This window comes from Carcharhinus amblyrhynchos, chromosome 25 (assembly GCF_965287045.1).
Source record: "Carcharhinus amblyrhynchos chromosome 25, sCarAmb.v2.hapA, whole genome shotgun sequence".
Lineage (NCBI taxonomy): Eukaryota > Metazoa > Chordata > Chondrichthyes > Carcharhiniformes > Carcharhinidae > Carcharhinus > Carcharhinus amblyrhynchos.
Window position 1 is genome coordinate 11,822,776 of NC_137348.1, and position 108,334 is coordinate 11,931,109.

General features: G+C 43.9%; 2 protein-coding genes across 4 annotated transcripts; both read left to right on the forward strand.

Moving 5' to 3' along the window:
* Nucleotides 1-20,348: 20,348 nt before the first annotated feature.
* On the forward strand, nt 20,349-39,104 carry cdk9 (cyclin-dependent kinase 9 (CDC2-related kinase)). 2 transcript variants are annotated; one of them, XM_080212073.1, is made up of 7 exons: nt 20,349-20,450; nt 29,277-29,358; nt 30,910-31,000; nt 31,584-31,750; nt 32,281-32,452; nt 35,119-35,267; nt 37,049-39,104. In XM_080212073.1, the coding sequence occupies exons 1-7, from the start codon at nt 20,446-20,448 to the stop codon at nt 37,412-37,414; spliced, it is 1,032 nt and encodes a 343-aa protein (XP_080068199.1). In that variant the 5' UTR covers nt 20,349-20,445; the 3' UTR covers nt 37,415-39,104. The 2 variants fall into 2 exon arrangements, with proteins under 2 accessions (XP_080068199.1, XP_080068197.1); XM_080212071.1 differs by having other exon boundaries at nt 20,350-20,497.
* A 4,397-nt stretch (nt 39,105-43,501) lies between these two features.
* fpgs (folylpolyglutamate synthase) lies at nt 43,502-97,866 on the forward strand. 2 transcript variants are annotated; one of them, XM_080212413.1, is made up of 16 exons: nt 43,502-43,681; nt 53,502-53,636; nt 54,186-54,239; nt 55,441-55,505; nt 60,961-61,075; nt 62,506-62,583; nt 62,941-63,002; nt 63,228-63,330; nt 64,029-64,106; nt 65,461-65,608; nt 71,292-71,393; nt 74,593-74,690; nt 75,615-75,667; nt 78,118-78,193; nt 90,484-90,550; nt 92,910-97,866. In XM_080212413.1, the coding sequence occupies exons 1-16, from the start codon at nt 43,502-43,504 to the stop codon at nt 93,335-93,337; spliced, it is 1,842 nt and encodes a 613-aa protein (XP_080068539.1). In that variant the 3' UTR covers nt 93,338-97,866. The 2 variants fall into 2 exon arrangements, with proteins under 2 accessions (XP_080068539.1, XP_080068540.1); XM_080212414.1 differs by lacking the exon at nt 43,502-43,681 and adding an exon at nt 50,145-50,251.
* The last annotated feature ends 10,468 nt before the right edge of the window (nt 97,867-108,334 follow it).

Here is a 108,334-nt window from a genome sequence, read left to right on the forward strand (position 1 = left end):
TTAATAACTAAAGTTCATGGAGAGTCAGAATGAGTGGATTAGGAATTTCTTATCAACTTCCTATCAGGCTGTTATGTTAATGTTACACCCCAAGTGTGTCAGCAATGACTGTATAATATTACAATACATTTCTAAAAAAAGGAATTACATTATATATGGTACAACAGGATTGTAATAATTCTAGTATGTACATAAGTGTCACAGTTTTCATCATGTGAGTGTCACACGCTCACCTGATGAAGGAGCAGCGCTCCGAAAGCTTGAGCTACCAAATAAACCTGATGGACTTTAAGCTGATGTTGTGAGACTACTTACAGTGCCTACCCAAATCCAATGCCGGCAACCCCAGACCACAATTTTAGATATATGTATAGTAGATGACAGTACTACACTGCCACCATGCAAGGTGGTATGGTGGCAGTGCCTCACAGCGCCAGGGACCTGTGTTTGTTTCCTGACTTGGGTCACTCTCTGTGCGGAGTCTGCACATTCTCCCCATGCCTGCATGGGTTTCCTCCGGGTGCTTAGATTTCCTCCCACAATCGTGCTGAAAGACGTGCTGGTTAGGTTCATTGACTGTGCTAAATTCTCCCTCAGTACCCGAACAGGTGCTAGAGTGTGCCAACCAGGGGATTTTCACAGTAACTTCATTGCAATATTAATGTAAGCCTATTTGTGAAACTAATAAATAAATTTGAAAGAAAAAAGTTCTGTTCCCTTATCACTTCTGTATTTGCTGACCTACATATACTCACAGCCAAGCAATGTCTGGATTTTAAGATTATCTTCATTTGTTTTCAAATCCCTTTGTGGCCTTGCCCTTTCCTATCTCTAATCTCCACGAACCCCACAACCCTCCGAGATCCCCGTGTTCCTCTAATTCTGGTCTCTCAAGTGCCCTGGACATTCAGACCCAAGCTCTGGAATTCTCTCCCTCTGTGTCTCTGTCTCATGTCGCACCTTACAGACAAGCTTTCAAACCTGCTGGGAATTCTTGACCAAGCTTTTAGTCGCCTGACCTGAAATCATCTTCTATCAAATCCATAGATTCCCTACAGTGCAGAAGGAGGCCATTCAGCCCATTGAGTCATTCTCTGAAAGAGCAGGCTCCTCCCTCCCATTTCCCTAACCCCACACATTTACTCTGCTAATTTCCCCTAAACTACACATCGTTGGGCACTAAGGGGCAATTTAGCACGGCCTATCCAAATGTAATGTGAGAAAACTTCTTTTCACCCAATGAGTGGTTGAGTGCATTGCCTGGAAGTGTGATGGAGGCAGATTCAATCAAGGCATTCAGGAGGGGGTTAGATGATTACTTGAATAGGAGTAATGTGTAGGGGTGCAGGGAAAAGGCAGGGGGATGGTACTAAAGTCAGAATGACCATTTGGAGGGCAGGTGCAGACACGATGGGCTGAATGGTCTTCTACACCGTAACAATTCTGTGATTCATTCAGATTGGCCAGCAGCTCCTGCAGACAAGCATCCACCCACTGAGGGGCAAAAGTCCCTCTGTCTGTTTGATCAGGCTGATACAGCATGGTTATTACTGCAGTGTGACACAAACAACTTTTGCAGTGGTGGGGCAGGCAACATGAGCCTCGCCACCCTCACCTCTGCCATGAACCTCACCCCTAAACAGCCAGGAGGTCTCTCTGCACAGTGTAGCCAGCACAGCAGTGTAGTTAGCACCGCTGCCTCACAGCGCGAGGGACCCAGGCCTAATTTCAGCCTCAGGTCACTGTCTGTATGGAGTTTGCACATTCTCCCCATGTCTGTATAGGTTTCTTCCCACAGTCCAAAGATTGGCAAGTTAGGTAGATTAGTTATGCTAAATTCTCTCTTAGCATTAAAAGATGTGTAGGTTAGATGAATTTGCCTCGGTAAACGTATGGGGTTAGGGCCTGGGTAAGATGCTCTGTCAGAGAGTCAGTGCAGACTCAGTGGGCTGAACTGTATCCCAAGGGAGGTGGGAATAACCTTTAGCTGCCCAATAGCCAGGAGGGCCATGGGCCACCTTACCCTTCTCTGCAAGGTGCCACAATAGTGGGAGGACCATGACCATTGTGCCCACCACCTTCTCAAGTCAATTTGTTAGCATTCCCTCCTCCAAGGCCCTCCCCAAAGGCTGGGAAAATCCCATTTCAGGTTAATATTACCCCTCCCCCAGCACTCAGTTTTGTCTCTGGAATTAAAACAGACCCTGTCCTACCCAACTAAACTACCAGGGAACAGAGCAGCATCAGTATTTTTTAATGATTACATCCGCAAGTTGGTGAGAAAATTAATTTCCTTTTTACACTGGATTGCAGGGTGTAGGTTTCACATTCAGGCCCTTTGCAGAGGATAGAGCAAACCAGAGAACCTCACTTCAGTCGTGAAAATAAGCACCCCACATCCCTGAACACAGAATCAGAGAATCATCAAATCCCTAAAGTGCAGAAGGAGGCCATTCAGCCCATCAAGTCTGCACCAACCACAATCCCACCCAGGCCCAATTCCCATAACCCCACATATTTACCCGGCTAATCCTCCTGACACTACAGTCATTTTAGCATGACCAGACACTGACCCAAGGCCAGAATTGAACCTGGGTCACTGAAGCTGTGAGGCAGCAGTGCTCCTTTGAGCCTCACAGTTGGTGTAGATTAAAGGAAACACGAGTTCTGCTTCTTCATAAAACATCTTTATTTCTTTGGTCCACTCTGCACACAATTTTCCACCAACCACTCCAATGCCACCGATGGCCCCTTTATATATCAGTGACTTTTAGTGAATAATTGACCTAATGGGAAAGTCTGTTAACCCATTCCTAACAGTGCTAACCACTGTGCTACTGTGCTGTGAGGTGTATAAGATTGTGGGGGATACGGACAAGGTGAGTAGGGAGCAATTCCTCCCCTTAGTTGAGGAGTCAGATGCAAGGGACATAGTTTTAGGATGAGGGGTAGGAGATTCAAAGGGGATTTAAGAAAACAAAACTCACTCAGAAGGTGTTGGGAATCTGGAACACACTGCCTGGGAAGATGGTGGAGGCCGGAAACCTTACCACCTTTAAAAAATACTTGGATGAGCACTTGAAATATCATAACTTTCAAGGATACAGGACAAGTGCAGGAAAATAGGGTTAGCACACCTTTAGTAGTAATTATTGCCAGTTCAGACTCGATGGGCTGAAGGGCCCTTTCTGTATTCTAACACCGCAAAGAAATTGCTTTTAACCATGAGGTTGGAGACGCTGTTTCCAGTCATAGGCTACCACCTTGTGGCCATCTGAAGTACTGCAGTCTTCGCAAAGTAGACATGATTCTGGACTGGGCTGTTGCTATGGATGGTTCAGGGGTTCAGTGGGCTCACAACCTGGTTGTGTATTTCTATTTTACAGATGGTCTTCAGTATTTTTCTCAATAGTTTATAGACTGAGTATATACCAAAGCAAGACACACAGTCAGACCACACCTGTTCGAGACTTTTTCCCCTATGACTCAGTGGTGTGTGGGAATGTGTCAGTGGTAGATATGTGTTTGGGGTGGACCCACTTCCCCCTATTTGTGTGACTGTATAATTCCAGTTTGCAGCTCTTCCCCAGTGAGGTATGTGTTGTCCATACTCTTGCTGAAGGATTTTGGGTGACTGTTGATTTACCAAGAAAAGAGGCGTCATTATGTCTTGCCCTAGAGAGAGTTCAATGAAGGTTCATTAGACAGGTTCCCGAGTTGAAGGAGAGATTGAGTACACTATGCTTGTATTCCCTGGACTTAAGAATGAGAAATGATTTGGGGCGGCAAGGTGGCACAGTTGTTCTCACTGCTGCCTCACAGCGCCAGAGGTGTGGGTTCAATTCCGGCCTTGAGTAACTGAGGAGTTTGCAAGTTTTCCCTGTGTCTGCTTGGGTTTTTTCTGGGTGCTCCAGTTTCCTCCCACAGTCCAAAGATGTACGAATTAGGTGCATTGATCATGATAAATTGCCCCTTAGTGTCATGGGCATTAACAAGGTAAATACATGTGGTTACGGGATAGGGTGGATTGTTGTTGGTGCAGGCTTGATGGACCAAATGGCCTCTTCTGTACTGTAGGGATTCTATGATCTAATGGCAACATATAAAATATATCAGGGAACTGGGCCAAGGAAATGTTTCCTCTGGAATACATTCTCAGCTTAAGCGATTGGCCATTTAGGACTGAGATGCAAAGAGATTTCTTCACTCAAAGGATTGTGAATATTTGGAATTTCTCTAGCCCTGTTGGTGCTCAGTCATTGAGTGCACTCAGGACAAAGACCGCTGGAGTTCTGGGTAGCATGGGAATGAAGGGATGGGGTGAGTGAGAGGTTGAGGTAAAAGGTTAATTGTGTTCTAGTTAAAAAGGGCAGAATAGATTCAAAGGGCCTAATGACTCCAGTTCCGTTTTCACATGTTTTAAAGTTTTAAAGTTTAAAGTTTATTTATTAGTGTCACAAAGTAGTTTCACATTAACACTGCAATGAAGTTACTGTGAAAATCCCCTTGTTCTTGTTATCGGAAGAGGCCCCTCATGTAGGCAAATTGAAGAACACAAAACTCCTGTATTAATAAAAATCTTGAAGGTTTACAACATTGATGGAGTCCATTTGGCCCATTGCCCCTGTGCTGGTGAGTCAAGGACTAACTGTAAAAGCTGACATCCTTTTGCTCATGATTCCTCTGCCTCATTTAAATCTTTTTCAAATTGCTGAGAGGTCTTTCTCTTAGTTCAGTCTTCTAATGTATAAAATCAACCTCACTGATCATCTTTGCATCCCTTACATTGGAATGTCTGCTTGTAATTAGAACTAATTGGGGTACTCAAGATCCTGTCGGTGCATTGCCCCACAGGGCCCGATTTTACCATCAAGTTGCACCTGTTTTTGGGCGTGAAAACTTGGTGAAGTCGGGCGTGAGGTGAGAAGCACGATCTGGAACTGCTTCCATGTCCGTTCCCCCTTTACCAAGGACTGAAAATGGCTGCCGTCGGGACTAGGTGCATGCATTTAAATTGACTTAATGGGCTGCGCGCCCAAACTGCACTTTGCCCTTTACCACCACGTTCACCCGTCCAGTTTCAGCACAAAACAGACATGGTCCACAAGTGTCTGATTTGGGCACTCCAGCTTCTGAGAAGGTAAGTTCTGAGTTTCCAGCGGCTCTTTGACTCATCATGGGGGGGAAGGTGGGTCAGATGGTTCCCGTGGGGGGGGGGGAGGGAGCTGGGTCAGATGGTTCTCTATTGGGTGGACGGGGGGGGGGCGGAAAGGGTGGAGGGGAAGGGGGTGGTCCACTGCCACTCTGCATGTGATCAAAGGGGAGGAAATGGGGCGTCTGCTGCCACTCTGTGTGTGACCCATGGTTGGGGGGTCGGGGGGGAGTGGGGCAGGAGGCTGCGATCAGTCTGGGTAGCAGGGGGATGGGGGAATAAGTGGATCAGTTATGTTGTGGGAGTGTGCAGTATCTGTGGGGGCCAGGGGGAGGCATTACTGACCCAGAAACGATGTGGCAGGGGAGCATTTTTCTATTTTTTCTACTGCACGTGTGCAGTTGGAGGCGCCGATTGCAGCGTTTTGGGCGCGTTAAGCCCCGCCCACAGGCTTGTGCAGCGCAATTCAAAATTGCTGATTTTTTTCAGGCAGAGTGTGTATGAGAACGGGTCTAAAATTCAAATCTGAAACACTCCCAATTTCAAGTCCGCCCAGCACTTTGAATCGAAATGGTAAAATATGACCCTGAGTGTCTCAGTGTTACTGTCTCATACTTGTAAGGAAGCCACTACATGTCAATAATACTAACCATTGGCTGCTTTGGGACATGCTGAGGATGTGAAAGGCACTATATAAGTGCAGGTTTATCTTCGAATCCCTACAGTGCAGAAGGAGGTTATTCGGCCCATCGAATCTGCACCGACTCTTCAACAGAGCATCTTATCTAGGCCCTATCCCTCTAACCCTGCATATTTACCATGGCTAATTCTCCCTGACCTAACATCTCGGGACACTAAGGGGAAATTGAGCATGGCCAATCCACCTAACCCACACATTTTTGGAGTGTGGGAGGAAACTGGAGAATCCAGAGGAAACCCACACAGACACAGGCAGAACGTGCAGACTCCACGCAGATGGTCACCCAAGGCCAGATTTGAACCCAGGTCCCTGGCGTTGTGAGGCAGCAGTGCTACGCACTGTGTCACTGTGCTGCCCCAGATTGTGCTATGTAAATATAAATTGGATTGACATCGTTGTTAACTCCTTAATGACTGGACATTTTAAGAGCCAGATTTAATATCTATTAATAATTTAATAGATATGTTCCAATTCAACTCTTACCTTAGTATTTACCTTTAGGCGCGATCTTACCAGCTGTTCACACCACGCTCCCAGTGCAGCAAAGTCGGAGAATTTGACAAATCTCCGTTCCCTCACTGCAGCGGGATGGGAAAATCCCGCCGGTATGAACAGCCTTCATATTTGAAATTTCTGTAACAAGTTGTTCCTGGTTTTAGTTTGTCCATTATCGGTGCCCCCTAGGAAGTGAGTGTGGGATGTGAACAGAATTGAGTCCGCTGCGATGCCCAGTTAAAGAAGCTGCTGACAGTTCACTTTAACACTCAAACATTAAGCGTGGCCACTCGGGTGAGGCACTGGCAGGAATGACGCCTCTCTGCTTTTAAACTGACAAGAAACATTTCAGCTTTCAGCTGAGAAGAGAAATTCCACCCCCCACCAGCGCTCCGGGATTGCAGATTATTGATCTGAATGACTCAGATCAGTTGGGAAGTGATACTGAAAGCATTTAGAAACAATCGATTAGACACTGCTCCTGTTTGATGCAAGGATGTTTTAAGAGGAACTAATGGTTTTGATGAGTTACGGGACTTTTTTTAAATGTGACACTTGACCTTAAAGTGTTTAGGCAAAGCTGGCTGCTAAAAACCAGCATCTACTGTGGATCAGTTGGCAGAACTCTCACCTCTGACTCATTGGGACAAGAGCTTGAGAGCAAAAGTCAAAGCTGACACTGCAGTGCTGCACTGTCACTGAGGTAACTAGAACTAGGAGTAGGCCACTCAGACCCTCCAGTAGGCCCTCCTGCCCCTTGAGACTGCTCTGCAATTCGTTAAGATCATGACAGCTCTGATCCTGGTCTCATTTTCACGTTCCTGTCTGACCCCAATAACTCCTGACTCCCCCGTGGATCAAAAATCTGTCTCATTCAACTTTGGATGTATTAAGTGACCCAGCTTCCACTGCTCTCTGGGGAGGCCATGGCCTAGTGCTCTTAGCGCTAGACTATTAATCCAGAAACGCAGCTAATGTTTTGGAGGACCCAGGTTTGAATCCCACCACACCAGATGGTGGAATTTGAATTCAATTTTAAAAATCTGGAATTAAGAATCTACTGATGACCATGAAACCATTGTCGATTGTTGGAAGAACCCATCTGGTTCATTAATGGCCTCCAGGGAAGGAAATCTGTCACCCTTACCTGGTCTGGCCTACATGTGACTCCGTAGCCATAGCAAATGCAGTTGACTCTCAACTGTCCTCCAAGGGCAATTAGGGATGGGCAATAAATGCTGGCCCAGCCAGTGATGCCCATGTCCCATGAATGAATGAACAAAATGTGAATCCCACATGTCCTGAGGGAGAAATAATCTTTTCATCCCAGTCTTAAGTGGCGATTAATTTTTAAGTTGTGTTCCCTTATTCTAAACTCCCCCGTAAAAGGAAAAATCCTGTCATAGTCCTCTCAAGATCCTCCGTCTTTCAATAAGACAACCTCTCATTCTTCTAAACTCCAATGGGTACCAGCCTAACTTGCTCAACTTTTTCTCATAAAGTAACCATTTCATCCCAGAAATCAGTCGCGTGAAGCTTCTCGAATGCAATTATGTCCTTTCTTATGTAAGGAGACAAAAATTGTACGCAGTAACCCCGATGCGCAGCGGGATTCTCCGGCCTTGCACATCTCAAGACCAAAAACTCCTGCCCAAGCACAACAGACCTTCCAATGGTCTACTGAGTTTTCAATCTCGCCTTCCACAATTCCCATGGCGGACGAGACAGGAAGATTTTGGCCGTGGTCTCACACAGGCCCTGTACTCCTGCAGTAACATGTCTTTTATAGTCCATCTTCATTGCAATAAAAGCCAACAATCCATATACCTTCCTAATCACTTGTTGTGTCTGCGTATCATCCTCTTGTGATTCATGTACCAGAACACCCAGATCCCTCTGTACTCCAGAGTTCCATAGTCTCTCCCTATTTAAAAAGTAGAATCTTCGCATCTCTACAGCGCAGAAGGAGGCCATTTGGCCCATCAAGTCTGCATTGATAACAAGCTCACCCAAGCCCAATCCCCGTAACAGCATGTATTTATCCCGCTAATTTCCTTGACACTCAGGGACAATTGAGCATGGCCAACCAATCTAGCCCGCACATCTTTGGACTGTGACAGGAAACCAGAGCACGCAGAGGAAACCCACATAGACATGGGGAGAATGTGCAAACTCCACACAGGCTGTGACCAAGTCACCTGACCTGCACATCTTTGGACTGTGGGAGGAAACCCATGCAGACACGAGGAAAACATGCAGACTCCACAGAGATAGTCACCCAAGGCCAAAATTGAACCTAGATCCCTGGTGCTGTGAGGCAGCAGTGCTAACCACTGTGCCACTGTAAAAGGCTCCTTGGCAGTATTGCGAGCCAGAAGTAAAAAGAAGAGTTAGTTTATTAGTGTCACAAGTAAGGCTTACATTAACACTGCAATGAAGTTACTGTGAAAATCCTCCAGTCCCCACACTCTGACGCCTGTTCAAGTCAATGCACCTAACCAGCACGTCTTTCAGACTGTGGGAGGAAACCAGAGCACCCGGAGGAAACCCATACAGACACGGGGAGAATGTACAGACTCCACACAGACAGTGACCCAAGCTGGGAATTGAACCCAGGTCCCTGGTGAGGTGAGGCAGCAGTGCTAGCCACTGTGCCACCCCCTCTGGAATTATCTCCAGTGTTTCAGGAATATTTATCCCTCAATCAACATCAGCAAAATCAGAATATCTGGTCATTATAACATTGCTTGGTTGTGAGATCTTGCTGGGTGCAAATTGGTTGCCACATTTCCGACATCACAACGTTTCAGAAATAATCCAATGCTGGTAAATCAGTTTGAGGAACCCCATGGTGGCAAAAGGCGCTATATAAATGCAAGCTTTTTTTCTATTCTGCCCAGGGATTTTCTGGGATGTGGTTGCCAGTTGTCTGGTGCCAAGTGGCTTAGTTACAGCCACTTTCATTCAGATAGAGTGAATGTCCCCGGGTGCGAGCTGATTCAATTTGAACATTTCTCCCACCACTTTTACAGAATTGAGAAATAAACGAGAAAGTACAGTTTCTGAGGGGGTTTCGATAGCAGAAGCCAAGAGAAACTAGGAAGAGGGTCAATACCACGAGGTCATAGATTTAAAATTATTGACAAAAGAATGGGGATGTTGTGGAAACAGGAAATTGAGAAAGGAAATTAGATTCAAAGAGAACTAATTTGCGGTTGTGGGAGAAAGGTGGGACGATACTGGACAGGTCCATCAAAGAGATAGCACAGGGCTGAAGGGCTCCTCTTGTGCTGAAAGATTCATAAGAACATAAGAACTAGGAGCAGGAGGAGGCCATTTGACCTCTCAAACCTGCTCCACCACTGAGTAATGGCTGATCTTTTCATAGACCCAGCTCCACTTACCTGCCCATTCACCATAACACTACATTCTTTTACTGTTCAAAAATTTATCTATCTTTGCCTTAAAAACCTTCAATGAGGTAATCTCAACTGCTTCACTGGGAGAGAATTAGAAGAATGGATTGATGATGGATTGTGCTGAATGATACAGACTAAGGGGTCAGCAGAATAGTGAAGTTCCTACTGTACTAACATGGGGGTCGGTTAGCTCAGTTAGCCAGATGTGGTACCGAATGCTGCTAACAATCCTCATACCTGTTGTGGTACAGTCCTCATGGAGGGCTCTCTCCTCACCTTGTCCCATACTCGATGCAGATCTAACCTCTCTCTCTCTCTAACAGAGAGATATACCTATGGTTCCTTCATGGGATATGGCTAATTGTCTCACTGGACTAACAATCACAGAATCCCTACAGTGCAGAAGGAGGCCATTCAGCCCATCATGTCTGCACCAACTCTCTGACAGAGTATCTTACTCAGGCCCTCTCCCCTGCCCTATCCCCCTAACCATGGCCAATCCACCTAACCTATAAATCCTTGGACTGTGGTAGGAAACCTGAGCACCCATGCAGACATGGGGAGAACGTGCAAAGTCCACACAGTCACCCAAGGCCAGAATTGAACCAGGGTCTCTGGTGCTGTGAGGCAACAGTGCTAACCACTGTGATCCGAAGACATGGGTTCAATTCCCATCACAGCAGCTGGGGGAATTTAAATTCAATTAATAAATTTGGAATAAAATGCTACTTCATTGATAATAATCATGAAGCTTCCAGAGTTCACTAACCACTTCCAGCGTTCTGCAGGGGAGGAAATCTGCTGTCCTTATCTGGCCTGGCCACTCTCCAGACCCACAGCAATGTGGTTGACTCTTAATTGCCCTCTGAAATAGCTTAGCAAACCACTCAGTTGTATTAAACTGCTACTAATGAAAGTACTGTGGGGTATACCTACACCACATGGAGCCATTACAGCACCAAAAAAGGCCCTTCAGTCTATCATGTCCGTACTGGCCATCAAGCATCTATCTATTCTAATTTCATTTCTCAGCACCTTGTCCGTAGCCTTGTTGTATGCTATGGTGTTTTAGTGCTCATCTAAATGCTTCTTAAATGTTGTGAGGGTTCTGCCTCTAGCACCTTTTCAGGCAGTGAGTTCCAGATTCCCACCACTGTCTGGGTGAAAAGGTTTCCCCCCAAGCCCCCTCTAAATCTCCTTACCTTAAATCTATGCCCCCTGATTGTTGACCCCTCTACTAAGGGGAAAAGTTTCTTCCTGTCAATGTCCTTCATAATTTTGTACATCTCAGTCAGGTCTCCCCTCAGCCTTCTCTGTTCTCAGAGAAACAACCCCAGCCTAACCAGTCTCTCTTCATAAAATCATAGAATCCCCACAGTGCAGAAGGAGATCATTCGGCCCATCGAGTCTGTGCCAACCACAATCCCACCCAGGGCCTATCCTCATAATCCCATGCATTTACCCGAGCTATTCCCCCTGGCAATTTAGCATGGCCAATCCATCTAACCTGCACATCTTTGGACTGTGGGAGGAAACTGAAACACCAGGAGGAAACCCACACAGACGCAGGGAGAGTGTGCAAACTCCATACAGACAGTGACCCAAGGCTGGAATCGAACCCGGATCCCTGGCGCTGTGAGGCAGCAGTGCTAACCACTGTCACCGTGCCACCCCATTTCAGCATAATAGCTGAAACGCTCCAGCCCAGTCAACATCCGGGTGAACCTCCTCTGCACCTTCTCTCGTGCAGTCCTAACCACTGCAGTGATTTAAGAAGGTAGCTCAACATCACCTTCTCAAACAGAGATGGGAGATAATTGCTGACCTTACATTGACCCAAGATTGAATTTTTAAAAAACTTGGCCAGTTTTAGAGGCTGATTATGGCCAATAACTCTAATAGCTGCTTCCAGTTCGTTTCACGTACGTTGTAGAAGTCCTTTTGTTATTCTGCAGAAGCTGGGAAAGAGTCCTCTCCATCTGTGTCGGAGCATGAGAAAATGTGAAAGATCGCATTAATGAGGCTATGATGGAGTTCAAACTCCACACGAGAGTCAGGCTCCCCCCCTCCCCCCACAGTAGAGAATGTAACTCTCTGTATTTGTTCTCGCTTCTTGTGAACTTTAGTCTTCTGCCAATGATTGTAGCATGCCATGCTTTTTACTCACAGCGCATGAAAACGAACCCAAACAGATTGAAAAGAATGCTGTGGACATTACTGCTGGTGGCACAATTGCATGTTCAGCATCTGGCTCAATATTTCTCTTCACAGCAGGACTTAACCCACTTATTTTAAGTTTGATCTGTAAAGTTGTATTGGAGGCTGTGTAACTATCTGTTTTTAAAAACATAGAAACTAGAAGCAGCAGTAGGCCATTCGGCCCTTTGAGTGACGGTAGGGACCAATCTTCATTCTTCCCCCCCCGTCTGTAGCAAACTCAATTCAACAGGGATGGAAAATACAGCTTTGTTTTTTAATTACTTTCCCCCATTTCCCCCAGCTCTCTCATTATCTCTCCAATGATACAGAATTCCCAAATGATGCCATCACCGGAAGTTCCCATTAGCTGATGCGCAAGGACTTAAGAAAACGGATCTTAAGACTTTGGTCAAGGGAAATGAGAAGGATTTTTTTTAATGTAGCATGCAGTAATAGAAACATAGAAAATAGAAGCAGGAATAGACCATTGGACTCTTCAAGCCTGCTCCTTTCATTTTGATCATGGCTGATCATCAAATTCAATATCCAGATCCCTTTCCTTCCCCCCATATCCTTTGATCCCTTTAGTCCCAAGAGCTATATCTAATTTCTTCTTGAAGCCACTTTTTTGGCCTCAGCTAGTTTCTGTGGTGGAGAAATATTTTTGCTTGAAGGCGAGAATGACAGTAATTCCCAAAATTGCATCAAGTTGACCAAATAAAGGGATATTAGAGGTTTCTTTGCGGCATTAATGCACACCAGGCATCATAGCAATGTCCTCCAATGGAACCCAATATTGGGCTGGATTATAATGGGCGGCCCAAACAATTCTGCCTATTTTGCACCATCAACCCAGGAGGAATTTCATCCCCCAAGTGTCCAAAATTGAAGATTTACATCAGGAGACACAAACCCAGATGTCAATGTAGGAAATACACTTCCTGCCCTCAGAACTCACTTTTCCTGTCAATCGTTTTGAACCTCACCACTTCCACAAATGCAGCATTATGATTTTCTGCTATTCTTCTGCTACGGTTACCGTGTGAGATGAGGAGAATACTCTATCCTCTGCATAAATGTTTGACTTCCTATTTGTGGAATGAGATTTGTATCAAATAAAATAAAATCATCTCATTATGCAGGGCTCACATCCTGTTTGCTGTAAAACAACTTGGATTCCCAAGGAGGATTAAATTAAACTTGAATTGCATTTGTTTTCATTATTGTGCCTTGTGCTGTCACACATTCCAGATTAGACGCTGGGAATTCTGGATTATTTGCTAACCCTCGATCATTTTTTCATGGGATGTGGGCATCGCTGGCTTTTATTGCCCATCCCTAAGTGCCCTTGAACTAAGTAGATTGCTCAGCCATTTCAGAGGACAGTTGAGAGTCAGTCACATTGCTGTGGCTCTGGAGTCACATGTAGGCCAGGACAGGTAAGGACATAGAAATGTAGAAGATAGGACCAGGGGAGGCCAGTTGGCCCTTCGAGCCTGCTCCGCCATTCATTACGATCATGACTGATCTTCCAACTCAGTAGCCTATTCCTGCTTTCTCCCCATAACCTTTGATCCCGTTTGCACCAAGTGCTATAGCTAGCCACCTCGTGAATTCATTCGGCAGATTTCCTTCCCTAAAGGGCATTAGTCAACAACAGCTTCATAGACACCATCACTGAAAGTAGCTTTATATTATACCAGCTGGCACGGTGGGATTTGAACCCACAGCAATAGGCTGAACCTCTGAATGACTAGTCCAGCAACATTACCACTAGGCCACCATCTCCCAAGGCCAATTGTTTAAATAGCTTTGAACACACAATGACCATAACTTGTGATAGATAGATCGATAGACAGACAGATAGATAGATAGATAGATTAGAAAGACAGATGGGTAGATTTAAATAACAAATAGGATTGATTTTAGGGCAGCAGTTTATTTGCAGGATCGATGTGAGTTATGTTTAGAATGACAAGGATCTAATCAAGGGGCTCAGAACTTTACAAACTAAACAGACAGAAACTTGAGTGGCTTAAATTTGTAAAATAGACATTACATTCATGAGGGCGACACAATGGCACAGTGTTTAGCATTGCTGCCTCACAGCGCCAGGGACCTGAGTTCAATCCCAGCCTTGGGACTCCACACTGCACGGAGTCTGCACATTCTCCACATGTCTGTGTGGGTTTCTTCCAGATGTTCCAGTTTCATAGAACATAGAACATAGAACATTACAGCGCAGAACAGGCCCTTCGGCCCACGATGTTGCGCCGACCAGTTAAAAAACAATGACCCACTAACCTAAACCAATCCCTTTTCGTCCATAAACCTATCCACGGATCTCTTAAACGCCCCCAAACGAGGCGCATTTACAACCACAGCAGGCAGGGCATTCCAATCCCTCACCACCCTCTGGGTAAAGAACCTACCCCTGACATCCGTCCTATAACTACCCCCCCTTAATTTAAAGCCATGCCCCCTCGTGCTAGCTTTCTCCATCCGAGGAAAAAGGCTATCACTGTCCACCCTATCTAAACCTCTAATCATCTTATATGTTTCAATAAGATCCCCTCTTAGCCGCCTTCTTTCCAGCGAAAACAACCCCAAATCCCTCAGTCTCTCCTCATAGGACCTCCCCTCCATACCAGGCAACATCCTGGTAAACCTCCTCTGCACCCTCTCCAAAGCCTCCACATCCTTCCTGTAATGTGGGGACCAGAACTGCACACAGTACTCCAAGTGCGGCCGCACCAGAGTTGTGTACAGTTGCAACATGACGCTGCGACTCCTAAATTCAATCCCCCTACCAATAAACGCCAAGACACCGTATGCCTTCTTAACAACCCTATCTACTTGATTCCCAACTTTCAGGGATCTATGTACACATACACCTAGATCCCTCTGTTCATCCACACTATTCAAAGTCCTCCCGTTAGCCCTATACTCAACACATCTGTTATTCCTACCAAAGTGAATTACCTCACACTTCTCCGCATTAAACTCCATCCGCCACCTCTCGGCCCAGCTCTGCAACCTGTCCAAGTCTTCCTGCAAACTATGACGCCCTTCCTCACAATCTACCACACCTCCGACTTTGGTGTCATCAGCAAATTTACTAATCCACCCAACTATACCCTCATCCAGAGATGTGGACCCCCAGTCCACAGATGTGCAGATTAGGTTGATTGGCCATGCTAAATTGCCCCTTAGCGTCAGGGGGTAGCAGGTTAAATGCTTGGGGTTACGGGGATAGGGCTGGGTGAGATTGTTGTTGGTGCTGGCTCGATGGGCCCAGTGTCCACCTTCTACATTGTAGTGATTGTATGAGGTCTCAATTCTTAGTATAAATATCTGAAGTTTCAAAATGCAAAACTTGACATGCTTGACTAAGGCAAGATAAAGAAAATTGTAGAATTGTTTGTTTAACAAATTGAAACAATTTATACTATTCTCTGATGTTCCTTCACTGTCGCTGAGTCAAAATCCTGGAACTCCCTCCCTAACAGCAGTGTGGGTGTACCTACACTTTAGCAGTGCAAGAAGATAGCTTGCCATCATCTTCTCAAGAGCAAATAGGATGGGGAAATAAATGCTGGCCTGGCCACATCCCATAGAATTAATTTTTAAAAATGTGCAAGTAACATTTATTCAGAAAATAATTTTTCTGTAATTGATGTCATAGCCTGTTAACTGATGATAACTGGAATACTAATGTTCCTTATGGAGAGGGTGAGCAGTGAGAGTGAGAGCATATGTAGCATTATGGTCAGTGCATGAGTATTATCAGCAGAACAACTCAACCTGCTTCCATTGTGATGTTTTCTGTCTGTTAGCTGCTTTCAGTATCAGAATCCTCTTCTCGAAATAGTGTTTTATGATGCTATTATTCATATGATCCTTAACATCACCTTAGCTGCATTCATTCAAACACTTGATAGTTCCATGGAATCCCTACACTGCAGCAAGAGACCATTCAGCCCATCAAGTTTGCACCAGCTCTTCAACAGTGCATCTTACCCAGTTCCTAACCTCAGCTATTTACCCCGCTAATCCACCTAACCCACACATCTTTAGACACTAAGGGGCAATTTAGCATGGCCAATTCACCTAACCTGCGCATCTTTGGAGTGTGGGAGAAAACCAGAGCACCCGGAAGGAAAGCCACGCAGGCACGAGGAGAATGTGCAAACTCCACACAGGCAGTGACCTGAGCCGGGAATCGAACCTGGGAAGCTGGCGCTGTGAGGCAGCAGCATGCAGCCCGCTTTAACCTGACATTATCTGAAGATTTTCCTCTCGTTTTAAGTTAGAAGAAAATTGTTGGGAAAATTACAGTGCCAGATTCTGGGGTTCTGGTGAAGCAAGCATCCATGAATTATTGAGGCTATAGAATGTTTATCACTGCTTCTGAGTTAAAGCTACAGATAAAAACTAAAGGCTGTTGAATTTGCTATGCCTTTGATAAGGGATTATTTGCTGTCAACATACAGTCACTTTAAGTTATCCAGTAAGTATTTAATTGAGATTACAGACAGTATCTTGTCTCCCAGCAATACTTTTCATGTCTCTGATTTACCAGTCAAATAGAATAAGGTACATCAAAAGACAGGGCAAAGCCATTGACATATCTTTTGAAGCCAGAATGAGTCACCAGTTGGCTGAATAATTGACTGTGATTGATTGTACAGTGCATTGCTTATTCTGGAAGTATCCGCAAAACTCGATCCACTTTATCTAATGAGGATATTCATGGCAATAAAAAGCACATACACTGTTACATTGCTTGTCAGCAAGCCCTCAACAAATCATGATGGATCGGAACATATGATAATGGCTGGCATCTTAACAAAACCTTGCCAACACTAATGAGGTTCGAAAGTGGTCTTGTTTGTCCAATAAAGATGTGCAGTTAGGTGGATTGACCATGCTAAATTGCCCCTTGAGATCATAAGACATAGGAGCAGAATTAAGCCACTCGGCCCATTAATTCTGCACCGCCATTCAATCTGGGCTGCTATTTTTCTCATCCCCATTCTCCTGCTTTTTCCCCTTAACCCCTGATCCGCTTATTAATCAAGAACCTAGCTATCTCTGTCTTAAAGACACTCAATGAACTGGCCTTCACAGCTTTCTTTGGCCAAGAGTTTCACAGATTCACCACTGTGTCAAAATGTAAAAATGTCAAAATTCATACTTAGTGTCCAAAGATGTGTAGCTTAGAGGGTTAAGTGGGATTAATGTGTGGGGTTTCAGGCTTAGGGCAGGATGTGGGCCTGGGTAAGATGCTCTGGGCCAAATAGCCTCCTTCTGCACTGTTAGGATTCTGTGATTCATGTCAGACGCACTAGAAAGGCCACCATTTATTGCCTATTTGTGGTTACTCTGAGCGTGATACAGCTAAATGGCTTACCAGGCCACTTCAGACCATCACAAATGTGATGTGAGGAAAAGCTTTTTCACACAGCGAGTGGTTCGGGTCTGGAATGAGCTACCTGGTACTGTGGTGGAGGCAGGTTCAATCCAGGCATTCAAGAAGGCATTGAATGATTACTTTAATGAAAACAATGTCGGGTACAGCGAAAAGGCAGGGGAATAGCACTAAGTCATGTTGCTCTTTTGAAGAACTGGTGGAGACACGATGGGCTGAGTGGCCTCCTGTGTTGTAACAATTCTGTGATGTTGATGAGTGACTGGAGTCACATATAGACTGGATAAGGGCTCCAGGATTGTGACCCTAGTAACGGAGCTGCTACCCTATTCGAAGGTGGTGGGGTAAACCGCCATTCTGGAACATAATCGAAGATGACCCCTCAGTGCAATACCTTTATTTCTCCTTCCATTCTGCACGGGAAATGCTTCAAAGTGAACCTAGATATAAAGTAATACATACAATGTTTCAGTGTCTGAGTCCCTCACAACTGACTGGCCTGAATACCCAACAATAACCATGAAGTTACGGATGAAACTTTGGTGTTTGAATTTATCTAGGTAAAAGATCAGCAGCAGTAGGTTGGATCTCCGCTGCATTTATTCCTTGGGTTGTGGATTGTATCCAAAACTACAGGTCCAAAGTAAAACTTGCTTCTTCTCTCCATTCTGTCTGTGAAACGCCCCGTACATTGTGCCAACCTTTGCCCACTTCTGAGCTCCCATCTTCTGTGCTGACGGAACATCTAGTCAACCAGTAGAGGTAAGTGGACCCAGTGGGAAGCCCGAGGATTCTCCAATAGCATCTTGACCTTGGGCTAGATTGTGCTACCTGGCACAATGGCCTCAAATATTTTCTTCAGCCCCTTCATTCATACCCAAGGAAGACCATGTGGCCCATTCGGGGGTGGTGGTGGTCTGGGCTGTTTTTTCATATCAGCTATGGTGACAGAGGCTGTACCCACTTTCCTTAGAAGCAGCTTAAGAGGCAGCTCTTCAATCTTGTGACACTAATAAATAAATAAATAATCTGTCCACCAGAGAAAAGCTTTTCTCTGGTATACAGATTAGTTTAGCTTATTTATTAGTGGCACGAGTAGGCTTACATTAACACTGCAATGAAGCCACTGTGAAAATCCCCCAGTCGCCACACCCTGGTGCCTGTTCAGATACACTGAGGAAGAATTTAGCCCTTTCAGAGCCCCCTTGGCACTCCTCCTGTCATCTGCCCCCTTGGCACTGCCAGGAGGCAGTGCGATGGTGCCAGGGGGCAAAACGCAAGCTGCAAACTCTCATCCCCTGCGACCTCTAGAAACCTCCGTGCCACCAGTGATTGGTTTTCGCTATTGTAAACCAGTAGTGATTCACCCCGGCGTGATGGAAGGATATGGTGTGGGCAGAAGCTATGGCATAAAGCCCTTCTTTCATATTAAAATATCTGTACATTCGTGTAAATCAGGTTCACACATTTCTGGGCTGCTAGGTTGCACCTTGGGTCTTTAATGTATATTCCGAAGAACAACGGTCTTTGATCACAAGGTGAGAATTTTAAAATTGAGAGATTAAAATGCCTTAAAATATTTCCTTTTTTTCAAGTTTCTGCATGAACCCAGGTTACTGTTGGTGTTGGAGTTATGTCAGTGTCACTTTGTTAATTCAAAGTAAGAACTGTTTCAAAAAACCCAGAGAGATCTATTATTTAACTGCAAACCATTTGTTCTGTCCCATGCCCATATTTTTCTTTTGTTATATCTACTGTCGGCCCAACATACAAAACTAGATCATTGAATCACAGAATCCCTAAAGTGCAGAGGAAGGCCATTTGGCCCATCGAGTCTGCACCAACTCTCTGACAGAGCAACCCATTCAGATCCTAGTGCTGTATCCCCACTTACTTACCCCACTAATCCTCTTATTAAGTGGCACGGTGGTACAGTTGTTAGCATTGCTGCCTCACAGCACCAGGGACTCAGGTTCAATTTCTGGCCTGGGCACTGTCTGTGCGGAGTCTGCATGTTCTCCCCATGTTTGCGTGAGTTTCCTTTGGTTTCCTTCCACAGTCTGAGAGGCGTGTTGGTTAGGTGCATTGGTCATGCTAAATTCTCCCTCAGTGTACCCGAACAGGTGCTGGAATGTGGCAACTAGGCGATTTTTACAATATCTTCATTGCAGTGTTAATGTAAGCCTACCCGGCTTGGGTCACTGTCTGCGCAAAGTTTGCACATTCTCCCCATGTCTACATGGGTTTTCTCCAGATGCTCCAGTTTCCTCCCACAGTCTGAAAGATGTGCTAGTTAGGTGCATTGACCCGATGAGGTGCCAGAATGTGGTCAATAGGGGAATCTCACAGTAACTTCATTACACTGTTAATGTAAGCCTTACTTGTGACAAATAAATAAACTTCTAAAACTTTGTGACACTAATAAATAACTTCCACATCTTTGGATACTAAGAGGCAATTTAGCATGGCCAATCCACCTAACCTCCACATATAAACACCAGGATCATAGAACGTTACGGCACAGAAGGAGACCATTCGGCCCAGCATTACTGTGCATGCTCTTTTTCAAAAGTTACTGAAATAGTAGCACACCCCTCCCCCTTGTTATGTAAATTTTTACCCTACCAAGGTTTAAGGCAAATTTTAAATAATCCAAGATCAGTTATCTTTTTGCTCTGTATTATAAATGATCTGAAGTTTTAAAAGATGAAGAAAAATAAGTGTGAAAATGATAGTGCTTAAAAATGGTGGTATATGTGGATTTCACAATAAAGGGGAAGACAAAAAAGTGGGAAAATCTGAGTTTTCTTCGAGTCACGAATGAATGAATCCCTCTCTGCATTGTATCCCGATAGGCTGCAGTGCCGCTCCGGGCCGCCTGGAGCCGCTGTTGGCGGTGGCGGCGGAAGTGGGGCGCTTCCCGGCATGCAGCAGCCAGTCCTTCGCCCCCGGAAGCAGATGATGGCGAGGTGCCCGGATGGCGGGATGAGTGTCCGGCTGAGCGCCGACATGATCAAACATTACGAGGCGCTGGATTTCCAGTTCTGCGATGAGGTCGGGAAGTACGAGAAGCTGGCGAAGATTGGGCAGGGCACCTTCGGGTGAGGCTGGTGTGGGGAGCCGGGGCTTCGGGGACGGATGGGGCACTGGGAGGGAGGAGGGGGATGGATGGGAGTACTGGGAGGGAGGAGGGGGATGGATGGGGCACTGGGAGGGAGGGGAACGGATGGGGTACTGGGAGGGAGGGGAACGGATGGGGTACTGGGAGGGAGGAGGGGGACAGATGGGGCACTGGGAGGGAGGAGGGGGACGGATGGGAGTACTGGGAGGGAGGAGGGGGATGGATGGGGCATTGGGGGGATGGATGGGGCATTGGGAGAGAGGAGGGAGATGGATGGGGCACTGGGGGAGCAGGGGGATGTATGGAGCAGGGGGATGGATGGGGCACTGGCCTGGAGAAGGGGAGAAATGGGGCACTGAGGGAGTGAAGAAGCACTGGGATGAAGATTGGGGACTAGGGAAGGATATGGCCCTTTCCAGGCTTGTTATTGTTACTTGGACGGTGCAATCTAAGGAGGATCTGGGTTCTGAGGGAGTTTGGAGAGCTGGGACATCTGTACAGGGCCTGCTCCTGTCTGAAGCTTTTGCATTTCTCTGGCACACTCAGAACATCCCAAAATGCTTCATAGCTAATGGATTGCTTCCAGTGGCTCCTCTTGATACAGTTCTTGTACCTCAGTCCACTTGGTCCACTCCAATTCTCTGCATCTTTGACAAAGTATTTCCGTATTCATCTCCTTAATGTGACTCTGTCAACTTTTATTTGAAATTAACGCTCTGAAATGCATCAGGGTACTTGCCATGTGAAAGATGCCATATGAACGCAAGTTGTCTTTGATGGATGGAGTGTAACGTGGGAAAATGTGAACATGTCCACTTTGGTAAGAATATTAGAAAAGCAGGGTATTATTTAAACAGAGCGAGATTACAGAATTCTGCAGTGCAGAGGGATCTGGGCGACCTTGTTCACGATTGACGATAAGTTGATAAACAGATACAGCATATAGTTAGGAAGGTAAATGAAATGTTAGCCTTTATTTCAAGAGTTAGGGTGTAAAATTATCAAAGTTTTGTTGTACAAGGTATTGGTGACTCTACATCTAAAGGACTATGTAGAGTTTTGGCCCCTTATTTATGGAGGTTGGAACTTGCACTGGAGGCAGTTCAGGTGACATTCAGAAGATTGATTCCTGGGATGAATGCGTTGTTTTGTGAAAAGTTTGAGCGGTTTGGACCCTACTCACTAGAGTTTAGAAGAGGAGGTGATATTGAAATATGTAAGATTCTGAGGTTTGTCAGACAGATTCGAGGGACCTGATGTGTCATTTCAGAATGTGGGTCTCCTGTTTCAGATGGAGCTGAGAAGGAATTTCTTGTCTCAGTGGGTTGTGAATCATTGGAATTCTCTGCCCTGCATCATTAAGTAAATTCAAAGCTGAGATAGACAGGCTTTTGATTGAGAAGGGAGTCAAAGGTTGTGAAGGGGTGGGCTGGAAAGTGGCATTGAAACCACAATCGAATCAGCCTTGATCTTATTGAATGGCGGAACAGCTTCAATAGCCTCCTCTCTATTTAGTATTGTGGTCACTTGGATATTTCCACTCAGCTGGCTAAATAACACCAAAATGGTCTTGTGTGTGTGTCTCTGTATGGGTGGCGGCTGTAGATTGTAAACAGTGGTGGGTGGAAACCTAAACCAACCCCTAACTTCCTGAGTATGGCTGTATCCTGAGCCTTTGGTTGAGTCATCTTCCCCTTCTCACTGTGCTGGTGAGTGGCTATTTCTTCAGACTGTGGAGAAATTTTTTGCATTTGGTGTTCCCCAAGGGTTGGTATTAGGACACTGCTCTTTTTTGGTGTGAGCTGAAGCAGGGGTAAACAACACAATTGCAAAGATTGTGGGTGGCATAAAATTTGGAAATGTAGTAAACGATTAGAATCCCTACAGTGCAGGAGGAAGCCATTTGGTCCATCGAGTCTGCACTGACCACAATCCCATCCAGCCTCTAATCCTGTAGCTCCACATATTTACCCTGCTAGTCCCCCTAACATGAGGGCCAATCACCCTAGCCCGCACATCTTTGGACTGTGGGAAGAAACCTATGCAGATACGAGGCGGGGCGGGGGAGGGGGGGGGCAGCAGCAACAGATGAAATGAGCAGATGTGTGGCTGATGAAAGCGTGAAGTTACATTTAGGGATGCAGAAACTGTCTCTTGTGCCACGAGGGAAACTAATCGGAGGACATGCATTCAAGGAAATTGACAAAGGAACACAAAGAGAAAATTGATGCAGTGAGGTGTTGTGGAGTGAAATGAATTGCCTGAATCGCCGGGGAAAGCAGCTTCAATGGTGACTTTTAAAAAAGGAATTGATTAAAAACTTGAAGGGGGAGAAATTGCAGGGTTAGTGAGAAGGAGCAGGGTTGAGAGAATTGAATTGCTCTTAAAAGACCATGCATGAGCATGTAACCTCTTGTCATAAGTGAGGGGGGGAGGTTAAAATGAAATAGGAAGTGAGTAACTGTATATAAGATAATATTTTGTGTTTTGTCCCTTTATTGAATCTCCCATTGTTAAACTGCAGTTTTAACTGGGGCTTTCTCTCAGATGTTGGTGCACACAATTGTTTTCAATATGTTCAAGTTTCTTTTGGGAGAGTTGCCAACCGGCTCATGTAATTCGAGGTCAAGAGGGAGTGTTGAGATGATTCACCAGGATGCTGTCTGGGATGGAACATTTAAGTTATGAGGAGTTTGGGTAGGCTTGGGTCGTTTTTGTTTGAACAGATCTGATTGAGGTGTACAAGATTATAAGGGGCATGGACAAAGTGGATAGGGAGCAGTGCCCCCTTAGTTGAAGGGTCCATCACAAGGGATATAGGTTCAAGGTAAGGGACAGGAGGTTTGGGGGGGATGTGAGGAAACCCTTTTTTACCCAGAAAGCAGTGTGGTCTGGAATGTGCTTCCTGGGAGAATGGTAGAGGTGGTTTGCCTCACATTCTTTAAAAACTACCTGAATGAGCACTTAGCACATCATTATATTCACGCCATTAGGGCAAGTGCTAATAAATGGGATTAGATGGAGTTGTGTCGATGTAGACTCGATGGACTGAAGGGCCTGTTCTGCACTGTCTGATTTATGATTCTAAGAATGGAGGTTTTATGGATTACTGAAGTTTGTTGTGGGTTAATATATTTATGGATGATGTTCTTGGAAACAAATTGCTCTGATTGACTGACTTTGGTGTGTCTTTTTTTTGAATGATTGATTGCTAAATCCTTATCTAAATATTGAAGGGGTTGGTGTAAAAGATCCATACAAAAGGAATGGGGGGAGGTCAGATGAAGGGAGGTTTAGAAATCTAAAGATAAAATCAAAGGCGATAGAGCAGTGTAGTGATTTGGAAAGACAAACATGGGGCAGGAAAGGCCAGGGAGTTTAACAACAATGGTGCATCAGCAACTAAGGTCCACGTAAAGGGCAACATTAAAAATGTAAAATTAATAGCTCTTTATCTGAATGAACAAAGCATTCTGAACAAGGTCAGTGAATTAGCAGCACAAATAAAGAAACATGGGTTTGATAGAATTGCCATTACAGAGATTAACAAAGAACAGCACAGCACAGGAGACAGCCCCTTCAGCCCTACAAGCTCGCACCACCCATTTTAACACTCAGTGAGTGCCTTATTCAAGCCTTTCGTCCGTTGTAGACGTTTTTGTCTACCTCTAGTGGACTCCACAATTAGTTGCAAAGTGACCAAGATTGAGAAATAATTATTCTAGAGTTGTGAAAAGACAGACAGAATGGCAAAGGGAGAGTTGCCTTGATAAAGGATTTTTTGAGAACAGAAATGATCTTGGCCCAGAGGATCAGGAATAGGATCAGTATGGGTGATGATTAGGAACGACTAGGCTCAGGAAACATTGGGAGAGAATAGTTGGGAGATAATTGGAGTTTGTAACAAAGGCTGTGTAATAGTCATGAGGGACTTCACGGGACTTAGTCTTCGGATAGACTGTATGGATCAAATTGACAAGGGCGGTCTGGAGTTTGTTGAATGCTCTCATAGTAACTTCCTACAACAATGTGTTCTAGAACCAACTAGTGTGGAGCTATTTTTAGATCTAGTATTGTGTGAGGAGACATGGTTAGTTAGTGATTTCATTGAAAAAAGTGATCACAATACAATTAATTCTATATCAAGTTTTAGAACATAGAACATTACAGCGCAGAACAGGCCCTTCGGCCCACGATGTTGCACCAACCAGTTAAAAAACAATGACCCTCTAACCTAAACCAATCCCTTTCCATCCATAAACCTATCCACGGATCTCTTAAACGCCCCCAAACGAGGCGCATTTACAACTGCAGCAGGCAGGGCATTCCAATCCCTCACCACCCTCTGGGTAAAGAACCTACCCCTGACATCCGTCCTATAACTACCCCCCCTTAATTTAAAGCCATGCCCCCTCGTGCTAGCTTTCTCCATCCGAGGAAAAAGGCTATCACTGTCCACCCTATCTAAACCTCTAATCATCTTATATTTTTCAATAAGATCCCCTCTTAGCCGCCTTCTTTCTAATGAAAACAACCCCAAATCCCTCAGTCTCTCCTCAGTCTTTTAGAACAACAATCTTGAATCCAAAACAAAGATCTTAAACAAGGCTAATTACTTAGAAGGAGGGGGAGCTGGATAAGGTAGGTTGGGTAAATAGACTGAAAGGTATGGCAGTAAACAAGCAGTGGGAAACATTTCAAGACAAACTTTGTCCTGAATGGAGCCAGAGGAAATATGGATAATAAATCTCCTCCACTTGACCGGGTCCATCGCAATTTCCTAAATGTACTTTACCAGGTCTTCTTAGACCAGCCCTGTCGTGATTTGGTGGTGGTGACAATTTTACTGCCAGTCTGGCAAGACAAATATCCAGGAAGTGAAATACATGTCCTGCCACTCAGTGGTCACAAGGTCCTGCATGCAGCTCCAACTGGTTTTCTATAGCACTTCGTTGGTGATGCTGTCTCTTCATCTGTTGTGGGCAGCACTGGTGAAAGATGTCTATCGCATGTGACATCTTTGCTGTCTCACTGGCATAGATTGCAGCTGTACTATCGTGGACATGTGGAGTCACAGTTTCATGGCTGTGTTGATGGTGTTGAATGTCTAGTGTCTGTGGAGCTTCTGGAAGACCAATGCTACTTTGTCCATTTGGATGTGAGCGCAATCTCCATATCATCCTCCCTGGAATTGTTGCTTCCCACGTAAGGAAGTGCTTGATGATTTTGATGTTCCATTGCCAATGATGGGAGGAGTATCTCCTTGATGTCCTGCAGCCATCACTGTCTTGGTCATCTTGCAGCTGATGCAGAGCCACATTGGTGCAACTATTATCAAGACTGTTGGTCATGTCTGGGAGCCTGTGATTCTTTAACCAGCAAGGCGATGTCATCAGCGAAATGCAGGCCCATCAGCTGGTGCTGTTGCCACAGGATACCAAATTCTACACTTACCATCATGGCAAAATCAGTAACCAAGAGAAAAAGCAGTGGGGAGAATATATAACCTTGTCGTGCTCCTGTGGTGATGTTGAAGGAGTCCATGATGCCTCTGCAGTCCTGATGTAGCAGCGCGAGCTGGGGTATTAGGCTTTTAAGATGTTAATATAGCATTCCACAATGCCATAAGGCCTTGCGATGTACTCAGGTGACTGCGGATTGATGCTATCCAAAGCCTTGCATTCAGAGAAGTTGATAAGCGGTTTCCGATATTTTAGGCTTTGTTCTGTGATCTGCCAGCCCAGAAACCTGCTTATCCCTCATGAAGAGTACTGTCTACTTCTGCTTTCATTACATGCTGAAATCCATGTGACGTCAGTGTTATGCAAGTCCAGTTGCAGTCACTGAGGTTTTCTATTTTCTGGTAGTTTGACGTTTACTCCTTGCCTCCAGTTATCTGCAACCCAGGTCTTGTTGAACTGGTCTGTGAGCTTTGTGTGTAGGTGCTCTCATCATGTTTCAATAGCTCTGCTGGTATATCATCTATCCTAGTTGCCTTGTTGTTTTTCAGATACTTGATAGCTCTGTGCTGTCCTTGAATTCAAATGTGAGGCTGAGTTGATTGACGACCTCCCAAAAGTGTTCCAGCTCCCCTGCCACACGCACCTCTATCATTAACATCTTATCGTCCTTGCCTTTGTTTGCTGTGGTGGTGTTGCTTTTTGAACTAGTCAGTTCCTGTGCAGTACCTTGGAGCTGCCTCCATTTACTGCTTCTTGTGCCTTGCTGTTTCTTTACTCTATTCTCGCTCATCTCCTATAGTTCTTCCTCTATCCAGTCTTCTATACTTGTTGTCTATGTTCGGTGTTCTTTCCCTGGTTCCTCTTGCTCTTCTTCATCAGTCAACTTCTGCCTTGGGTCAGTGATCCAACATTCTTTGGTGATTAGTTCACCTGATGATGACGCTTTAATCTTTAAGCTTTGAAGATTTCCCACTGTTGCTCAGTGTTCCCTGACTTCATAAGTACTTTGGATCTGTTGGAGATGGTCAGCTGGAAGTGTGACGTGTCTGTGTTCTTGTCCTTCCGTTTCTGCATTGCAAACAGCCTTCATGACTTCATGATTGTTGCCTTCTTCAGCTTCAGGTGGATGTTGCCTAACACAAGGTTGTGACCCAATCCTAAATAGCACCCCGATACATGCAGACATCTTGTTGGGATGTCCTCCATCTACTGCTGATGCATATGTAATCAATCTTGTCAGGGTGCTTTCGGCATCAGTGAAATGTAATGGACAGGCCAAGGATGGATCAGCACTGGGGACCTGACGATCCTGTACTCTGGACAAGAAGAACACCAGTGGAATTGAGCTCATACTCAACAGATGCTCAGTACAAGTGTAAGCAAGGTGGAAGCCAGTAGCCATCACGTCTTCACCATCAGAGTCCACACAAGGCGCACACCAAAGTCACTATTGTGCAAGTTTCTGTACCAGCTGAGGCAGACACAGGAGGTGGGAGATGAAGCAACTGCAGGACAAACTGTTTAAGGCACCCAGCTATGATAACAAGCTACCGATTGGTGACCTCAATGTGGTAGTGAGGGACGGAACAGTATGACCGGGCCCCATGGTCAGCAAGTCTGCTCGTTGGAAATGACAGGCATCCGCTGGCCTTCTGCAAAAGTAAACATTTAAAGAAATGATTCAAAATTTTCAACAAAAAACACATTCCATTAAAAACCAGAAATGTTGTACAAGAGATCCATTTGCAGCGTTCTAGAGAAGTTAGCGATAGTAAACGATTAAAGGCAGCACTTAGGTAGTGTTTTAGATACGAGCAAAGGGCAACTAAAAAGTTAATAAGGGACAAAGAATGAGAATAAATAAACCAGGAACTTTGAAATAGATTGTAAGAGCTTTTACAGGAATATAAAAGCGATTTTTGATTGGGAATCAGGGGTGGTACGGTGGTTAGCACTGCTGCCTCAAAGCGCCAAGTTCGATTCCCAGCTTGGGTCGCTGTCTATGTGGAGTCTGCACAATTCTCCCTGTGTCTGTGTGGGTTTCCTTCGGATGCTCCAGTTTCCTCCCATCCTACAAAGATGTGTGGGTTAGGTGGATTGGTCATGCTAAATTGCCTTATAGTGTCGGGGATTAGCTAGGATAAATACGTGGGGTTACAGGGATAGGGCCTGGATTGTGGTCGGTGCAGACTCGATGGGCTGAATGGCTTCCTTCTGTACTGTAAGATTCTAGGAAGGCAAAAACATGTTGGTATTTATTGCAAAGGGACTAGAGTGAGAACAAGGAAATCTTCCTACAATTGTGTAGAGATCTGGTAATACACCACTTGGAGCACTGAGCATAGTTTTGGTCTCTGTACCCAAGGAAGGATATACTTGAAGGCAGTACCATAGAGGTTCACTAGATTAGTGTTTATGATGAGAAGCTAAGTTAATTGTGTCTATTCTCTCAAGTTTGGAATGCTGAGAAGCAATCTCATTGAAACATACAAGGTTTTGTTGGGGCTTGACAGGGAAGACACTGAGAGACTGCTTCCCTAGCTGGGTAATCTGGACATCGCCACAGGATAAGGAGGTGACCATTTAAGACTGAGATGAGATCACATTTCTTGATGGGTTGTTAATCTTTGAAAAGCTCTAAACCGGAAGACTGAGGACACTCCATCATTGGACATGTCCAAGGGTGATATGTATAGAGTTTTTATGTTTCATGGAGCTGAGGAATATGAGAGTGGACAGGGAAGTGCAATTAAAGTAAAAGTCAGTCATGATTGCACCTATTTGTTAAGTTATTATGATGTGATTGCTGTCCTTGTCTAACAAACCCTCCCTCGGCCAAAAATAAGAATATTCACCCAGTTCATCTCATTTGCTGTTTCTCATTTTTTGAGATGCATAGAATTGGCAGTATTTTGTTGTGAAATATTTAGGGTGTCCTCAGGAAGCACAAAGCCTTGGTGTGAATCTCTCTTTTACAGATAGACACTAACTAAACATGGTGAAACTTCAAGAAGTCCTTCTGAAGGCATTGTGTGACGGTGAGAGAATGGGCTGAATAATATCTTATTTCCTGCAATGCTTATAACACTTTGCAGTTTTACAATGAAGTTCTGCTTAGTCGAGTTCAGGACCTATAAGTATACAAAAATGTTGCCTCTTAAAATCGCTGCTTTACAAAATTGTAACTGCTCTGATCCATTTCTCTTCCTATGGAATTAGATTATTTGGCTGTAATTCTGGGAGATTCTGTTAGTCACTGGAACTTTTGGATTGATGGTGCTTTGGTTGTTTTTACAGGGAGGTTTTTAAAGCACGTCATCGACAGACGGGCAAAAAGGTGGCTTTGAAGAAGGTCCTGATGGAGAATGAAAAGGAAGGGGTATGTAGGGTTAAGTTAGCCTGGATATTAAAGTTAATATTGTCTCCTTTGAAAGCCTGGTGATGGGTTGAGTCACAGTAGTGTGACATTTGTGTATGTTGACTCTACTGGTTTCAACATAATAGGCTGTGGCTCATGTTTCTTCGCAACTAAGGGCACTGATCTCCCTTGCTACCTCACTGAGTCAGAGGCTAGGATTTCTACAGCGAGTCACTTCCTTTCTGATTCACTGTAAACCATCTTCAAGGCATAAAGTGTAATGGAATATTCTCCACTTGCCTGGATGAATGCAGCTTCAACAGCATTCAAGATGCTTGAGGATACAGCAGCCTAATTAATCAGCACTCCATCCACCACCTTAACCATTTGCTACCTCCATTACTGGTGCATCACATCATGGCTACAGTGCATTCCACCTACAAGATGCATTACTGCAACTAGCCATGGCTTTTTCTGTCATGGCTCCCAAACCTATAATCCCTATCCCTGGAAAGGCAAGGGTTGCAGATGCGTCGGGTTCCCGTCATCTGCACATTTCCTTCCATGTTGTACATGGTCTAACTTGAAAATATATCACAATTCCTTTATTGTTGCTGGGTCAAAATCTAGGAGTTTCCTTTCTAACAGTACAGTTAAGTAGCTACACCACACTGACTGCAATGGTTCAAGAATGCGGCTCACAAATACCTTCTTGGGGCAATTGAGGATGGGCAGTAAATGCTTCCTTTACCAGTGATGCTCATATCCCATTAACAAATGTTCAAAGCAGAAGAATATGAGATTGTCTTGCCAGTTACCTTCTAGCCAAGAGTAGAAATTCTAAGCCTTGACCCATTAGAGGGTTGTATCCAATTCTCTCGTCCATTTCCACTTCCAACCCTATTTTATGTGCCAGGCCTTGGGCTCCATGTGGGCCAGTACAGCACGAGGCAGGCCTTTATCAATTGCACTCTCTACATGCTGCTGCAGGGATTTTTATTTATTATAATTGGTCCTTCTGTTTATTTGTGAACAATATTCCTGTAATTTGCACTTTCTTATTGTAATGTAACAGCCCCTCCTATGTGTTGCTTTTGAATCATAGAATCCTTACAGCACAGAAAGAGGCCATTTGGCTCATCGAGTCTAGTGACCACGATCCCACCCAGACCCTATTCCTGTAACTCCACACATTTATCCTGTTAATTCCCCTGACGCTAGGGTCGATTTAGCATGGCCAATCCATCTAACCCACATATCTTTGGACCATGGGAAGAAACCGGAGCACTCAGAGAAAACCCATGCAGACATGAGGAGAACGTGTAAACTCTACACAGACAGTGACCTGAGGCCGGAATTGAACCCAGGTCCTTGGTGATGTGATGCAGCAGTGCTAACCACTTTGTTACCCTTTGGTCTGTAAATGTGAAATGGGAACCTTTTCCTCATCCATAAATCTTATTTCCAGTTCCTAGTTGTAAATTAATATTTTACTCAGTAGCTGTTAATGTGTGGAAGTATTTACACACAAGATTGTAATGCATATTCATTTTAATTTAATGTTTCTGGTAGTTTCCCATCACGGCCCTGAGGGAGATAAAAATCCTGCAACTGCTGAAGCATGAAAATGTAGTGAATCTCATTGAAATCTGCCGCACCAAAGGTAAGCTTGTTTCAAACTGCAATTCAGTGGCTTTTGGTGTATTTAGTGGTTCCTGTACTGCCAGACAATACCTTGGTCTTCCTGTTGCAATTAGCTGTAACGTGTATAGCAGTTGGTGTGCAAGTTTCATGGAATAAGTTCATATTTTATGAACATACTTCCAGTCATATGTCCAGATATACCCTGTCCATACTCCACGTCAAGTGCTTGTCTGGCCCGACTATGCATTTGGTGAGGGAAATATCATGACATTTCTCCATCATGTTTGCTTGAATGGAGTGACTTGTTCCCCAATTTGAGTGGCCATGCTTCAGTTACAGCAAGCATGGATATTAGCTCTTTCTTTATTATATGTATATGAGCCAAACACCTTACTAGCTTGGGAACAATGTTGCCCATTCCAGCCTGTGACCTGAGTTGAAGTTCCCACACAAATTTTGGTTTTTGCCCAAATTGGAATTGTATTGCCTGTTGTTTCCTTATAATCTCTCTTGTTGGCCGAACAAAAGGAAATTATGTTCTTGTACCTGGGATGGTGGTGTTAAACCTGACAGTGATATATATTGCTGTTTAATTCCTGCAGCCACACAGTATAACCGTTACAAGGGCAGCATCTATCTGGTATTTGACTTCTGTGAGCATGACCTTGCTGGACTGCTCAGCAACGCCAACGTGAAGTTCACACTGGCAGAAATTAAGAAGGTGATGCAGATGTTACTGAACGGGCTCTACTACATTCATCGGAACAAGGTGAGAAGCAGTGAAGTGGGTGACCTCATCTGGTTTGATTTACCTTTGCTGAGTTAGTGGCTTTTGGTATAGTTAAGCCCAAAGTCTTGGTCGTGGCTACGTGGTTAATCAAGCACTGTAAAGCTAAGTACGTTCTGCTTTTTTAATATCTTTCTACGTAAAAGGAATTGGAGCTCTGGTAAATGGGGATTATTTCAATAACAAGAGAGTCAAGGTTCTTGGGTATAGGCAGAATGTTCAGATCAGTCGTAGTCTTATTGAATGGTGGAATGGGTTTGAGGGGTTGAATGGCCTACTCGTAGTTTGTGTGTCACATCATTAAGGTGTTGGTTAAGTTTGAGTCTTTAACAGGCAAATTGTGTAACACTAGGCAGCATCATTGAACTGCGGAGGGTTGTGTTTTAAATGAGAATCTCAGGTCAAACTACACAGAAATTTCTGCTCAGGATCCTGTCTTTGGAGAAATAAATACTCATGCAAATTACTCTGATGCCATTTGCTTTATGCTGATATTTGCATTTTCCCTCCAGATCTTGCATCGAGATATGAAAGCAGCCAACGTCCTTATCACTCGGGATGGTGTGCTGAAACTGGCTGACTTTGGTCTAGCTCGAGCATTTAGCCTGGCCAAGAATAGCCAGCCGAACCGCTATACCAACAGGGTTGTGACACTGTGGTACCGGCCACCGGAGCTCCTGCTAGGTGGGTTACCTCAAACTCTACCAAACGTGACCAACTTGGCCAGAATACGCCATGGTGATAATAACACCATCTGCCCTCGGGGTTCATGGGTAAATATTTGCAGGGAATGGGGTGTGTGCAGAATATCATTGTGGACCCTGTGACCTTCCAGGTTCCCTTACCCTCTCAACTTATAGGTTTTGAAAGCTGAACTTTGGCGTTGCCTAATCATAATAACTGACCATAACTTGTCATCAAATCACTTCAATCTTGGAGGACATTAGCTTTGGGTTATGAATGTATTAAATAATTTGTCTCTCCCCAGCTCAAGTTACTATGTTGAAGAAGTGATAGAAGTTTAATAAACCTTTATTTAAAAGTAGATACATATCATGGTTTGTATTGTAATGTGTCAGTGTGTTACTTTTGCTACGTGGTCACAAGCTGTGACTTGTCTTCCTGTTCAGCACATGGTTAGGCACCGTTCCATGACAGGCTGTTTAGAATCAGTAAAAAGTCTGACAACACCAGGTTTTAGTCCAACCGATTTATTTGATAGTAAACTCACAAACTATCAAATAAATCGGTTGGACTAAAACCTGGTGTTGTCAGACTTTTTACTGTGTTTACCCCAGTCCAACGCCGGCACATCCACACCATGTTTAGAATCAGTCATAGACACCATGTATTTTAAAGAACATAAATGTTTGACAGAACGCTGAATATTTAGGACTTGTGTGGTCTCCATGACAGGTGAAAATACTAATTATGGAGCAGAATTTGATGGTGTGCAAACCTCTTGTAGCTAAGAGAGATTTGTATCAAGTGGGACCTTTTCATATTTTCCCTATAGTTTTTCCAGGTGGTGTTGACTCTGTTGGGGCATAGTGTTGGAGGATGGTTTTTCACTGCCTGAAAAAGGGTGATAGAACCAGAAACATTCATTACGTTTAATAAGTATTTAGCTATGTGCATGAAGTGCTGTAACCTACAAGACTATGGATCAAGAAGGATGGGTTGTATAACACTTTTCTTTGGCTGGTGTAATGATTGTTTTTGCAGCCAAGCCAAGGAATAACGTTAAACCATAATGGATTTTAGGTTAGTTATCCTGTAATTACTTGCTTGAATTACTCTACTTTTGTATGAATGTTTGATATAGAATCCTTACAGTGCAGGAGGAAACCATTTGACCCATTGAGCCTACACCAACAGCAATCCCACCCAGGCTCCATCCCCATAACCCCATGTATTTATCCTGCTAATCCCCCCAACATTAAGGGTCCATTTAGCATGGCCAATCCACCTAACCTGCACATCTTTGTAGGTTTGTAAATCTCTAGTTTGGTGCTGCAGAGTTAATGGAGGCCTGGAATATATCTTCCATCGTATCGTATGACCCATATAGACTTAACATTAATTCTGTTTCTCTCTCCGCAGATGCTGCCAGACCTGCTGAGTTTAACCAGTATTTTCAGGTTTTATTTCAGATTTCCAGTATCTGTGGTATTTTGCATTTAGATAATTACCCTGCTTTGTTCAACTCAAACTAAACAGATTGACTGTGGTCATGGCATTATCCTGAGGAATGAACCAGGAATGACTTCTCTAAGCTTTTGTTTGGTTGGGTACAGTAAGAAATCTCAACACCAGGTTAAAGTCAAACAGCTTTATTTGGTATTGCGAGCGTTCAGTGCGCTGCTCCTTCATCAGATGTATGGAAGAGGGGGGAGCAGTGCTCCAAAAGCTCGTGATTCCAAACTTCAACTTGGTGTTGTGAGACTCCTCACTGTGCCTACCCCAGTCCAACACCAGCATCTCCACATCTTTGTTTAGTTGAAAAAAGCTTAGAGTGTGGATGTTTTCCTCCTGTCTGCAAAAGACAGGGCCTGTCTAAACTTGAACAAAGCTGGGCAGTTAACTGTTTCATGCTGCATTCACCATGGCAATGCCTCAACCAATCAGCACTCTCTACTCATGCAGTGCGAATTGTTGTTCTCACGTTACTGTTGGTAATTTCTTGAACCATCATGATGTATGCCAGAAGTTGGCTTGTGTTCCCTAATCAAATGAAAGAATAATTGAGGCAGGGCAGCAGCTATCTAATAATCCTTACGGGAAGTGTCCATGGATTCATAGAATCCCTGCAGTTCAGAAGGATGCCATTCGGCCCATCAAGTCTGCACCGACAAAAGTCCCACCCAAGCCCTATCCCTGTAACCCCATGTATTTACCCTGCTAATCCCCCTGACACTAAGCGCCAATTTTAGCATGGCCAATACGTCTAATCCAGGGGAAGAAACCGGAGCACCTGGAGGAAACCCATGCAGACATGGGGAGAATGTGTAAATTCCAAACAGACAGTTACCCAAGACTGGAATTGAACACAGGCCCCTGGTGCTTTGAGGCAACAGTGCTACCCACTGTACCACTGCACACCTTTGTGTTGGATAGAATTGGGATGAGCTGTGACATCTGTGTGGGAGATTGGTCTGATGGCATTCAATGTGTGGGCTTGCATGTGAGGACAATGGCCCGGGTGGGATAAAAGGGCTACCTGTGTCCTGGGGATCTTATCTCAGCATCTTGACTGGAGAGTAATGCACTAGGAAGTAGAGCAGCCCTGCAAGTTGCCCTCTGCTTCATCATTAATCATATTATTCATCCATCTTTGCCCTCCAACACAGGTGAGCGAGATTATGGACCACCTATAGATTTGTGGGGAGCTGGGTGCATCATGGCGGAGATGTGGACTCGAAGTCCTATAATGCAGGGCAACACAGAACAACATCAGTTAACCCTGATCAGTCAGCTCTGTGGCTCCATCACAGCGGAGGTAAGACCAGCAGGTTCTGGGTTAACATGCAAATCGTAGTGCTTAACTGTTCTATGTAGATGGTAGTTAAATTCAGTAATAAGTTTTCAGATGTGATGCAACTGTAAATGTATTGAGTGACCACGTAGGCAGTGCTGTAAACCTTTGCTTCTATTGCCAAAACTTTCGTTTAGTGCATTTCTGGCAAGAAGGTGCCCCTCAGCTGCAGGGAAATTGCAAGGATGCAAATGTTTTTGGAGCTTTTTTTTAGTTCTTGCAGCTGCGACAGGAACCGGATTTGAGAGTTCCAAGTATGAAGTTATGAGGAAGACTGGTGGCAACGTGTCCCAGAAGAGCCAGCATGGATTTATAAAAAGAATTATAGAATCTATAATGCAGAAGGAGACCGTTTGGTCCATTGTATCTGTATTGACCACAATCCCACTCAGGCCCTACTCCCATAACCCCATGCATTTACCCTAGCTAGACCCCTGACACTAAGTGGCAATTTAGCATGGCCAGTTCACCTAACCGCACATCTTTGGGACCGTGGGAGGAAACTGGTGCACCTGGGGGAAACCCACGCAGACACTGGGAGAATGTGCAGACCCCACACAGACAGTGACCCAAGCCAGGAATCAAACCCGGGTGCCTGTCGCTGCAAGACAGCAGTGCTAGTCATTGGGCCATCATGCCACCCCCAAAAGGCAGATAGTCCTTCACCAATCTAAATGAATTTTTTGATGAAGGAACAGAGAAGGTTAATGAAGGTGATGTGGTAGATGTTTTGACCAGGTACTATGTCAAAGGCTAATTGAGAAAATTGAGGCTTATCGAATTGGAGGGTCAGCATCCAATTGGATAAAAGATTGGCTTTAAGGACAGAAAGTAACTTGTCATGATAGATGGTTATTTTTCAGTTTGGAGGAAGACAGGATAGTGGATAATGGAGTAGAATTTCAAAATTTGCTGATACCAAACTTGGAGGACTGGTAAACAGTGAAGATGATAGGAATTGTCCGCAACAGATGATTGGCTAACATAATGAGCAGACAAGTGGCAGATGGAATTTAAAACAGGGAAATGGGCAGTGATGCATTTTGGCAAAGGGGATAGGAAGAGACAATACAGATTTAATGGCACAATTCTAAAAGAGTGCAGGAACAGAGGGACCTAGAGTGCATGTTCTTCTTAGGCAATCCCTCAAGACTGAAGGTAACTTGTATTTGGGGGCTGTTAGTCCTGAGGTCACTCAATGCCTAAAGTCCAATGCTGATCCCAGGTAGGATTTGAGGAGATGGGTGGGTGGGTACTCTGATTTTGGTTCGCTCTTTGTTTGTGCTTGGCCTTGACTGGAGTCCTGTCAGAGATATTCGAAATGGTTGATGCTTTTGCAGATGCTTTGTCACCAGTTTGGACAATCTTGAGCAAGGGATTTGCATGAATTGGGGGATGTTGCATTTTTTCAGGGAGGCATTGAGGATTGCCCTGAAACACTTCCTCTGTCTCCCTAGTAGTTGGTGCTGTGAGCTTGCTTTCGGAGTCTTGCTTCAGATATGCAGACAATGTGGTGCACTGCATTGAGCAATTGCACTGCATTGCTTATTTAAAAATGGGCGGAGGAGAAAATACATTTGGACATAATTTAAGACTTAACTACTTTGTAAGTGCATTGAAAATCAGATCAGTTGCAGGGAAAATAACTTGTATGTTAAACTGAGTGGCTTCAACAGTCTCAGAAGCCATTGATACGATATTGACAAAAGCAAATTTAATGAAAATGAAACATTTCTTTGTTTCAGGTTTGGCCTAATGTTGAAAAGTATGAATTCTACCAAAAGCTGGAATTGCCCAAAGGTCAGAAGCGAAAAGTCAAAGACCGGCTGAAGGCTTATGTGAAAGACCCTTATGCACTGGACCTCATTGACAAGCTGCTTGTGCTTGACCCTGCCCAGAGGATTGACAGTGACGATGCGCTGAACCACGATTTCTTCTGGACTGACCCCATGCCTTCTGACCTCAAAAATATGCTCTCGACGCACAACCAGTCAATGTTTGAATACTTGGCTCCTCCCAGGAGGCGTGCTAGCCACATGCCTCAGCAGTCAACCACTCAGAACAAGAACCCTGCAGCCGCCAACCAGACAGAGTTTGATCGGGTATTCTGAATGTGATGAGGAGGTTAATGAATCGAAGAAACAGATTATTTTATTTATATGATGGTGCCATATTCAAGGTCTTATGATTGAAAAAATATTGAGCAGTCTATGCATTAATTGTGCCTATTACTGATCAGTTGTTGATACCTTGGCAGCAGTACGTCTTCAGGAATCAAAAGCTAAACAGGGTCCAGAAATGACATTGAGATTCTGTTGGGTTAACCTCGGGTTCATTTGATATTTGCCTCCCCCTGCCCCCCAACCGCATCAGTTTAGAATTGTTGTAGAGTTGCTTCAATATTATCTTCCTGTTCATACCTTAGGCAATATGGCTGGCTCAGTGCGTGGGCTGGCAGTGGAAGGTTAGGGCATAGGTTTGTTCCCTGATCTCCGAGGAATGAGTTGCCTGCCTATTGAGCTCTGATACACAGGGAATGAGGGAAAAATCCAACAGTGGACTGTGACTAGCTTGCCCCCTCATACTGGTCATGAGAAGCTCGGAACTTGGGAGAGGCAGATAGGGAAGATTTATGATTTATATTCATTTAATTTTACTGTGGATCGAACACTCGGATCTTTGAATGCCAGGACAGTTGCTTTTTAAAGATATATATCTGTACTGAATTATTTGGAAACTGCATTCAGAAATACTTATCAGGGTAAAGCACCACTGCATCGTCCATCAATGAGAGCACCTTGATGGGGTGGTGTTTCCCTAAAACCAAAAATAGCCTGAAATTTGCTACCCTTCAAGGAATCTATACTGTCAATGGGGTTGTGCTACACTTTTGTTGAAGGTATTTTTTTAAAAAATATTTTTAATTATAGTAAAGTGTGTTTTTCACAGGACAGCTGTTGCTTCAGATTTGTAGTTACTGCCATTTTGTGATGCATTCCATTTGTGATGATGGGTTTCTGATTTCCTGTTCAAATGTTGCCTTGTGCCTTGCTCCTGATAGTCCATCCACCAGTCTGCCTGTAGCTGGATGAAGGTGAATTGAGCAGGTTGAGTTTGTTCTTTCAAGTTGTCAATTTAATTTTGATCTCAGTGTTTTGACCTCCCCACTCCCCAACCTTCTCTTTCCCTTCAGAACCCCCCCCACCCCCCCAACCAAATCAAGTTGATGCAGTGGTGACCCTTGTCTGGGTCTTGTGATCAGAAGAATGTCCACTTTCCCCCTTGTGTGAGTGCACCAGTCAGAAGATGGTCATCTGGCCAAAAGTATTGCACTCTAGTCTAGACTAATAGGGAGACCTCATGAAGATGCAGAACTACTTTTGAATTGGTGTATTTGGAGTCTAGTGATGTTGGTCAACCTGTTTATATCAAACAGAAATCTTGTTTAAGAACTCCCCTTATTGCAATTTAATTAATGATCCAGACTTCTGTTAATGTCAGGAGATCAAATTGGTCACAGGCCATGTAAAATATTTCTTTGTTATCATTGGTACTGCAGGTATTTTGTCTCTGAGTATATTCACATTGCAATGCTGCAATATCAATTAAACGCAGCCCTGAGCAAGTTCAGGAAACACAGTTAGTGTGCAATTCTTCAGTATAAGCAATTTCAGCAGAAAAATTCTGTTACATTGTGCAGTGCAAGATTAGCAAAATGTTTAGCATTTTGTGATGAAGTATATCAGTGTTGAATATGAATTCTACTTGGTTCCAGATTTTTAAATAAATTGTTGTAAACAACCCTGCTTTTCTGCTCTTTCCTATTTGTATCATACAGGATTCTTGACATTGCCACACTGTTGTGCTCAAATAATTTGTTAAATTCATTTGTGGGACATGGGTGTTGCTGGCTGGCCAGCATTTATTGCCCATCACAAATTGCCCTAGAGGGCAGTTGAGTCAACCACATTGTTGTGGCTCTGAAGTCACAAGTAGGCCTGACCAGGCAAGGACGGCAAATTTCCTTGCCTAGAGGACATTAGTGAACCAGATGAGATTTTCCAACAATTGATAATGGTTTCATAGTCATCAGTAGTTTCTTAATTCCAGATATTTTTAATTGAATTCAAATTCCACCATCTGTTGTGGCAGGGTTCGAACCCTGGGTCCCAGAATATTAACTGAGTTTCTGGATTAATATCTAGTGACAACGCCATTAGACCATTGCCTCCTGGTGATTTTTTTTTAAAATCTTATTTATTTTCCTGTTCAGAACTGCCCCATCCTGTAAAAATCTCTAAGTCAAATTTTTATCCATTTCCATGGTTTACCATGAATCACCCACATCTTGCGTTTAATTAATAGTCCATAAATAAAGTGCTTTGGGACATTAGAGGCTTTTTATTCATGATGTGGAGACGCCGACATTGGACTGGGGTGGGTACAGTAAGAAGTATCACAACACCAGGTTAAAGTCCAACTGTTTTATTTGGTAGCAAGAGCTTTCGGAGCATTGCCCCTTCATCATTCAGCACTTCGAAATCTCGTGCTATCACATAAACCTGTTGGACTTTAAGCTGGTGTTGTGAGACTTCTTATTCTTTATATTCATTCATGAGATGTGGGCTTTGCTGGCATTTATTGCCTATCCCCAATTGCCTTTGAGAAGGTGGTGGCGTGCTGCTGCCTTCTATTATATAAATGCAAGTTGACTATTTCTTTTATGTTGGATATCTTTTGCAACTGATGGTTGCAACATGCAGGGATTTCCACTGACAATAGGGGGCTGTCACTTTAAAGTGAGGAAGGAAGGAAATTAGTCAGACAGAATTTCTTTCTGCTTCCCCAACGTTATGGAGCGTGTGCCTTCCATGTGCAACTACAATCTGATCCATTGGATGTCTCTAATTACATTCTAATTTTCTCCCTCTCACCCAAAACACTCAGGTCCTGCAGTAACTCTGAGGATGGAAAGAATTACCAATTCAGGATGATAACCTTTCCCCATTCTTCATGTGTAGGCCAGAAACAAGAAAAGGAGGGCCATTCGGCCCTTCAAGCCTGCTCCACTATTCTTTTTGGTCATAGCTGATTGTTATAGAATCCTACAGTGCAGAAGGAGGCCATTCGGCCCATCATGTCCACACCAACCACAATCATTGAATTCAATATCCTGATTCCCTCTTCTCTCCTCCTCCATCCCCAATATCCCTTTAGCCTTGAGTTGCACCTAATTTCTTCTTGAAATCAGACAGCATTTTGGCCTCAACTACTTTCTGTGGTAGTGAGTTCCACACATTCAGCAGCATCTGGGTGAAAACATTTCTCCTCACCTCAGTTCTAAAAGGTTTACTCCTGATACTCAAACTATGAACCCTAGTTCTGGACTCCCCCACCTTTGGGAACATTCTTTTTGTATCTAACCCTGTTAGAATTTTATACATTTTTATGAGCTACCTCTCACTCTTCTATACTCCAGTGAATATAATCCTAACAGATTTAGTCTCTTCTCGTATGACAGACCTTTGATGTCAACAAGCTGTTTGATTGTGCAAGGTATCAGCATTAAATTCAATCCTCTCCTTTCCCTGTGTTCACATACGCATGTTTTCAAGCATCATTGCATCTGGAACCTTGGCTGATTTTTCTCCTATCTAGCCCAGGGATTGTATGATCCAATTTGTACTTTGCTACCCTGGTTGAAATTGGATTACTAAATATGGACCTGGTATCATCCTGAATTACATGTCTGAAAGTTGTGCATTTAATCACTAAAATTGGAAGAACTCCAGATAACACACATTCTATCTTCCAAGTCCATGACCCTCACTGTCTAGAAGGACAAGGGCAGCTGATACCTGAGAACACCACCTGGAAGTTCAAGTCACATACCAGGGAAAATTTAACATGGCCAATGCACCTAACCAGCATGTCATTTGGACTTGTGACACATCATCTACAGTGTAGGGACAGTCATTCCACACATTTACCTTCAGGAGAGGACAGGGCAATCACATTTGTTTCCTGCACACTGTTGAGTGCCAAATCTAACTATGTTCAATTGGAGAAGTAATGACATAGTAATTTTAAACTACTGCATTATTCTTTTGCAATTGTTCACTCTGAATATGGAATTAGATTTTTGTTAGGCAAAGATATGAAGGGAGATGGGAGGCAGGCAGAGGGAGATAATGGTGTAATGGTACAACTGTTACTAGACTCGTAATCCAAAGACCGAGGGTAAGGCTATGGGGATATGGGCAGCATGTTGGCACTGTGGTTAGCACTGCTACATCAGCATCAGGGACCTGGGTTCAATTCTAGCCTTGGGTTACTGTCTGTGTGAAGTTTGCACATTCTCCCTATGTCTATGTTTGTTTCCTCCAGGTACTCCAGTTTCTTGCCAAAGAAGTGACAGTTAGGTTGATTTGCCATGCTAATTGCCTATGTGCTAAAATGTGTAGTTCAGAGGGAATAAATAAGCAGGGCAACTACATAAAGTTACAGGATGGGTTGGGGGTGGGCCTGGGTAAGATGCTATCTTGAGACTCAGTGCAGACTCAATGGGCCAAATGGTCTCCTTGAGCACTGCAGGAATTATATGACTCAAATCCCACCACATTGGTAGAACTTGAATTCAATTAATTAAAAAAAGTTTATTTATCAGTCACAAGGCTTACATTAACACTACAATGAAGTTACTGTAAAATTTGCCTAATTGCCACACTCCGGTGCCTTTTCGGATAATCACTCGTCTTTCAGATTGTGGGTGGGAACTGGAGCACCCGGAGGAAACCCACGCAGACAAGAGGAGAATGTGCAAGCTCCACACAGACAGTGACCCAAGCCAGGTTTTTGAACCCAGATCCCTGGCGCTGTGAGGTAGCAGTGCTAACCACTGTATCACTATGCTGCCCACTGGAAACTGAAATATAAAGTAATAGTGGCATGAACACATCATGAATTGTTGTAAAAACCAATCTGTTTCACTAATGCCCTTGAATATGTCATCCTTAACCTACCTAGCCTACATGTGACTCCCTAGCCCCAACAATGTGGTTAACCCTGAAATGGCCTGGTAAGCCAGTCAGTTCAATGGCAGTTGGAGAAGAGCAATCTTGGTCTTGCCAACTATGCCTACATCCCAGGAAGGAATAAAAGAGAATCTGGATAATCCTTGGCTCTATTTTCTCTCCGCAGATGCTGTCAGAACTATTGAAAATTTCCAGCATTTTCTGTTTTTGCTTCTGATTCCAGCATCCATGGTATATTGCCTTCAAAATAAAGAGTTAGATGAAAAATGATCTCTCAAATGTGGGACTGGGCTACTGTATGAACTCAATAACGTCCTGTAATTCTTAGAGCCATTTAGAAGTCTCACAATACCAGGTTAAAGTCCAACAGATTTATTTGTAGCAAACACCACTAGCTTTTGGAACTGGCTGTTCTTTCATTAGGTGGGTTGGAGTTCTGATCACAGACAGGGTATATAAAGATCTTTTACAGCTAATCAAGTCTTAAAGGTACAGACAATGTGAGTGAGAGAGCATTAAGCACAGGTTAAAAGGATGTGTATTGTTTCAAGACAGAAAAGTTAGTGAGATTTTGCAAGTCCAGTCAAATTGTGGGGGTTACAGATAGTGTACATGAACTCAAGATCCTGCTTCAGGGATTGAGTTTGTGTCTTTACATGCCATGTTTGTGATCAGAACTCTCATCCAACTGAGGAACAGCCAGTTCCGAAAGCTAGTGGTGTTTGCTACAAATAAACCTGTTGGACTTTGAGCTGGTGTTGTGAGACTTCTTAGTATGTTTACTATACTTACTTCCCACAAGGGCATTAATGAAACAGATTGGTTTTTACAACAATTCATGGTGTGTTCATGCCACAATTACTTTATATTTCTGTTTCCAGTGAGCGGCACGGTGGTAAGCACTGCTACCTTTTTACTGTGTCTACCTTACTGCGCCAGGGACCTGGGTTTGATCTCTGACTGTGTGGGTTTCCTCCCACAGTCCGAAGAGGGGTGGTTGGTTGCATTTACCCCAGTCCAACGCCGGCATCTCCACATCATTTTAAGAGCCAGCCGGGCACGTGCTACATTTGCCAGTAGCAAAGATGGCGGCGCCCTTGCTGTGACTGTGCCAGGAGGGGAGAGGTCAGAGTTGACGGTGGCGGAGCCACGTGTGTGGCTGCAATGATGGCGGGACTGGCGCGCGCTCTGGCGGCGGCCGGGCGGTTCATCGGGCGGAGGCCGCGCAGAGCGGCTGAGGGGAAGGGGGCGGGACGCTCGTCACTCAGTGGCGGCGGTTGGAGGAGAAGCTACAACTCAACGCCGACTAAAGCGGCTCTGCGGCTCCCCAGGATGGAGTACCAGGTACCGGGGGGAGAGCGGAGCGGGGAGGGGGCCGGGCCCCAGGGGGCTCCGAGGGGCGGCCCGGGGGGCAGCGGGTCATCGGCCCCGGCGGACACCCAGTGTCCGGCACTTTCCCGCGCTTTTCCCCGCACCGGACACTCACTCAGTTGTTTGGCCACCCGGACACTCAGGGATTCGGACACTCAAAGGCTCGGACACTGAGTTATTCGGACACTTGTCCAGTCAGGGGCTCGGCCACTCAGTTGTTTGGCCAGTCAGACTCTCAGAGTTCAGCTTGCTCCCGCCCGGCTCTGCCTCGGGCAGTAACTGGGACATTTTGATGAAGGAGAAACTTCAGCTCAGCTTCTCTCCCGCAAGTGCTCAGTTTGAGATCCCCCTCCCAGCTATCAGCTTCCCTTCCTGGGATGATCCAGACAGCTGGTCCCTCCAAAAGGATTCCTGATCAGCTGCTCCTTCAGATTTAAAATTGCTGCAAAGTTCACACACTGGGCGAGATTGAATGTTTGTGATTTGAAGTTAGTTATTTTCTCCCTGTTTTATACACGGTTGTTTGGTAAATTTGATCACTTTTACTCATTTTGTCCTTGGACCAGATAGACCTTGCCCAGTGTTGCCAATCTTCGGTGAAATCCAGGAGTGAATAGGAAACAGAACCACAGCTTTGTTTCAGCACAAAAGGAGGCCATTCAGCCCATCATGTTTGCTCTAGCTCTGTGTAGGACCGGAGCGGCACAGTGGTTAGTATTGTTGCTTCACAGCGCCAGGGACCTGAGTTCGATTCCTGGCTTGGGCCACTGTATGGAATGTGCACGTTCTCCCCGTATCTGCATGGGTTTCCTCTGGGTGCTCCGATTTCCTCCCACATTCTGAAAGGTGGGCTGGTTAGATGCATTGGCCTGAACAGGCACCAGAGTGTGGCAACTAGGGGAATTTCATAGTAACTTCATTGCAGTGTTAATGTAAGCATTACTTATGATCCGCCACCATCTTTACTACTGGCAATAAACTTTTTCTTTACTTTTTCTTCACTTACCTGGTGCCACTTCCCTGTGGCTCTGACATTCTTACTTTTCAGATAGCAATCTAATTCCTTCTTGAATGCCTTGATTCAAACTGATTCTAGCACAGTCTCAGGCATGAGAAGCTTGGTTAGAATGGTTGATTTTGGCACGGCGAGTGAGATTGAACATGCTGGGGCTTTTCTCTAGAAAAGTGAAGACTGACACGTGACTTGACCCAATACATACAAGAGTATAAAGGCTGAGATCAGGAATATGTTTCCACGTGTGGTGGTGGAGACCAAAACCACAGTCACTAAATGAAAAACTTAGCAAACTTAGGGAAAACTTTAAGTTTTTTAAAGGTTATTTATTAGCAAATAGGCTTACGTTAACACTGCAGTGAAATTACTGTGAAAATCCCCTAGTCGTCACACTTCGGCGCCTGTTCGGGTACACTGAGGGAGAATTTAGCATAGCCATTGCACCTAACCAGCACGTCTTTTGAACAGTGGGAGGAAGCTGGAGCACCCGGAGAAAACCCATGCAGACACGAGGAGAACATGCAGACTCCACACTGACAGTGACCCAGGCCAGGAATTGAACCTGGGTGCTAACCATTGTACCACCGTGCTGCCTTACTATGACTAACTTCTACTGTGAGTGGAGAAAATATAAAACTATGATGAAGGAAATTGATTTGAATCACAAAGACTTTCCGAGGCAGATAGCGCAGATGCATTTGACAGGAAGCTTGATCAACACGTGAAGAAGAAATGAATGGAAGAAACTTGTTGGAAGGCTAATGTGGAAGGTTGGGCTGAATGGCCTGCTCCTGTGCTCTAAATTCTGTAATTAGTCTGCATTCACTGGACTCTATTGTGCCAAAGTAGTGAAGCATTTACGTTTCCAATTGAAGCAGATGCACAGCCTGAAGTAAACGATTGAATGAGTACGGCACAAGGATCACCTGCCTGATGGCATACACCCCAGAATACTGAAAGAAGCAAGGGATGAAATTGCTGGAGCCTTGAGAGAAATCTTTGTATCCTCACTGGCTACAGAGGAGGCCCCAGAGGACTGAAAAATAGCCAGTGTTGTTCCTTTTGTTTAAGATGGGTATAGCAAGAATAATCCATGTAATTACAGGCCTGATGTCAGTGGTTGGGAAATTATTGGAGCGGATTCTTTGAGACGGGATTTACTCGTGCTGGGAAATAACTGGATGAGGGGCAACATGGTTTTGTGAAGGGGAGGTCATACCTCACTAACTTGATTGTGTTTTTTGAGGGAAGTGACGAACATGATTGATATGGGTAGGGCAGTGGTTGTTGTCCATATGGACTTCAGTAAGGCCTTTGACAAGGTCCCTCGTGGCAGACTGGTGTAGAAGGGAAGTTGCTTGTGATCAGAAGTGAGCTGTCAAGGCGGATACAGAACTGACTCGATCATAAAAGACAGGGTAGCAATGGAAGGGTGCTTTTCTGAATGTATGACAAGTGGCGTTCCTCAGGGATCAATGCTGGGACTTTTGCTGTTTGTAATATGTATCAGTGATTTGGAGAAAAATGTAACTGGTTTGGTGAGTAAGTTTGCAGATGACACAAGGATTGGTGGATTTGTGGAAAGCAATGAGGACCATCAGAGGATACAGCAGAGCATAGATCGGTTGCAGACTTGGGCAGAGAGATGACAGATGGAGTTTTATCCAGACAAATGTGAGATAATCTATTTTGGAAGGTCTAATACAGATAGATATACAGTAAATGGCAGAACCCTTAAGAGTATTGATAGGCAGAGGGATCTGGGTGTACAGATACAGTGGTCACTGAAAATGGCAATGCAGGTGGAGAAGGTATCAAGAAGGCATGCGGCATGCTTGCCTTCATCGGCCAGGGCAATGAGTTTAAAAATTGGCAAGTCATGTTGCAGCTTTATAGAACCTTAGTTAGGCGGCACTTGGAATATAGTGTTCAATTCTGGTCGCCACACTACCAGAAGGATGTGGAGGCTTTGGAGAGGGTACAGAGAAGATTTACCAGGATGTTGCCTGGTATGCAGGGCATTAGCTATAAGGAGAGGTTGGAGAAACTTGGTTTGTTCTCACTGGAACGACAAAGGTTGAGAATAGAAGTCTACAAGATTGAGGGGCATGGACAGAGTGGATAGTCAAAAGCTTTTTTCCAGGCTCAATTATAGTGGGCATAGATTTAAGGTGCGAGGGGCAAGGTTTATATGAGGCAAGTTTTTTACATAGGGTAGGGGTACCTGGAACTCAGTGCTGGGGGAAGTAGTGGAAGCTGATACGCTAGTGACTTTTAAGGGGCATCTGGACAAATACACGAATAGGAGAGGAATAGAGGGATGTGGTCCCTGGAAAGGTAGGGGGTTTTAGTTCAGTAGGGCAGGATGGTCGATGCAGGCTTGGAGGGCCAAAGGGCTGTTCCTGTGCTGTAATTTTCTTTGTTCTCTGTTCTTTTTGTTCTCTTAGTTCTTTGCTAAGCTGCATAAATAAAAACTTGAGTTGTGTTTATCTGAATTTGGAAAGAGTTGTTTATGGTTACAGGCACCAAGTTACTGATTGACTTGGCTCCATAATTATTGACTGAACTGTGTCACTGCTTGTGTGTGAGCCTAGGTATCTGATGTGGATATTTTACAACAGAGAGCATCAGACTGCAATCATGAGTGGGATGCTTTCCTGATCTTTCACAATTCCAACCCCAACCTGCTTTGATTCCCCCTTTCCCTGGGTTAATGTAGTTCACTTAGCACAAACTGGAATCTGCCTGCTTGGTATGTGTCAGCATACTAACATGGACTGGGGCAGAACTGTCTTAGACAACGTTGGCTCAAATTTTGGAAGTATGGACCTTTCATAAAGCCTCAGTTGTAGATTTTGCTATTTAGAGTCAGAGATTGCCAGCATGGAAACAGGCCCTTTGGCCCAACTTGTCCATGCCGCCGCCCAGTTTTTACAATCAAGCTAATCCTAATTGCCCACATTTGGCCATATTCCTCTATAACCATCTTACCCATGTAACTGTTTAAATGCTTTTTAAAAGACAGAATTTTACGTGCCTCTACTACTACCTCTGGCAGTTCATTCCAGACACTCTCCACCCTCTTGTGAAAATATTGCCCCTCTGGACCTTCTTGTATCTCTTCCCTCTCCCCTCTCACCTTAAACCTATGCTGTCTAGTTTTAGACTCCTCTACCTTTGGGAAAAGATGCTTACTATTTACCTTATCTATACCCTCATTATTTTGTAGACCTCTATAACATCACCCCTCAGCTTTCTACGCCCCAGGGAAAAACGTCCCAGATTCTCCAGCCTCTCCTTATAACTCAAACCATCAAGTCCTGGTAGCATCCTAGTAAATGTTTTCTGCACTCTTTCTAGTTTATAAAATCCTTTCTGTAATAGAGTGACCAGAACTGTAGACAGTATTCCAAGTGTGGCCTTTCTAATGTCGTACAACTTCAAGGTGTTCCAACTTTTGTATTCATTGTTGTGATCAATGAAACCAAGCATGCCGAATGTCGCCTTCGCCATCCTGTCAACCTGTGACTCTACTTTCAAGGAGCTATGAACTTGTGCTCCTAGATCTCTTTGTTCTATAACTCTCCCCAGTGCCCCTGAAAGTGGGGAGCTTAAACTCCTTGTATAAAAATGATGCAAGTTATCAGATATGTTGCTCACCTCCAGATTCTGATGTCTGTCTGCATTCCATAGTTGAAGGATCAGACAGATGAACTCCCCCTCAGCCTGGTCACTGCCAGCAAGTGACTGGACTGCATTGCTGGCTGACTCTCTTTCCATACTCTTGTAATAACCTACTTAACAACATCACCCACAAGTTTTGGAACTATATTACTGTTCCTTCACCGTTACCAGAGCAAAATCCTGAAGCTCCCTTCCTAACAGCAATGTGGTGTCCCCACAGTTCAAGAAGGAAGCTCACGACCTGACGGGCAACAGAAATAGCCAATATATGCTGGCCCTGCCAACAATACCTATGCCCCAAGAGGAAATGTTAAAAAAAACTCCAGCTCCCCCAGTGATTGCTCATGATTGTTATCTTATCACTGCTTTGTATGTAATAATTTATAAACCATCATCACATGCTTCCCTCAATGTTTAACAGAGGTTCGTCGTTCAGGGTTGATGCATGGTCTGCACTGAAATATTTGATTTGACCTGGATTGGTAGTTATGTGTTGCAGTTAAGATAGGATCCTGGGCTAGGTGGGTGGTTCAGTCTCCGATTGCTATCCACTGATCTGTAAAGTGATGATCCACGTGGTTGAATGCATTGTCAGGGCTCAGTACTCTAGGCAGGGTGGGCATTTGAATTAGGCACCAGAGGGTGGTTGGGACCCATGAGTAGTATCCCAGCAAACTTCAACGCCCTTCACATAAAACAGGAATTGAACCCAGGGCTTGACTTGGTCATACATTTGAATTTCACGCCAGATTAAGTAATCTCAAAAAAAAGATTTTTAAAAAAATTGGTATATAGAAAGTAGTAATCAGGAAAGATTAATCTAGTCCCTCATTAAACCAGTGTTTGTGGTAGAACTACTGAAGGTAGTAGTGTCTGAAGGGTGTTGTGGATAAATACTTTAAACCTTGTGTACCTTAAAACAGGAATCTAATTGACAGGATTGGACTGTTGTAGATATCCAAGAGTGTGTTGCAGACTGAAAGCTAATCTTAGGATTCGAATTGCATTATCGTGAGAACTGATCTTTTCTATCGTATTACATTTTCACCCTCCCTGATGACTGAATATGTGCATGTGTGTTGTCACTGGACATATTTTGGGCAAAGTGCAACTTGAGCCACATTAAACTCAGTCACCTTTTACTTAAGGGTGGTGAATCTCTGGAATTCTCTGCCCGTTGAAGTGGTAGAGGCTGCCTCGCTAAATATTTTTAAGAAGCGGGTTGATGGGTTTTTGATAAGAGAGGGGATTAAGGGTTATGGGGAGAGGGCGGGAAAGTGGAACTGAGCCACAACAGATCAGCCATGATCTTATTGAATGGCGGGGCAGGCTCGAAGGGCTAGATGGCCTACTCCTGCTCCTATTTCTTATGTTCTTATGTTCTTAAAAGTAAAGTTTATTTATTAGTCACAAGGCTTGTATTAACACTGCAATGAAATAACTGTGAAATTCCCCTAGTTGCCACACTCTGGCGCCTGTTCAGGTCAATGCACCTAACTAGTCTTACAGACTGTCGGAGCAGACATGGGGAGAACGTACAGACTCCACACAGACAGTGACCCAAGCCAGGAATTGAACCCAGGTCCCTGGCACTGAGGCAGCAGTGCTAACCACTGTGCCACCATACCGTCCCCAGAACCTTTCAGTTCTGGACAAAGCCGAGGACCTAAATAGTTGACCCCTGTCCTACGTTTTATAGTTGATTGCCAACCTGCTACGTGTTTGCAACATTGTCTGATTTTTATTGCATTTTTAACTTGGCGAGGATCGTTGGTCACTTCAAGGATCACCCATGAAATGTGACTACAAGAATCTCCAGCGACAGACGGATAAGCAACTTTAATGTTAAGCCGCACTTGCAAATAGCAAAATCTGTAATTACGGCTGAGCCCTATCAAAGTTCCACACTTCAGAATTTGAGCTAATGTTATCTAGGACTTTAGTTTATGTGACTGTTGCTAATGGATATGATCTGGTGGCCATTACAGAGACATGGCTGCAAGGTGACAGGGACTGGGAGCTGAATGTCCAGGGGTATCAAGTGTTTAGGAAGGATAGGCAGGAGGGAAAAGGGGGGGGCGTAGCTCTGCTGATTAAGGATAGCATCAGGGTGGTAGCGAGGGATGATATTGGAGCCAAGGAGCAGAAGGTGGAATCGATGTGGGTAGAGATTAGGAACAGCAAAGGGAGGAAGACGCTGATGGGTGTCGTCTATAGGCCCCCAAATAATGATCTGGAGGTGGGGCGGGCTGTTAACGCACAAATAAGTGCGGCGTGCAGGAATGGGACGGCCGTGGTTATGGGGGATTTCAATCTGCATATTGATTGGTCGACCCATGTTGGATGCGGTGGGCTCGAGGAGGAGTTCTTGGAACGCTGCCGGGATAGTTTCCTCGAACAGTGTGTGTTGGAGCCGACGAGGGAGCGAGCTATCATGGATCTCGTGCTATGTAATGAGGCGGGTAGAATTAGGGAACTTGTGGTGAAGGATCCTCTTAGGGAGAGTGATCATTGTATGGTGGAGTTTCTGGTGCAGATGGAGGAGGAGAAAGTGGGTTCCCAGACACGCGTCCTTTGTTTGAACAGAGGGGAGTACGGTAGGATGAGAGAAAAATTGGCGAATGTGGACTGGGGGAGCACGTTGGAAGGTAGGTCTGCTGAGGAGCAGTGGAGGATCTTTAAGGAGATCTTTCTTGGTGCTCAGCGGAAATTTATTCCGATGGTCAAAAAGGACCGTAGGAGGAGAGGTAATAAGCCGTGGATAACGAAGGAGGTGAAGGAAAGTGTTAAATTAAAAGCGGAGGCGTTTAGAGTAGCTAAGAGTAGTGGGCGAGAAGAGGATTGGGAGAGGTTTAAATGTCAACAAAGATTGACAAAGAAGTTGATAAAGAAGGGTAGGAGAAACTATGAAGCTGGGCTAGCGCTTAATATAAAAAAGGATAGCAAGAGTTTTTATAAATATATAAAAAGGAAGAGGCTGGCTAAGGTGAACGTTGGTCCCTTAGAGGATGAGAAGGGGGACTTAGTGGTAGGGGATGGGGATATGGCTGAGGTCTTGAATAACTTTTTTGTTTCGGTCTTCACGGAGGAGGACGTGAATAATTTGCCGGATGTTAGAGATGGAAAGGTGGTAGGACTGGAGGGTCTCGCTGACATTACTGTTACTAGAGAGGTGGTGCTCGACAGACTGGAGGGGCTGATTGTGGACAAGTCCCCAGGACCGGATGGAATGCATCCGAGGGTCCTGAAAGAAATGGCGGAGGTGATAGTGGATGCCTTGGTGGTTATTTTCCAGACGTCGCTGGATTCCGGGGAAGTGCCGGAAGATTGGAAAACGGCTAATGTTACGCCGTTGTTTAAGAAGGGTGCCAGGCAAAAGGCGGGGAATTATAGGCCTGTTAGTTTAACGTCTGTTGTAGGTAAAATGTTAGAATCCGTCATCAAGGAGGAAATAGCGAGGCATCTTGAGGGGAACTGCTTGATAGAGCAGACGCAGCACGGTTTCCTTAAAGGGAAGTTGTGTCTGACAAATTTACTGGAGTTCTATGAGGATGTGTCTAGGGCGGTGGATAGAGGAGAGCCGGTGGATGTGGTCTTTCTGGATTTTCAGAAGGCGTTTGACAAGGTACCTCACAAGAGGTTATTACAGAAGGTCAGGGGGCATGGAGTTGGGGGTAGGGTGTTAGCGTGGATAGAGGACTGGTTGTCAAATAGGAGGCAGAGAGTGGGGGTCAGTGGGTGCTATTCGGATTGGCGGATGGTGACTAGTGGAGTGCCCCAGGGGTCGGTGCTGGGGCCTCAGCTATTTACCATTTATATTAGATGATCTGGTGGAGGGAACCGAGTGTATGGTGTCGAAATTTGCTGATGACACCAAAATTGGTGGAAAGGCAAATTGTGCGGAGGGTGGGGAGAGTCTGCAGAAGGATCTAGATAGGCTGGGCGAATGGGCCAGGAAATGGCAAATGGAATTTAATGTTGGCAAGTGCGAGGTGGTCCACTTTGGTAGGAATAATGGTAGGAAGGATTATTACTTACGTGGAGAAAAACTGCAGCAGGCGACGGTGCAGAGGGACCTCGGGGTCCTTGTGCATGAGTCGCAAAAACCCAGCTTGCAGGTGCAGCAGGTGGTCAGGAAGGCGAATGGGATGCTGGCCTTCATCGCGAGGGGGATTGAATATAAAAGTAGGGAGGTCTTGCTGCGGCTGTATAGGGCATTGGTGAGGCCGCAGCTGGAGTACTGTGTGCAGTTTTGGTCGCCGTACTTACGCAAGGATATTTTAGCCTTGGAGGGAGTGCAGAGGAGGTTTACTAGTCTGATGCCGGAGTTGAGGGGGATGAGCTATGAGGAGAGGCTGAATAGATTAGGCTTGTACTCGTTAGAGTTTAGAAGAATGAGGGGAGATCTCATTGAGACGTATAAGATGATGAATGGGATGGATAGGTTAGAGGTGGAGAGACTCTTCCCGCTCAGAAAGGATAATAGGAATAGGGGGCATAGCCTCAAGATAAAGGGGGGGCGGTTTAGAACAGAGTTGAGGAGGAACTTCACCACTCAAAGGGTGGTGAATCTCTGGAATTCTCTGCCCGTTGAAGTGGTGGAGGCTGCCTCGCTAAATATTTTTAAGACGCGGGCTGATGGGTTTTTGATGAGAGAGGGGATTAAGGGTTATGGGGAGAGGGTGGGAATGTGGAACTGAGCCACGACAGATCAGCCATGATCTTATTGAATGGCGGGGCAGGCTCGAAGGGCTAGTTGGCCTACTCCTGCTCCTATTTCTTATGTTCTTATCATTTCCTTTTGAATGAAGTAGTGCCAGGTGATCATCTTTGTTCAGTAGTGGGAGTTGGGAGTGGGATTGATGAGAGATTGGGGAATGTCAGCAGATGGAGACCTTGTAATGTGCCCCTCCATCTTGCCTTTCCAGAGGGTACTCCAGGGCCTGTCTTCCTATCTTGTCAGATCACCTTACGTAAGAATCCAGGCACAGAGAAAGTTGGGCTGAATGCCCTCCTGTGCTGTTTGATACCATAAAAAGGTGATGAATTTTAAAAGAATGTTTAGTTGATCTATTCCTTTGCATTTCGTTTCAGGATGCAGTACAGGCACTCAACACCCTCCAGACCAATGCAAGCACCTTGGAGCAGATCCGACGGGAGCAGCAGCTTGGTCGAACGCAAGGCACACTGGAAGCAATGAAATCCTTTGTGTACCGAGCCGGAATAGCGGTAAAGGAATAGCGTTCTTATTGGTTGTGTGGGGCAATTCAGGATGATACACCTCATCCACCCAAATGATTGATTCCTAGTGAAGATGCCCAGTCAACTGAGTGGGGTGGGGAGATTCATTAGGTGGATCCTTCTTGTGTGCTTGATGACAGTGACCTGAGAATAAGAAAATCGATGAACGAAGGGAGGGAGAACAAAGATGGTCTGTGCAATCTCGGGCTATGGGCATCCCAAGAAGGAAAAAATCAATCAAGGTTGCACAGGGCAGAAAAAATGGAGATGTGGACATTGGCTGCATGGGTAAGCTACCAAGGTGTTCACTTTCCAGACCATTTAGATTGGCCATTTAGATCCCATCTCAGTGGCTGTGAAGACCTAAGGTCAGCACCTTCACAGCAGGGGAAGTGGAGGAGAAGGAGAATGAAGGATGGTTAGTGTCCTAACCTAACAGATCTTCATGAGAAAGTTCCCATGATTGATATGAATTATGCTGTCTACTTAAAAGCTATATTGTTCCAATAACCTGATTGTTTCTTTTGTTGGTGGTAGATTGAAGACTTGGACCAGCTTGCCATCATCCATGTGACTGGGACAAAGGGCAAGGTCAGTCCTTGACATAAATCCATTTACTTTCTAAAGGACAGGCACTGCTATATATATATACACGTTATATAATATATATTTCAATGTGGTTTGTTTTCTTTTGCACTGAAATTCTGTTGGTTTTGCACTTGGTAGTTCTGTTTGTTGGACTCCAAGTTGAGAGTTGTTCCTTTGATTTCCCTCCCATTGTAAGCTTTCTTAATCCTGTGCTCCTGGGTTGAAGGGGAAGCAGTGCAAAATCTTGAGACCCCCTGATAGTAAGCGCAGACATCGCTCTTGGATCATGGCTGTCTGCTGAGTAGTGGGATTAGCAAAGATTTAGAAGTTTGCTGCAGAGTCAGTGTCTCAATCAATGACCTGTGATGTGAGGCCAAGTAAAGTGGGGGGAGAAAAAGGAATGACTGAAAATCCCTTTCCTTTTACTGCTGTAGTAGACCTCCATGTGACCAAGGATATGTTGGGACTCTGTGTCTGAGGATGAGTAAAAAGTCTGACAGCACCAGGTTTTAATCCAACCGATTTATTTGATAGTAAACGCACAAGCTTTCGGGGTTAGTCCCTTCGTCAGGTGAATGGAGAGTTCTGGCCTCAGCTCTGAGGCCAGAACTCTCCATTCACCTGACGAAGGGACTAACCCCGAAAGCTTGTGCGTTTACTATCAAATAAATCGGTTGGATTAAAACCTGGTGTTGTCAGACTTTTTACTGTGTTTACACCAGTCCAACGCCGGCATACCCACATTCTGAGGATGAGTGTCAGAAGATGGGATTATTTTATGAATTCTTTAGTATCTATTGGTTATAAACAATCTTATCCATTGATGGCTGGAGGCTATTATTCAAATGTCACATCTTTCATGACCTCAGGATGTCACAAAGCACTTCACAACCAACGTTGCTTTTTGAAGTGCAGTCACTGTTCTGCAAATGCAGCAGCCAATTTGTGCACAGCAAGCTCCCACAAACATTAAGGTGATCTATCTAAGGAAATTGGTATGATGCTTCCTTAATAAAGTGTCATTGTTTACATCTTCAATAAGGAGGATGATGATGACAAAAATCTGGGATAGGAATTTGTGTTTGAAGTTTAATGGCTTCTTTTGCAGACCAGCATTCTCCAGAATGTACATTCCAGAGTATTTTTTCTTATTTCTCTCATCCTGCTTTTAATTGTGACCCGAGTTTTCTTTTGTTAATTTTAGGGCTCAACGTGTGCGTTTTGTGAAAAGATATTGCGCAATTACGGACTAAAGACTGGTTTCTACAGGTAAGATAAAGAGCGATTCTGCACTTGTGTGTCACACACTGATCACCTCTGGGTGACAGGGAGGGTTCGTGTTCATCTTTTGGTGCTTTTAAATGAGATCATTTAATTGTTCAGTACCTCCGCCTCTGCCCCAGACCACACAGATGAACAGTTGAACTGAACCTTATGACAGTAAACCCACTGTAGGATATATCTCGCAATGCCATGTAATTTCTGCACGTTGTGTAAGAATAAACATATGATTGCTCAACATGACTGGTTTTATTGAATGGTAAGGGTTCAGCTAAACAGATAAAAGCGCATACAGTAAATTGATATAGTGCCTTTAATATGTAAAATAAAAGTATATTATTCCTCCTCAGAATATTGAAAATAATTAAAACATTTCTCCTGCTCTCCTACTCATTTTTATTCGTAGCGTTTAGAAGAATGAGAGGTCAGCCCTGCTGCCTCACAGCGTCAGGGACCTGAGTTCGATTCCCGGCTTAGGTCATTGTCTGTATGGAGTTTGCACTTTCTCTCCACGTCTGCGTGGGTTTCCTCTGGCTGCTCCAGTTTCCTCCTACAGTCCAAAGATGTGCAGGTTAGGTGAATTGGCCATGCTAAAATTCTCCCTCAGTGTATCCAAACAGGCACCAGAATGTGTGACTAGGAGTTTTTCACAGTAACTTCATTGCAGTGTGAAGGTAAGCCTACTTGTGACTAATAAATAAACTTTACTTTAGATGATCTCATTGAAACATCAATTTCTAAATGGACTTGACAGGTTTGATGCTTTGAAGATGTTCCCCCTGGCTGGGGAGTCAGGGATTATGGGCCTTAATCTCAGGAGAAGAGGCCAGCCAGCTAGGACTGAGATGAGAACGTTTTTTCACCTAAGAAGTTACAGACGATTGAAATTTTGTAACCCAGGGGATCTGGAAGTTCATGTCGCTGAACGTATTCAAACCAGAGTGACTGATTCGTGAATACTGAAAGGATCACAGCTGAAGTAGATGAGCTATAAGACCATAAGATGTAGGAGTGAAATTAGGCCATCAAGTTTGTTCAGCCATTTGATCATGGCTGATGTGTTTCTCAACCCTATTCTCCCACCTTTTCCCTGTAACCTTATCTTATTAATTTAACTCAAAAAGGCCAAATGGCTTTTTTATGCTAATACTCAATGGCAAACTGCCTCAATGCTTGGTCCTGATAACCTTGTCTTTCACTTAGTGCTATCACCCAGTTTCTGGTTGGCTGTAGACTCTCAACTGGCTGGTAGAGATTGACCCAGACCTAAATGATGGTTTAATTGAACATTTCCAGAATGGGATAGATTAAGTTTTATTGGAGAAGGGATCATAGAACAAAATGGGTAAGTGGAGTTGAGATATGAACCAGTCATGATCTAATTAAACAAAGGAGCGGGCTTAAGGGGCTGAATATTTTACCTCACTTCCCATGGTCTTAAACACCAGTCCAAATCTTCTGGTGATGTATCATAACAAAGACTGTAATATAATCAATTTTACATTGTGTGGTCAAATACCCTCATTCAGAATAAATATTTTTTCCATACAGGTACATCTGCCTCTTACAGTAAGGTGCAAAGACATCTCTTAACATGTAGCTGCCCTATATGGTCCAAGCTGACCAAGTTGAATGGACTGATACCTAAGCAGATAGATTTGGGTAATGGTGCTCAGGAATAATGTCTTTAAAAGGACCTTGCACATGTCAGATCATAACGTGTACTTTCCTTGGTTTGGGTGGAGACTTTGGGAGTATCAGTGACTGCTGGGCTCCTGTTACAAAGATGTTAAAGAACACTGACCCTCTAATTAGAAAAGCTAATCTGTCACAGGGATAGAGCACTTCAATTTCTGGGGTTTGGTTTGGACCCAATCTAGACTGTGATTCCTGTCAAACTGAAGAGATAGTGTTCTCCTCCATTTGCTAGTTGTAAAAGGCTTGAGTTTGTGCTGTCTCAGTCCAGTTCTGAAGGCGTCGCATCACCAAAACTTTTGTAACTTGGCAGCAAAAATCATACTTGATTGCCCAGGGTTCTTGGTGGTGGAAATGGCTGAAGGCATGTTGGATACGATGGGGGATCCTTAAGGCACACTGCTAGGTTGTCTGGAGAGCTTGATATTGTTGGATAGCAAAAGTGGAAAAATGTCCCCTTCAGCCACATTGCTCTATTTTCTTTGTCCACAGGATGTGGGTGTTGCTGTTGAGGGTGGCATGTATTGCCCATTCCTAATTGTTCTTGTGAACGTGATAGTGAGACGTTGTTTTAAACTGATGTAGTTCAGGTGGATTAGATGATACTCACAGCAACTTTAAGAAGGGAGTTCATAAATTTTGACCTGAACAGTGTAGGGACGGTGGTGGTTTCAAGTAGAGCTGATGTGTGGCTTGTAGGTGTGGTGAGTCTATGGAACTTCTTCGAAAGTTCCAGGAATCTATCTCGCGCCATATCTTTAAGATATGGCACTAGATAGATTCCTGATTACAAGGGGAAGCAGGATTGTGAGCTTGAGGTTACAGTTGAATCAGCTATGATCTTATTGAATGGCAGAACAAGGTTGAGGGATCGTGGCCCGCTCCTAATTCATATGTGGTGTTCCCACATGGTGGCTGCTTGTCCTTCTGCGTGGTAGAATATGTGGATTTGCAAGGTGCTACCAAAGGAGCCTTGGGGAGCTGCTGCAATACAACTGACACATGGTGTCAGGCACACAGTATTGGAAGGAGTGAATGTTTTAAGGCGGTGGATGGAATGTCAAAAAGTGGACTGCTTTGTGCTGGATAGTGTCCAGCTTCTTGAGTGCTGTTGGAACTGCACTCATCCAGGAAAGTGGAGAATATTCCAACACACTCCTGACTTGTGCCTTTCAGGTGATAGGATTGGGAAGCCATTAGGTGAGAATTACCTTATTGCAGAATCCTCAGTCCCTGACCTGCTCTGCAGTCGTAATGTTTATGTAGCTAGTCCAGTCAAGTTTCTGGTTGATGGTAAACTCCCCCACAGGATGTTGATGGTGAGGGCTTCAGATACAATTGAATGTTTTTGAGAGGGGATTTAATTTTATCTTGTTGGAGATGTTCATTGTCTGACACTGGATGGCATGAATGCTCTTTGTCACTTATCAGTCCAAGCCTAAATTTTGTCTAGACCTGGTGAACATACTTCAGTATCCTGAGGATTTGTGAATGGTGCCAAACATTTTGCAATTATCAGCAAATGTCCACATTTCTGAATTTATCGTGGAAGGAAGGTCATTGTTGAGGTAGCTGAAGACAATGACCTACAATTGGACATAGGACACACCTCTCAGGGACTCCAGTGATATCCTGGAACTGAAATGATTGGCTTCCAGCAACCACAACCATTTTCCTCCATAACTGTCTTCCTTTGTGCTAGGTATGACTCCAACCAGTGGAGACTTTTCCCCAATTCACAATTACATCAATTTTACTAGGGCTCTTGACGCCATATTCAGTTAGATGTTGTCTTGACATAAAGGGTAGTCAATCACATCACCTCTTGAATTTGGATCAAGCCTGTAATGAGATCTGAAGCTTAGTGGTCCATGTAGTAAGTTGTTGCTGAGTAAATGCTGCTTGAAAGCTTCCATCACTTTACTGATCATCAAGAATAGACTGGAGGTCATTGGCTGGGTTGAGTTTGTCCTGCCTTTTATGGACAGGACATAACTTGAGCAATTTCCCACTGTCATTTAGATGCCAGTGGTATAGCAGTGCTGGGACAACTTGGCTAAGGTTGTGGGTATTTCTGGAGCACAAATCCTCAGTATAGTCCAGATATTACTGGGATCTATAGTTGTTGCTGCTTTCAGTGCATTTAGCTGTTTCTTGATATTACATAGAGTGACTTAAATTGGCAGAAGATTGACATTTTTGGTGGAGATCTCAGGAGAGGGCCAAGATGGGTTGTCCATCCACTTGGCACTTTTGGCTGAAAATGGATGCAAATACTTTAGTTTTGATTTTTTTTTGCACTGATTGTGCTGGGCTCCCCTATCATTGAGGATAGGGTACATGTGGAGCCTCTTCTGGTTGTTTAATTGTCCACCATCATTCATATTTAGATTTGGCAGGTTTTCAGAGTTTTGATCTGATTCTTTGGTTGTGGGATCACCTTGCAGTATCTGTGGCATGCTGGTTCAGCTGTTTAGCATGAATCCTTTCCACCACACACACACACACACAAACACACACAAGTACCAATCTGCACTTGTTCTCATGTTTTTGCTTTCATTCAGTACTGACCTTTATTCCATTAACACATTCTGCTATTTTGCTTTCAGACAGCGCTGTCCTTTATCCTGCTATTAACACATTCTGCTATTTTGCTTTCAGACAATGCTGTCCTTTATTCTGCTAATTTTAGCACAAGTTCACAGATGCTGTTGAGGGTTTTGCAGGGTTGTTGTGTCCAATGGTTCATCTGATTTTATTTTTACTGGACTTTTATGTAGTGTTTGGTACAACTTGTTAGGGCTTCAGAGGGCAGTTAGGAGTCAGCCTTATTACTGTATGTCTGGAGACTAGGTAAGGACAGGAGATTTCCTTCTCTAAGAGACATTGGTGAACCAAATGGGTTTTTTACACCAATCTGATAGGTTTCGGTAATCATGATAATGAAACTAACTTGTAATTGTGGATTAATTTAATTTAATTTAAATTTTCCAGCTACTATTATAGGATTTGAACTCGTGCCCCTGGATTATCAGTCCAGTAACATTAACCCCTATGCTACCATTTTCCCACCCTATGTCATTTGTTCTCATCTTAAAAAGAAATACTGTGTTAGTATGATACAGAAACTTAATCATCTGATGAGCTGATTATGATGGCAGTTTTGAGGTGTCCCCTGAATTGTCTGTGTGCAGTCATGGGCTTGGAGCTCGTTTTCCCCAAACCTGTTGTCAGAGATTATTACTGAACAACTAGATGATTGTGTTATCCATGATTTCGGTCGGTTTTAAAATAAATGGATTCTCTCCACTTTGTCACAGATAATGGAATATTACAGTTGAAGCATGTGTGTCCTGGGTTTTCTGGTCTTAGCTGCATTCATAGAGCATCACAAGACTGTAATGAACTGCAATCACTGTTTTAAAAAAAGCATTCATTTATTCTTGCTCTCTGCATTTCATTCATTCATTCTTCTGTCCATTTTCTCTCCCTTTCCATGGTGCATGGATTGATTGCTCCTGCACTCTTTTCATCTCTTTATTTCCTCCTCCTTCTTCCTCAACTCACTCATCTGTCGCTGCTCTCTCTTTTCTATCTTCAGTGCCGCTGCCTTTCCTTTCAAACCTCTGTCCTGTTTGTTCTCTCTCTTTCCATGTACTTGCACGTGTGCTTTCTTTTCAGTTGTTTTCTCTCCCGTGTCAGCCTGTTTTCAGGTCATGTGTTCTAACCATCCTCTCCTTATAACTAGCTCCCCACACCTGGTGCAAGTAAGGGAGAGAATCAGAATTAATGGCAAAGCAATCAGCAGAGAGCTCTTTACAAAGTACTTCTGGCAGGTTTACAACCAATTGGTTGAAACCAAGGTAAGCTTCCTATCTGCCTTTTGGATATTGTGATGTTTCGCATGATTGTTTTGGCTGTCGTTGAAAACGGATAATTTTCGTTATTTTTGTGAATTGCTGAAGAATTTTTTTTCTACATTAGGGTGTTGTGACGATTGTACACACCAGTGAGAGACATTCTGGTTTTCTCTATCTTATTATTTTGATGATACATGGGATGTGAGCATCGCCGGCAAGGCAGCTTTTATTATCTGTTCCTAGTTGCCTTGAGAAGGAGCTCTTGAGTCACCTTCCTGAACTTCTGCCATAGGCCTGACGAAAATGCTCCTGCTGTGCACTTGGGTGCGGAATCTTCAGTATTTTGACCCAGTAATTTATTAACTTACATCATATGGTGTGAGAATTGGAGATGAGGATGCTCCTATGTACTTTGCAGGTACATAAGAGCATCCAGTCCAAAGATGTGCATGTTAGGTTGATTGGCCATGCTAAAATTGCCCCTTAGTGTCCTGAGATGAGTAGTTTAGAGGGATTAGTGGGTAAATATGTATGGATGAGGCGGTAGGGCCTGGGTGGGATTGTGGTCAGTGCAAATTCGATTGCCGAGATGGCCTTTTTCTGTAGTGTAGGGTTTCTATGATTCTAGATGGTGGGGCCAGGAGCTGCCATGGTGGTTTGCTGCAGTGTATCCTGCAGATAGTACACTTTGCAGGGGTGAGGAAGGGAATTGGCAGGAGGCAGTAGCATAGTGGTATTGTCACTGGACTAGTAATCTAGGAACCTGGATTCAAATTCCACAATGGCAGATGGTGAAGTTTGAATTAATTTTTTAAAAAAATCTAGAATTAAAGGGCAGCACAGTGGCAGAGTGGTTGGCACTGCTGTCTCATAGTGCCAGAGACCTGGGTTCAATTCCAGCCTTGGGTGACTGTGTGGAGTTTACTGGGTGCTCCAGTTTCTTCCATAGTCCAAAGATGTGCAGGTTAGGTGGATTGGCTTTGCTAAATGTATAGGCTGGGGAGGAAAGTCGATGCTCGTTGGATGGGCTGAATGGCCTCCTCCCGCATTGTAGCGATTCTATGTTATTAAATTAGGAATGATCGCAACAACATCTTGCATTCATGTAGGGCTTTAAAATATGTTAAACAAACCTAAGACCCTTCAAACACACACACATTTGATTTGATTTTTATTCCTGTAGTGAGATTCAGTCATGAAAGATACTTTTGATATTCTGATCCCGTGGTCCTCTTGATGTTCTGATCCTGTGCACTCCAGCCTGAGAATTTCCCTTTTGTGACGCTGGCTAAAGTTGAGGTTTGCACTCCTGCATATGTGAGCCCATTAAAATATAGCTTTTGGGAGGTTGCTTGCTCCTGGGCTGAATGCAAAACAGTTATGGAATCATCTCTAACCAACTCTTTGTTTTTCTTGTCTGTGTTGATGTGAAGGATGCTGACTCTGGAACCATGCCTGCATACTTCCGCTTTCTCACCATCCTTGCCTTCCACATCTTCTTGCACGAGAAGGTAACCTTTTAAGTTTTGTGCCATCATATTTAGTCTGGAAGACAAACATAGGGTGGAGTGATGCCGCTCCTGTCAATGACTGATCTGTTGCGCAGGCCTGTGGGATTGTTGGATGCTGTCTGTTGAAGGCCGTGGGATCAAGGGACTAATCAACTCTCAGGCAGGTGCAGGTTTGAGTTTAGGAGCCTGGCAGCAAGTTAGACTAGCTCTAGAATAAAAAAAAGTCAAAGTGGGGGGATGGTTGGTTATTATCACTAACTCAACAGGACTATTCACATTTTACTTAAGACTGTTGGTGCTATAATTGCCTGTAAATGAACATTAATCTTTGAGTTTTATCTGTTATGTTCCTTTCAGGTTGACTTAGCAATAATAGAAGTCGGAATAGGTGGAGCCTATGATTGTACCAACATCATCCGGTAATTGTGTGTGTGTGTGTGTGTGTGTGTGTGTGTGTGTGTGTGTGTGTGTGTGTGTCTGCCCATTACCCCTTCTGCCCAGTCCCCAACACCCAAATATCCACCCTGGTTACAGGCCGAAGTATTTGGTTTCAGTAAGTCTAAATGTGCCCGCTCTTTATTTAGATTGACTCACTAGACCCAAGGAAGTGGAATTGTGATCTCTCATTTATTTGAAATGTTTAGACGTCCTGTTGTCTGTGGGGTTTCATCTCTGGGGATCGATCATGTCAGTATCCTAGGAGACACCATGGAGAAAATCGCGTGGCAGAAAGGAGGAATCTTTAAGGTAAGTGGAAACTGTTTTTCAGCCTGACCGCAAGAGGTTTGCACCTGCCTAGCACACATTCCACCAGTCGTGCCTGTGAGAGAATCTGTTTCTGCTGCAGTCCAGCTTGTGCCAACAGAAGTTGGATCATTGAGTGTTGAAAACATCACTGACATTGAGCAATATAAACATTTTTACTTCTTGAAATGATGTGTTTTTTGGTTATGGAATGCTTCGCTTCTTGACTTTCTCTCTGTCTTCACTTCGAAAACAAAACCCATTAGACATGAAGCATTTTAGGATGTCCCTGAGATCTAAAACTTGTAACTGTTCATAGAATCCTGACAGTTCACAATGAGGCCATTCGGCTTATCGAGTCTGTGCCAACCACAATCCCACCCAGGCCCTATTCCTGTAACCCCACATATTTACCCTGATAATTTCTCTGACACCAGGATCAACCAACCTAACCTGCAGATCTTTGGACTGTGGGAGGAAACTGGAGCACCCAGTGGAAACCCACGCAGACACGGGCAGAATGTGGAAATCCCTCACAGACAGTGACCCAACGCCGGAATTGAACCTGGGCCCCTGGCACTGCTAACAACTATGCTGCTATTCTTTCCTTTCTTCCTTTCCTCCATCTGCTCTTCCTATTCCTCTTGTAACTCCAGTATCTGACAGTAGTTGTCAACTGTTGCTATTTCCTTGTTTTCCAGCCAGGAGTCCCAGCGTTCACAGTCCCACAGCCCAGTGGTCCCATGGCTGTCCTTGTGGAAAGAGCAAAGGAGATCGGGGTAAGTGTCCCTGAGATGAGGATGGCAGAGTGGGAAACAATTCCGTTCTCACTGGGACTTGGTGCATCTTTCAAATGAAAGCAGTGGGATTCCACTTGCAGTGATGAGGATGTGCATCCTTAAAACTGCACCAGGGATTTTACCCCATCACTGATTATAACCCATGCTGCCGTTTGGCTGAATCTTGCTTGATGTCTGGACATGCTTCATTGTCCTTTATATCTCAGTGTTTCAGTGGGTGCAGGCAGTGAGTCTGAGCAGGTTACTGTGGGGCAACACAGCCTAGTCAGATTGTGTGCCGTCCCAGCATTCTCGTGCAACCCTGTCTGGCAGCAGTCGAAGAGTGCAGGAGTAATCAGAATTCTTTTTTCCCCCGTCCCCCACTTCACTACTCCAGATTGCTGAAGTCGTTCCTGGTCTCTGTGCCTTGGTTACTACCTGCATTTAGCAATATGCCTCCAGAGGGAACTTTCTCAGATGCTGTGATACCCTCTGGTTTACTGACAACACCTTTCACTTCCATCCACAGGGATTTGTTTGTTGACGGCCCTGATTGTGAGAATGGGACTGGAGAAAATAGAAGTAATGTTCAGATACCTGTGTGTTTGTGCACTTTAATTCCTCCCTCTTCTAAAATTGCTGGATCAGACTAGTTTACATTGCTGCATAGACTGGCTCTACTGCCAGCATGGTGGCACAGTGGTTAGCACTGCTGCCTCACAGCATCGGTGACCTGGGTGCAATTCCAGCTTTGGGTGTCCGGAGTTCTCCACGTGTCTGTGTGGGTTTCCTCTGAGTACTCCAGTTTCCTCCCACAGCCCCAGGATGTGTAGGTTAGTTGGATTGGGCATGGTAAATTGCCCCTTAGTGTCCCAAGATATGCAGCTTAGGTGGATTGGCCATGCTAAGTGCACAGGATTGTAGGGATTTGGTGGGGGGGGTGGGGGGAGAGTTAGCACTGAATAAGATGCTCTTTCAGAGACTTCAGTCTCAGTAACCTTTTCAGAGTTGGTGCAGACTCAGTAGGCCGAATAGCCTCCTCCTGAACTGTTGGGATTTTTTGATACTCGCACAAACGAGGAAGTGAATGGCGATGGGCAACATGAAAGGCATTGTGACCAGGACTACACCCAGTGCTCCACCTGTCTTCACTGCTGGTCAGTCCTACAGGAATTGCCAGGAGAAATCTAGCAGAATGTATTTCCCGCTATCCCACCCCAGGACAGACACCCTGGCGCCAGCTGTGCCCCCTGCACTGCCCCGATGCTCCAACTAAATGATTCAAAACGACCTGTTATTAAAATTTCTAGTAACAGGGCTGGTAATGAGCTCTTCTTTGTGCATCTTTTCCCAGTGTTCCCTGCAGCTCTGTCCAGATTTGGAGGAATTCCAGACCGAGGAAGGGAAGCTGAGTTTGGGTTTGGCTGGAGATCATCAGAAATCCAATGCGTCACTGGCTTTACAGCTGTGCCGGACATGGTTGCAGCACCATCAGCACCCAGGTGAGAAGCCACCGTCCTGACTCTGTGCACTCTTTAGTAACCAATTGAAAAACCAATCTGGATTGAAGAGTTTTGGGATGGGGATTCCTGGGAATGTTTAAGGTTTGGAATGTACTGCCTGGGAGTTTTTTTTTCACTTATTCATGGGATGAGAGTGTCGCTGGTTGGGCCAGCATTTACTGCCCATCCCTGAGGGCATTTAAGTCATTGCTGTGAAACTGGAGTCACGTGTATGCCAGACCAGGGAAGGTGGAGGCACGTTCCATTGAAACATTTGGAAGGGAATTAGACTAACAGCACAAGAAGCAGGTGTAGGATTACAGGGAGAAGGCATGAGGGTGGCAACCAAGCCCTTTGTTAATTGGGAGAGCTGACACAAACAGGATGGGCTGAATGGCCTCTTCCTGCTCTGAAACAATTCTGCGATTCTAGGGGATCATTCTTTGGATTAAGTTCTCTCCTAATCTTGCTGTGATAAACATCCCAGCCACAACCATTAACTATAAGAATGTCCTTCTCATTGGTGTCCTCTCAAATTGCCATAAAGCTTGCGATAGCCTTGCTTGTTGTTTGATCCCAGTAGCACAGCTGAGGTCAGTAACACACTGTGGGTATAACTGTGTACAACTCTGAAAAGGTTAACAGAAGGAAGACTTGTCAGTATAACACTTCATGACCACTGGACATCTCAAAGTGCTTTAAAGCAATTGATGCACTTTTTGTTGAAGTGTAGTCACTGTTAACTTGAAGCCAGTATGTCTTACTGCAGCTGAGCAGGATCTTGGTAAGACCACACTTGGAGTATTGCATGCAGTTTTGGTTTCCTTACCTAAGAAAGGATAAACTTGCCATAGAGGGAGTTTGCCAGAATAATTTTTGGGATGACAGGATAGCTATGTGAAGGGAGATAGGGTCAGCTAGACCTGTATTCATTGGAATTTAGAAGAATGAGAAGGGGTCCAATGGAAATGTATAAAATTCTGACCCGCCTGAATTGACTGGATAGTATTTCTCCTGGCTAGGGATGTAGAATAAGGGAGGGTCAATGTGTCTGGATCTGGGGCAGGCTATTTAGGACTGAGATGAGAAGAGAGTAGTGAATTTGGAATTCTCTACCACAAAGTTGTGAAGGCCAAGGCACTGAACATATTTAAGAAGGAAAACTACCAGATGCTAAAAGTTTACATTTATTTATAAATGTCACAAGCAGGCTTACATTAACAATGCAATGAAGTTACTGTGAAAACCCCCTCATTGCCACACTTCAGTGGCTGTTTGGGTAAACTGAGTGAGAATTTAGCATGGCCAATGCACTTAACCAATACGTCTTTCGGACCATGGGAGGAAACCAGAGTACCCGGAGGAAAAACACACAGACACAGGACGAACGTGCAGACGGTGACCAAAGCCAGGAATCAAACCTGGGTCCCTGGCGCTGAGAAGCAGCAATGCTAACCACTGTGCCACCATGTCCCTTTAAAAGGATCAAAGGGAATGGGGAGAGTGGGAGTATGGGGTGGAGATAGAGGATCAGCCTTGATCATATTGAATGATAGAGCAGGCTCAAAGAGCCCTATGGCTCACTCCTGTTCCTATTTTTGATTTTAAGAAGACGAATTTGCATATAGCAAACTCCCAGAAAAGAGCAATGTGTTACTGATAACCTGACCTTTGTGGTGTTAATTAAGGGATAAATATTGGGCAGGGCACTGGGAATAATCCCCCTGCTCATCCTAGAAATAAAACCATGGGATCTTTTACACATATACATAGATACATATATTTTACACATATACATAGATTTTATACATAGATCGGCAGTTCCGATGCGCCACAGCGAAAAACCGCACCGATCTCCTCAGAAGGCAAACACAGGACACAGTGGACAGAGTACCCTTCGTCGTCCAGTACTTCCCCGGAGCGGAGAAGCTACGACATCTTCTCCGGAGTCTTCAACATATCATTGATGAAGACGAACATCTCGCCAGGGCTATCCCCACACCCCCACTTCTTGCTTTCAGACAACCACACAACCTCAAACAGACCATTGTTCGCAGCAAACTACCCAGCCTTCAGGAGAACAGTGACCACAATACCACACAACCCTGCCACAGCAACCTCTGCAAGACATGTCGGATCATCGACATGGATACCATCATCACACGTGAGAATACCATCCACCAGGTACATGGTAAATACTCTTGCAGGTCGGCCAACATTGTCTACCTGATACGTTGCAAGAAAGGATGTCCCGAAGCATGGTACATTGGGGAGACCATGCAGACGCTACGACAACGGATGAATGAACATCGCTCGACAGTCACCAGGCAAGACTGTTCCCTTCCTGTTGGCGAACACTTCAGTGGTCACGGGCATTCAGCCTCTGACCTTCGGGTAAGCATTCTCCAAGGCGGCCTTCACGACACACGACAGCGCAGAGTCGCTGAACAGAGACTGATAGCCAAGTTCCGCACACATGAGGACGGTCTCAACAGGGATCTTGGGTTCATGTCGCACTATCTGTAACCCCCGTGACTTGCCTGGGTTTGCAAAACCTCACTTACTGTACTGTCTGGAGACAATACACATCTCTTTAAACTGTGATCAGTGCTCCTTCCACTCACATTATCAGCCACTTCAGGTCTTGAACAGCAGGTTAGGTGTAAGGATTCGCATTCTAATCAGTAATCTCTAAACTGTCTGTGCTTTATATGCTCTGTCTGAGGCCAGAACTCTCCATTCACCTGACGAAGGGACTAACCCCGAAAGCTTGTGAGTATATTATCAAATAAATAGGTTGGACTAAAACCTGGTGTTGTCAGACTTTTTACTATCTTTTACACCCACCAGAGTAGGAAGGTCGGGGAGGTCTTGCTTCAACAGTATCTCATTTAAAAAATAGCGCCTCTGACATTGTAGCACCCCTTTAATGTTGCACTAGATTGTCAGCCTTGATTTTTGTGCTCATGCCCTGGAGAGGGACTTGAACCTGAAACCTTCTGACTCTGGGCTGGGAGTGTCAACTGAGACACACTGATAACCCTGTAGCATTCTTGAAGCAAGTTTGCACTTTACAGCTACAAGAATGATAATTTTGATGAACTTTGGGCTCTTCCAAGGTGAAAATTGTCAGAGCTGGAGGATGGAATATTTAAACTTGTTAGTTCAGGTACAGGGTGTGCGTAATCAAGTTACCACCAAGTTTACAATGGTCCTACTGTTCATGCTGACATTTCCTGTTAACCAAAGCAGCATTACAGCCTCCCTGAACCAGATTGGCAATTTAATCCTGAATTAGGACAGTTTTGTACCTTGTATGAACTGGATTAAACCATCCCCAAACTCAATTTCCACAGAACACTTATCACCAGCAGAAAGAGCACACTTTAATCGAGGCATTCGGGGATGGATGTTAACTCAGCAGATAAGTACTGTGCCAACCAGTCCCTGTCACAGGGGTTTATGATTAATCCTCTTGTTTACTTCTGTTTTTGTGTAACGTCTTTCTTTAAACAGTGGCAGAGGGAGTGCTTACTAAATTTGGCACTTGTCTGTTAGATGAAACCATCTCAAATCTTCCTCCCCCGGTGTGGGTTAATGATTATGCGTGGGCCAAGTTCTTCCCGTATCATGGCAACCCTTGCCATGGCTAAATTGGCAAACGCAATATTCCTTAGTGAAGATTAACTGAGCCATTCAGAGTTATGCACTCAATTCAAAGTCCGCATCACAGGCAAGGCCAGCACTTGTTGCTCTGAACTGAGGGGTTTGCTAGGCTGTTTCAGAGGGGCAGTTAAGAGTCAACCGTGTTGCTGTGGATCTGGAGTCACATGTAGGTCAGACCAAGAACGAACAGCAAATTTCTTCCCCTGAAGGACATTAGTGAATCAGATTGCCAATTGATGGTAGTTTCCTGATTGTCATTACTGAGACGTGCTTTCAATTTCATATTTTATTCTGAGGTAGGATTTGAACCCATGTGCCTGGAACATTAGCCTGGGCCTCTGGATTACCAGTCCGGTGATGTTGCCAGCATGTCACCATCACCCCGTTGAGTTAGTCCTTTGTGGCTGGAGAGGTGAAAGAATTGCAGAAGGTAACACTACAATTGGCATCAATCTCTCTGGGCTGGAGAGAGAGGCGATTGGAACTGATTCCCTCAGGGGCCCTGCTGCTGCCAACTCTGCTGGGAACTGCTGAGAACTGATACTGCGGCGAAAGGATGACACTCAACTTTGCTCCCCACGTCCACGTGCAGGTTATCTCCTGCATCCCGATGGTGGCTGAAGACTGTGCGGACAGAGTAGGGCTTAGTGGTGTCTGAGAGGAGTCTCCAGCTGTGGGGTGTGATGTAGCACGAATCCAGTGCCTAAGAGGGAGTTGGGTGGGGAGAAAGTGGGTCATGGAAATAAAAACTAATCTTGAAATGTTACTGGGATTGCAGCTGAGATTTGCTCAATGTGGGGGTGGAGCAGCTAGTTTTTAATGGAAATGTATGTGTAGCAACGCCAGTGTCAACTCTGCATCTAGGGAGTAGGTGTGATTTAAAAAATATATATTTGTCAGTGATGTATGGGTATAGTGTCATATGGCGCCTTTTAGTCCAGTGCCACCCTGTCTGACACCAATAAGGAAATACTTAAATTTTACCGTTAATGCTGTTTTAGACTTCAGTTTTATTGGCTGCACCATGCTTCCTTCCTATTGGTACAGAGATCCTGAACGCGTTCTTTCTGAGCTCCCCCTTATGTTTGTAAAAAGATTCCACAGCCACCCACCTCACCCCATAACATGTTTTTTCTGTATAAAGATTAGTTAATTGAACATATATGTTTATGTTTCTTACTCAATGTGAACCTAATTGCTCGGCACCAGGTCAGGGTTTAGATGGAGTGTGTTGTGATATGTTGCTGCTGTGAGGCTTCTTGTGCTTTCCTGAATGATGGCTTTCAGTTTCAGGCGATGATGTATGGTCATGGTTCTTGAGCACAGGGAATTAAAAATTAATTGGAGAAATGTAGATGGACTGCACAAGGTCCACGTTCAACATCTTTCTCTGGTTATTTTTGGTAGAATTCATTTCGTAGATGCCTGTACACTCTGTGGCCTGTGACCTCTCGGGTCAAGAGCCCTGCAGTATATTGCAGTACTTTATATTGATGAACTTGAATACACAGCCAACTCTGCAGTTACCTGGTTGGATAAAAATATTAATTGCGGTGAGCATACAGCTGGCCACTCTGTAGCAGCCACGTGCAGAGTGTAACGTGCAGAGTGATCATGTTTCAATGTAAGGTTCTGGGTAGGTTGAGATGTTCCTGTGTGTTTGAATCTGAGCCGCACCTGATTTGACTTTCAAACTAATGGGGTTGGGTGCAGGGCCCGTCAAGTTCCAATAAAATGCTGCCTTAACACCAAGAGCCTACTTTGTACTCCTGACCTCAGCTGTGCAATTGATGCTAATCAGTCTTCAATTAGACTCGTAATAGTCAGTTTCTGTGGCTATTGTGCAGTGTTGGAAAACTTGCTGCCCGATTCTATGTTTGTAGTGGATAATGATTTATTTTTTGTGGCTAGGTTTTCATGTGGTTGTGTTTGATGCCCCCTTTGTAACTGAGCGTGAGGAATTTGGAGTATCTGCCTTGTGCTGAAACCCTTTTTTTGTTTGTTTGGTGTCTTGCAGATTTTCGTTTGCTCCAAGATTCACTGGACTTTGCCGAGGTGCCTGAAAGGATGCGACCGTCTGTCAGCTCAAGATTCTCCCCAACTGCCTCCATGATAGACGGTAACACCCCACTGCCACCTATTACAACAAAAACTCAACGTTCCTATTTACCCCCTTACCCTGAGGACAATCAGATCAATTTCAGGCACCAATACTTTGACTGAACGTTTGCAACAAAACCAAATATCCTGACAGTCCGCGCCCTGTGCATTGGGGAGCATTAGTGCAAAATAGACATAGGCTTTTTACAGCATTGGTGAAATAGGTGGAGGAATTTGGTCATTCAGCCCTTTGGGCCTGTTACATCATTCAAAACTGATTTGTACCTTAAATGCATCCACCTGCCTTTGATCCTAAAATCTTTCCTAACAAATTAACCTATCAATCTCATTCTTGATGGTTTCATTTGATTCCCAGTATCCACAGCCTCTCGGATGAAAGTGCTCCAGAATTGAACAAAGAAATGTCTCGCCTCTCTATATTCAGATTATGAATCCTATTTCTGCCTCCACCCTGCCCTCTCTCACCCAACCAGGAAGTAAATTCCATTTGTTGCTCTTGCTATGCTTTGTGACCTTGTTAAGAGCTGTTTTTGACCTTCAGAGGTTGAGCATGTAGGGTGGAGCTCAGTATTTCATGACAGCTACTTGCGGGCCAGGTTATTAACGATGGGACAGGAGGGCTCCCTGCTCCTTGTCAAGAGGCTGTTCCACCCCAGGAACAAGAGTACGATATTGTCCCCACTTCCTTATCTGTGTGTAACATCTCCCATCATCAACATAGTGACTCTAAATCTTGAGTGTCACTTTAGAAGGTGGGTGAGAGTCAACCTCATAGCAACACAAGTGAGTCAGCACTTGTGAACTTCCTAAAGGAAATTAGTGGTCTAGTTTATGAAACCTATCAGTTTCTCCATGTGCACAATGTTTTTTCCCTCTCTAGTGGCAGCGATTATTTCATGGTGGGATAGTGACTTTTTGGATTAATATCTAGTATTTTATGTAACCTTGCTGGTTAAGCTTGAGTCAAACGGGGAAGCAACCTTAATAAGAACCTTTTTTCAAAAGTAATTCAGTCAAAAACGCAACATCTCAGAAGTTGTGCCAATAATAAAGAACTTAGAGACACATTTTAACAACATTTTAAAAGAAGTTAATTAAATGAATAAAGCAAAATGCTGTAGATGCTGGAAATCTGAAATGCAAACAGAAAATGCTGGAAAAAATCAGCAGGTCTGGCAGCCTGTAATGTTTTGAGTCAAATTTGACTTCAGGACCAAAGTAGAACCATATGGTGTCAAAATGTTAACTCTGCTCCTCTCTCCACAGATCATAGAATCCCTACAGTGCAGAAGGAGGCCATTTGGCCCATCAAGTCTGCAATGAATCTTCGACAGAGCATCTCACCCAGGCCCTAGCCCCATAATCCCCACATTCTGGGACACTAAGGGGCAATTTAGCATCGCCAATTAACCTAACCCACACATCTTTGGACTGTGGGAGGAAATCGGAGCACCCAGAGGAAATCTACACAGACATGGGGAGAATGCACAGACAGTAATCTTAGTTAGGCTGGAATTGAACTCGGCTCCCTGGCACCATGAGGCAGCAATGCTAACCACTGTGCCATCCATAATATTTTGCGTAGTAATTTAAAGGGCTGAGTTATACACGGTGAATTTTAGATTGCTGCGTATTTTAGAGTAGTCTTGTCCAAAGTACAGCATACAGGTTGGATATGGCCTGGGAAGCTCCTCTATGCAGCGCACTCCCACCCCACCAATCCCCATCAGAGGGGAGTTTCGATGGAAAATTCTGCATGGAGTTTCTCTGCCAATCATCCACTGTTTCTCACCCTCTTTTGCTTCTGATAGGCAGACTAGTGAGCTTCTCAGTAGCAAGTGAGGGAGAGAAACAGTCTCTGTTTAGAGACTGATAAGCTTGCTGGAAGCTAGGAACGTCTAATCTGGAGAGCCAGTCATGGCTGGCCCAGAGCAAAGTCAGGGCCTGGGAAAGAGCCAGTGCCAGGGTGTGAGTGAGCACGCGAGGGCATGAGATGCCACTGGACTTGCTGAGTTTTTCCCGTACTTCTTGTTTTAAGTAATTGATAACTTTCTCAGTGCAATGGTCATGGGAGTTTAAAAAAAAACACCAACAAAGTGAGTTCAATTGAATTGTGGTGAAGAGCTGCATGTGGACCCTAACAGAGCTGCATGGGGCTCCACAGTCAAAGTTTACGGTTGTGAGTTGGGCAGACCCCTTGTGGCTGCAGAAATATAAACGTGTGCAGCTTCTGCCATCTGGTGGATTTCACTTGCATGGCACTTCCATAACTCAAGATGGGAGGTAGTGTGTTTCATTGTTCTGGAGTCTGTTGTTGAATTGACCCCCATTGACAGTACATTAAGTTTCAGATTATGCTCTGCTTTTTCCTGATATGAGAATACCAGAAGTGAGTCTCTGTGGTCTGCTTTTATAAATCATTATTTTTCTTTTTGGAAGGCAGCAACTTTTTCCTTGCTTGGGGTTCCACCTGTATTGACAAAATTCAGATGAGTCTTCTATCTGTATCTGTCAAGAGAATCAGCATCTCAACAAAACTAATTGCAGTCCTGTTCGATGATACTGCATATTATGTGGGGATTTGGTTAAACCCTGAATTATCACCCTGGGTTCAGTTGTAACACTTCAGCTGCAAGCATCATGAGAATCTTGCCACTCTTTGCCTCCATGATTCTGAATTCCCACCCCACGCTAGAGTACCCAGGTGACTGAAGCCAATTGTAGCCCTCCCGTGGCCGCAATGTGCAGAAATCAACTAACAGAGACCAAGCATTAAACTTGAGATGATCTTATATGGCCTGGTATACTTTAGACCATGTATTTTCCAAATAAGCCACCAGTGCGAGAAGGAGAGAGCTACTAACACGCTGTGATTCCCCTTGTATTCATGCTTCTGTCTAGCAGTCAGGTTGAAGAAATGGGCAGTTGGAATCACTGTTTCACATGCACAGCCTGCACACTACAGTCTCTGGTGTGTTTGTTATGAAAGTGGTTATGTTAAACTAGTTTGTCTCTGGGTGTCCTGTAACTAGCTAGGACTTTCTGAGATAGAGTAAAGTGATTTGCTTGGCCCAGTCTCTCTGACATGGTTTGAGTTGGTGAGTATTTCTGATATGACCCATGGTTCTCCTGAAAACTGGCCATGGGTTTTAAAAAGGAGAATTAATTTCTTGCGTCTTCAATCCTTTCTTCTGTAGGTTTGCGCACGACAGAATGGCTGGGCCGATCGCAGATCCTGAAGCGAGGACCTCTGACATATTACATTGATGGTGCTCACACAATAGGTAGTATAAAGGTATGTTGACATTATCTAGGGCCTGGCGCATTAGCATTATGGGTGTTGCTAGGAGTCTGTAGCGCAGTGTTAAGGTCTGAAATCCCACCCAGAGTCTTGTACAAAGTCTCTTGGAACAACTGCAGCACACTACACTAAGATCTGACCCTGTACGCCCATTGGCCCACGTTTGGAGAATCTATTTTTAGAGGTTTATTGTAAGGGCAGAGGGAAAACCATGCTGCACTTGGGTCAGGCTTAACATTGAGGTTTCCTTCGAGAGGAAAAGCTCATCCAAAGCTGATCTTTGTGATGGAGGTGATATGGGACAATAAACCTAAGCCAAAATAGTTGGGAGAGCTTTAGACTGAACCTCGAAAGGTCCCTGGTTCAATCCCGGGTTTCGGTATGAGCCCACTTGCTGACTTTCTCTGCTGATTGGCACGGCATTAGGGGCAGCGCAGTGGTTAGCACTGCTGCCTCATAGCCCAGGGGACTCAAGTTCGATTCCTGGCTTGAGTCGCTGTCCATGTGGAGTTTGCATGTTCTCTCCATGTCTGTGTGGGTTTCCTCCAAGTGCTCCGGTTCCCCCCCATTCTGAAAGATGTACTGGTTAGGTCCATTGACCTGAACAGGTGCTAGAGTGTGGCGACTAGGGGAATTTCGCAGTAACTTCACTGTGGTATTAATGTAAGCCTTACCTGTGACAAATAAATTAACTCTAAAATAGGAACAGGGGTAGGCCGTTTGGCCCCCCCAAGCCTGCTCTGCCATTCGATAGGATCATGGTTGATCTGACATTGCTCATGCCATAGTCCTGCCTTACCCCATACCCTTGATTCCCTTACTGGTCAAAAATCTATCTCAGTCTTGAACATGCACAAGGATTATGCCCTTGCTGGTTTGTTCTTGGGATGTGAGCATTGACTCTGGTTTTGTTTTCAGGCCTGTGTCAAGTGGTTTCAGGAGTATTCATTAAAGGAAGCGGAAGCTGCCAGGTGAGTACAAAGAACAGTACAGCACAAGAAACAGGCCCTTCGGCTCTCCAAGCCTGTGCTGCTCATTGGTCCAACTAGACCATTCGTTTGTATCCCTCCATTCCCAGTCTGTTCATGTGACTATCCAGGTAAATCTTAAATGATTCCAGTGTGTCCGCCTCCGCCACCCTACTTGGCAGCACGTTCCAGGCCCCCACCACCCTCTGTGTAAAAAAAAAAGTCTCTCTGATATCTGAGTTAAACCTCGCCCCTCTCACCTTGAGCCCATGACCCCTCGTGATCGTCACCTCCGACCTGGGTAAAAGCTTCCCACTGGTCACCCTATCTATACCCTTCATAATTTTGTACACCTCTATTAGGCCTCCCCTCATTCTCCGTCTTTCCAGGGAGAACAACCCCAGTTTACCCAATCTCTCCTCATAGCTAAGACCCTCCATACCAGGCAACATCCTGGTAAACCTCCTCTGCACTCTCTCCAAAGCCTCCATGTCCTTCTGGCAGTGTGGCAACCAGAACTGGACGCAGTACTCCAAATGTGGCCTAACCAACGTTCTATACAGCTGCAACATCAGACAACAGTTTTTATACTCTATATCCCGTCCTATAAAGGCAAGTATGCCATATGTCTTCTTCATCACCGTCAAGGATTTGTGGACTTGCACACCTAGGTCCCTCTGCGTTTCTATACCCTTGATGGTTCTGCCATTTATTGTATAACTCCGCCTTACATTAGTTCTACCAAAATGCATCACTTCGCATTTATCTGGATTAAATTCCATCTGCCATTTTTCCGTGCAATTTTCCAGCCTATATATATCCTGCTGTATTGTCCGACAATGTTCATCGCTATCAGCAAGTCCAGCCATAGTACCTGTGACTATGCTTTGTTTTTATCATGCTGGCGTTGGACTGGGGTAAACACAGTAAAAAGTCTGACAACACCAGGTTTAAGTCCAACTGATTTATTTGACAGTAAACTCACATAAATTAGTTTGATAGTAAATTCACCTGACGAAGGGACAAACCCCGAAAGCTTGTGAGTTTACTATCAAATAAGTCGGTTGGACTTAAACCTGGTGTTGTCAGACTTTTTGCTATTGTTTTTATCAATCAGATTGTAATGGAATACTGAGCCTGGGCACGTTACATCAAAGCAGTTTCCCCCACCCAGTCCTGGTAGCTTAGTGACTGCAAGCACTGCCTGGTGTCTTGCTGAATCAGAAAGGTCCCAGGCTCTCCCTTGTCTGTGTTGAGTTAGTGAACCTCAGTTTGGGCAGCAGTTGGATGATAGTGATCTCTGTGCTGGATGAGGGGTGGAGTAGCGGGTGGTATTTGCAGGGTTAAGGGTTGGTGGGTGAACAAACGTTAATCATGACTTTTGTTCCTGATCAGCTTTAGGAGACTCCTGCTAGAGGCAGAAGTGTAGTGGTTGGGTGAAGGACTTGAGGAACAGGACTGGGGTAGGAGGGGGAGAATGCCATTATGATTCATGGGGCTAAAGGTGCATTCTGTCTGTCTTATTGCTTTTGCCAAATTCCATACTGTATAGAGTTCCTCAGGTTTACTGACAAGTCTGCCTTCAATGGTTCAGCCAGACACTCCACATTCATCACTGAGTCTGTGAGGAAGCTTTGTTCTAAAGCTAAGACACCCTTTACAAAGGAAAATACTGTGGATGCTGGAAATCTGAAATAAGAACATTCTGAAAATGTTCAGTGCATTTGTGACAAGAGAAACACAGTTAAGCTTTCAGGTTGATGACCTTTAAGACCGTAGACCTGGTGCGTTAACGCTGCTGAGTGTTTCCAGAATTCCGTTTATGGCAGCATGATGATAAGCGTTTTACAGTGCTCAGAATGTGATGACCGAGACATAGCACCAACTCCTGGGAACATTCTGACACCATTTGGATTGACCCTGTCAACCGCCCCCCATCTTGAGCCAAACATTTTCCCATTGTGATTATTTTGACAGCTGAACTCAGCGCTTGAACTATTGTTTTTTCTTTAAAAGTCACTGATCTCAACATCACTCTAGTCAAGAAAGGCAATCAAGAAAAATGTTAAGGCAGCAGTTAGTATCTGTGTACCAGCCTGGGGTCATTGACAAGCTGAGCCTTATGAAGAGGGTGGCTATAACAACTATTTGAGTAGCCTGTGTACTAGTATTTCATTCCTCACTGCAATATGGGAAGATGCAACACCACGTAAACGGTCTGAGCTTATCGAATGAGGTAATGGGGGATACAGCCCAGACCTTGTTGAGGGGTTGTGGAGAGGTAATGAGACAGACTGTTGAGTAAGGGAAGGGATGAGGATGCGGAGGCACAGCCCAGACCATGTCTGGAGTTGTAAGTAATGGGCCACATTCCCTCAAACTCTAGGAGGGAAGCTGCCAGTGTGAGGTTGATATCAGTGTCTGATTATTGAATTGCTCCTTTCTTCTTGCAGAGGGCCCGTGGTACAGGTACTGCTGTTCAACACAACGGGGGAACGAGATGCTGCTGCTCTCCTTAAATTGCTCATGGTAAGAATGGATTGCACAATGTATCCTCTGGGGGGTGGTGGTGGGGGTGGGGAGGAGGAGGAGGAGAAGAAGAAGAATTTGATTTAAGTTGTTCAGTGTGTTGGAGGGTTTTGTTGTTATAAATAGAAAGATATTTATTCGCACCAAACAGTTTTGAGTCCAGCTTCACTCCAAACCCATCTACATGTTAAGCAATAGGAGCAGGCCACATATCACCTCGAGCTTGCTCTACCATTCAATAAAACCATGTCTGATCTACATCAATCCTGCTTTCCTGCCCCCTGCACAACCCTCTGTTTCCCTCCATCGGCTTCCACTCTGAATATATTCAGTGGCTGAGCATCTACACCTCTATGGATAGAGAGTTCTTCTTCCCTCTTAAGTGAAAAAAAGCTCTCTGTAGTCTTAAATGACCAATTCTTTATTGTGAGACAGTGGAGTCCAGGACTCTCCAGCTTGAGAGCTCTCAGCATCTACCCAACAAACCCTCCAAGAATTCTTCAAGGTTTTACTCTCCAGAAAGGATAGACTGGCAGTCGATCTCCTCTCACTGAACAGAGAGCTCTGTCATCCCAGGAATCGATCTGGATGTCACAAAGGTAGAAACCTGTACTGTGCAGCAGATAGATTACTGAAACAGTGCACAGGGATAAAAATAACTTGTAATAAGGAAAGACAGACAGTTTTCTTTTCCTCTTGTGTTGCCATTAAAAATCTATGTGGTGAGGTTTCATACCGTTTTTTAAAGGAAAGACTTGTATTGAGAGAGTGCTTTTCATGACCACAGAGTGCATCAAAGTGCTTTACAGTCAGGTGGATTACTTTTTAAAAGTGTTGCTGTTATAATGTAGGAAACACGGTAGCTCATTTGCACACAGCAAACTCCCCCAAACTGCAGCATGATAATAATCAGATAATCTGTTCTTATTGTGTGTGATGTTGATTAATGGATAGATATCGGTAAGACATCGAGGATGGCCTCCCTCTTCAAAATCTGTTATGGGATTCTTCACATTAACACCTCTGACACCGCGGCACTCCCTCAATACTGAGCAAGGTTGTATTTAAGCCTTGGAATCATAGAATCCCTAGAGTGCAGAAGGAGGCCATGCGGCCCATTGAGCCTGCACTGTCCACAATCCCACCCAGGCCCTATTCTCATAACCCCACATATTTACCCTGACGGGTCAGTTTAGCATGGCCAATCAACCTGACCTACACATCTTTGCACTGTGGGAGAAAACTGGAGTGGGACTTGAAACTGGAATCTTGCGATTCAGAGGCGAGAGTGCTACCAGCTGAGCCATGGCTGGCCTTTAGTTTTGGTCGCTGTCCTTTCAACTAGGTGGACAGGGAACACAAGAGAATGATGCCGGGGAACTGGATGGCACACTGGCCTTCAGACCCAGCACAGACCAAGAAGATAAAACTGAATGAAATGTTCCATTAGAATGAGTTTAAGCTGCCCTAGTGAGCTGGAGCCCACAGCAGAAAACTGTCAGTGATTTGGTGCTCATTGCTAATGTCATTTAGATGAGAAATGTGAAAAGTACCTCACTGATAGTGAGTGCTTCTCTTAGTCTGAGGTTGACAGGTTTAATCTGATGTAACTAACCGGGAAGAACTCACATTGTTAATGTACCTGCACAAGTATATGTAACAGGGATAGGACAAGATCATCAACCAACTCTTGTCCTCATTCATCCAGTGCTGATGAAACCACAGACACTGTTCACCCACTCAACAGCCACACAATTCATTCCAGGGATTGTGAATATTTTGAATTCTCTACTCCAGGGGAATGTTTGTGATCAGTGCATTCAAAAATGAATGATGGATTTTGGATACTGTGGAGAATCACAAGATGTGGGAATAGTTTAGGCAAGTGAAATTGAGTTTGAAGTTCTATGAGTTTTACTGAATGGAAGAGGAGGCTTGCGGGGCGGGGGGGGGGGGGGGCATGTGACCTAATTAGTTCCCGTTTTCATGGAGAGATGCAACACAACTCAAGAATTTAAATTTTGTACTTGTTACCTCTTCCTAATGTAAGCAATATTGCGATATTCACCTGACACACTATCCAGGACCACCACAAATCTCTAGGGAGTGATTTTTGTGTTTCTTGCACAACAGCAGAAAAAGCCAATTTGTATTGAATTGGGCAGATCCATACAGTGAAATGTAAATTTAATTAGTTTCTGTCCAGTTATTGTAATTTTGCTGCCTAACAGGAAAGGCGATGAAACTTAGGAGCAGGGATAAGTCATTATAAGCCTTTCTCCTTTGTAATTGTTTTGCTGGTGTCTGTTGAGGGTTTTGAGCTTGTGCAGACTTTGGTATGCTTTTCAGTCTGCAAGGGGAAGACTTGTGTGCGAGACCTGTTTTATTCCTCCTGTTTTCGTACTTATTACTGTTATTGTTAAACTTCATTATTTATATAATGAAGTTCCTTCTTTTAAACAATGCATTTGACCACCTTGACCACCTTATTTTGGTCAAGTCACAAGTACATGCAACAAGGAGAGGACAAGATCATCAAAAGTCCCCGCTCAATGCATTCTGTACCCCAGAGGGATGTTATTGCTCAGTCGTTGAGTAAATTCAAAAATGAACAATGGATTTTGGATACTAATGGAGATTGCAGGCTATGGGAGTAGTTCTTGCAAGTGGAATTGAGTTAGAAGTCACCACATCTTCTTGACAACAAAGAGAAAACAGCAAGGAAAGAAAAGGTTTCTTAGTGTTCAGCATGACAACATGAGATTGCACACAATGAATGAGCAGCTAGTTTTCATTGTGAATTTGACAGCATTTCCAGTTAACAATACCATGGCTATGTTCAAGCTGGCTGGCGAGTTCAATGAGCGAAGCGAGGACCAGGCTGAATACATGAAGAAGGTTCAGCATTTCTTTTTAGCAAGTGGAATAGAAGATGAGATGAAGCAGCTCTCTATTCTCCTGTGTGTGTGCGCACACGTGTGTGTGTGTATATACACATAGGTTGATGAGGAATCTGGTCATGCCTCAGAAACCATAATAAAGTTTTTATTTATTAGTCACAAGTAGACTTACATTCACTGCAATGAAGTTACTGTGAAAATCCCCCAGTTGCTGCCTGTTTGGGTATGCTGTGGGAGAGTTTAGCATGGCCAGTCCACCTAACCTGGACTGTGGGAAGAATCCGGAGTACCCGGAGGAAACACAAACAGACACTGGGAGAACGTGCAAACTCCACACAGACAGTGACCCAAGCCGAGAATCGAACCTGGGTCCCTGGCGTTGAGGCAGCAGTGCCAACCACTGTGTCACCATGCCGATCCAGTGGAGATGTAATTTGCAGATTTAGTTGCTCTGGTCCAGACTCACCATAAGCAGAAGCTCTCGATGATTGTTCAAAGATTCAAATTTCATAACAACTTTCGGAAAGCAGCTAAATTGGTAACTAACCTTGTGGCAGAATTATGCCAGCTTTCAGAACACTTGGAGCAGTTTTATAAGATATGCTCAGAGGCTGGTCTGCATTACCAAGGACAGCATTCAGCACCAGTTGTTGGAGAAGCCACATTGACTTTTAATAAGACTCTAGAAATTCCGCAGGGCGTGGAAATGGCTGCCAGTAAAGCTAAATTATTCAGAGGCTCAGGCAATGAAAGACTCTCGAGAGAGAGAGAGGGAGGGGGGGGGCACTGATAGGCCCCAGAAGGAGGGCACCAAAAGACCATTTTATTGCAGTGAGAAGTCCCTTGAAAGTTTTAGCATAACCCACAAGCAAATGATAAATCTGCAATCAGTCAGAAAGTAAGACCAACTACAGCAGAAGTAAGAGTGAAGATAACAAAAACATTGGACGAAAAATGTGGAAGTAGTTAGGAAATCTGCTGGGTGCAGTGAGAAACAGTGGAACATTCACCAGCAAGTAGTGAATGAACTGGAGTTAGAATGTGTAAGTGTGAATAAACCCTTTTTAACATTTAGTGAAAAAGCACAAGCAGACTCAGCAACAGAGGTCATAGCACAGAATTCCTACAGTACAGGAGGAGGCCATTGGGCCCATCAAGTCTGCAATAACAACAATCCCACCTTATCCCCGTAACCCCACGTATTTACCCTAATCCCCTGAAACTAGGGTCATTTTAGCATGGTCAATCAACCTAACCTGCACATCTTTGGAACAAAGAACAAAAGCAGCCTGGGAAACAGGCCCTTTGGCCCAACGAGCCCGCACTGCCATTTTAACATTACCAGTCCCCCCTCCACCCATGACCCTTATCTATGCTTATGGCATTTCACATTGAGGGAAAACTAATTTAGGGACAATTTATTACCTCCAATCAGCCTAATAGCACATTTTTGGGGGTGGGAGGAAACCGGAGCACCCGGAGAAAACCCACGCAAGCACGGGGAGAATGCGCAAACTCCCACAGACACTAGCCCAAATCCATGTGTCTGCACAGCAAACAGTGATAGTCACTGAGTTGTCGTGTTGCCCAGCATCTGGTCCAGTTTAAGCGTACACTAACAACGTGAAGTACTAAGCTATTCTCGAACATCCAAGAGCAGCCCCTGTATGACCCATCGCGTGTATGCCCCTCGTTGGACAACAAGGTGGACGACTTAAAACCTGTGAATTAAAAGAGAAAAACATTAGTATCATTCCACATCCTTATACATTACCAGGGACGTCCCAAGGCCACTGAACCTTATTTAAAAAAAACTATATCCTTCCGTCTCCAACCCACTCATGTGCCTGTCTAAGTAACTCTTAAACAACTCCAGCGTGCCTGCCTCCACCACCTTGCTTGGCAGAGCATTCCATACCCCCACTACCCTCTGTGTGAAAACCTCCCTCTAACACCCGTGTTATACCTCTCCCCCCTCATCCTAAGCCCATGGCCCCTCATACTGTGCGTTTCTAACATAGGAGAAAGCTCACCACTGTTTACTCTATCTATACCCTTCATAATCTTATATACCTCTATTAGATCTCCCTTCAGTCGCCGTCTTTCAAGGGAAAACAGCCCCAATTTGCCCAATCTTTCCTCATAACCAAGCCCTTCAATACCAGGCAGCATCCTGGTAAACCATCTCTGCACTCTCTCCAGGGTCTCCACGTCTTTCTGGTAGTAAGGCGACCAGAACTGGACGCAGTAGTCCAAATGTGGCCTAACCAACGTTCTATACAACTGCAACATCAGACTCCAGCTCTTATACTCTATACCCCTTCCTATAAAGACTGATATAGCGTAAGCTTTCTTCACAGCCTTCTCCACTTGTACTGCCACCTTCAAAGACTTGTGCACTTGCACCCCCAGGTCCCGCTGCGTTTCTATACTCTTTATAGGTCTACCCTTTGTTGTATAACTCCCCCCTACATTATTTCGGCCAAAATGCATCACCTCACATTTATCAGGGTTGAACTCCATTTGCCATATATCTTCCCAATATACCAGCCTATCTGTATCCCGTTGTATTGCCAGACACTACTCCTCACTGCCCGCCAATCCAGCCATCTTAGTGTCATCTGCAAATTTGCTGATCACACCACTTACTCCCTCTTCCAAGTCATTTATATATACTACAAAAAGAAGAGGTCCCAGTACCGAGCCCTGCGGCGCACCACTAGTGACAGACCTCTAGCTAGAAAAGGACCCTTCCACTACTACTCTCTGTCTCCTCTTACCAAGCCAGTTATCAACCCATCTAGATACCTGGCCTTGTATTCTATGAGCCTTAATCTTTTCAACCAACCTACCATGAGGGACTTTGTCAAACGCCTTACTGAAATCCATATAGACAACATCAGTGGCTCGCCCTTCATCGACCGTTTTTGTCACCACCTCAAAAAATTCTACCAGATTCGTAAGGCAAGACTTCCCCTTTACAAAGCTATGCTGCATATCTCTAATTAGATCGCAACGCTCTAAGTGCTCATACATCCTATCCCTAAGAATCCTCTCCATCAACTTGCCTACCACTGACATCAAACTTAGCAGCCTATAGTTACCAGGGTTATCCCTCCTAGCCTTTTTAAACATCGGTACCACGTTCGCTATCCTCCAGTCCTCTGGGACCTTACCTGTGTCCAAAGAAGAGACAAAGATTTGCGTCAGAGGCCCAGCAATTTCATCTCTCGCCTCCCTAAGCAGCCTAGGACAAATGCCATCAGGCCCTGGAGATTTATCAGTTTTGATGCTACCTAAAAGCCTTCCCTCGTAATGGATAGTTCTTTCAATTGGTCTACAGCTCCCTCGAAGACTGTACCAGACATCAAGCCCCCTCTCCTTCGTGAATACCAACGCAAAGTATTCATTCAGGATCTCCCCCATTCCCTCGGGCTCTAAGCAGAATTCCCCTCCTCTGTCCCTGAGAGGACCGATTTTTCCTCTAGCCACCCTTTTGTTCCTGACATAGGAGTAAAACGCCTGTGGATTTTCCTTAATCCTACCTGCCACAGCCATTTCATGCCCCCTTTTTGCCCTCCTAACTCCCCTTTTGAGATCCTTCCTACTCTCTCTGTACTCCTCTAATGCTCTCTTCGTTCCCAGTTGCTTAGACCTAACATACGCCTTTCGTTTCTTCCTGACCAAGTCCTCAATGTGTCTAGTAATCCACGGTTCTCTAATCCTACCTTTCCCATCCTTCCTCTTAACCGGCTCATGTCTTTCCTGCAACCGTTTCAGTTTTCCCTTGAAAGACTCCCACATGCCTAATGTGGACTTGCCGTCCAACAGCCTATCCCAGTCTGTGTCCCTAAGCTCCTGCCTAATCCGGCTGTATCTAGCTTTCCACCAGTTTAGCACCCTCCCCTTAGGGCAGCACTCATTTTTTCCATTAGTATCCTAAAGTGTCACTGTTAGTCACATGTTCACCTATTGCAACCTCAACCACCTGACCCGGCTCATTACCCAGAAATAAATCCAGTATAGCCCCCTCTCCAGTAGGGCTCTCTACATACTGCTCCAAGGACCCTTCCAATACACATCTTACAAATTCCTCCCTGTCCGAACCCCCAGCTCTAGGCACCTTCCAATCCACCCCAGGGAGATTAAAATCTCCCACTACAACAACCCTGTTCTTCCTACACTTATCCAAAATGTCTCTACATATACCCTCTTCCACAGCCCGTGGGCTGTCAGACAGTCTGTAGTACACCCCTAGCATAGTAATCACTCCCTTCTTATTCCTCAGCTCCACCCACAGAGACTTAATTCCTAACCCCTCTATATTATCCTCCCTCTGCACTGCTGTGATGAGCTCCCTAACTAACAGCGCCACTCCCCCTCCTCTTTTCGACCCTCCTCTGTTGTGCCTAAAACACTTATACCCAGGTATATTGAGCTGCCAGTCCTGCCCTTCCTTTAAGCACGTCTCTGTCACTGCCACCACATCTAAATTCCTCGCAAACATTAAGGTCTTAAGTTCATCCGTCTTACCCGCCACACTCCTCGCATTAAAACAGATGCACTGAAGACCTACAGGCCCACGCGGATCCTCCTTTTCCTGGGAGATTTTCCTATCATCTAGACTTACCCTGTCACCCAACTCACTCCCAATCCCAGTGCCTACTGAGCTATCTGTCTCCTCCCCAGCCCCCCTCCATATTAATTTAAACCCTGCCGAAACACTAACCTCCCAGCTAAAATATTTGTGCCCTTCCCATTTAAATGTTCCCCATCCCACTTGTACAGGTGCCCTTCCCTCACAAAGACTTCCCAATGGTCTACAAAAGTAAAACCCTCTGTCCTGCACCAATCCTTCAGCCACACATTCAGCTGTAGGATCTCATTATCCTTAGCCCCGCTATTACTGGGCACTGGCAGCAGCCCAGAGAATGCCACCCTGGAGGCCCTGCACTTCAGCCTGGCCCCCAACTCCCTGAACTGCCTACGTATATCCCCCCGCTCTTCCTTCCTATATCCTTCTATGTGTACAATTACATCAGCCTGGGTCCCTTCGCCCTTCAAAATTCCCCCTACCCTCTCCGAAACACCCTGTATCCCTGCTCCAGGGAGGCAGACTACCGTCCTGGAGTCCCACTTTTGCCCACAAACCGCCTATCAATTCCTTTAACCCTCCCATCCCCCACCACTATTCACATCCAGCCCCCTTCCTTCCCTCTGAGGCATTCTGGTCTTCCTGTCTTGCCCTTTCTACCCCAGTTGTCGCCTTACCCCTGATGTTTTGGGAGACTACCTCTGGGGTGGTTTTAATACCATGGCTCCTCTTCTTTTTCCCCTTCCTGACAGTTAACCCACCCATTCCCCCGCCCCAAGGCTCTGGGATCTCCACATGACCGTGGTTCCTATCCATTATTGCCTCGTTCTCTGTGACTAAAAATAAATCTTCCAGACACAGCTCTAATTGCCTAACCTGGGCCCTCAAACGCTGCAACTCCAGACACCTGGTGCAGATGTGGACTTTCGGGAGACGCGTAGTCTCCAGGAACTCCCACATATTACACCTAATGTAGCTGACATATATCCCCAAGGACCCTGCCATTTACCTGACAACCCTTAGAGTTATGGACACAGAAATGGAAAACAGGAAAAAAATGGACCAGTAACTCACCGTGCCTAAGCCTGCTCTCGCCTAAGCCCTTACAGCACTCACTCTGCACCCACCTCACTCCGCTGCCCGCTCCCAACGCTGCGCTCTGTCTACTGCAGCCTTCTTTTTATACTCCCATGCTCCCTTCCCGACTGGCCCGTTGCCTAGCTCCCGCTACGGAAAGTGAAAACAAACAAAAACCCTGGAGTGTGGGAGGAAACCGGAGCAACTGGAGGAAACCCATGCAGCCACAGGGAGAATGTGCGGACTCCGCACAGACAGTGACCTAAGTTGAGAATCGAACCCAGGTTCCTGCCGCTGTGAGACAACAGTGTTAATCACTGCCACTGTGCCACCCCGTGGAACTCGAAAGCCAAGGAAATCCCATGCTATGGGTTTCGTGATTGGTGAGAGAACTGTTTCTTTCGGAGTGAAGTGCCTCCAGGATTTGATTCATGGTGCCTCATGTAGGGCATTCTGTGTCATCTAGTGCAAGAATAATCGTGCTGTTGAAGCAGAAGTTAGGGCAGGGCTAGTGTTTACCAGAGCTTTTATTGGGAATTCTCTAGCAATCCAATTGAATGATCGCACTACCAGCTGTGTGGAAAGCATGAATGAGCTGGAGAAATTGGCATTCTGCAGAGAGACAGGAACTGTCCAGTGTTTGAGGGCACTGTGGAGGATGCAGCAGTGGACAAATCCAAAGAGAGAACGCAACTGTTGAGCAAGTTAACAATTCAGAAGAATTGGCTAATTAAAAAAAAGGCAGGAAGAAATGGTGAATGTAGAAATAGAAGTGGTTTCAACTACATCAAAAGGAATGGGTCAGTTCTCTGAAAATATGCAAAGCATGGGAAGGGAGAGCTTGTTATCAAATGTTGGAAGGGAATGATGGATTCACCTTGGAAGCAACACAGAAATGGGTAAACTGAATGGATTGTTGAAGCAGAGCACTGGACTAAAGAATGATTGTGATTCTGTGTTGCCGAGGAAGTGACCCTGACAGACAAAAAAAACGGCAGTGGTTTAAAGAAGAACGTCAATGTAATCAGTGACTTGAGCGTTAAGCTGGTGCGAAATATCAGTTGGCTGGAAATTTCTTGCAAAAAGCTGGAAATCAAAGATGAAATGCTGGATTAAGAGTAGAACTAGCGCGTGCTGAGAAAGACCCTGAAGTTTCAGAAACTAGGAGTTATTGAACATAGAGGAATAATTATAAAGAATTAAAGCTTCAGAGAAGACATAAAAATGAGGTGACATGACTAACAACTAAAAAAAAAAGGTGGATAAGTTGACAAAATGAGGCCAAGAGAAAGGACAACTTGATGAGACAATGCAAAATAAAACTGAGTTGGAACAAATTCAGAAACAGGTTGCAGACTGTATTTGCTGCAGTGAACTCTGGGGCTGGCTAAAATTGTCAGTTTATCTGAAGGTACATCAGATGTAAATGAGTTATTAACACTTGGAGATGGAGCTGGAACAGGTTCAAGCCAAACTGCAACTGGTGAAGACAGAGTACAGGAGAAGGAAGCAGATGCTTGGAATAAAGGACAATTTAGGTCGAAGCAGAAAATTGGTTGATACGAAGATGAAAGGAAGAGATTGATAAATTAAGCCACTCAGCTGAAGATGTGCAGAGAGATCAAGACATCGAGGGTCTTTTTGTTTTGGGGGTACAGTGGCACAGTGATTAGCACTGCTGCCTCACAGCGCCAGGGACCCGGGTTCAATTCCCAGCTTGGGTCACTGACTGTGTGCAGCTTGCATGTTCTCCCCATGTCTGTGTGGGTTTCCTCTGGGTGCTTTGGTTTTCTCCCACAGTCTGAAAGATATGCTGGTTAGGTTGATTGGCCATGCTAAATTGCAGCTTACTGACTAGCTAGGGTAAATATGCGGAGTTATGGGGATAGGACCTGGGTGGGTTTGTGGTTGGTGGAGACTTGATAGACAGAATGGCCTCCTTCAGTACTGTAGGATTCTACAATTCAAAGCAGCAATTTGGGCAGAGCAGGGAATGGAGACTGCCAGAACAAGATTGCTGAAACGGTCACACTAATAGAAATGTTCACGAACCAATATTATAACCTGGTCAATGGAAAACATGTCAAATAGAAATGCTAGGAAGAAAAGAAACTTTATCATGACAAAAGTATCAGAAATAAAATACCATGACTATTTCCTTCAAGTGACAAGCCAAGATTGTGAAGGAGCTGTCAAGACATGAGACCGTGTTGTATTGTGATGATGGTACCAGCATGCATTGCAAAGTAAGATGCTTGATAAAGAAAAGGATCAGTAATGGATTGGAGAGTAATATCACACCCAGAGTAAAGCATGTAGTCGTCGGTCATCACACAGCCGAGGGTAGAACTCGGAAAGCACTGCTACACCAATATACAAATGTGTGCACAGTACTTATTTAAAGAGTGGGCTGAGTAAATTAAGATTGGAGATTGCATGAAAAAGTTAAAGGGTTAGCTATGTTGTGCATGTGGTGTCTCTTTCTCTTTAAGACTGTAAAGCAGAAGTGAGCCGCCTGACTTCAACCAATGTGACCCTAGCATGAGTGATCACCCAAAAGGGTGGAGTCCCCTCTCAGACAAAATGATCTATCAGCCATGTTGTTAACATTGTAAAAACTGGAGCTCAACAGCTGCCACTGCTGTGCCTAGTTTCCCTTTATCAATAATGCTAGAGTACCACAAAATAACAGATTGTTTCTGTGAAAGTTGAAGTTGTGAATGATGTGCAGAGTCTAAATTGTTTCCTGCATAACAATTAGCAGTCGGAAGCTCCTCATAATCTAGATTATATAGTGAGTGATAAACAGGACAGTATTAATGTTGAGTCCCTAGTTCCGTTGGGTTTGGAGAGTAAGTGGCCGACTTGATTGAAAGATATAAAATCCTGAGGAGTCCTGTCAGGGTTGATGTGGAGAGACTGTTTCCTCTTGTGGGAGAATCTAATACTAGGGGCCCCTGTTTTAAAAATAAGGGCTTGTGTATTTAGGACAGAAATAAGGAAAAATATTTTGAGTCATTGGAACTTTGCTTCCACTACCTTTTTGAGGAAGAGAGACTTTGAATATTTTTAAGGCAGAGCTATATAGATTCTTGACAAGCAAAAGGGTGAACATTTATCAGGAATAAGTGGAAATGTGAAATTGAGATTGCAATCAGTTCAGCCATACATGATCCTATTGAATGGCAGAGCAGGCTCAAGGGGTCGAATGACCATCTCCATTTCCGAATTCACATGTTTCATTAATCCTTTCTTTGATGTCTCCCATATTTCCTTTGAAAAGTATTTATTTTTTTTAAGTGGAGTGTGGACAGACGCTGAGCCCTAATGCCCTCTGCCACAGAATTGTGGGGTACGGAGTATTGCTGTTTGAGTAGGAAAGCTCAGCAGCAGTTTCTGTCTCCTGCATTGACACTCTATCCCCTTTCCCAAATAGTCTATGTCAGATGATGCTATCTGGATGCAGGTACATGGAACACAGAGGGAGGAAAAGGGTGAGTTTGCGTGAGATAATGTTGTGTCACAAAGGGTAGAAGCTTGAGGAAAAGCTAAGTGTTGAAAGGAGATGCTTTAAATAAGTGCTGAGTCAGTCAATAAAAGTGATGACACCTTTAATGTAACCCTTTCCTCTCCTGGTTGAATTCCTGATTTCACACAGTCCTGACGATTGGAGCCTTTCCTGCAGTTAATAAAATAACATGATGTGTGGTTTCTTCCAGCCTTGTCAGTTTGATTTTGCAGTTTTCTGCCCCAATCTCTTGGACGTAACACAGAACCGTAACGCTGGTAAGTTAATTCTGGTAAATCACTTCCTTTGAAGCATGGACTCTCTTTTAAAAGAAAAGTGTCATTTTATTGGCATGATGTGGAGATGCCGGTGTTGAACTGGGGTGTGCACAGTAAGAAGCCTCGCAACACCAGGTTAAAGTCCAACAGGTTTATTTGGAATCACGAGCTTTCGGAGCGGTGCTCCTTCATCAGGCGAGTGGGGAAGTAGGTTCACAAACAGGGCATAAGTAGACATAGTCACAATTGCAAGATAATGGTTGGAATGCAATTTTGTCTTTGCCTTTATATGCCCTGTTTGTGAATCCACCTCTCCACTCATCTGATGAAGGAGCAGCACTCTGAAAGCTCGTGACTCCAAATAAACCTGTTGGACTTTAACCTGGTCTTGTGAGGCTTCTTACTGTAACTTTACAGGGTTTCAGTTGACTGCTCAGTATGTCAGTGGTCTAATTAGAAACATATTGAACCTTAGAGCAGCGTTTCCCAAACCTCTCCGGCCACAGCTTTCCCAAGAGTACTGATGTCACCCCTGAGAAACATTTCTCCCCCCACCCCCAAACTCATCGAATCAGAGGCTGGCTTCCCAGTACCATGGCTGCCAGTAGACTGACTAGGGCACCTATCAGTAACCACTACTGTAAAATCTGAATTTGACTGGACAAGCTGGAAGACTTTGAACTTTTCTCAAATTTAAGATTGCTGGACTACTGCAGAACCCCAGGGTTCTGTGGAACCCAATTTGCGGAACACTGTCTTAGGACATTTGGAAGCCCCTGTGCCTGAGAGAATCAGCGAAAGATGGTAGACCAACGTGCAGACACATGGAAATATCTGACCTATCTTTTGAACAGAACATAGCTCACTTTGAGAAACAAATTGGCTGTGCTGACATCTGATTAATAAATACCCTTTGCCCCATGATGTCTGGTGCCATTTCATAGAGAGCTTCTTCAGTAACAAGAGGTGAAAGGTTATTGGGGTAAACGCAAGATTACAATTGGGTCAGCTGTGATATTGAATGGTGGAGTGGACTCAATGGGCTGAGTGGCCTACTTCTGCATCTAATTTGTACGTTCACATGAATGTGGGAAAGGTTTCTCGCCATCTTGCTTAAATAAGCAATCCCTTATTTTTAAATAGTGCCAATAATTCTAGATTCCGTGGAGTATAAGTACAGGCAGTTGGGCTGAATGATCTATTTGCGTGCTGTAAATATTATGAAAATAGAAAATGTACAATCTCACTGCACAGCGTGACTGGTGGGGGAAAAAAATCAAAACTGTCAGTGGCAGTGTAGTGTCGAGGCACTATTTTAGTAGTAGGACAATGCAGAGAAGTGGTTTCCAAATATTTTAGGTCTGGATTTTATTATTGACTCAAGTTTTGAATTGATTTGCAGCTGGAGCCACAAAAGTTTAAATTTTATGTTTAGCCTTGAGGTAAGCTTCAGTCGCCTTTTTAAAATCCTGGCATGAATTCCTAGTAACTGGTACAACCCATCAGTTTGGTCCAGTTGGTAGAATTCCCAACTCTTTAGTTTAGCGGCTTGTGGACTTGGAAGTTACTTGATTTGTGGTTATGGTATCAAGGTTGACAGCAGTTCATAATGAAATAGAATCAGATTATTGGAGGAGACGTTAAGCTGAAGTTGTGTCCTGTCAAATAACTGAAGTGCACACTACATTTCCCATGGTCCTGTTTAAAGAACAGGAACTTTGTTCCCAGTGTGTAACTCACCAGAATAAAATTAACTAGCCATCCATCACAATGCAATGCTCTGCATCTGACCAGTTTGTTACACGCGGTGTATGTGATGCCAGCATTGTGTCTTGATCTGCAAACTCTGATATCCTTTGTATAGAAAAATAGGACCAGGTTACTGATTTGGATGACCAGCCATGATCTTAATGATCATATGGGCGGCAAAGTGGCACAGTGATTAGCACTGCTGCTTCACAGCGCTAGGGTCCTGGGTTCAATTCCCATCTCAAGTCACTGTATGTGTGGGGTTTGCATGTTCTCCCAGTGTTTGTGTGGGTTTCCTCTGGGTGCTTCAGTTTCCTCCCACAGTCCAAAGATGTGCTGGTTAGGCGGATTGGCCGTGGTAAATTGCCCTTGGTGTCAGGTGGGATTAGCAGGGTAAATATATGGGGTTATGGGGATGGGGCCTGGTTGGGGTCATTATCAATGCAGGCTCGATGGGTCCCCTCCTCCATTGTAGGGATTCTGTGAATGTTGGAGCAGGCTCAAAGAGCTGAATGGGCTACTCCTGTTTTGTATGTTTTTATGAGCACAAAAGATTGGCAAGAGGAAAACTGTTGACTTAGGTTTGATACGCAAGACTTTGTTTTCACAGATCAGAAAAATTACACTGTGTCTCTGGAGAACATGTTGAGTCGTTGCCTTGACAACCATCATGCCTGGTGTAAACTTACAGAAGTGAAGCGTGACAATTTATGGAACCTACCAGGCAGCACCCTGGAGGACCCGACTGCATTGGTTAAGAAGGGTGATTTGGATGAGGAAATGCTACTGTTGCATAAATCGAAAGATGAGCAGATAGCCACTCGTGCTCTCGTCTTCCCTTGTATCAACAATGCCCTGCAATGGATAACACAAGGACGCGACCCTGACCTCCAGCTCACGGTGGCTAATCCTCTCAATTTACATCTGGCAGGAGCTGCAACACTGAAGGAAGCTGCCACCATACAGGTCCTGATCACAGGAAGCCTTCATCTTGTGGGCGGGTGCCTGAAACTTCTTGACCAGTCCTTGTCTCAGTAAAAACTGCATCCCTCCCTCCCCTGACCTTGCTGTAAGGATTAGGTGAGGTAGGGGATTGGTTTCTGGGTCTGCAAAGTTATTTGCTGTACCCAGCTATGTTCTAATGCCAAGTATCTTGACATAAAAGTTGTGTTGACTGAGTGGAATCTTGCCTTTCACTTTGTTAGGAGATAGTGGATAATCCCAGAACATGGATTTTTCAGGAACGTTTTGCGAGTAAAGTGTAGATTTGGCTTTTAAGCCTAATAGTGAGTATTGGTTAAATTTTTGCACATTAATTATTTTTTAAGAAGTCTTAATTTTTATGGGTCTTAAACAAACAAACTGGAAAGTAAGCTGGGTGCAGTTTGGTGAAATGGGACGTTTCCCTTTGTAATCATAAAAACCCTACAGTGCAGAAGGAGGCCTTCTGGCCCATTGAGCCTGCACCAACAGCAATCCCACCCAGGCCCAATCTGCATAATCCCACCTATTTACCCCACTAACCTCTCTAACCTATGCACCCTGGGATACTGGGGGACAATTTACCACGGCCAATGTACCTAACGCGCGCATCTTTGTGGAGTGCGGGAGGAAACCGGAGCACCCGGAGGAACCCATGCAGACATGGGGAGAATGTGCAAACTCACAGGCAGTGACTGAAGCCGGGAATTGAACTTGGGTCCCTAGAGCTGTGAGGCAGCAGTGCTAACCACTGTGGCGCCCTTTTAAAGAAAAGAAATCCACTTTGTAATCATAGAAACCCTTTGTCACTGTTATGGCTGAGAATAGAGCATACTTGAAACAGCTTGACCTCTGATCTTCCTACCTGCCTTTCGTTCTAAGGAGTGCAGCAGCAATTGGAAGTCAATATGTGAGGGAGTTACAGTGCTTCCCTGTGCACTTTGTGTCTGTGCTTTTCCACTTTTATTTCAAACATATCCAAAAGAAAACATTTTGTAAAAAAATCAAAATCAGTGAAAAGTCACCCAGCACAATGTGAAGAAATTAACAAACACTGCCTGTCAGTTAAGGTTCAGGGTGAGTGAGTAATAGCTCTTATTGACAGTCTTAACGGCATCTTCCATATAAAATGGAGTTTGGTCACTGCTGGATAAAGTCAATGGTGCACAAAGGGCAGCACAAAGGTTAGCACTGCTGCCTCACAGCGCCAGGGACCTGGGTTTGATTCAGGCCTCAGGTCATTGTCTGTGTGGAGTTTGTACGTTCTCCCCGTGTCCGTGTGCGTTTCTTCCGGGTGCTCCGCTTTCCTCCCACAGTCCAAAGATGTGCGGGTAAGGTTGATTGGCCATGCTAAATTACCCCTTGGTGTCCAAAGATGTGCGGGTAAGGTTGATTGGCCATGCTAAATTACCCCTTGGTGTCCAAAGATGTGTAGATTAGGATGATTAGCAGGATAAATACATAGAGTTATGGGGATGGGGCCTGGGTAGGATGCTGTGTTAGAGTCAGTGCAGACTTGATGGGCCGAATGGCCTCCTGCACTATGGATTTGATGAGAGCTGGATGGGCAGGAGACGACCCACAGTCTGGTGCCATTTGTAGCAGTTTCACCTGCAAGGACCTGTGGAGCTAGGATCAGAAAAACAGTCAACCTGCAGAGATGATGCTTGAAGCCAGGGCAAAGATATTTGCACAGTCTTCCCCATCACTACAAAGATGAGCAGGCTCTTGATTGTGGAAGTAAATCTGTCCTTACGGTTCTTATCGCACTAACCTGTAGGAAGGATACTATATTTTAAAATTTCTTCTAGTTCCAACCTATCCATAAACTAAGAGGCTAACTGAAGAGAATCCCAGCCTGATGTTTAGCTGATTAGTCCTGTGCTTAGCACCATATGAAACAGAAACATGGGTAAAGACCGCCTGGTCGATCAGCCTGTCCCACGGTTATATTGCCTTCCGTATCAAGAGAAAAACACATGAGATTCATTTCTCTTGGACATAAGTGGGGGGAAAAATCAAAAACTAAGATAACTAGGCAGAAATATTTCTTGCCATTGTGTAGTCAGCAGGGCACCAAGGCTCCTTCAACAGTACCTTCCAAACCTGCGATCTCAGATATCTGGAAACACCAGCATGTTCCCCTACAAACCACACATCAGTCTGACTTAAAAATGTATCACTGTTTGTTCAAAGTCACTGGTTCAAAATCCTGGAACTCCCTCCCTAACAGCACTGTGGGTGTACCTACGTCACAGGGATTGCAGCGCGTTCAGAAAAGTGGCTCACCACCACCTTCTCAAGGGCTATTGGGGATGGGCAGTAAATGCTGCACCAGCCAGTGATGCCAACATCCCACAAACAAATAAAATGGGTTCCCACAATGCTGCAGAATGTAGACATGTGAACCTGACGTGGAACACCAATGTCTGTAAGTGGTTCGAGAGCAAGATTGAAGGGGTGATTTGAAGACAAGTCACCAAGGATTGCTCTTGTGCACCATCTAGTGGTTAGCCATAAAGTAGCATCGCTGGGACCCTGAAGTGATTACCTTGGATCTTTCATTGTGATAATGTTGCAGAGCTTACATGATCTGTTTTTTTTAAAAGAATGTTTTTAAATGAAGAGCCAAAGTTTACATGTACTTAAACAAGACCATCGTTCCCTTTTGTGAAATTGCATGTTCCCAGCCCAAAACATCTTGAGACAGAGCAAGCTGTTCAAAGACTGTGTACTGGCAGTGCCAAGCATTATCTTTTGGTTATTGCATAGCTCATTAATGATTGCTTTGTTTTTTTATTCCATGTTTGTTTTGTATTTTAACAAGAACCTCTTATTCAGATTGTGTTTTCAGGAAGTTTTAGTTTTCACTTCGCTAAGGTGGATTGGTGATGCTAATTTGCCCCTTAGTACCCAAAGATGTCAAGGTTAGGTAGATCGGCCATGGTAAATGCACAGGGTTAAGGGGATACGGAAGGGAGGTGGGCCTGGGTAAAATGCTCTTTTGGAGAGTTGGTGTAAACCAATGAGCCAAATGGCCTATTTCTGCACTGTAGGGATTCTATTAGAGTAATTTTGTGCAAGTTCCCATCTCTGATTCCTTCCAGTGTGACTGTTGATAGTCACACTGGGGATTCAACAAGCGAAGGCCCATATCACAAAAACTGTGAAAAACAGGAGACATCTGGTGGAGGAACTGCCATTCATATTGTAGCCAGCTGTCATGTAGCCTTGAGTTGGGGCTCCAAGACATTCCAGTGATTTGAGAATAATAACATTAATGGAATGGTAAAGTCAGGAAAATTTCCATGCAGTTGATGACCTGATCTCCAGAATAAGTAGCTTTGTGGATACTTTAATCATATAAGTAGACTGTATAAAACGTCTGGCTGTAACCGGCTGCTGAAGAGAGATGTCACTTCTTTCTAAAGACAAGCAGCTTTAGTAAGTGATTTTAAGTAGTGATCGTTTCCTGTTTATTTGAACAATTTAAGGGCAGCTGTCAAACTCCTAATTCACTTCGTGGGAAATCAGCACCAATTTTATGCTGAATTAGATCTGGAACTGCTGTGAGTGATCTGACGGATTCACTCAGAATGGATGATGTTCAACCCTATGTCCTTTCTGTGAGTACAAAGTCTGATCAAACAATTCTAAGCCGCATTGCCATTACTTTTCCATATAACATGCACCAGTTACAAGGAAAACAAAGTGTCTCATAACTAGATTATACGTGTTCTTTTTTGTTTGAAGATAATCCATTAATTCAACTTCTCACATGTAACATCAAACATTTGGTAATTTGCACAAAGCTGATTCACATTAGATCTGTTGGATTAAATGCTGTAATTTTTAATTGCCAAGAAAAAAAATTAAGCCACAGTTAGTGGTTTTCCTGATCAGCTACACTGCTTCAAATTTCCACACCTGGCTATTTTTCTGCTTTGTTGCTTTTTATACTTCAAAACTGGGAACAACCTTTGAGTAAATATTTTTGGTGCCTTGAAGAGTTTTTTTTAAAGTGATATGAATTGAATGATGCCCGTGAAAAGCTCGCACAAGATCTCTATCACGGGGGCCCTCTCTGAATGATCATCATGCAAGAATGGAGAATGGTGGTGGGAGACAACGAGTAATCTTAAATGCTGTAAGCATTTCCTCTTTTTAAAAAGTATTACATGTCAGTTAAGACCAATAGTTTTCCTCTTTAAGAATCTAGCGGGCAGGATTGTTGCCTTCTGATTTCTTATACATTTCTTTCTTTTTGAAATTTGGAGCAGCAGCATTGAGAATTTCAGAAAATTCTGCCCAGTGGGTTTCTAACAGAAGATTTTTAATTTATTTTTGCATTTTTACTTTAAGTAATAACTTGATTTTCTACTGACAGTTGATCCAAATGAATCAACAAGATTAATGAATTATCAGATTGATAACTTAAAAAGATGCCTGTAAAATAACTAGTTTGAACAATTTCAAACAACTGAAAAAGTAACTCAATTTATTGCAAAGTTTTAACAATTTTGCTGTAAGTTATGTTGGTTTATTGTACTATTTGTAAAATGTGCATTAAAGTACTTTTTTTTCCATGTTGCCTCCATGCAAATCAGTGCATGTTGATTTGAATTCAGTGGATCTTTACCACAAGAATATTTGAAAAGGAATTGACAGCTGTGGTCCTGGGTTTCCTTCCCATCTGCAGCACTCACTGTTTTTGCTTTCACAAAATTACAAAAACACCCATTTTGTTCCTGTCTTGCTTACCTGCTGGTTTCCTCAATCTTTTTGGCAGTTGTAACAAGCTGCTCCCCACAAGCCCCATGATGTGTAACCATTCAACTAATGGTTCTCTAAGTAGTAACTTGCTGCATTTATGTCACTGTCGTACTCTAGAAAGGTGTGTCTACATAATGCAGACACAATTGCTCCTTTAATCACCTGATTCAGGTATGATTGCACAATTTGAGAACTTTGACATGCCCCTTCATCCAAGGAAAAACTTGACATAACTGATTTGTACCTATTCCAGTTTTGCTCTGAGGCATGCACTAAGCCTGCATTCTGTCTCGCTTCCCCTACCCCAAGTGCTACAGTCAGGGTGACAAGTGGATGGCACTGCTGCCTCTCAGTGCCAGGGACCCAGGTTCGATTCCTGGCCAGTGTGGTGTTTGCACGTTCTCTCTATGTGTGGATTTCCTCTGAGTGCTCTGGTTTCCTCCTACGTTCCGAAAGACTTGCAGGTTAGGTGCATTGGCCATGCTAAATTCTCCCCCAGTGTTCTGAACAGGTGCCAGAGTGTGGCGACTAGGGGATTTTCATAGTAACGTCTGCACTATGAACGTACGCCTACTTGTGACAAACAAATAAACTTTGGTTGAACATATTCCTACGTGGTGGCTCCTATCCAACCCCCAACACGCTCAGGATAACTCTAGACATGGAGCAGCAGTCTTTAACAATGTGTGAAAAGAATAAGGCAGTGTAGCAGAAAATGGAGCAGCATCAGCCGTGGCCGCTACCTCCGAGAAGAAGGGGGTTACGCTCTTGGATGCGTTTTCACCTGGCGTTTGCAGATCTGCGTCCTATCTGTTCTGGGATGACTTCCCATTCTTTGTGAAAAATTTATTTACTTTCAGCCCCATTGCAAACTCCATCCCCTGCCCGCTTTGAGAAACTGAAAGGTTGTTTGCAACCTTAGTGTTGCTTGACCCATTTAAAGGGTCCAACCACCAATCTGTGCCTTTGCTTGAGTTGGACCTTGTTTCAACTCATCAACTGCTGAAGTCCTCGTCTCTGCCATTGTCATCGTTGACTTGATTACACATCCTTGGCCTGCTTCCTATCTTGCACCCCGCATAAACTCATACACATTTGAAATGCCATTGTCCGTATGCTAACTCCTACTAAGTCCAATTCCAGCCTCTAGAATCATACGGTACAGAAGGGGCTATTTGCCTCATCAAATCAACACTGACTCTTTGGCAGAGAATCTTTCTCTCTGCCCTATTTCTATAACCCTATGCATTTACCATGGCTAATCCACCCTAACTGACACAGCTTTGGACACAAGGGGGCAATTTAGCGTAGCCAGTCTACCTAACCTGCATATCTTTGAACTGTGGGAGGAAACTGGAGCACACGGAGGAAACCCATGCAGACACAGGGAGAATATGCAAAGTCCAAACAGAGTTACCTAAGACTGGAATCAAACCCAGGTCCCAGATGCTGTGAGGTAACAGTGCTAATCATTGTGCCACTGTAACTCCCCACGTTTTGCTGACTTGCAGTGGTTGAACAACAATGTCTCCTGCTGCCTCGCCATTGTATAAAAACATAATGACTTTTACCATCTGTGGTTAACCACATGAAATAAGATGAATTCATAACCAATGGCAAAAAGTATAAACCAATGTGTACAAGCTTGATGTGGTATGTGTTTAATGATTATTCTGCAAGTCATTCACAGATCATTTGTATTCATTGAAGTGCTAGTGAGCTTATGCATTCTAACCTTTGTCAAACAAGCTACCTGAGAAAGTGAATCAGGTTTTACATGAGCAGTAATACACTTACTGATCTATTAACTGCCCAGCCCCTGCATGTTGGTTGGCTTAGTATTGATCCCATTATGAACTTTAATGTTTTGGTTGAGAACTGTGCAGTCAAATAACAACAAGGTATTGTACTGTTTAAGCCGCTCTATCCATTTTCTTTATAACATCCCCTTATTGACATCTGCTAAGCCCTGGGAACAGGTACTCTGCTCCCACTACTTGACCAGTTTTAATGTAAGACTGCCACAGTTTAGAATGGGTGGCTTAAGACCACTTACACTTACTCCCTTTCTGTTCCTCCCCCTTTCTTCCATTGGCAGCGTCCCTGACAACTTGATTGAACCTATTTGCTACCATATTTTCACTTGCAGTGTGACTGATTTTTCTCAAATCTCATTTGCTTCTTTTGTAAATCACTTAAAATCTTGCCTTCTTGTCCACAATCCTTTTACAAGCAAAAAATTAGTCTCCATCTACTCTGTTCAACTGCCTAATGATTTTGAACACCTATTAAATTTTTTCTTAGCCTTCTCTCCAGGAAGATCAAGCCTAACATCTCCAATCTACCCTTACAACTGAAGTTGCTCATCTTTGGAAACATTCATGTGAACCTCTTCTGCACTCTCTCCAGTGTGTGTGTTATTTATTAAACCTCTTCCTTGGTACTTACCTTAGTATGACAAAGCAAAGGGCAGGAGTCGACGAAAATTTACCAAAACAAAATGTTTCACTCCATTCAATAGTTACCAATACTCGTACTAATTGCAACACTTTGACTCATTTAACATTAACCCTCTGACTATAATTTTAACATAACTTTTAATTGAAAACAAATACTACCCGGTTTTGAGCAAACTAGCCATGTCTGCTTCCTGATACGGATCTATGCTCATGGTCTCTTCTGATGTTCTCCAAGGCACACCTTGCAAAGGTGGTTCTCAAGTTTTCATTAGAGACAAAGACGCGACCATCTGTTATCCTAAAACTTATCACATTCAAGTTCTCTAACACTTGAGATCACCAGAAATTGATCACAATGTTTGTTATAGCAAATGGAATTACTTATAAACAACTCCCAAATGTTGATACCAAACTGCACATAGGTCATGCAGCCTTACCCAATACTATAGCGGGAACCTTTGGCATTGGGGAGAGTCAAGCACAATCCAAACAACTATCCCTTATTTGGTCAGCACAGGATGCAGCAGGTCCCAACTCAGGACAGGTCATTACCTGTAGTCTTCTAACCTGTGTCTCTGTTTAATTATAGCTTGACCAAAATTCCCAAAATGTTTGATCCCCATTGCCCTCATAGTTAATATTGCCTTTGTTGTCATCCAGTTACAGGTGGTGCTCAGTACAATAGTTCAGCTAAGGTCAAACAAGTGAATGTATAAGTTCAGCATAAACTTCTTGCTCTTCATATAGGATGTCCAGAATACTATATACATTAACTGCTCTTTCCACCTATCCTCCTAACTTCAATGACCTATGCACACATAGCTGTGGGTCCCTCTGCTCCTGCATTCCTTTTAAGAATTTTATCCCAAATGCATCACCTTACATTTCATTTGCTGTTTTATTGTCATGTATTGGGACAGTGAAAAGTTTTTTTTTGCATGCTATACAGACAAAATATACCAATCATAGCATATATGAGAGAGTGCTAAATATAGAATCACAGTCATAGCTAGGCTGTACAGAGCGATCAGCTTAGCATATGGTCGGTAACTTCAATGATGGCAGTAGGGAAGAAACTGTTCTTGAATTGGTACGTGTTCTCTGACTCTTGTGTCTTTTTCCCAATGGAAGAAGGTGGAAGAGGGTATTTTCTTTGCATTGAACTTCATCTGCCCACCAACTTGTACAAGTCCTTTTGAAATTCTACACTGTCCTCACCTTACCCACCACTGAAGTTTAAACTGAACTGTGCTGGTCTTTTTAAAAAAAGGTTGTAAGAATAACAGGAATATAATGACTGCAATTCTCCAGTCTGCTGGCATTTCCCCCATGTTAGGGAAGACTGAAACATGACCAGCAACCTGCAATTACCACACTCAGTTCTTTCAGTATCCTTAGATGCATCTCATCTGTACCATGTCAACTTTAAGCAATGACATGGCTTGGACAGAATCCATCTACTTGGTAAAGACAGATGTGAAGTCTCAATTTGAGACTTCAGCTATGCTTCCTGCCTCCATATGTAAATTCCTTAATTAGCCCTATGCCTTTCACCATTCTTTTACTTTTTGTATGTCTATAGAAGATTTTGTTGGTTACCTGTCTTTTCTCATGATCCCTCTCTGCTGCTTTGCTTTTTCACTGCCTTCAAATTTTCTGTATTCCTCCTGGTTCGCAATTGTTATTTCTACTTGATCCTTGTCATAAGCACATTTTTTCTTCATAATTTCTATCTTCAATTTGTCTTCCCTCTGCCTTGAGGGAATATACTTTGACTGTACCTGAACCTTTTTTTTAAAAAGGTAGCCCATTGGCAGGAAAGAACTTACTGAACAATCTTTTATTCTAGAACTACTTTGTCCTTACTTGAAGTTGGTTCTCCCCCAATTATTCTTATTCTGAATTGCCAACTTTCTCAGTTAATTATTATTATTCTAGATTGCCAGCTGTCCTTTTCTATCATCCTAAACCGTACAATACTATGATTACTATTTCCCAAATGTTCACCTACTGACAATCTACTTGGTTCACCTCATTTCTAAGAATCAGGTCCAAAATTGCATCCGTGTTGGACCAGACGCACAATTTTCCTGAACACAATCTCCACCCTTTACACGACCATGGTACCAGTCTACATTTGGATAATTGAAATCCCTCTGTAGAAGTCTTCTATAATGTTTGCATCTTCTGTAATTCATTTCTCTATATTTTCCCCACTAGTTTGCAGTCTATAGACTACACCATGCAACATAATTGCGCTCTTTTTGTTCCTTAACTCTTGCCAAATTGATTCTGTCCCTGATCCCTCTGGGACATTCTCTTTATCCAGCACCATAAAGTTCTTTCTAACCAATACCACTACTTTGCTTCCTTTCCATTCTTTTCTGAATAGCTTATACCCAGGAATATTTAATGCCCAATCCTGCCCTTCCTTGAGCCAAGTCTCTGCTATCACCACCATCATATTTCCACATAGCAACATGCATCCTTAAATTCCAAATCTTATTGACTACATAAGAACATAAGAAATAGGAGCAGGAGTAGGCCATCTAGCCCTTCGAGCCTGCCCCGCCATTCAATAAGATCATGGCTGATCTGTCGCGGCTCAGTTCCACTTTCCCGCCCTCTCCCCATAAACCTTAATCCCCTCTCTTATCAAAAACCCATCAACCTGTGTCTTAAAAATATTTAGCGAGGCAGCCTCCACCACTTCAATGGGCAGAGAATTCCAGAGATTCACCACTCTTTGAGTGGTGAAGTTCCTCCTCAACTCCGTTCTAAACCGCCCCCCTTTTATCTTGAGGCTGTGCCCCCTAGTCCTACTGTCTTTTTTGAGCGGGAAGAGTCTCTCCACCTCTATCCTATCCATCCCATTCATCATCTTATACGTCTCAATGAGATCTCCCCTCATTCTTCTAAACTCTAATGAGTACAAGCCCAGTTTATTCAGCCTCTCCTCATAGCTCAACCCCCTCAACTCCGGTATCAGCCTAGTAAACCTCCTCTGCACTCCCTCCAAGGCCAAAATATCTTTGCGCAGGTGCGGCGCCCAAAACTGCACACAGTACTCCAGCTGCGGCCTCACCAATGCCCTATACAGCTGCAGCAAGACCTCCCTACTTTTATATTCAATCCCCCTCGCTATGAAGGCCAGCATCCCATTTGCCTTCCTGACCACCTGCTGCACCTGCAAGCTGGGTTTTTGCGACTCATGCACAAGGACCCCGAGGTCCCTCTGCACCGTCGCCTGCTGCAGTTTTTCGCCACGTAAGTAATAGTCCTTCCTACCATTCTTCCTACCAAAGTGGACCACGTCACACTTGCCAACATTAAATTCCATTTGCCATTTCCTGGCCCATTCGCCCAGCCTATCTAGATCCTTCTGCAGACTCTCCACACCCTCCGCACAATTTGCCGTTCCCCCAATCTTGGTGTCATCAGCAAATTTAGACACCCTACACTCGGTTCCGTCCTCCAGATCATCTATATAAATGGTAAAAAGCTGAGGCCCCAGCACCGACCCCTGGGGCACTCCACTAGTCACCATCCGCCAATCCAAATAGCACCCGTTGACCCCCACTCTCTGCCTATTATTTGACAACCAATCCTCTATCCACGCTAACACCCTACCCCCAACTCCATGTCCCTCGACCTTCTGCAATAACCTCTTGAGGTACTTTGTCAAACGCCTTCTGAAAATCCAGAAAGACCACATCCACCGGCTCTCCTCTATCCACCGCCCTAGACACATCCTCATAGAACTCCAGTAAATTTGTCAGACACGACTTCCCTTTAATGAAACCGTGCTGCGTCTGCTCTATCAAGCAATTCCCTTCAAGATGCCTCGCAATTTCCTCCTTAATGACAGATTCTAACATTTTACCTACCACAGACGTTAAACTGACCGGCCTATAATTCCCCACCTTTTGCCTGGCACCCTTCTTAAACAACGGCGTAACATTAGACTATACGCTGTGCATTCACATACATGCAAGATAAGCCTGATTTAGACTTCATTACTTTCTCCCTTACTCCAACTTCACCTATTAATTTACTATTCTCTATACTAGTGCTATGTCTCTCCCAGTATTTTGTGCACCTCTAATATTCTCGATTGCTTGATTCTATCAGAGCTAACTATCTTGATCATTTCTTCAGCATCTTGTCCTCAAAAAAAATACAATAGTATCTTTGAACATATCCATTGACAGTGCTGGACAAGATGATTCTATCATCCTTACCGGACTGGCATTCGAAATGGCAAAGGCGACACTGGACATATTTTGTAAATAAACATACTTGTGAATGCATGTTTCAGACCATGATCCAGACACCCTCTTCCACCCTTCCAAAAATAAGGATTCCCAGGAGTGTCTTATTTAAGATGTTTATTTGAATAAAATATTTTGTGACAATGTTGCTACAGTACTCCATAGCACAGGGATTGTGCACATAGGAGAAATCATAAACAAATGTTATTATTGCTGTCTTTAAGTGATTTTATAATATTCATGTTATTATTACATATTCACTGTGAAAAAAGTATTTTGAGGTACACCATCCTTTTGAAAAACAGATTTTGTTTTTCCAGCGTAAATAGACCAGGCATGTATTCCACCAGAAGGCTTCCTGCAGTCTTCTAGGTCAGTTATTAAGAGGCAGAAGCACATGCTCTTTATCTGCCTACCCTAAACAGGTTGTGCAAGTAGGCACAAAACTACAATAAATGGCAACATTTTTGTTACCAACTACTTATTCCACCTGCCATCTTCAATTTAAAATTGTATTAATAAAGTTTAAAGCAATGTTTTGTTATATTTAAATACCTACAGCCCCTAACATAGGACAGTACAGTTTTGTTTTAACTTAATTTCAACCATTAATTTCCCACTTTACAGGCATAAAACATGACAAACTTGCTCAAGTCTGAATGTTTTGTTGATTTTTGGGTGCATTTTAATGAAACCTTTAATTGATCTTTCCATTCAGTTCTATTTTTCAATGTTTCAGTAATGGTTTACATGATTTAATAGGTTTTTATGTTTACATGATTCTGAGGAATTCATGTTCCCAGAACAGTTAATAATAAACTTTATAATACTGACAGAATAATAATATACATATCTCTTATACAAGACTGATACAGGTCAATAATTGTCTCTTGTCTTCTTCGAAGACATTAAATCATTCGCAATTTTAGAAAATACATACAGAAATAGAATTAAAGCTTCTATAAAACAAAACAGTTTATATATAAACAGAACATTTACGATTTTTCAGCCAGTAGCACTATAGCTTGAACTAATATTCTGGCAACTGAAAACTTTGTAGGTCAACACATGCTACAGTTAACAAGTACATATTTCACATAGCCCTCAAATTTTTAATCATTCTGTTGATATCATGTTATTATGCAACCTAAATATAAATAAAATGCTTCAGGTGATGGAATGAGTTACTATTCCCTTACACACATTTGCATACACATCTGGGTCAAAAAGCCAAACAGCATTTTTGATTTTTTTTTAAAAAGTCAATAAAATTGACAGACTTATTGGAAAGAAGGCACATGAATTCTCAACTTTAGCAAAGATAAAATCTACTGCTATCACCTTTCAAAGCAAAATGTATAAAATGGAATGGCTTTTAAGTACATAAATGTCCATAAGGAGTTTTTGTATAACCATAAAGGATCATCTGAAGTTGTTTCAATGATCTCATTTTGACCTTTAAATTGTGGAAATATAATTTGCACTTCAGAAATATGGATAATAGTTACTAATAGTACAAATTTATTTAAAAGGACAAAGGAATTTTTTGAATGAAACAAGGATGATATAAGGAAAAAATGCAAAGGAAAAAAACATGTTGAAGACTTTGGGAAACTCAGACCTTCCCTTTTACTAGGATGTGCTCCGAATACACAACTGATGTCTTCCCGACAATGTGGAGCATCTAATGCTTTAACATTAAAGTGATTTGAAAGAGTAGGTGTGTTCACTTATGGGGGACATCAAAGACAAGAATCAAAAAAAGTAAGATTGTCACTGCAAATTCATTGCGAATTCAGAAGAACCTTCTTTACCCTAAGAGTAGTAACTACCAGAAGTAGTTGAGATGAATAATGTTGATGCATTTAAGGGGAAACTGGGTAAGCACACAAGGGAGAGAAATAGAAGTATATAAGGAGTGGCGGGGAGTTGGTGATGTTTGGAGCATAAAATGTCAGCAAACAATTTCTGCCACTTGGCCTGTTTAGTGTTGTAAATTCAAATTTGTTGCAAAATATGATTCACAATAGGTCACCTAAAGGAAAAGTAGATACTTGTACAACACATTTTCAATATTTCTATCAATTTTTATACAGCTCAAATGAGAGTTATGTCTTACAGGATCTTTAAATCAAACAACAGCTAAAGCTCAATTATAAAAGGTGAAATTTATGCTGTTCCGTTTTTGCAACAAATAAAGTTTTGAATACCAGACTCAATTTTTAAACAACTTTTTAAGTCACTCCTATTTTTAACAGTTCCAATTGTGTGAAAATTGATGAATTTACTCAATTTAATTATAAGGAACAAAGCTGTTTATGCAAAGACCATTCATGGTAGATGGCAGAGAAACAAGGTGACCACAGTCTGAAATGTTGAAAATCAACTCTGACACCCAAGTGATGGGCTGACAATTTCTTGTCTCTGATAAACTGTAAGACTCCCATGTGAAATGAGTTTGAGCAGTTTTATTTATGTACTAAATCAGCATGGTTCCTCTGTTGACACACTGTAGAAGAAAACATTTAAATATACTTGTCCTAAAACTGGAAATTTATAAAACACACCTACTGACAACACAGAAACATAGCCAGTTGGAAGGGAATGTTACAGTGGTGACATTTAATAGCTTCAGCAATCAACTGAAAAGAACATGACTAATGTTTCAAAGGGTGGCAGGTGCAGTTGGAATTTTCAGATGTAATTTTAAATACCACCACATCATTCTGGATGAATGTAAAATGGGAACTTATAAAATGAAATCTACCTTTTGGATATTACATCCTGATTTGAGTGCTTACAAAACATTTTTTCTTTTTGTTTGTTCTTTTTGCTTTTGTGTCGCCCTAATTAGTCTTTATGTCTTCACGAACATAATTATATGTAATTTGTAAATTGAATTGAATATTACTCACATTCAAACATCAGAATTTTTCTTTCCTTCCCCTTGCAATCTATGGGTTTTAACTCTCAAGGTTGATGAGATCTAATTGCCTCTTGAATTAATTTATCTTTTTAAGCCTTGGAAGTGTGTGTTTTATCTTTTAAATTTTAAAACCTGATAAAACTCTGACTTTGCTGGTTGTTTATTAATATAGTATGATGTGTTAATCAGCTGGATGCACTGAGCTCAATGTCAGTTCACAAAAAGTGCTTAGTGACATCAAATTAAAACATCTTAATTTTAGTGTTAAGGCAGCTCCTTGATTCTCTGGAAGTTAAACCGTAAGACAATTCAGTATGATCCGATATACTGCTTGCACAGTTTCTTCCAAATATGATCTTTACATATATATTTAATAATGATCGTGAAAGACAAAATACTTTTCTTTCAAAAATTATTTTAAAACAATTTAATTTTCTCATAAGGAACGGGTCCTGTGGAGTACTGTGTGCAGTTTTGGGCGCCGCACCTGCACAAAGATATTTTGGCCTTGGAGGGAGTGCAGAGGAGGTTTACTAGGCTGATACCGGAGTTGAGGGGGTTGAGCTATGAGGAGAGGCTGAATAAACTAGGTTTGTACTCGTTAGAGTTTAGAAGAATGAGGGGA

Coding starts and splice junctions, on each gene's coding strand:
- fpgs (XM_080212413.1), top strand. CDS start 43,502: ATGATGGCGGGACTGGCGCGCGCTCTGGCGGCGGCCGGGCGGTTCATC. Junction 63,003..63,227: donor GATTGTACCAACATCATCCG/GTAATTGTGTGT, acceptor TGAAATGTTTAG/ACGTCCTGTTGTCTGTGGGG. Junction 65,609..71,291: donor GCAGCACCATCAGCACCCAG/GTGAGAAGCCAC, acceptor GGTGTCTTGCAG/ATTTTCGTTTGCTCCAAGAT.
- cdk9 (XM_080212071.1), top strand. CDS start 20,355: ATGATGGCGAGGTGCCCGGATGGCGGGATGAGTGTCCGGCTGAGCGCC. Junction 20,498..29,276: donor ATTGGGCAGGGCACCTTCGG/GTGAGGCTGGTG, acceptor TTGTTTTTACAG/GGAGGTTTTTAAAGCACGTC. Junction 31,001..31,583: donor TGAAATCTGCCGCACCAAAG/GTAAGCTTGTTT, acceptor TAATTCCTGCAG/CCACACAGTATAACCGTTAC.